The sequence below is a fragment of the Enhydra lutris genome, unplaced genomic scaffold (assembly GCF_002288905.1).
Source record: "Enhydra lutris kenyoni isolate GAN:26980312 unplaced genomic scaffold, ASM228890v2 scaffoldscaffold5, whole genome shotgun sequence".
Taxonomy (NCBI): domain Eukaryota; kingdom Metazoa; phylum Chordata; class Mammalia; order Carnivora; family Mustelidae; genus Enhydra; species Enhydra lutris.
In genome coordinates this window covers 28,009,312-28,151,840 of record NW_019154089.1, presented here as the reverse complement: position 1 = coordinate 28,151,840, position 142,529 = coordinate 28,009,312, and the positions used below count along the sequence as shown (strand labels likewise).

General features: G+C 49.6%; 3 protein-coding genes across 3 annotated transcripts; 1 reads left to right on the top strand and 2 right to left on the bottom strand.

The window, feature by feature from the left end:
• Positions 1 to 33,064: 33,064 nt before the first annotated feature.
• On the top strand, positions 33,065 to 38,488 carry LOC111141255 (fatty acid binding protein 6). Its single transcript, XM_022493701.1, has 4 exons — positions 33,065 to 33,200; positions 34,377 to 34,552; positions 35,715 to 35,804; positions 38,378 to 38,488. The coding sequence occupies exons 1-4, from the start codon at positions 33,134 to 33,136 to the stop codon at positions 38,429 to 38,431; spliced, it is 387 nt and encodes a 128-aa protein (XP_022349409.1). The 5' UTR covers positions 33,065 to 33,133; the 3' UTR covers positions 38,432 to 38,488.
• Positions 38,489 to 47,281: 8,793 nt separating this feature from the next.
• LOC111141095 (cyclin-J-like protein) lies at positions 47,282 to 57,299 on the bottom strand. The gene is made up of 4 exons (XM_022493427.1): positions 57,239 to 57,299; positions 50,840 to 51,181; positions 49,180 to 49,339; positions 47,282 to 47,741 (listed from the first exon to the last, which is right to left on the bottom strand). Exons 1-4 carry the CDS (start codon positions 57,297 to 57,299, stop codon positions 47,318 to 47,320), a joined length of 987 nt encoding a protein of 328 aa, XP_022349135.1. The 3' UTR covers positions 47,282 to 47,317.
• Positions 57,300 to 69,348: 12,049 nt separating this feature from the next.
• LOC111141235 (cyclin-J-like protein) lies at positions 69,349 to 122,499 on the bottom strand. Its single transcript, XM_022493658.1, has 5 exons — positions 122,434 to 122,499; positions 95,594 to 95,807; positions 72,907 to 73,209; positions 71,247 to 71,406; positions 69,349 to 69,808 (listed from the first exon to the last, which is right to left on the bottom strand). Exons 1-5 carry the CDS (start codon positions 122,497 to 122,499, stop codon positions 69,385 to 69,387), a joined length of 1,167 nt encoding a protein of 388 aa, XP_022349366.1. The 3' UTR covers positions 69,349 to 69,384.
• Positions 122,500 to 142,529: the final 20,030 nt, after the last annotated feature.

Below are 142,529 nucleotides of genomic sequence, written 5' to 3'. Positions count from 1 at the left end.
TAGGGTGGCTGGTGACTCAGTCAGTGGAGCGTGCAGTTCCTGCAACTCTTGATCTCAGGGTGATAGGTTTGAGCCCATGTTGGGTGTGGATTACTTAAAAAAAAAAAAAAAGTTTAAAAAGGAGGGGCGCCTGGGTGTCTCAGTCTTTGAAGTTCTGTCTCAATCTCAGCTTAGGTCATGTTCTCAGTGTTGGAAGATCAAGCCCCCTCTCTGACTCAGCTCCCCCATCAGAGTGGATGGAGCCTGCTTGAGATTCTCTCTCTCCCTCTGCCCCTCCCCCTCGCCCTCTCTCAAAATAAATTTTAAAAATCTTTAAAAAAAGGAAGGAGGAGTACAACTCTTACAGGAAGAGGTCCTGTCCTTAGGAATTTGTGGTTTCTTTGTGGGGGGGATGTCAGAGAAATGAGCAGTGATGATCCGGTGTGATGTGTGCTGTGATAGGGAAGGAATGGGGGAACACACGGGGGAGGAGTCTTGGCTTCCCCATAAAGGACCTCCAGGCTGATCTGCTCCCGCTAGGCCTTCTCTCCAGCATCCCGCTTGGCTTCCTCCCTTCCAAAGCTCCAGCACACTGGCCCTTCCACTCTCCTAATAAGCCATTTGCTTTCCTGTCTCCGAGCTGTGCATGTGCTATTGCCTCTTCCAAGAGTGCCCCCACTCCACCTTCTGTCTCAGCCCTGTTTCTGTCCCTCTTACGTTCATTGCGACTTAAATTACTGTATCTTATTTTTTTGTGGAATTAATTGGCTGTTTCCTCCCCTAAGAATCCGTAAGCTCCCAGGGGACAGAGACAAAGTATATCTTGTTCACTCCTGGATCCCAAATTCTTGGCACAGCTTGGCAGATGGTAAATGCTCTAGAAGTAGGGGAGGAAGGAAGGGAAGAAGGGAGGAAGGGAGAAAGGGAGGAAGGGAGGGAGGAGAAAGGCAGACAAGGTCTGAAAAATAAGTTGAGTTAGACAGGCAAAGCGCATAGACTATTCTAGGCATAGGGAATGGCTTGTGCAAAGGCTAGGAGGTGAAAGAACATGGTATCATCAGAAAACTTTAAAAAAAGAAAGATCTCCAGCTCTCTGTACTTGCTCTGTGTCCTGACCCTGGCAGACAGGAGGTCCTCAGGAAGCCTGGAGGCCTCTCTGCACTCCTCCATTTGCAAAGAGAAAAACTATAGCAGAAAGCACAGGGCCTGGGAGCTCCTGAGGTAGAACGGTGCTCCTTGGCACACCCAGGCCCCCGTCCACAGTGCCTGGCATAGACCGGCACATTGTAGGTGCTCCTTACTTTGTGGGGGTTCAATGATGCTGGAAGGACATTCAGCTGTGAAGTGATGGGATTGGATAATTCCAGAATGTCTGCTCTAGCCAGACCTTTACAGCACAACCTGTATGGGTCACAGATGAGGAAACTGAGGCTCCCAGAGGGGAATGGGTGTGTGCAGGCTCACACAGCTGGGATGAGAGCACAGATGTCCTGACTGCTGATTCAAAGCCTCCCTCATCCTGTCCCCACTTCCATGGAGCCGCCTCCTTCCCTCTCCAGCCTCTGCCTTTCAAGATGTCAGAAACCAGCACATTGGAGCCAACAGGAAGCCCCTGAGTGCCTTTTACCAGGGTGAAGGCATTATGTTGCAGGGAGGGCAGATGGGGCCACCCATTAGTGAGCTAACACTGAGTTCCTGTCGGTTCCATTAGCGCCTCAACTTAACCCATTAGCAGCCAGGGGAAGGCGGAAATACGGCGACTCCCGCGGGGATGAGTCACCGAGTAAGCCGAGTAAGCCGAGTAAGCTGGCTTCCGCTTCGAGGGGGCTGAGGCAGCAGAGCTGGAGGGTTGAAAAAGGGGTCTCTTCCTCTTTCCTCGGAAAGTGGGTTTCCTTGGAGACAGTGCCCAGGGGTGTTAGGGACGACAAAGAGCAGGCAGGACTCAGAATCACGGCACTTTGGGGCTCCTGAGAGGCGCCACCTGAACAGCAGAGAGAAGGAGCTGGTCTCTAACTCACTCCTGGAGAGCCCAGGGTTCCCACCTGGGTTCCCTGCATCACAGGACCCACGTGTGCTAGTGTTGGCTGTGGCTGAAAATACATTCGCTCGCCCTCAGGGCACCGTGCTAACAGCTTTACAGATTCTCGCAGCAACCCTGGGAAGGACACACTATCACCCCAATCTATATGGCAAAACTGAGGCTCACATTGGTGAAGTCATCTGCCCAAAGTCACACAGCTAATACATGGGAGTCAATATTTGGGCCCAGGCAGCCTGCTCACCCAGTCCTTAGCATCATCCCGCCATCCTGCCAAGCCGCAGAAATAGGCAGAACCACCATTTAATCAATACTGTCTGCAGAGCCCTTCCCACTAGTCACGCACTGGTCACCCACTGGCTTTACTGTAACCACCTGGAGATGATATTATCATCCTACATTCCAGGTGGAAAACCTCAGGCACAGGGAAGCCAAGGAGTCCACCTAACGTCACCCACACAAATACTGCCAGAGACAGGATGCAAACCCACTGGTCTCACTCCAAAGCCAAGGCTCTGGGCAATCCCACTGCAGGAGTATGACAATCCGACCCTAGGACAACTGTGTAAACGTGCCTACCTCCATGCCTGGTATCCAAACTGATCCTTCACTAGTTCCTCTGTTCATTCACTCATTCAATGCCTATAATGTTGAGCAGCTGCCCTGTCTGCTGGGCCTTTGTTTGCAAGGTCAATGGGATCCCAGCACTTCAGCTTACATTCTGCTTGGGGGACAGGACAGACAGACTAGCAATGCCATCAGGGTAGGGATGAGCATTGGCTGTCACAGCATCATCTAGTCCTCGGGCACACAGAAGGCTAAACTGAGACTTCTGGTCCAATTAAGCATTTGTCCAGAGAGAGGAACTGGGACCAGCCCAGCAGAGGCCCAGAGGCGTTAAGACAGCTCCAGTGCTCCAATCCCAGCCCCAGCTGCGGCCAGAGCTCTAGCTCCGGTAGGATGGGAAGAGCAAGGTGGAAGTGGAGATTAAGCAAGTGACTGGAACACAGACTTTACCATCATGACACTAGGGAGCTGCTGCAGGATATTACGCATTTAGGAAGCTCAGGACCTGGAGGAAGGGTGCTGTGGGCTGGAGGCAAGTGCCTGGAGGTTGGCTTGGTGGAGTCGCCAAAATAAGGAGGGCTTTGGTACCGGATTAGATCTGTGAGGCCTGTTTCTGACCGGGATGACAGGCAAATGGAGGCGGGGGTGGTGGTGGTGAGGAGTCATGGAAGAGAAGTATGGGGGGGAAGCAAATTCTAGGGACCTGTGGAGTATGAAATGCCTGAGGGGCATCCAGTCGGCTCTGTCCAGAGACTGGCTGGAATTTCTGGCCTGGATTTTGGGTCTTCCTGGTCTTAAGGTTTAGCAGAGAACCAACTCCAGACTTTCTACCATGTTCCTCAATTTTCTCATCTGTAAATTAGGTAATAACATTATGTCATAGAGTTGTGAAGATTAGACGGATATATATAAGTAATGTATATAGCACCTAACATTAGTCCCAGGCACGCGGAGATTGCTTAACAGAGCTTAACTGAATACATACATGAATGGATGGTTCTCTGGGCTGTAGTGGCTAGAAGTTATTTGGGAAGAGTTGATGGAAAACTCAAGGAACATCTCCCTCTTCACTATTCGGGGCTGGGTTGGAGGGTCAGGGAAAAGTATAGTAATGCCAATGTTAAGCCCATCTGGTTAGTACTTCCTGAGAGTCTATCTCCCAGTGGTCAGATAGAACAGGGAAAGGAGACGCCAACTTCATCTAGCAGGTCAGGGGAAACAGACACCAGATACACTAGCCGGTAAGTGTCTTCAGGGAAATGTGAGCAAACCTCAGGCTCCAGCACAGGGAAGAGGCCTTGACTCTGGAGGGGCACAGCGCTGGGGGACAGGAACTGCTGAGCAAAGGCCCTGCAGCAAGGCTGCAGGGGATTTGGTGTCACTTATTCCTAAAATACTTCCAAAGTGCCTCCTCTTTTCGCACTGAGAAGGTGACATCGGACGGAATGTAGGTGGTGAGGGGATGAGCTTCCCAGGCAGAGGAGACCATCAGCCGATGGCCCTATGTGGGGAACGAGCATGTGGAAGGAACAGGGTAAGGAAGGCCGGTGTGGCTGACTGGGCTAGCAAGAGATGAGTCAGAGAGGGGCTGTGGACCATGTGCTGGCCTCAAACTTCATGTCGAAATCCTAATCCCCAGGGCGCTGATATTAGGAGGTGGAGCCTTTGGGACATGCTTAGGTCATGAGGCAGAGCCTTCCTGAAGGACACCAGTGCCCTGATAAAGGGGGCTCCAGAGATAAGATTTCTGGCTCCCTTCTGCCATGTGAGACACAGAGACAGGCCCTGAAGAGGACCCTTCGTGGACCGTGCTGCCTCCCTGATCTTGGACTTCCAGCTTCCGGAACCGTGAGAAACACACTCCCGCTGTTGATCTGCCCCGCACTTGGTAGTATTTTGTTACAGCAGCCCTCACGGACTGTGTAACAGGTCACAGGGCCCAGGTCATTAGGCCTTGTGGGCCACTGTAGGGACTTTGACTTGGAAGGAAATGGGACACACGCAGGGTTTGAACGGGGGGACAGTTTGACCTGACAGGTCCCTCTGGCCGCTATGTGAATAGATTGTAGGGCCTCAAGGAGGAAGCAGAGAGATCAGCGATAATATTGTGATAATCTATGGGGTGAGTGTTCAGACCGATGGTAGGCAAGGATGCATTTGGAGTTGACAAAGACTCCTGAGAGGCTGGTTGTGGCCATAGAAGGGAGGAGAGGGTTCAAAGATGATGCTTTGTTTGGGCTTGAGCAACCGTGGTGTGAATGCCATTTATTGCAGTGGGGGGAGACTGGGGGACACAAGACGGGGGACACAGGGAGAGAATCCTGTCAACACAAAACGAGCAGAGTGACTACGATGAATACATGTTAGCTTTGAGACAACTGCTAGGCCTCCACGTGGGGGTGCCAAGTTAGTGGCTGGACCCCAGAGAAGTCAGAAATGAAAAAAGAAATGTGGGTGTGACAGCCTAGGGGTGCTGTCACAGCATAGGATGAGATCACCTAGACATGCCTTGATTTAAGAGATAGTTCAAAGACCACAGGTGAGGAAGGGGCGAGGGGCATGACATTCTGATGCCTGAACACGTTCAGGAGACTGAGAAGGGTCAGCCGGTGATGTGCAAGGAAAAGGAAGACGTTTCTGCGGGAGAACAAAAGCATTTCAAGAAAGCATTCTAGGCAAGAGGAAACATTACACATGCAACCAATACTAGTGGTGAGTCTGGGAAGGAGAACTGGGTGTGTGTGGATGGCGTTGGAAGGAAGGGAGAAGGCGGCCAACAGAGACAGTGGGTTGAAGGTCTGGATGAAGTTGAAGAGATGCTGGAGGGAAGACAAGGGAAAAGGAGGGAGAGGAAGTGCGGGTTAAAGAGAATGAGGACCCTAAAACCGTGATGCTGGTGATGAGAATTAAGGATACCAGGGAGGGAGGAAGGGGGTGAGGTGGGTGGAAGGTGACAAGAGTAAGGGAAATGTTTGACCGGTGAAAGTCACTTTCAAGCAGCTTGCAGGAGAGAGTAATGTAGAGACCAAGGGGAGGTTGCGCCAAGACGGGCCACTTTGGCATACTGGTGATTTTATTTTTTATTTTTTATTTTTTAAAGATTTTATTTATTTATTAGAGAGACAGAGATCACAAGTAGGCAGAGAGGCAGGCAGAGAGAGAGAGGAAGGGAAGCAGGCTCCCCACTAAGCAGAGAGCCCGACATGGGGCTCGATTCCAGGACCCTGAGATCATGACCCGAGCTGAAGGCAGAGGCTTTAACCCACTGAGCCACCCAGGCACCCCATATTGGTAATTTTAAATAAAAGTTACTGAAGGGAGCCTGTGTAAGGAGGACACTCAGAGCCTGTTCTGTCCCCCTTGAGAGCAGGAAATAAACCTCCCACGTGAGAGACACCCGCCCTGTACCAGGAGGTGGAGAGACATCCTTATTCAGAGATGGGAAATTCAGAGCCCAGAAGGCTGTATGAACAGCCCTGGTACTTGTCACTGGTTTACTACCCCCCAGTCCAAATTCTGTTTAGCATTCTTTTCCGCCTGAAGTTCCCAAAGTTAAATTTTCTTTGTCCTGCTGATTTCTCACAGATTTATTGTCTTTTTGTCTAAAAAGTATAAAAACTGCCTGCCTTGTTGGGGCCTCAATTTCACCATTGGGCCTCTTGGGGGACCAGTACTAAAACTATGGATTTTTTTTTTTTTCCCTCCTGTCCATCTATCCCACCTAAATTCTTAACCCAGCTGTTAGACCTCAGGTGTTTCCTTCCGTGTGGTAACAAGTGGGGCTGGGGCTGTCTGGGCTGGTGGTAGTTAAGTCCACAGGTAGAAATGACTTCCGGAGAAGGGAAGAGAAACGGGTTGCAAGGCTCCCCAAGGAGCAAGCCAGAGAGTGACCTTACCCGCTGCGCCCTGATCTACAGGACTGTGTGGAAAATTAACAGCTTCCCTTGAAGGGGCTGTAAGGATGGGGCGGCGGCCGGTTTGAGGGCAGTGGGGGTGAAGGCGACATGCGGAGAAGAGGCTGAGTACCCAGCAGTTTGTCGTGGACTGTGGCTCCAAAGGCCCCCGGGGAAGGGTAGTCGAGGGAGGGGCTGGAGATCTGGATCAGATGAGGACTCGTGCGGGGGTCTGTGGCAGCCAGGGTTCCAGGTGACGGTACGGGGACGCCCTGGGAAGCTCGGGCTTGTGGAGGCAGAGGATCGAACGGTTGCAAACACGAACTGTGAGCAGCGAGCGGTTCTTGAGCCCCGCCCTTAATAAATGTTTGCTATTACATTTCTTATTTCTGCAAGCGACAATTGAAAGGAGCCTTCGAAACTCCCCGGGGCGGCCCTCCTGGCTCGCCGCAGGGAACTGGGGCGGGGCTCGCTTCCCCGCCCGGCGGGAGGCACCGCGCACCCAGGGCTGCTCCGCCCGCCCGCCGGCTCCTGCAAAGTCCCAGAGCCCGCGCTCCCTCGCCGCGCGGGTCCCCCCTGCTTTCGTAGCCCCGGGAGCAGGGCGTGTCCGCAAGCTTTGCAAAATAGAAAGACAAAAGGCGCAAGACAAAAGAAGGCGGGCAAATCCCTGCGCCCAGGTAGCCGCAGGCTGGGCACGGCCTCTCCTTAGAGCTGGGGGTGGGTTTGGGGTGGTGCGCGCAGTGGAGGCCCAGCGAGGGGGGTGCGGGCCGGCGGAGGCCTAGCAGAGGCACCTCCTCTTTCCCGCCGGGTAGGCGGGCTGCCCGCTCTCCCCACCCTGCGCCCGCAGCCCCCCAGGGCCCAACTGAACGGAAGAGGCCCGGCCCCGCTCCCCCACCCGCACTAGCTACTCTTGACTCCTGGTGCTGGCCCGCATCTGCCCGCGGGGAGGGAGGCAGCCCTCCACCCGACCCCCCCCTACGCTGCCTGCCCGCCACGTGCTTGGTGGCCTCGGGGAAGTTGCCGTCTGCCTCTGGGCCTCGGGTTTTTTCACCTAAAAAGCAGCGGCTGGACTCGATTTCTCCAAGGTCCCTCCAAGTTGGAGGGGTCTATGGAATGACCTGCCTTTTTCGGATTTGATACTCTTCTTCCCGGATGGCCTTCGAGTGGAGCCTGGTTTATTACGGATGGTATTTATTCTGCCTCCTTGGGGGGAGAACTGTCCAAGTACAGCTGTGCCTCCCAGTAGCCGTCTGCCCGCTTTCGCCCCCACCCCCACCTCACAAAGAGCCGGAGTAAATACGGTAGGCCCTGCCCTGCCCGTCACAACTACTCAACTCCGCCCTTGTGGCAAAAGCAGCCATTTAACTGAGCCAGGCTATGTAAAGACCTTGTTAATGGCAGCTGAAATTTGAATTTATCATTCTCACGTGTCAAGAAAATGTATTCTTATGTATTTTTTAAAAACGTAGAAGCCATTCCTAGCTAGCCCACTGCACTAAACAGACAACTTCGCCACAGGCAACAATGGACAAAGCCTGGTTTACAGCCCAGGCTTTGCGGTGGGAGCTTTGCAGATGGTTCTTTGGCCTTTCTGGAGCTATTTCCTCATCTGCAAAGTAGTGACAGATTGCAGCATGGTTGCAGGGATGAAGTCAGACCACAGATGAAGATACTGCATGAAAGGGGTGTGATTTTTTTGTGTGTGTTGTTTTGTAGCTGATTATGTGTCCCCAGCAGAACATAGGGACTTAGGGGATAGGCCCTACACTCCCCTCCCCCTTTTTCTGAGCGCTTACTGCGACAGCACTGTGCTAGGTGATCACTGTGTAGTATCTCATTTAAAACCATCTCAGGCCTAGGAGATAGGCATATTCCATATTCCCATTTTACAGGTAAGGAAACTGAGGCTCAGAATGAAGTTTTTAAGTTTGTTTATTCATTTTGGTTTTCTTTCTTTTTTAGTTATCTTTATACCCAATGTGGGGCTCAAACTCACGATCCTGAGAACAAGAGTCACATGGGGTCAGAGCTGAGACGGGAAGGGAGTGTTACATTGGCCTTCAGAGCCTCCATTCATCTTGTTTTCCTCTGAGCAAATTTGGAGGTACCTAGTCTGGGTATGGGACCTTAGGACACCTTGTTTTTTTTCTGGACATCTGTAATCTCTTTGGTCAAGGTGTTCCAGGACTTTTTTCTGTCCGTGCCTATAATTCTTGGTCACACCAACACTTTGAAGAGGTGGACCAGACAGAATGGTGGGCAGCAAAGCAAGGCTTACTGAGCGATACCAAAGTGATTGTACTGCGCCCCCACGGATGAGGGGGGACCCGAAAGGGTCGCCACCAGAGTTTCTAAGTCTAGGGGCTTTTATGGGTTACTTGGCGAACTGTTTCAATGTGATTAACCCTCCCAGCGCCTGTCATCCAATCAGACTTTTGTCACCTATCTAGCCTGTGGAAAAGGGTGGAGGGCTTCTTCCAGGGTGGTGTAAAATCCTTTTAAGGGTGGTTTCCTCTTGGGCGGGGTGGCATCTTGTCCCTGCCTGCCTTCCAATTATCCTTCATCAAAGGGACAAACATTAACCCCCTCAATGTGCAACTGTCACTGTACTTTGTTGACATTTTTCTGAAGAGAAAAACCAACGCTTGAAAACATTAAATACGGATTGAAGTCTGGGGCTATCTGACCCCCAAACTGAGCTCTTTCTAGTGACAGCAGCTCAAGTAACTGCTACACAGGCCCCAAATCCAGGAACCCTCCAGGACTCCTCCCTTCCCTCCAGCCACGTCCAACATATTGGCTACTTGTTTTCATTCATTCTTGGAAATATATCCCGAATCTTTGGGGCTGCTGTGATCTTTTAAAAGTTCAGATCAAGGGGTGCCTGGGTGACTCGGTTGGTTAAATGTCAGACTCCTGATTTCCGGTCAGGTCATGAACTCAGGTTGTGAGATAACCCAGCACGGGGCTTCCCACTCAGTGGGGAGTCTGCTTGAGATTCTCTCTCTCCCTAAAATCTTTTTTAAAAAGTTAAAGAATAAAAGTGCCGATCAAGTCCTGCCACACCCCTGCTTAGAAACTTGGAAGGTGGGGCACCTGGATGGCTCCATGGGTTAAGCCTCTGCCTTCCGCTCAGGTTTCTAGGATCGAGCCCCATGTCGGACTCTCTGCTCAGCGGGGAGCCTGCTTCCCCCTTTCTCTCTCTGCCTACTGTGATCTCTCTGTCAAATAAATAAATAAAATCATTTAAAAAAAAAAAAAAGGAAACTTGGAAGGTTTCCTCATGGACTTGGAATAACAGGTGAAACCTTGCCTGGCCTACAGGGTGCTGTTCCCTAGTCCCTCCCTGTCTCCGCCCTGACCTCCCCTCCTGCCCGCCTTCCCTTCACTCCAGCCTCAGAGGCTTTCTTTTTGTTCCTAGGACCCTCCCCTTACCTCGCCCTCAGGGCTTCGTATGTGAGATGGCCCAGGGATACCCTCCCAGCCAGGCTTCCCTGACCACCCCCCACCCCGTTTATCACAAGCCTTGTGTCGTCCTCTTCCTCTTTCCAGCAGTCCTGCTATCTGACATTCGGACACTGGGTCCCTCCCCCAGGGGATGAGCTATAACGCCTCATAGCTGGATCTCTGTCCTTTTCCGTGGGGAGATCATGAACTTGTACCAAAACCATTCAAGAGAACCTGACGGCATGCCTGGCCCAGTGTTAGCCAGTGCAGCAGGGCAACCACAAAAACATTATCAGTCCCGGGTTAGTGACGCACTGGTCCGCTGGGCAGAGAGGTGCACACGGTAAGACCAGACACTATATATGGGCCCAGGTTCTGCTGAAAGGGGTCCGGGCTCTAAGGCAGCTGGAGATTATTCACATGGCTCCTGAATCCTACCAGAAGTCCCTATACCCTGTCTCAGAGCTGGGCCTCTCACCCAGGCTCCCTCTGCACTGCACCCCCAACCCTCCCTGGCTTTGATTCAATCTTTGGACCTCAGTTTCCACACAACTTCCACCGGGAGGCCTTCCTTGGCTCCTTAGACCCCACCTTGATGGTAGGCCCGTAGTAGGTCCCAGTTCAGCATTTTACACAGTCCACCTGTTTCCCTGTCTACACCTCACACTCACGCCATAGGGGTGGCTGTTCCAGGGAAGCAGAGAACTTGACCAGCATCCAGCATGGTGCCAAGCACAAAGCAGGAGCTTAAGAAATACCTGTTTCCTGGGGTGCCTGAGTGGCTCTGTCGTTAAGTGTCTGCCTTCTGCTTGGGTCATGATCCCAGGGTCCTGTGATCGAGCCCCATATCAGGCTCCCTGTTCTGCAGGAAGCCTGCTTCTCCCTCTCCCCCTGCTTATGTTCTCTCTCTCACTGTGTCTGTCTCTGTCAAATAAATAAAATCTTAGAAAAGTACCCGTTTCCTGAATTAACAAATGCACAGATAGGGAATTTCTTGGGAAGGCAGAATTCATATTTCTGAGGCCATGATAAGGGGATGAGACCCAGAGTCCCTCCACCTTTCTAGCATGGGGCCTGCTCTATGTGCTGTTGGCCTGGCCACCTCCCCAACCAGGGGCTCTAGCATCAAACCCCAAACTGGGGCTTTCTCTTCTTCCTCTTTTTTTTTTTTTTAAACAAACTTCACCCCCAACATGGGGCTCGAACTCATGACCCTGAAAGCAAGGGTCTCATGCCAGGCAGGTGCCCCATAAAGATGATTTGTTTGTTTTGATTTATCAGGTGCTTTTTTTTTTTTTAAATAAAGATTTTATTTATTTGAAAGAATGAGAGAGAGCATGAGAGGGGGAAGGGTCAGAGGGAAAAGCAGACTCCTCACTGAGCAGGGACCCTCATGTGGGACTCAATCCCAAGATGCTGGTATCATGACCTGAGCAGAGTTGCTTAATCAACTAAGCCCCCCAGGAGCCCCCTGCTTTTTTAAAGTAAACTCTAGGGGCGCCTGGGTGGCTCAGTGGGTTGAAGCCTCTGCCTTCGGTTCAGGTCATGATCCCAGGGTCTGAGGATCGAGCCCCGCGTCAGGCTCTCTGCTCAGTGGGGAGCCTGTTTCCCTTCCTCTCTCTCTGCCTGTCTCTCTACTTGTGAGCAATGTCTGTTAAATAAATAAATTTAAAAAATAATAATAAAGTAAACTCTATGCCCAACATGGGGCTCAAACTCATGACCCCAAGATCAAGTTGCACGCTCTACTGACTGAATGAACCAGGTGGTGCTGATGCTTTCTCTAATTTTTTCTTGAAAATTGGTCCACTATAGCGCAGATCTCAAGAGGTACAAAAGGTTATACATGACGTGTCTCCCTGCCTCTCCTCCCTGGTGGTCAGCTGCTGCTGGCCCTTCCCTGGGCTCTTGTCTCTGTGGTACGTGGCCCAGAGAGGCCTGCAGCCTACACCTCCTGGCCTCTCTAGCCACAGACAAGGGAGAACATCCCTGTTGGCAATAGTGGCCTCGCTCTGTAGCTGGGTCCAGGCAGAGCGATGGAGGGGGTGAAGACAGAGGGCCAGGATGATTCATCCCAGGCTGGAAGATTCCCAGGCTCTGGGCCACTGGGGAACCCCCTGCACAGAGAACAGACAGTGCCTGCTGTTCCACATTACAAGGTCTCTGCTGGTCCTCCTGGCCAGACCCCAGGGATGCCACCCGGCTTGACAAAGGGTGGGAAGAAGCCAAGGCCCTGAGGGGGAAGATCTCCCTCCAGTCTCCAGTCTGGCTCATCTGGCCCGTTCTGGCTACAAGCCTTTCCCACCAAAGGGTAGTGGAGACGGGGGAAAAAATCTCAATGACAGCCCCTCTCTGCCCAAACATAGGACGCTAGGTCAGTATCAGGTGATGTAGAAGCACCCAAAAAAGCAAACCTGCCCAGGTTCTGGGAAAGATGCAGAAGCCTCCTGACCAAGGGCATGCTGGAGGCTCTCAGGCGCCACAGTGTAGCTAAGCCTCCAGCCTTGGGCGGGTTTTTTTCAAGCTGTGGTGATATCTCCATTTTCGAGTCACCACGGAGTTGTAAGGAGTAGAGAGTGGCAAGGCATCTCCTTGTAAAATTCAGTTTCGTGTTTCCCATCTCTTAGACCGGGGAAGGCAGAGCCTCGGCGTTCGCAGCTGTCCCTGCCCCACTTCTGCTCCTTGTTAGTTACGGCACCTCGTCTAACTAGCAATGCATGTTCAAGACACCACCTGTTTGCCACCCCTGCCCTGGAGGTAGCTCACCGTAGCCCCACCAGCCCCAGAAGTGACCCCCAGGAATGGTGCCCCCCATTTCGCAGAGCACAGCCTGAGCTGCCCTGCACAGGGGCCCCAAGTAGAGAGATGGCCTCGGAGGCTTCATGGGGAGGATGGAAGTGGGGGGATGGAAGGGGCTTTGAGAATCTGGCAGGCTGTTTCAACCTAGGCAGCCCTACTTTATCTCCTGTACCCTGGACTTCCCAGTATGACTTCACTTGAAACAAAGTGTCGCATTGCTAGCAACAGTGATGCACCCTGTGAAATCCCTTCGGTTCACTGGAGAAGGAGTCTGGTTTTGGAGTCTGAGGACCTGCACAGCCTCTCCCTGTGTGACCTTGGGCAGGTAGTCCCATTTACCTCGCAGCTGAGAGGACTAAGGGAGCAACACAGCCACAGAAGGCTGCCCCCTGAGTCATGGCAGCGTGAGGACAGTAGTACCTTGGGGAAGAGGACGGGCTCTTCCATTTCTGATGGCAGCAAGCCCAAGGAGGGTTGACTTGGGGGCCAGATCCCTGGCCTCTCTCCACTAGATGGCTGTCTCCTTCCCTCCGCATCTGCATAACCAAAATGCTTTCAGAGGCTGCCCAGTGGCCTGAGACAAAACTGCCTATAGTTGGGAATAGCAGCTCCTCTTGCTGCACCAACCAGGAGGGTGTTACAATGGAGGCAGCAGGAGGATGGAATGTGGAAGCCAGCAAAGGGCTGCCTGCCGCTCCTTGGAAAAGTCCACAGTCAGCGCCTCTCGCTCTGTCCCTGGAGACCCCTTGTTTGTGCTGGAGACTTCCTTCTGACAAGGCTGCAGTAAACTCTCTCTCTCTGTGTGTGTGTGTGTGTGTGTGTGAGAGAGAGAGAGAGAGAGAGAGAGAGAGAGAGACAGGGAGGGAGGGAAGGATGGGGAGAGGGAAAGAGGGAAGAGAGCGAGAGAGAGGAAGGGGGATGCAGAGAGGGAGACCCAGAGAGGAAATGGAGAGCTATAGAAGGCTGAGAGCACCTCTGGTCCCAAAGTCCCTAGTGAACACACCCACCGGCGATACAGCCCTGGGGGGCGGCAGGGGGGGCACCTCTGGCAGTGGAGTGTAAGGTTCTTTTCCCCTGCTGGAAGTGAGCTGAGTGAGATGACTCAGTAGGCCCTAGACCCAGGCTGAAAGGGGCATGGAGTGGGAGAGAAGGCACCCAGCCTGCTCTCGGCTCTCCTGGCCCCTCCCAAGCAATCCTCCAGCAGGTCCTGTCCACTGCGCACTGCCCACTGTGCCTCTAAGGTTCATCAGAACATGACTCTTCCTGCCCCACTGCAGAAACCACCTCTGTGTCTCGACACCTGGACTCCCCTCCTAGCTGGCCTCTTGCTTTCACCTCATCCCTTCTATCCTTTACTTTCCACAAAGCAAAAGGCATAGCCTATTACAGATGCCATCGGATCTTGCTGTCCTCCGGTCTGGAGCCCTGCAGTGACTACCTTAGCCCTCAAAATCAAATCAAACCTCTGGCGCAGTCTTGGAGCCTGTGTGGTTCCTACCCTCTCTGACCCCAGCTCATCTTGCTCTTTCTCTCGCCCCACCCTGTCCTTCCTTCTGTTCCTGCCGTTTGCTGAGTTGGCCCCCCACCCTCATCCAGCTTTTGTAGAGCTCAACTTTTGCCTTTAGTTCCCGCGCCTGCTATCCGCAGTCCTGCGTCCCAAGCACTGAAGTGTCTGCACCCAGTGTTCTTACCAGGCCTTCCCTGCCCACCAGTGTGAAAATGACCTCCTTAGATGCTGCTGCGTCACCCTGTTGTATAGTGTCCCCAGCACTCTTGACCTTGTCCCTTTGTTGTTTGCCTCTCCCAGCCTGGACTCTGGATTCCCAGAAGTCAGGGACCTTGCCTGTTTTTAATTTCCACATCCCCAGACCCCGTGTGTCTGCACATTGTAGGGATCAATAAGATTTATTAAATAGACAAGTGAATAAGTGATAAGATGGTCTCAGGAGCCCCTTTCTACACTCTGTGTCTCATTGCAGGCTTTGTCCTCCAGCTCAGCGGGGCTCACAGGTTGAGGCTGGTCCAGCCCCTGGTGATAGGGCAACAGATGCTCATCCAGGCAGCTCTGTGAAGGCGCAGAGACAGCATGGGTGCAAATGCTGGGATGTCCCAGGTTACAGTGGAGAGGACATTTGTGAGATTTGTTACACCTTTCCTGTAACTCTGATGGGCCAGTCATGGCTTCAAGAGTCCCCTTCCTCCTTCCAGTGGTCCCTTTGTGATTCTTTGTGTGAGTGCCTCGTTGTTACTATGCTTAAGCTGACTTTCCTCCAAGGAAGGACACTCCTGGATATAGTGGCAGGCCGGCCAGCCCCTGAGAGATGATAGTGGTGGGAAGGGCGCAGCCCCTCTCCCCTGGACCCAGACTGCCCCCCGACGAGTGCCTTTGCTGGCCAGGCTGCAGAGTGTGCCACCAGAGGGCGCTCCCGGTCTCGGCATCTGGGGCAGCAGAAAGCTTGAGGCAGGAAAGGGTGCTCCCGGCTTTAGCCCTGTTTTCCTACCTGCTATGGCTTCTTTGTCCCTACCTAGCTTCTCCCCATACCTCACCTAAACACCTCTCCCTCATCTCCATCAGCCAACCCACTGTGTACCCTGTTCTGTGGTAAGCCCTAGTACCAGATACGAGGGTGCTCACTGCCTTGGCTGAACCACAAAACCAGTGTGAAAAATCGGGGAGACTGCTGAGGATTCAGGCTTTGGGGCAAGAAGTGGAACTTGACACAGTCTTCTCCGTGGAGGAGGCCACGTGCCCACCTGCTTTACCCCAACCAGCTGCTCTTTAAGCCCCTCACTGCACCAAGGCCATGAAACAGTGTTAAGTCTGGGATCAAATCCTGACTCTGTGATGTAAGGGCTGGACCACCTTGGGTGGGTTCCCTAACCTCTCTGAACTCAGGCTGCAGAAGTGCCAGCTCAGAGCTCTGCCTGGAGATGGCTGTTATCATTATGGAAGGGGCTTGTCTACAGCCCCTTATAAGTGGAGGTGGGAGCCCTGGACCCAGAATCCCATCTCCTAATTTCTAGGCCCCAGCTCTTCCTGCACATGTGGGCAGAAGCCACTGGGCACAGAGGGTGCTGCCTTATCTTGGGGAGAGGTCTCTGTCACCAGCTGATGTCCTAGGACCTTTTCCAAGTGTCTTTCCTGTCCCCCCTCCCTCCCTGGGTACACCTCCACCCTCCCTCCTGGCCTGGCTATACCTGATCTCCCTTCAAAGACAGCACAGGGATAGAGCTGGGAGTTGAAGGAGGCTGGGAGGTGCTCTCACCCATGCCGGAGGCAGGTGGTGGTGGGGGAATGAACCCTCGCAGGGCATGATCTGCCAGCTTCCAGTACATCCTCTGACCCAGCTGTTGTACTTCAGGGGACTTGACCCTACAGATACAATCTTACAGATGTGGAACAGAATAATGCACATTTTCCACTGCTACTTTGTTATACCAAAATGTTGGAAGCAAGCCTAAACATTCCTTCAATAGGCGACTGCTCGAATACATGATGGAGCCCCAGAATGGAACACCAGGCTGCTGGAAAACAGCAGGAGGACCTCTTTGGCACCAGCATGGAACATTCTTCAAGCTCTACTAAATTTAAAAATCAAAGCGTGACCGGCAGGGAGAATATATAAACACACATAAGTGTATACATGTTTGTGTATATGCATCACATTGCTCTGAAGGATACATTAGAAGGAACTGCTCTGTTGCCTGGGCACGGCATGGGGATCAGAATGGCAGAAGGGCCAGGGGTGTGAAGGGGGAATTTGCTTTGTAGCCCCTTTTCTTACTCTTGAATATTGAAATGTAGGAATATTTTACCTACTCCAAAAATTACTTTATTTATTCATTTATTTTAAGTAGACTCTACGCCCAACACGGAGCTTGAACTCACAACCCTGAGATCAAGAGTCAACATGCTTTACTGAGTGAACCAGCCAGGCGCCCTGATTTTTAAGACTCTCCTTAATGAAAAGGAATTCGTGGCAAAAGAAAAATGATGTACCTTCTCTCCCCTCCATCCCCCTCTTCTTCACTTCGGTTTGCTCTTTTTTTTTTTTTTTATTGTGTTATGTTAGTCACCATAAAATACATCATTAGTTTTTGCTGCAGTGTTCCAAGATTTATTGTTTATGTACAACACCCAGTGTTCCATGCAATACGTGGCCTCCTTAATACCCACCACCAGGCTCACCCATCCCCCCATCTCTCTCCCCTCCAAAACCCTCAGTTTGTTTCTTGGAGTCCACAGTCTCCCATGGTTCATCTCCCCCTCCGATTTCCCCCCATTCACTTTACCTTTCCTTCTTCTCATGTCCTCCATGCTATTCCTCATGCTCCACAAGTAAGCCATATGATAATCAACTTTCTCTGCTTGACTTACTTCACTCACAGCATAATCTCCTCCAGTCCCGTCCATGTTTTTTTTTTTTTTTTTTAAGATTTGTATTTATTTATTTGACAGACAGAGATTACAAGTAGGCAGAGGAGATAGGCAGAGAGAGAGAGGAGGAAGCAGGCTCCCCGTCGAGCCTGCTCAGGACCCCGGGACCATGACCTGAGCAGAAGGCAGAGGCTTTAACCCACTGAGCCACCCAGGCGCCCCAAGTCCCGTCCATGTTGATGCAAAAGTTGGGTTTTCGCCCTTTCTGATGGCTGAGCAATATTCCATTGTATATATGGACTGGGAAAATTGGACACCTATGTGTAGAAGAATGAAACTCGACCATTCTCTTACACCATATACTAAGATAAACTCAAAATGGATGAAAGACCTCAATGTGAGACAGGAATCCATCAGAATCCTAGAGGAGAACATAGGCAGTAACCTCTTCGACATCAGCCACAGCAACTTCTTTCAAGACACGTCTCCAAAGGCAAAGGAAACAATAGTGAAAATGAACTTTTGGGACTTCATCAAGATAAAAATCTTCTGCACAGCAAAGGAAACAGTCAACAAAACAAAGAGGCAACCCATGGAATGGGAGAAGATATTTGCAAATGACAGTCCAGACAAAAGGCTGATACCCAGGATCTATAAAGAACTTCTGAAACTCAACACACACAAAACAGATAATCATCTCAAAAAATGGGCAGAAGACATGAACAGACATTTCTCCAGTGAAGACATACAAATGGCCAAGACACATGAAAAAAGTTCATCATCATTAGCCATCAGGGAAATCCAAATCAAAACCATTTGCTCTTTATAAGGTATGACTGTGGGATGTTTGAGCATCCTTTCCCTTACCTGCAAAAAGACCCACTGAGTCCTTGCTTCAGAGCTCGCTGTGGCGACTGAGTGAAATTCCAGAGAGGACTCGCAGGGATGGCACAAGGTAGTGCTCCATCCATGTCTTTTCCTCCCTGCTCACCGCCCTTCTGTCAGATTTTCTTTACCGGGAAATGTGCTATGAAAGAGAAGCCGGGGGTCAGCACCACCCTGTGACCAGCCTTGAGCTTGGGCCTCCCACTGTCTCTGACGTCCTGTCCTGAGATTTACAGCCCCAAGGGCAGGCCTGGGATAGGAGATCGCAGGTAGAAAAAACCTCCGGATCTCAGGAAATCAAAACAATGGTAGGGGGTCTCCTCCTCTGTGGCTAGCAGTATGGCTCCAAGGGTATGGAAAAGGCTGAGCCTTTTGCCTGACTTGAGACCCACAGTCTCCTAGTCAAGGATAAAATCCTAGTAATGATTAGATTGTTACCCAGGCCAGGATTTGCAGGCTCAGCGTGTCTACCCAGAAGTCCACAGCTAGGGCAGGTCCACTCCATCAGCTTTACCTGCTATGCGTGCCGCTAGTGCAGGGGGACACCCGCGCCAGTACTCATGGACACCTCTCCTTATGTATGCGTGCACGGTGCTCCACACATTGCCACCCGCAGGTACATATGTGCACATAAACAGGCACGCCGGTGTTAACAGACACATGCACACGGACACACACACACCCACACTCGTTTCATGCCCACAAACTAGGATCCACACACTCAGAAACACCCACCTTCACATCCAATACATATTCTTCCTGTTGTAGACCACTTCCAAAGATGGCGGCCGTGGATTCCTTTCTTCTCTGCACGTGCGTGCTTTTCTGCCTCTCCAATGGTCGATTCTATTTCTCTCCTCCTGAATATTTGTTTTTTTTTTTTTTTCCTCCTGAATATTTGTAGTAGAAGTAACACTCTGAGATTTCTAAATCCAGACTTGAAGAGGACTGGCAGCCTCTGCTTCCTCCTCGTTGGAAGTGAGCTGCCGTGAAGGAAGCTCAGCCTCCGAAGCCACCATGCTGTGAAGAAGCCCAGGTTCGTCACCGGAGGACACAGAGGAGCCATGCAGAGAAGCACTGCGTCAAACACGGGAGGGAAGCCTCCGCCTTCCAGCTCAGCCCAGTGACTAATGGAATAGAGCGTCATGAGTCAGCACAGATGATGCCGTGTGGAGAGGACCACCCCCAGGCATACCCGGTCCAAATTCCTGACCCACAGAACTATGGGGACTGATCAGGTTTTGTGTCAGATTTGGTCAGCAAACCCTGAGACGGCAAATGAAAAGTTCACTCCAGACACCAACGTAGGAGGAAGGAGAGGGCCTGCGGGCCAGATGCTCCAGAGGCAAAAGGCCTCGAGCTGAGCTCTAGCTCTGCTTTTATTGTGAGTTTAATCAATCTGCCACGTGCAAGGCAAGGAGTTCGTGAAGTCCGTGACCGCTGCACGTGCCCATGTTGACTCCCTAGTCGAGAACCTTGAGCCGCGGTAAGAATCTGGTCGCCTGCGGCCAAGAAACTTCAGAGGAGGCCCAGGGTTCAGGGCGCTCCTTCTTTGCTTTACCATGAGTCTCCGCTAGGGAGGCATCTATAAGTCTGGTTCTATCCATCCAGGCACTGCGAATCCCCACAGTTTTGCTGTTTTAAGCCACTGTGTTTGGGAACGGTTTGTTATACAACAATGGGTCACTGAAACACCCATACATATTATACAGTCGTATGTCATACACACAAGCCATGTAGACTCAGAGACGTGCTTGCATACATGCACACACCTGTCTACACAACATCCATTCCCATTTGTCTTTTTTTAACATTTTTATTTTATTTTTTAAAAGATTTTATTTGAGAGAGAGAAAGAGAGCGAGTGGGGGGAAGGGCAGAGGCAGAAGCAGACTCCTCGCTGAGCAGGGAGCCCAACATGGGGCTTGATCCCAGGACCCTGAGGCAGTGACCTGAACCTAATGTAGACCCTTAACTGACTGAGCCACCCAGGTGCCCCTGTTTTTTTTTTTTTTTAATTTATTTTTTATGTTTAAAGATTTTTTTTTTTTTTGAGTAATCTCTACACCCAATGTGGAACTCAAATTCACTATCCAGAGATAGAGTTCCAAGCTCTACCAGCTGAGCCCTGGGCATCCCACCCATTAGCTCTCCTGACAGAACTCTGTCAAATGACTGACATTCCTCTAAGCAGTCTTGTGCTTTTTTTTTTTTTTTTAAGATTTTATTTATTTATTTGAGAGAGTGAGCAAGAGAGAGAGAGAGCAAGCACAAGCAGGGAGAGGGGCAAAGGGAGAGGGAGAAGCAGACTCCCTGCTGAGCAGGGAGCCCTATGTGAGGCTGGATCCCAGGACCCTGAGATCATGACCTAAGACAAAGGCAGATGCTTAACTGACTGAGCCACCCAGGTGCCCCAGCCTTGTGCTTTAAAAAGCTAATTCTATCCTTAGCTCCAGGAGGGGGTGTCCTGATTAGTTTAAGTGGAACTTGGTAGTCTCTGTCCTCTTAACAGAGACTGGTTTCGTTTTGACCGTGTGACCAAGTTCTAGCAATGAGGCATGGTTGCCTGGTGGGGGGCAGGGAATAGGATTGGGATTTCTGGAAAAACTTGTGTTTTCCTTCTTAGGAAAGTCACCCCAAAAGCAAAGATGCATTTATCTGTTACTGGATTCTTAGTGTCTCAGTGTGGAATTTGGAAATGCTGCAGTCACTTTGTGACCAGAAGGATACTGCATCCCAGCAGAGAGGTGGAAAGCACAGGTTCTTTTTTTTTTTTTTTTTAAGATTTTATTTATTTATTTGTGATCTTGTAGAAGATCACAAGTAGGCAGAGAGACAGGCAGAGAGAGAGGAGGAAGCAGGCTCCCTGCTGAGCAGAGAGTCCGAGATCCCAGGACCCTGGGATCATGACCTGAGCTAAAGGCAGAGGCTTTAACCCACTGAGCCACCCCGATGCCCCGAAAGCACAGGTTCTTAAAGATGTTTTGATCAATGCGCTCAGTCAGCTTGAGAGTCCTTTCCTCCTTGTCTCTGAGACCCCAGTTATGTGAGATAATAACTATTGTTTGAGGGTTTTTATTTGCTCTATTTGCTTTTACTGGTAGTCTAGGCATCCAATTAATATCTCTCTTCCCTTCAGTAAACACACACTCCCACATGTCTGTGTACAAACAGATCCAGAGCCGTTCACAGAAAACTACAGCTGAACACACGCGCACTCTGCTTCGTATGTACACACAAGTACACAACACTCCACATGTGTACACACCTTATACACAGGGAGAGCACACATTCTCCCACACAGAGCTACAGGGACACAGCTGTGTACATGCATACACTTTGTCACACATGTGTGCCATTCCTCTTACAGTATCACAGACATATATGCACCTGGGCAATGCGCTTTTCTGTACAGAGAGGCACAAAGACACACATACTGGTCACATTGCTATCAACACAAATTCGCCCATGCCTTCGCCATGTCTGAACAGCCATGATGAACATACCCACAGCTCCAAGGGTCTGCTTGGCTGTGAGCGAGATGAGAAACCACAGGCAGAGGCCAACAGCACCTCACCCAGGACTGACAGCAAGTTCTGGAAAGAGTTAGGAAAGAGGGACTTGCAGACCGGAACACAGCCCAGGAAGCAGGAGGTCAATTCCAGTGTGCCTTAGGTGTGTACAGCGGCTCCCTGGTCATGGAAGTCGAACTAAACAGAGCACCAAGGAAGGCCGGGAGGAGTCTGTTTCCACCTCGAAGGGGAAGGAAAACCTTTACCCCACCACCCAGCACTTCCTTCCATATTGACACAAAACCTACTTGGCTCTCCAAGGAGTTTTCTTCGTGTACTTCCTAGGCAAACAATGGACTTAGGTATTGCACAAAAGTGAGTTCTCACCATTTATGCCTCTGGGCATTCTAGAGAGACAGAAAAGTATGTGTAATGGCAAGTAGGTGCAAAGTAGCAGAGTGAGTGTGGGCGAGTCCGGTGATAATGAGTTTGTAGCAGAGAAGGAGGGCACAGCAGAAAATGAGGCTGGGGAGCTGGGCAAGGGCCACGTCAGGCCCCTGGGTTTACCTTTAAATTCCCATGGCCCGTTCCCTCATCCTGACCCCTGGTGCCATGTGACTTTGCACTCAGACCTTTCTCCACCACCCATTGCTCTTCCCATGCCCTTGATATGCACAGTCATGAAGGAGATGCTGTGGAAGATAAGGTAGCAAGAAGCATATTTCCTTTCTGGCTTGTGTATGAGATGCTTTGGGCTTTATTTTCTAAATTCCCCTTCTTCTATATTTTCTCCTAACCCAGAGCAGTTGCCAAGAATATTCTGAAGTTAGCTTTTATTCTTTGACAATGTAAATTCATCTTTCAGAAATTTCATGTTCCCAAGTTTAATAAAAAGCAATTTCCAGGGGCATCTGGATGGCTGGCTCAGTCAGTGGAGCATGTGACTCTTGATCTCAGGGTTGTGAGTTCAGGCCCCACATTGGGGGTAGAGATGATTTAAAAATAAAATCTTAAAAAAAAATTTCCCAAAAGTACATATACATACAGTATATACAAATATATAGAGTAGAATCCCATTATGAATAAAATGTTCATATGTGTGTTTATATGTGCATATCAAGAGGGCTGAAAGATACTTATACCAACTGTTATACAATAGTTACACCTGAGTGAGAGGGTTACAGAGGATCCTTAATGTCCCTTAGAATTTTCTGCATTTTTCTGAATTTTATGCAAATAGCACAGGTTACTTTTTTTTTTTTAAAGATTTTATTTATTTATTTGACAGAGATAGATCACAAGTAGACAGAGAGGCAGGCAGAGAGAGAGAGAGAGAGGGAAGCAGGCTCCCCGCTGAGCAGAGAGCCCGATGCGGGACTCGATCCCAGGACCCTGAGATCATGACCTGAGCCGAAGGCCGCGGCTTAACCCACTGAGCCACCCAGGCACCCAGCACAGGTTACTTTTATCTCCAGGAGAAAATTATTTCAAACTTTAAAAAAATTTAATCTACATTTTAAAAAAGATTTTATTTATTTATTAGAGAGATGGAGAGAGAACACAAGTAGGCAGAGCGGCAGGCAGAGGGAGAAGCAGGCTCTCCTCTGCACAGGGAGCCCAGTGCGCGGCTTGATCGCAGGACTCTGGGATCACGACCTGAGCCGAAGGCACCTGCTAAACCAACTGAGCCATCCAGGCGCCCCTACATTTTAGCTAAAAGTATAAAGCTGGTTGTGAGAAACTGGGAGAAAATTTCAGGGAGAGGCGAGAAGAGAACTAAATGAGCTCTCACATGAGAGAACACTCCAGGTCTTCAGGGGGCACGCCCTGCCCTTACCAAGGGGGCCTGGCAGCCCATCCTCTAGACCAAGGCCAGTCAAACAGGTAACGGGGTCACAGACACAGCTCCAACCTCAAGGGATGTCTGATCTAGGCAGGAAATGTGAGTCATGTGTGCATGAGAAGTGTGCTAGGCGGTATATGAGAGGTGAGCTGGAGAGAAGGAGCTCACTTGGGGGTCTGGAGATGCAGGTTCTTTTCTCAGAATTTACTTATTTGACAGAGAGAGAAAGAGAAAACAAGTGGGGGTGGGTGGGTGGGTGGTGGTGGCAGGCAGAGGCAGAGGCAGAGGGAGAAGCAGGCTCCCCGCTGAGCAGGGAGCCCCATGCGGGACTCATTCCAGGACCCTGGGATCATGACCTGAGCCAGAGGCAGACGCTTAATCGACCGAGCCCCCCAGGCACCCCTGGAGATACAGCTTCTGTTGCCACTCTGGCACCCAGTGACCTTGGGCAAGTGGCTTCACCTCTGTGCACTTCAATCTTCTTATCTGTCAAAGGAGTTTAATGACAATAACAGGGATGCCCTGATGTTCAGATAAGATAGCCTATCTGTCACCCTTTGTGACCTCTGAGGTGTGGCACAGGTCACCTCCCCCATAGGCAACCAAACCTCAAGGCCCAAGCATCTCCCCGTGCGGTGTAAATTCAGACGCAAGCCGGAGACAAGTGGACCGTTTGGGAAGAGGGCCACCTCTGGATGGGGCTTAAAACTCCCACCACACAGGCCGCAGTCAGCGCAGCTCTGACATCCCCGAACAGAAGGTCAGAGAGGGCACCGTTGCCTCAGCGCAAAGACCTGCACAGCAGGCTCCTCTCCACAGAGCAGTAGAGCCCAAGGAGAAACAAAAAAAAATAGGAGTAGCCACTGGCCAGCCTTCTCCGAATGTCCAATCCTTTCCATAATTTAACTGCCTCCTCCGGATAATTACTTTTCTCCTGCTTATGAGCTTAGAGCAATAGTAGTTTCCAATAACTAGAGACTTAATAAGGCTAAATTATAATGAGTGTCCTGCAGAATTACATACTGCATTAACACCAAATGAGTTCATTAGAAATTCATTAGGAGTGATTCCTAGGATGGCCACAGGAATTAATCACAGTTAGCCAGAGGCAGGAGAGGGGAGGATGAATAATTGCACAGGCAACTGGATGAAGACCTTTTGGCACCTGACTTTGGCCTGAAGCCATATTTTCTGAGGGTCATGGCAGCTGGGGTTGCAAGTGTGGAGGTGAGGTTGTTTGGATGTTGCTGGAGCTACTTCCTGCACTTTTCCTCCTCCTTCCCTGCTATGGCCCCAGGCAGGATCAGACCTGCAGATGTCGGGGTCAGCAGTCTTCCTTTCCAGACCTTAGTAGCTAAGGCATCATAGAGCGGACCTGCAGTTCTTGGAAGAACGTGCATTCCCCTTTCTCCATAAGAGCAGGTGCCGTCTCCTTTCTGAGCGTCTTGTCTTCATGTACGGGGTTACCAATCCTCCCGGCAGGTGGGTTTGACTGTTAGCCCCATTCTGCCAGCGTGGAAACCCAAGCACAGAAATTGAGTCGCCTGCCCAAGTGATAACGGCCAGTAGTTGGCCAAGCTAGGAATCTGAGTCTTAAGGGGAGCACTGTAAGGATGGGGGACCGTTGAAGGTGAGTCACTCATCTTACCTTCTTGCTGCCTGGGGTTATGTGCCATCTTGAGATCTGGTGGTTTAGCTTTTCCAACCTTTCTATGAGCTACCCATAGCCTCCCCAGAAATTTCTTTTTTGTTCGCTGATCCCTAAGAATCAGTGTCTGTTACGTGTATCTGCAGGAGCCCTGACTAATGTCTGAGTCGATCAGCAAGGACTGGTTGGAGTCCTACCACGGGTCTGCTCTGGGTGGGCTGTGCAGATCACAGAGATGCACGTGGCAAACTTCCTGCTCTCCGGTAGAAAAGCAACAGTAACAGTTGCTGCTTCAATCTCAGGTAGGAAAGCAACAGTAACAGTTCAATCCCCTGCAGGTTATAAGCAGAAGGAAGCCTGGCCAGGGTGGACTACACTGGGGGCAGAAAAAGGCTTCTTGGAGAACACAGCACAGGAGCTGGTAGGATCTTAGGGGAAAGGTCACTGTTGTGGACACTTTCTGGGCACCTGCCCGTTCCCACAGTCCCCTTCCTCAAAAACTGTCCCTCTCCACCCGAGCGAGTGGTGGTCTTGTTGGTGGGATGGAGTGTCTGCAGCCTCATCTATGCAGAACCACTGCATGGTTCTGGTGGAAGGTGGGGTCCACTTCCTAATAGGAAGCTGCAAAGGCCAGATAACTCCTGTGTCCCTCACCCAGTGGCAATGAGGTGCCTGCTTATGACTTCAGATCAATCAGACACTCCCACTGGGACATTTCCTCTGCAGCTGCTGATAAAAAGAAGCAGGGACAAGAGAATCCATTTCAGGGGTACCTGGGTGGCTTAGTCGGTTAAATATCTGCCTTCGGCTCAGGCCCTGATTCCAGGGTTCTGGGATGGAGCCCCGAGTCTGGCTCAGCGGGAAGCCCACTTCTCCCTCTCCCTCTGCTTGCTGCTCTGTCTACTTGTGCTCTCTGTCAAATAAATAGATAAAATCTCTCTCTCTTTTTTTTTTTTTTAAAGAGAAACTCCATTCTGGTGGGGGGCACTGGGAGATTGGGGGGCCATACCCACTGCCCAGGGCAACGGTGGCTGCAATGCCAGTGAGCCATGTCGCCATCGATAAGGACGCAAACTGCCCAGCCCAGCAGACCCCAACAAAAGCACTGCTGTGCTGTCACCGAGGCCATGGTTCTAGCTGCTTATCCTCTTGTGTCTGGGCTTGTTTTCCAAGCCTGACAATTCTGTGCTCTAATCTATAATCTTTCAATAACTTTCTTTTCCGCTCACATCTGTTTCCATTGCTTGCACTAAAGACCCCTGCCTTCCTGCCCCCAGACGGCTGGACTAGAGCAGACATCTGACTCACGATGGACCCATCAGATTGCGTCTCCTGACTTAGCTTTTGTTAGTTGCTCAGAAAGCCCTGAAGGTCTGGGTGCGGGCGGGCAGGAGAAAAAGGACAGCAGGAAGCCAGGATCAAGTACACAGAGAGAGAGAAGCTGCCCATGACGCCGGAAGGGCTGGCTCCTGGCGCTTTCCAGTTCCTGGTCCCGGTTCCCCCCTGTCTCCATTTCTACCCCTTGGGTTCTCCAAGTGGGCCGTGCATCCATACATTAGATTGAACCATATGAAATTGTTGTTTTGTAAGGTCAAGAAGATCAAATATTAGCAATTACATATGGTTTAACCTAGTAAGTTCCCCCTTTTGGCCTAGCCCAGCTCAAGTGGGTTTCTTTCTTTGCAACCTGGAAGTCTGTGTCTGCGACAGTCAGACATTCCATCAGCTCAAAAATAGAGCGGAACCATCGGAGACAGAGCAGAAACAGAAAACAAGGATTTTCCTGTCTGCGCGATACTGTTTCCAGTGAGGGGCTGCCCTGCAGAAGGAAGGCTATAGGACTTCCCATCTCATCTCTAGTACGTCTCGGAGGTCACTTTCCTGTGCTGGCTTGCTTATTTATTTGAGAGTGAGCAGGGGGAGGGGCAGAGGGAGACGGAGAGAGAGAGTCCTCCCTCAGACTCCCTGTTGCGTCGGATCCCAGGGCCTTGAGATCATGACCTGAGCAGAAATCAAGAGCCAGCCGCTTAAACCACAGAGCCACCTAGGAGCCCCCCCACCCCGGCCCCGGACTGGTTTATGATCCATGGGTATCTTTTTTTTTTTTTAAGATTTTATATATTTATTTTTTAAGTAGTCTCAACAGCCACGGTGGGGCTCGAATTTATAATCCCAAGATCAAGAGTTGTGTGCTCTACCCACTGAGCCACCCAGGTGCCACTAAATTCCTCTTTCAAAGGCTCAAAAATTTTTAGTAACTTACTTAGAGGTATACAAATGAAATGGAAGAGCCAGGATTTGACCCCCAGGCCTTTGTGGGATTTAAACTCACATTTTCACTTCACTGATCTTTTTAATAAATTCTCTGGAACTTTCTGATCAGTGCTTATGTTACAAATTATAGACCAGATTAGTGGCCTTTCACTTTTGGGGAGGCCCCCTTGAAACACCTGACAAAAGCCAGGGACCCACTCCAGAACATTCATAAATGTGTTCAGGGAGATGACTGTGACTGCAAAGCTGGTGACTAGACACAGTAGTGTTGAAGCCACACAGCTGGCCAGCCCTGGCAACACTGACCTAACACTTACACACAGGCAACCCTCACAGACATTGCAGGTTCTGTCCCAGACCACCGCAAGTTGGACGACGTTTCTGGTTTCTGAGCACATATAAAACTTAGTTTACACTATGCTGTGGTCTACTAAGTGTGCAATAGCGGCTGTCTGAAAAGACAACATTTTATTGCTAAAAATGCTAACCATTGGGTGCCTGGGTGGCTCCGTGGTTTAAGTGCCTGCCTTCGACTCAGGTCATGATCTTAGGGTCCTGGGATTGAGCTCAGTGGGGATTCTGCTTCTCCCTCTCCCTCTGCTGCTCCCCCAGCTTGTACTCCCTCTTTCTCTCTCTGTGTCAAATAAATAAAATCTTAAAAAAAAATCCTAACCATCATCAGAGCTTCCAGTGAGTCATAATTATGAATCACAGCTCACCATCACAAATATAATGGTCATGAAAAAGTTTGAAATATTGCTTGAACTACCAAATTGTGACACAGAGACACAAAGTGAACAAATGTTATTGGAAAAATAGGACTGGTAGACTTGCTTAACATGGGGTTTTGTTAAAAAAAAAGGGGGGGGGAGCATCTACAAAGCAGAATAAAGCAAAGCACAACAAAATGAGATATGCCAGGCTCTGTGAAAAATGCTTTACAAAAATTAACTTATTTATTTTTTTAAGGATTTTATTTATTTATTTGACACAGAAAGAGAGAGAGAGCACAAGCAGGGGGAGCTACAGGCAGAGGGAGGAGTAGGCTCCCTGTTGGGCAGGGAGCCTGATCCTGGACTCCATCCCAGGACCCTGGGATCATGACCAGAGCCGAAGGCAGAAGCTTAACTGACTGGGCCACCCAAACGCCTATTAATTAACTTATTTAAGTAACTACGAGAAAACAGAAACACAGGAAGATAAATGGTTTGTCCAAGGTCACACTGCCAGTGAGTGGCAGATCTGGGATTCAAACCCTGTCCTCTTAGCCTCAGAGTCTCCAACACGTCTGCTTCAAATGGTATGTTAACAAAGTCCTGACTGGGTGTCCCGAGGGAATGCTGAGTTTCTTAGCCTCTGACTCCTGAGAGCACAGCTAGGAAAATCATCATGGAATAAAATGTCCTCAAAGATCCCACTGAGCCTTGACACTCTAGGATCAACTCCAAGTTGCACTTGCAGATTTTTGGTTGAGGAAAGAAGTGGAAGGAGGTTTGGTTAAGGTATGTGTAACCCCAGTCAATCACTTACTCGAAGCAAAGTGCTAGAAGGTCCTGGGGTGGGGAGGTTAGGAGGAGGGCTTCTCCAACCAGGGACTAAAGCACCTGCATTTCTCACTCCCTAGGCTAGTTACTCTCAGAATAAAGGTGGCTGAGTTGAGGCTAGAGCCAGAGTCCAGGTGGGAAGTGGGGGTGGCTCAGGGGCATTAGCCTTGGGGCTCTTCTTGACCTCCACTGGGGTAGAGTCTCTCTGTTAGCTCAATTGCCTCATAAAACCTCACTGTGATATGGAGGCAGTTTGAGTTCATTTATCCCTCTTGGAAGGTTCACAATGAGTAACTGAAGGAACAGGTGGACGCCAGCTGAAAAGGGAAAGGGGCAGGGCATGGGTGGGAGGAGGGATGGAGGGTCAGATGTGCTTGTAAACTCCCACGAAGGGGAAAGGAGCACTGCTGAGTCAGGCGTCCAGGTGCCAATGTCATCCTGTCCCACACCCCCACCACGCCTGCCTTGCATTTGATGCTGACCTTGGATGAGCAGCTATTGAGGAAAAAACAGTTCTGATGATGCAGAAGGAGGTCAATGGGAAAGGAAATTAGATGGGGCCCCGGGGAGGCTGGCTGGTCCATCCTGCTGGCTCTTTTGCACATCCTCTGGCTTGGAGCTTCTCAGGCTAACTGTAGCACAACCACTGGGAGGGTAGCAAATGCAGATTCCAGGGTTCCCCCCCACCTGCCAACTCAGAACTTCTGGGGGTCAGAGCCCAGAAATTTCTATTTTTCACAAGCCTTCCTTTCCTTTCACAAGACTGCACTGTAAAGAACACAACCTCAGGGCGCCTGGGCGGCTCAGTCGGTTAAGCGTTGGACTCCTGATTTTGGCTCAGGTCATGGTCTTGGGGTCCTGGGATCGAGCCCCTGCCCCATGCTCAGTGGGGAGTCTGCATCTCTCCTTCTCCCTCTCTCTCTGCCCTACTCCTTCTCCCTCTCTCTGTCAAATCAGTCAATCAATCAATCAATCAATCAATCTTTAAAAACAAAATGTTCCAGATCCCATAACTTTGTGATTCCATCCCGGGGTTTTACTTCAAGGAAATGCTTTCTAAAAAAATCATATAAAGAAACTCACTGTGGTCTCACATTTAATGGAGTAAGCTGGGCCCACCAAAAGTCCAACAGTAAACATTATGCATCTATTTCTAATAATAAACATGGCAGCTCCATGGAAACATGGGACTGTGTTTTCAAACTAATGCTGAGCAAAGAAAAATAGAGTGGTGTATTGCATTTATGTAGTGATTATAGCCCTTATTTATCTGCCATAATTGAGGTCTGTGAGAAAGAAAACAAGGATGAGAGAGGAGACAGAAAAGCAAAAGAGGAAGGAAGAAAGCAGAAGAAAAGGAACACTTATTGAGTCAGGGCGATGGGTTACGGAGGATTTGGAAATTTCTTTAAATGCTGTTGACAGTGGTTGGCACTCTCCACAGGGGTCTGTGGCTTTGGGCAAATTACTCCTCTAAAGCCCTGTTTCCTCCTTGGCAAAATGGGGAAAATGACTCTGACTTCATAAACTCCCTTTGAAGAATGAATGAGGTAATCTGTGTAACACACTCAGCAGCGTGCCCAGTGCATAATAAACACCTGATAAATGTAGCCATTATTGCTGTTGCTCTGTCGTCATCAGTATTGAAGAGGGGAAATCCTCACACGCTCGAGGCGCGAGTGGACACGGCTCTAGGCTTTCCGACAGGCAGCAAAGTAACAGATATAAACATAGATACAAAACCCCTTTGTTCCAGGGATTTCCCATCTAGAAATTCATCCTTTAGTAAATAATCTGACATGTATACCAGGGTGTGAAAGAGAACGTTTATCTCAACTTTCCAACCGAGCCCTGGCAGAGAGGCTCTGGCAAAGAAGGGCGGCAGGGGGTAGTGACCAGAGAACACAGCATCACCATTCACAGGAGCGTCCACAGAGTGGGTTTCAGGAAGCGCGCCCCTCGGGCACTCAAAGAGTGCCATGAAAGAGATGGGAACTCCAGATATGCACATTCACGCCACGTTCAACAAAGCCATCTGGGCCAAAGGAATAAGGAATGTTCCATTCCGTCTCGGTGTGCGGTGGTCCAGAAAACACCACGAGAATGAAGAATCACCAAACAAGCTCTCTAGGCTGGTTGCTTAAGTACCTGCCACCACTTTTGGAAAATCTATAGACAGTTAATGTAGATAAGAACTATTTGCTGACTGGGCGCCTGGGTGGCTCAGTGGGTTAAGCCGCTGCCTTCGGCTCAGGTCATGATCTCAGGGTCTTGGGATCGAGTCCCGCATCGGGCTCTCTGCTCAGCAGGGAGTCTGCTTCCCTCTCTCTCTCTCTTTGCCTGCCTCTCTGTCTACTTGTGATCTCTCTCTGTCAAATAAATAAATAAAATCTTAAAAAAAAAAAAAAGAACTATTTGCTGACTGTCAAGGGCATAAAACTGAAAAAAAATTTTATCTCAGAATTATTTGTAATAGAAAAAGTTTAGAAATAACCTGAAAATCCAGCAATAGCTATGTAAATTACAACATACAGACAATAGAATATGAACTAAAAGGGATACGATTTACCTTCATGTCATGATACAGACATGTACCCATATCATTACAAAAAAATGAGGTTACAGGGCTGCCCAGGGGGCTCAGTGGGTTAAGCCTCTGCCTTCAGTTCAGGTTATGATCCCAGGGTCCTAAGATCGAGCCCCGAATTGGGCTCTTTGCTCAGTGGGGAGCCTGCTTCTCCCTCTCCCTCTGCCTGCTGCTCCCCCTGCTTGTGCCTTCTTTCAAAATAAATCAATAAAATTTAAAAAACAAAGAAACTTGGTTACAGCACAATATAGTCTCATTTACATAAGAAGTATATGTACACGTTTTAAGTTCAGAAGGATAGATACAAACTATTATCAAGTGACAGGACTGTTAATTGTTCTGACTTAACGAAATGTTAATATATATAACTTATCAGAAAATCCGTGACAATGATAAAGATGATGAGGATGTGGGTGTGTGTATGTGTGTGTGTTTATGGTCTTCTAAAAAATAAGGCCCCTGGCAGGAGTAAGGAATTCCAAGACTGGAGACCGAACACTGGCAAAATGGGGCAAAGTAGGTTTCACCTGCTCAGAAATTACTGGGTCCCAGAGCTGTGGTGAGGTCTGCTTTAGACAGAAATGATGGGGATTCAAAAAGAAAAAAAGAAAGAAAGAAAGAAATGATGGGGATTCACGAAGAGCTGATTCTGGAAAAGGAGACCGACTTGCAAAAATTTTCATATTTAATAATAAAAAAAGGAAAGTCCTCAGAGAAGTTATGGTCAGTCGAATCTAAGGAGCAGTCCTGTAAGACAGGTGGGACAGGACCTGGAAGTCTGGGGTCTGAACCCCCACCCTGCCAGCTGTGAGCTTCGAACAACACAAAATCCACCGAGCTCCTGGCCTGTGGCTGGCATGTGGAGGGTCTTTGGTGCACCCTGGCAGCTCCTGCTCCAAGCTGCTCCCTGGGCCCCTGGGCTGCTGCCTGACCTTACTGGCATTACCAGCACCTTGCTTCTGTCCTTGCAGGGCTCTTTGCTACAGTCAAACTCATTTTTCCTTTCGTCATGGCCCTTCCCACCTCCATCACACTGTTCCCTCATCCTAGAGTATTGTCTCCTGTATTTCCCACCTTCTCCAACCCTCTGTCTCTCTAAACATCCAAGTCCTATGGTTCCTTCTGGACCAGCATCAAATGCCATCTCCTAGCAAAGATTCCCCGCCCCCCAGCTGCCGGCTTGCTCCTTCCCTGTGCCCCAGGCCACACATCGGCGTTCGTCTAGGGACTGGTCACATCCTGCCTGCACTAGGGTCCTCCACAGTTCTGTGTTTTGTCTCTGAACTAAACTGGAAGTTTTTGGGGGGAGGGTATATGTTTCGTTCATCCATGTCATCTCGGTGCCTGTCCTGCAAGTGGTAGGTGCTCCATGTGCTTTGGTGGATGAATGAGGGGCTGAACAAGTAAGTAAGGGGTGTGCAGAGCATGGCTAGAAGGTAGGGGAAGGATGAAGGGAGGGAGGGAGGGCAGAGGTGGCTGAGACCTTGGAAGCTCTGGCACATCGCCCTTGCTGGGAGTGGCAGAGGGAGCACTCCCCCAGGCGAACAACCTCAAGGCTCCACTGGGCTACGTCCTGCCCACGTTGTAAAACAGCAATTGCTTCCTCTTCAGGGCTGGAGGGAGAGGTGGGGTGACTTAGGGGCCGAGCCCCAGCGTGTGATGGCAGAGTTTATAAGCTGGGGCGCCGGGCCCCTCAGCACCACGACCTTTCTTCTTCATCCTCCAGCTGTCCCAGCAGCATGGCCTTCAGTGGCAAGTACGAGTTCGAGAGCGACAAGAATTATGATGAGTTCATGAAGTGCCTCGGTGAGTGAGAGCATGAGGACCCCTTCCCTGGGTTAGTTTGTCACAGCCAGCTTGGGGCCACCAACCCAAACTCCTTGCGACCCAGAGAAGCTGAGTTACTAGTCCGAGGACACACAGCCAGTAGTTGGTGAGGTGCAGACTTGACTGGTTTACTCATTCATTCATACATACACTGAAGACCTGCTACAGGCGAGGGCCAGCCCGGGTTCCTGATGGGCTGCCTCAGCATGACGTGCCCAAGGTCATGCTGTCAGTTAGGGGCAGAGATCATGAGCACCCAGGACCCAGTGATGAGATGATGAGTGGTGCCTGGGGAGAGGTGACCCAGAGGCCAGGTGTGAGAAGCCATGCATTCATTTGGCCATTCAACAAACATGGGCCTCTTACTGCGCTAGGAACTGTGGGCTGAGATTAGAAAAGCGCTCCCCTTCACCGCTCCGTTTGCAGTGCCCATTGTGAGGAACCCATGGGACCGTGGCCGTGAAACTCCTGCAGAAATCCTGGGGCACTCTCTAAGTCGAGGCAGTGCCACTGTCAAGAGTCAGAGGGAGGCCCCAGGGGACGAGAGGCCCTGAGAGCAGAGCATGTGCGCTCTGGGGCCTTGGGGAGACAAGAGCCCTTCTGAGTCAGTTACTGGGAGTGGCCCAGAAGGAACGGTGACTTGGTTTCACCTACAACAGCCTCATGTAGAATTGCAATGGCTCCAGTCTCAGTGGTAGACCTGGCTCTGCTGTTAGCCTCTGAGGAGAGGCTGGGAAGCCCGTTTCCTGCTCTGGGTCTTCATTGCCTCATCTGTGAAACACCAGTGTTAGAAGACAGTCTTGATGGTCCCGTTCATCTAGGACCCTGGGAGCATGGCAGTGTCTGTTATATTTGTGTTATAGTGCTGTCAGCAGAGCAGCTAGTATTTATTGTCAATTATATGCCAGGAGTTTTACAAGACACAATCACTTTAATTTCATCCTCGCAACAGCCTTGTGAAATGGACCTTATTACCCCCATTTTGTTGATGGGAACACGGAGGCTCAGAAAGGTATCCAAGCTCTTGGTTCATGGTAGAACTGGGATTTGTGCTCTTGACCATCGTGCTAGCCTGCCACCAGGGAGAAAAGCCTTCCCCCAGAGCCACAGGCTGTCAGCAGCTCTTACATGCCGCTCTGCTCATCCCTGGGCCAGGACTCCCCAGTGATGCTATCGAAAAGGGCCGAAACTTCAAGATTGTCACGGAGGTGCAGCAGGACGGGCAGAACTTCACCTGGTCCCAGCACTACCCGGGCGGCCACTCCATGACCAATAAGTTCACCATCGGCAAGGAGTGTGACATGGAGACCATGGGGGGCAAGAAGTTCAAGGTGAGAGGCCACTAGCTGCCCTTCCTTCTTTCCCTAAGCCTCTGGCTAACTTCTTGGTCTCAAGCCTGTTCCCTGGGGCTGCACCCCAAGCTGAGGCTCGGTTCTCGAGTCTAGCGTCCAGACTTAAGCGCTTGAGTTACTCAGCAAGTTAGCCACTCCCCGTTCTTAATGCTTCGGTCTCTAACAGACTCTAAAAACTGTTAACACTTGCCAAGCACTTAATGTATATTCCAGACACCTGTTGAATACTTCACACATGTTAATGCAGTGAATCCTACGAGTTACTATCCCATTTTACAGAGGAGGGAGTTAGGTTGAGCCCTGGGGTTCAGTCACTTGGCCCTGGTCACACAGCGCAGGCAGACCTTCATGCCCAGACAGCCTGGCTTCAGAGACCATAATCATTTGCTTGGGATGCCTTCCTGCGTAGCCTACAGATGCATAGCCCTAGAATCGGACTCTCGTGGGTCCGAAACTGTAATCTTATGTAAGAAAGAAGTAAAAGGTGACTGTCCTCTCTTAACCCAACCTGATCCCGCAGATCTTCCACCGATGCTGAGTCCCCTCTATTGCCCCCAGCCATGGCTGCCACGGTACAGAATGAGCGCTCCTAATGTTCATCTTCTGGCACTTGTGGATTTTAACAATTTCTCAGGATGTCCTTCTGTGTCAGCGCGATTCGATTTGCCTTATTCTTTTTAATGCTCACACAGTATCTTACAGTATGTCAATGCTACCCTTCCTTTAACACGCCCTCATTGATAGACACTGAGGTTATTCACTGGTGGAGAGCTCGGATGGCTGTTTAGGTTGCTTACGACGACAATGCTGCAATCCACATCCCAGATGACATCATCATTATCCTAACAATAAGGATCCTAACCGACTCCACAGTTAACAAGGTGCGCTCCTCACCTGTGGGGCACTGTTCTAAGCACTTTCCATATGTCCTATGAAATTCTTCAGTCTTCTTAGGAACTCTGGAGGAGGTACCGTTACTACCCCCATTTCAGAAGTGAGAAAGCTGAGGCACAGCGAGGTTGAGGGACTTGTGTGTGTCGTCTGTGTCCTGCACTTCCAAGCCAAGTCCAATCCCAGAGGGGACTGGCCTGCATCTGGGGGCCTCTGCCAGCTTGGGTTCCATGTTATGTTTCTCTTCCAGGCCACCGTGCACATGGAGGGTGGGAAGATCACAGTGGAGTTCCCCAACTATCGCCAGACCTCGGAGATCGTGGGTGACAAGCTGGTGGAGGTGAGTGTCTGCTGGTTCCTGGGACGATGATGAGAACACTCTTCTGCCTCCAGCCCTGGCTCTAGGGGCATTTCCCACGTGCCAGGCTCTTTGCTGAGTGCCCGGGGGACATCAACTCGTTCAACCTTCACGATACCCTGCTAGGTAGAGATGTTTCCCTGCATCTTCCAGGTGAGGGCACTGAGGGGCTGGGAGCTGAGTGGCTAGCTGGAGGGCACCTAGCTTCTCTGACAGTGCTGGGAACTGACGCTTGGCGTGACTCTGTCGCCTCAGCGGCCCAAGCGTGGAAGCCTATGGGACCCTCCCCCGAGTTTAAACCAAGGGGGGAGTCTGGGTGGGCCCCGCAAGGGCAGCCACCATGCTGCTCCACTCCCTCAAGGGACTTCAAGCCCTCCCCGCTAGATCTTCTGATTTTTTTTTTTTTAAAGATTTATTTACTTATTTGGGGGAAAGCGCACGAGCAGGGGGAGGAGCAGACAGAGGGAGAGGGAGAAGCAGGCTCCTCACTGAGCAGAGAACCTGATGTGGGGCTCGATCCCAGGACCCTGGGACCATGACCTGAGCTGAAGGCAGAGGCTTAACCCACTGAGCCACCCAGGAGCCCTCTTCTGATTTTTTAAGAGAAGCTGGAACTTTGCACTTCTCTGTGAAACCTCCAGACTACTAAGCTTTGGCAATGAATTAAACCTTTGAAAAAATGCTGGTAGGGGTAACACACACATCTGTGGCTAGACCCTTTCCACACCCGGTGCTCTGTAAACACAGACTGGAGGTGCTGCTCTCCCTTCATCTCACTTCCATTTCTACCCCTGGGGTTCCAGAATTTTCCCCAGGTGAAAGAAATGGATGTGAAGTTAAAAGCAAAGGTAGGCTCTTCCACACTTCGTTCTCCCCTTGGGAGCACATGTCCTGGGCCAGAGCTCCCTGGGGTCCAGTCTGCCCTCCCCAAGACTCTCCAGAAGGGAAGTGATGTGGGAGGTTGGGTTTGCCACACCCTTGTCCCCTCTTCTCTTCTTTATTCTCCCTCGTTTTCTTTTTCCTTCATCTCAAACCCAGCTAGAAGCCGAAGAGTCTCCATGACCTCCCATTATTCCGTTTTTACAGAGGCCACAGAGGCTCAGAGATAACAAGTAACTTGTTCAAAGCCACACAGCTAGTTTGTGGTGGAGGCAGATCCCAAAGGCTGACTTCTAGACTAGGCTCTCTGCCAGCTCTCCCCAAGCTAGTGGGTCTTTAATTAAAAAAAAAAAAAAAAAATCTAAAACTAAAGAGATGCACAGTATTTTAAAATATATATATAAAAGAACAAAAGTGACTCTCCATTTTTTTCCTGGATGGAAACTGACCTCTTAGAAAATCGATAAATGCTTTGGACACATTGTTACATGAAATGTCAGCCAGTGGGTTCTGACTCCCAGAAGCAAAGCTCCCAGCTTGTGAGGTGTGTGGGGAGCACCCAGAGCGGGAGAACCAGAAGCAGGTTGTGTTCAAGAGGAGGATCAATCTTCCCAAACTGAACAAACCTGCTTCCTGATTCCGAGAGGCTCCTAACTATGGAGCCTGTGTGCTGTGAGCAGTGCCCAGAGTTCAGGGTTGTCACGAGCACACACACACATGCATGCACAAGGGCAGAGGCATGCACACGGATTAGGTGCCAGAGAAAAGCTGTTTTGCTTGCCTATCTCCCATTCCTAGAGGCCCAGAATCATCCTGGACACCTCCATCCTTCACCAACAGGGATTGCATTAGGCGGGCATCCATCCTCCCCCTCCAGGTCACCGTCGCTCTAGACCAAGTCCCAGCCTCCTCCCTGCTCGCAGCTCCCCCTCCACGCCATCTTGCTCCCAGTGCCAATCACATGGCCACCCTTGACGGAACTGCTTACACAAGACGCCATTTGCCACCCACTCACTTCTTGTGAGAAGGCTGCCTCCTCTGCTGGGTCTCAGGGGCCTGGAGCCTGGACATAGCACTGCACCTTCACTGGACAGCTCCCCCTTGCCTGCCTTCCTCCAGGGCAGGAACTCTATCTTCCCACCACCAAGCACAAGTGCTCCATAAAAGGTGTGTGGTGAAGTTGAGTGTGGCCTCTCCATCTTAAAGGGGTTACTTGACTCCTCCAGACTTCAGTATTCACATCTCTATAATGGGTACAATCCTACAGCATTGTTGGGAGAATTAAATAGGATAACACAAGGGAAGTGCCTGGAAGTAGGTGAACTTCAGTGGACAGATGGAAGGTTACAATACAAAGAGCCCCATCAGCCCTAACATCTGTTTAGCACGTTTGCCTCGCTGAGTCTACACAGGAGCTCGTGTAGGTGAACTTCAGTGGACAGATGGAAGGTTACAATACAAAGAGCCCCATCAGCCCTAACATCTGTTTAGCACGTTTGCCTCGCTGAATCTACACAGGAGCTCGTGTAACAAATTGGGAAACTGAGGCTCAGAGAAGTGGTGCGACCTGCTCACTTCTACTCGCGGCTGGGACTGGAGGCCTGTCTTCCCCGACTGTGTTCCGTCTCACTTAGGGACCCCTGCAGTGACTCCCTCTTTCTGGCTGCTTCTTTCAGATCTCCACCATCGGAGGCGTGACCTATGAGCGTGTGAGCAAGAGGCTGGCCTGAGCAGCCAGGTGGGGCTCACAGGGGGCCCCAAAGCCACCAGGAAAGCTGGAAGAAGAAAACATTCTGTTTGCTCTGAACCTCTTTGTCTTTGTTTTTGTTTTCTGGTGTCTTGGGGCGGTTTCTAGCTGGGTAAGGGTGGGAAAGCCTGGAGGATGGCTACACAGGGCAAACCTTGGCCCTGAGACCCCTGTGGGCTCAGCAGTGTGGCAGAGGAAGGCCTGAAAATGGACAGCAATACTCCCAACCCCCTGCTGTTCGAGAAGCAGGGTGGGCACACTTCCCGGCACCCTTGCCCCACCCTGCCATCCGCTTCTCTGAGGGTAGAGACACAGGGCTCCTTTAACACACTGACTCTTCATGTGGGCCGCAGCGCAGGAGTATCAGATGGTGGTGGGGGGCACTTCCAGGAGAGGGTCCTGCTGCTGGCCTCCAAGGCTAGCAGATGAAGGAGGAAGACACCATGACTTGGCCAGAAAGGTGTTTTGGCATGGCCGTGGCTCTGCTGTGCATTGGCTGTGGAGGCATCCTTCCGGGCCTCAGTTTACCTAGTGGCACAAGAGGTGGCCAGGAGGACCAATAAGGGACTGAGGAGAAATGAGAGAGTATTAGATGGCAAGCGGGCCATGGGAGTGCCAAGAGGGACAAGAAGGACCTGGGATGTCCTGGTTTGGACAGCAGTGCCTGGGAGACACTGTGAGGGGCTTCAGCTGGCTGGGGAAGGTGGTCTGAAGGTGGTCTGACCTCCTGCTGGGTTCCTGGAGCTGAGTCCAGGATTCTGAGGAAGGCTTTGGGTCTTCCCTGCTTGATTTTGTCTGTCCAGGGCATGGGAGTGGGCACGGGGCGGAGGTGGGGACGGCTTGTGCCCTGGCCAGAGAATCCCTAACCCAGAGCACTGAACGGTCCTTTTCCCATTCTCCTTCCTCCTTGGACCCCCAAGGACCCCTCCTTGACTTCTTGCCCTATATTTTTCTATATGGCAATTCACTTATTTTTGCTACAATAGAAACTTTACATCACTTCTACATTTTAACATCTTTTTCCATAAATCGATGAAAACTATCAAAAAAGCCAAAACTGGACAACAGCTACATCCCGTTAGAGCCCCAAGCCTGCGGACTCCCTAAGTGAAGACAGATGTAACAGGAAAAGCAGCATCAAGTAAGCCACACTGTCCTTGGAGAAATCAAAATTACTGCAAGGCTACTGAAAAGAAAATGTACCCGCTATGAGAGCTGATCATCTAAATTATCTTGATTGTCCAAGTCCCAGATATGGGGCCTTAGAAATTAGGCTTGCTAGTGCCTTGCACAAGGTCTAGCACACAGCAGGTGCCTCATAAGTGCTACCTGACCCAAGGCGCTTCCAGCCCTTGTAATGCACAGCCTTTCACTGTCACAGCCCATCCTTGGTGACATGGCCCAGCTTACTGGCAGCTCCCTCCTGCCTCCTCCCACATTCTGCCCTGAAACTTGTTTATCTTCCCAAGAACAGCACTCAGCCTCCCCCCACCTCCCACCAAGCCAGTACCCGTGCATTCCATTGTTTTGCCAAGACTTATTGCTAATTAAGTGAACTAGGTAAGCATTAAATTAAACTAGCAGTGTTGCTGTTTCCCCTCCAGACTGAATAATTACTCATAATGAGCTTGGATAATAAGTCTCTAAATAACAGAGAGTTAACCATAATTAGGCTGAAAATTGAGAGATTGAGAGAAAGAGGGAGGAGGAGGAAGGGAGAGGAGGGAGAATAGGAGAGAAAGGAAGAGGAGGGGGGAAGGGGGAATGGGGAGAGGGAGGCAGGGAGAGGAGAGGAGAGAGACTGTTCTTACTTTGGCGACTGATTCAAGGACAAATCCAAATGGTTAGCAGGGGAGAAATTCTTAAGCCAGTATTGTTAAAGTCACACACGCATAGAAAAGCAGGACCTCAGAGCTCAACTAGTTTAAACTCTATTTCACAGATACGGAAACAGCAGCTCAGAGAGGGGAAGACAATTGCACACAGTCACATGGCAGGGAGTGTCTCTGAGAATAATGTGGGTTTTGGTATTGCCACCTGACGGAGGCTACAGCTTCTCAATCCATCTTCTGGAGCGGGGGCGGGGGGGTGGTAGATGGAGTAAAGCGAGCTGGAGGAAAGCATCACTCTGACGGCATCTTGGCAGGGAGGCTTTGTCAGGTTGACAGCTTTGACTCTGGGGACACACTGACAGGGTTTGAAATCCCTCCTCCACAGCCTAGAAGCTTTGTCCCCTTGGGGTAAGTTCACCCATTCCTCTGAGCCGGTTTCCTCACCTGAAAATGGGGATAATAATTGTACTCACCTGTAGAGCTGTCATGCTACAAGCTCACTAAATAGTTAGCTGTGGCCACCATGACCAGCCACCATCACCTCCACCATCACCACCGCCATTCCCAACCAGCATGTTGAGAGGGTTAGCTGCTTCCTTTGCTTGACTCCAGGCACGGGCACAAGCTGCTGGCTTTCTGTGAGTCTTACCTTGTCCTTGTGCAACATGGACCAAAAAACCTTTCCTTCCTGGGTCATGGGGGAGTTGCAAGGATTAAGGGTAAAAACCCACGTTCGTGGGCTTCCAGAAAGAAGAGCTTCGTCATTTTGCTGCACTGTCCGAGATGCTATAGTGACTCCCCACTCCACAGGCCTCAATTCGGGGGCCCTGTATCCCAGTCTCTTCGTGACTTTCATCCTGACCCGTGGGAGTGAGTCATTTCTTTCACTCTACGGGGCGGGGGGGGGGGGGGGGGGGGGGGGGGGGTGTAACTGCTTCCCTCCCAGCAAGCTCATCCAGCGAAGCGGGGGCTTTCCAAAGCATCTTCACAGACCACCACTAGGTGGCGCTCTACCACCCACCTGACGCCCCGAGGACAAGGTGGGAGTGTCTGTTAGGGGGGGCGGGGCGAAGGGCGGGCAGTGAGATCTGAGTGAGTGGGTTTTGGTGGCCGAGTGTATGTGTCATCTACCGGTGGCATGGCATTGGAGGCTACATGGGTTCCTCAGACAGGCATTTCTAAATTTGAAACCAATTCCTACCACTTGCCCATATTGAGACCTTGAGCCTTCCTGAACCCCAGTGTCTTGGTCTGGAAAATGGTAATAATACAAGCTCTTGAGAGAGCGAGCATGAGCCAAGTGTCAAATACAGGCCCTGGAACATCGTAAGCGCTCATTAAACAGCTCTAAGGGCCTCTCTTGCAGTTCTACTGGGGAGAATGGGCACACGCAGGGTCAGAGCATTTAGAGCAGGAAGAAGTGTCCAAACTTGGCCGTGCACGAGCATCTCCTGAGGGTCCTCTTAAAAGGATAGCTGGGCTCTGCGCCAGTCCTCCTGAACTGTACTCTTAAGGACGGAGACTAAAGAACTGTCCCTGTGTAGTGCTCCCCAGCCACACAGGACTTTGGAGACTATTCTGGGTCCCAAGCCTCCCATGTTTGCAGAAAGCATGACTTCCTGTGTATCCTGCCCATTGTGTCCATCCAGGGCAGCAACCTGAAATACTGGTCAGAGCTGGCCCAGCAGAAGCCAGACCACTCGAGTTCTTCCTTAGAAGCTAGAGCTAGGTCAGAAGTGAAGCTCAGAAACTCACCTGAGTCCCCAAAGAAGGGAGAGACCCAATTATTTACACTCTTTCTCATAGAACTCACTGTTGAATAATGATACTATACATTCCATGCTTAGTTACCATAAGCCCAAGCTGATAGCCTTCCCATCTTAGAAGTGGGGAGATAAGAGACTCAGAGCAGAGTGGTGGCTTTTTTCAAGGTCATCTAGCTAAGATCAGACAAGCTCGACCTTCCACCTCTGAGGCCCAATGTTCTCACCTATATACCAGAAGTTTCACACTTCCAGCCTAAGAACTATTCTAACTTACAATGTATTTTATTGGTCTTCTATTGTGCTAAGAATTTTTAAAATTTAATTTTAAATTAAATGAAAAATTAGTAGGTTTCCTAGAAAGTACAGATTCCAGTGGCTCTAGGGAGACGCTAGTTTCACCGCAGTACCCAGCGCATCATGCTGTGTCAGTCACCCAGCTGGACTCACTGCGTTACCTGCCTGGTCCTGGTGGGCATCTGGACTTGAGACTCCTGCGAAATGCTATGGCCTTTCTGTGGAAATTCAAGTTACAAAGGTTTTCCCTGAGGAACAGAGAATGAGGTGAGTGAGGGCTGGTAAGATTCTTTCCTAGGCATGTGGTGCCAGGGATGGGCAGAGCCAGTCCACAGGCAGGGTTCCTCCCAGGGGATGCTCTGGGAAAGGCCCAAGCCTGGTCCCAGCTCTCCACCTTCACATGGGGTTCAGGGAAACCCTCCCAGATCCAAGCCTGCTGGGGGAAGACAGATGGAGCCATAAATCACGTTAGCCTAGGGTAGATGTGCAAGAAGCCATTTCTGTATTTCTGTCTGTTGCTGAGCTTGCCTGCCACATCGTCAATCAGGAGAACAAATGGCTAGCAACCCTTTTCTTTTATGAACCCATATCCATTATCCTGTCATGTCTTCCCCACCAGGTGAGTGCAGCGGCTAGCTGGGACCATTACAGAGCCTTTTACTCATCCTAAGCCCTTGAGGTACTACAAGGCGGCAGGACAGATTCAAACTGCCAGGGTGTGAAGTGTGGCCCCTGCCTTCCCCACGCCCCCATTCTCTGATCTGTAAAATATGGCTAATAATAGTTCCTACCTTGTAGGGTTACTAGGATGATTATCAACAAGAGGAGCAAATTCCTTAGCATTGCACTTTGTACACAGTAAATGCTCAATAAATGCTAACAGCTATGATTCATGCCACCGTCACCTTCATGTTCTACTGGGGGAAAGTAGCTGAGGGCACCACCATCAAACCAAGTAAGCCAACTAACAAGATCATTTCAGATGGCTTTAACAGCTATGAAGAAAATAAGAGGAGTAACGAGTGACTAGGATTCTTACAGACCTCTTTGGGAGGTAACACATGCTGAGGCTTCTTAACCTCGCTACTGCTGTTACTTCAGGCTCGACTGTTCTTTTTTGTGGGGGCCATCCTGGGCTGTAGGATGTTCAGCAGGGTCCCTGGTCTCTACCCGCTATATGCCTGCCACCCTCTACCCCACTAGTGATGACCCAAAACGTCTCCAGACATTGCCAAACGTCCTCCAGGAGGCAAGAATGGGCCCTGCTCTGAGAATCACGGATGGAAAGGATGAAGGGAGAGGAGCATGCTGGTGGCAGAACAGGGGAGGGGGAGTTTGAACCCAAAAGGCACGAGGAAGTGGAACCTTGACCCCAACGCTAATCCAAGCATTTACGATGTTAAACCTAAAGGAAAGCAGGTTCTCCTTGGAAAATGGATCTGCATGTCCCAAGCCTCCACACGGCTTGGCAAAAGAAATGCTGCACAGAACAAAGAACTAATAAGCATGGAACAAGGCCTACGTCTAGAACTCAGGCGGCTCAGAAATTCAGACAGGCATGCGGTTTCCTTACTCTGTCTTTTGGGCCAGAAACCAGGCCCTGTGTGAAGTCCTCCGCTGGAATGTCAGAGAAAACATGCATCTGAGTCACCTGGAAGCCAGCTAGAAATGCAGATCTCCAGGCCCCACTCCTCTCGGAGAATGCCCCACACCATTGTGCAGGTTGCTCAGGTTTGAAAATCTCTGGAATGAACCAGAGGTCAGCCCCAGAAGGGCCTTTAAGGCATCTCTGGGCTTTTTCAAGCTTTCCGAACTACTGCCCAGCATGGGCACGAATCAAATCCAACACGGACGGCCCATGTGTGGGAGAAGTACAAGAGAATCCCTTGGGGCGAAGGCGGGCAGGAGCCCAGGACCTCTGTGGCTCAGTCCCCTTCTTGAGCTCAAAACCACACTACTCAACCATCTCTAAGTAACAGGTGGAGAAACTGAGGCCTGAAGACACAGGGATAGTGAAGTGGGTGCTTTTGGTAAAGCCATGACTTGCCTTATCGTCGAATCCCCAAAACCTAGAGCCTCCTCCCTCGCCTGGCCTGCACACAGCAGGTAGGGAGTCCTATCCCCAGCCCTGCCCTGCCCTGTCAACACGCATGGTTCCCAAACAGCTCCCGGGGCTGGACTTCAGCCTCATGCCCTGAACGTGTATCTCGTCACACCTCCCGTCCTCACCGAAGGCATCCGTGCTTTGAGAGAACCACTCAGCGCCACACTGACACGTGTCCCCAGAAAGGTTGACAGCAAATTCCATCATCGATTCTATGGTACACAAATTTTTACTTTTTAACCCTCCTTATAGAAGAGTGCAGTGTTTCATCAGCAGTATCTTAAACACAGTGCCCTGGTCTAGTTGGCAGGTTTTCCTTTAATTCTTCTTACTGGCACATAAGACAATGGTGCATCCTGAAGGGGACTTCATGTTTGGTTCCAATGTGCATTACTTCGCTTAATCCTCAGGAGAACCCTCCGAGGTGAGTGTTATCACCCCCACTTCAAAAGGTGAGAAGATGGAGGCTCAGGGCTGTGGAGGCAGCTGCCTCCCGACAGCCAGTAAGTGGCTGTGGTGAGTCATACGTGGTCGCCTGGGCAGGCTGCGGTGTGCGGCCGTTTAGTCAAACCCCAGTCCAGGTGTCGCTGGGAAGGCACCTGACTGAGACACTTCTGATCAGTAAGCCTTAAGTACGGGAGACTACTCTCCGTGTGTGTGCGTGGCGGGTGTGTGTGTGCTCATGCTGTCAGGTGAGGGCTGTAGAGAAAAACAGGTCCCCTGGAGAAGGAGTTCTCCCCAGAGACTGTTGCAGAAGTCTTGAGTTTCTGGCTTGTCCCACACATTTTGGACCCCAGCCTCCTGGCCTTCCCTCCACAGTTCCTGACCTGTCAGCCCTAGCTGGGTGAGCCAATTCCTTACAACGCATCTCTCTGGCTACATATATCAACAGGTTCCGTTTCTGTGGAGAGAGAACCGTGACCAGTACTGGTAGAGCTGGGGTGTCCAACCTTAACTTCCGCCGTGGGTGTCCCCAGGGAGGCCCAGCTCCAACTCGGGGGGCAGCACCCAGCTCCACGGCGGCCAGTCTCATGTTGCCCACACCTACCCGACCCACCCGACCCCCCCATCAACCTCCCAGCAGGAGGGAAGACACCCCTGGGGGCTGGCGGAGAGGACAAGGGAAGAGAACAGAGACCAAGAGCAGGTAACATGTTTATTGCAGGACGCCTTCTTCTGCTGCTGGGCTGGCTGGGAGCTCTACTGGGGGGCCCCTCACAAGCCCCAGTCCCAGAACAGATGGACATATTAACTTGGAATCCAAACCAGTTTCATATAAATAGAAGGAGGTTGGCAAACGAAAAAGAGAAAAGCAACAAACAAACGTGTAGTTATCCTACACTCGAGTGACAAAGGGGCAGCAGCGCCCTTATCCCCGTCACCTCTTCTTACTCCGCTTCTACGCGGAAGCTTCCACTCGCTCTGGAAATCACCTTCGGATCCAACTCAGCAGCACATAGCTGCCTCCCTGGCAGGCCCTGAGCCAGTCTCCTGGACTGGCTCATAAGCCAAGAAAACCGAGATGGGTTCTTCTTCAAACAAACAAACAAACAAAAACTGCTTCTGTGGTTCTTTGCACCTCCCAGTTCTGATGGGTGAACACCATATCCCCCTGACCCCAAACCAACCAAAAAAACAAAAACAAAAACAAAAAACCACAAACAAACAAAACAATGAGCACAAGCCATGAGTCAGAATAGAAACATATTGCACATGGTTACAGGAGTCTTCCTGAGAGCCCAATTGCGGCGGGGACCCAAATACTGGCTTTCGATCCAACCAATCGTTGCCTGTCAGTGGTTGTGACATATACCCATGCACGAGCCCACTCCCCAAGTCTGCTGGCATGAAGCAAATATTCCACATTTTTAGCCTTCCCTATTAGCCAAACTCAAAGCCATGGCTGGGTTTAACCTCGTGCACCATTAAGCCCATGGTAGAGGGAGGTGGGGGTTGTTAGTGGTAAACCCTTGTCTACCCTTCAATCACTTTTTCCTCTGGGTGGTTGTTGAAGTTCTACAGGTGAACACAGCATCCAAGATGTGGAATCTTCCAGAAGTGAGAGCCTGGAAACTGGCTTTCCCCAACCACATGCTTCTGAAAACGCATTTTCTGCTGTTACAAGCTGGGTTCGAACCTACAGCTTGCGTGCGACAGGCAATGTGGCAATCCACCTTTTTCTTCTCCTAAGGAATTTTCAAGTATCATAAAATCCCTGATACAGTATGTAAACAAGATACCTTACCGAACAGAAAGCTAGGTCACTTCGGGAAGCAGCACCGGGTGAAATATCTAAAAAGCCAAATAAGGTTTTAGATTTGACAACAAAAGCAAGACAGCCACCCACCGTGCCTTAGAAGGCAGACGCTCAGGCAAAAACACACGCAGGCTCCTCTGTACGGAGCCAGGGAAAGAGCACCGAATTCGGCATCTGCTGGGGGTCCTGAGAACACGTCAGGCAGTCCCTCCTTGTTCAGTGTCACCGACGCTGGCAAGGAATAAAGTCTTTGATGCCAGACACCAGACATGCTCGCGGACTGACCGGTGTCCAGTCTCCTGGCCTCTCACCAGGTCTTTCTCACTCCACTGGGTCCCTCCTCCGGACGACTGTGGCCGAGCCGACCCCCTGCACCCCAGCTGCACATGTGGAAGACGTTTTTCAGAGGAATTCTCTCGGAGGAGGGATGACATGGACTATTTTGCTCTTTTGTTGGCTTTCATTAAAAAGAACATGAACCCTCTGTGTTCAAAGTCAGCAAAGCTCTGTGGGGACGGCTTCCCAGTTGCCTCACTCAGCTGAGCTCCCCTGAACTGTGTCCTCTTCCCCTGCCCAGGTGAGTTTCCAAGGCCTCCCTGTGTGGCCCGAAGGTGCCCTATCTGTCGAAACAGCCTGTGGGGAACGCGTGGCTTCCACTGAAGTAGCTGCTTCCGTAGCTGGTGGCGAGGCAGTGCCTGGGCTCGGCTGTGATGGCCATCTGCACGCTGAGGGGCGCTGGGAGGGACACGGGGCACACATCCAGGGGCTGGAGGGTGGGGTACAGGGTGTGGAGGGATGAGCCAGAGCCCCCAGAGAGCAGACTCCCGGAGCGGTGGGCCTGCAGTGAGTCCCGATAGGCCAAGCAGAGGTCCTGCACAGGGGTCTGGAACGAGGCCAGGCCTGGTGTCGCCGGCTGGCTGAGGGTGGGGTAGGCGGGCGGCTGGAACAGCACTTGGGTGGGGGCGGGGGTTGTGCTGGGCACCACTGCCAAGGCCTGGCTCTTGACTGCGACAGCGTCCTTGAAGACGTTGTCATAGGCTCTGAAAGGAGAGGACCTGGGTGAGACCTGAGGTCAAAGGCCATAGCAGCAGACCCCTGAGTGAGCCCCTAAGTGGAATTCGAGATCTGTGTGCTGTGACCCCACGGCCGCGCCCAGCCCATGCTCAATGCCCACAGCGCTGTCCCTGCTCTTCTCTGACTAAACTCAGACCTCAGCCCAAGCCTGGATCTGCTTCCTGCGGAAACCCCTTCTGGCCCCTGGAGACTAGCCTCACTGTCCTCTAAGCCAGTACACTGGCCCATCTCAGCGGTCAACCCCCCAGATGATAAATTCCGGGTTACCATCCGGCCCCTGCCGAGCGCAAGCTCCAGGAGGGACGGCCTGGCAGCTGATGAGAACAACCTCTGCCTTCGGGGCACCCCCAAACCGATCTCAAGCCAGCCACCCTTGGGGCCCAAGTTTCACCTTCTGAAAAGGGGATCAACAGGTTTATTTCCATCTTTAAAAAAAAGCTTCCCATAAAGCTTCTTGAAATAACAATTCCATTAATCTAGCATAGACTCAGGTTAAGACTGGAGCACAGGGAGGCCTCGGATCTGAGAAGCTGGGCATCCCAGAAGCCACCACCACGGTGAAGAGGCAGGGCTAGTGGCTGCGAATCTGGGGACACCTATCTGCATTCAGACCAGACCATATGCTCTGGCTCTGAGCACGTTCGACAGATTTTAAAACAAGGTCCAGGGAGCAGGGTGGACGGTTTGGAACAACGACACAAAGGCAGCCAGCTACCAGCAAAGCTTCCTTCACCAGGAGGCTGGGAGGCAGCTCTGGGTGGGGGAGGGGGCCTGGCCCCTTTGTGAGTGGGGCCAGCATCTAGCAGATGCTGCCACCTGTTGGGCGAAAGAGGAATGGGGTGCAGTTCTGGGGACTTCTCAGTTCTGTCTCCTCCCTGCGGTCACCACTGAACGCTTCCTCCTTCAATACCAGTTTCATAGTGATGGTTCTATGCTGCCTTTAGACACCTTCTCTGATACACTCAGTATGTCCTTCCCAGTATTCCCACTGAGGCCTCTTATGTTAAGCCCCTCTGAGCTTAGCTGGCTAAGAGGTCAGCTTTGTGGCCACGTCTAAGGAAAGTAGCTTATCACGAGTGTAATGACTCAGTGTAACCGTCCATAAGGCTGACTGATGCACCGGGGCTCAGAGCACACAGCCCAGACACTCAGAAGGGTATGCACACAGCTTCTCTTCTCCCCCACCCCTTGATCTTAACATTGCAAACCCAGAGCTACCCGAAACAGGAAGGTTCACCTCTGCAAACCTCAATTCTATCAGGAGTCACCATGGCTCACTTTATGGGAAACACTGCCTAGGGGAGCCACCACAACCCTCTGACTTCGAGAAACTGTGTAAGGTGGGTCTTGAGAGCAAGTGCCTGGATGTTCCGGAAACACGGAAAGATCGGGGGCGGAACTTACACCAGGAGGATTTCAATGCACGTGCTGAGATGTTCTAGGGTGTAATTTGAGATCTTCTGTAGGTCTCTGGTCCAGTAGGGAGAAAGCTGAAGGCAGATCCTGGCGGCCCCAACGCAGGCCGCAGCAACCACAGAGGGTGGGAATTTGTAGAAAATATGATCTGAAAGAGAATCACGGCGGTCAGCACCACAGAGCCTCGCTCTGGGCTCCCAGGGCCTCTCTGCCTCGGGCCTCCCAAGAACTGGTAGACAAGTGATTCAATTCAAGCCTGTTCACGGCTGCCACATGCATCCAGGATGAAAAACTGGACACAGTGTGGAGTTCTACTCCTGAATCTTAAACACCTTAGCTCTCAGTCTGGGATTCCTGGTGTCAGCCTAGAGGAATCCTTTTCAAAATCTCGTCCAGAGCTTCCAGGGGCTGCCAGGGGCTCGCTGACGGGCTACGGAGAGCACCACAAACCATAGGACTGACACAGCACGGCAAAGGCTCCTGTTTGGGGGGTGACTACAGGCTGCTTGCTAAAAGGAACAAAGCCTGGCCTACAGCAGGCACTCAGTAAAAATCTGCTGAATGAGTGAACAGCCATAAGCATCTGATACTCAGAACTAAAACTAGCACCTGACTTCCGTTTACTGAGGAACCTTCTCCCACCCTCAGCTCGACTGACCTATGACTGGCCAATCAAAACTACACATATTTAAGGAATACATGAGCTGCTTTGGTACACGGATACTGTGTGAAATGAATCTTAGTGTCCTACTAACATGTCTGGCACCATGGGGAAGCCAGCCCTTCTCATGTGCAAAGGCCAACTCCTCAGATGCCCAGGATTTTCACGAAGGACACTGGGGATGAAAGTGTCCTCGTTCTTACGCTGCTTATCATTTCTGATGACTTTGGCGTCGGCCTGTTAAAGTCAGAGTCAAGCAGGTGGCATTATGGTGACAGGAGCCGGCACAGAGCCAGACTCCTCCTCAAATCTTAGCAATGACCTTGGGTAAGTTACTTCACCTCTTGAGCACCCGTGGAGGAAACAGATTTGTAAAACAAGAATAACAGTGATTTTCATGTGGGGTCACTGGGAAATTACAATGACATCATATAACCCAAAGCACTAAAATAAGTGGCCTGGTTCACAGTATATCCTCCATTAATGCTCGATATCCTAATTGTTGATCTTGTTACTCGGAACCATTTTGGTTTGGGGTGGGTTATTGGGGGTGGTTTTATCAACAGTATTTCTGACCTGGCATTTTAAGATACCAAGATACTTGGATTTTAAGACAGTGGGACGAGTGGAATTCAAATAATGTCCCCAAACAGGGTAACTTTATTGCTAAACATTATTACTAAAACTAACCCCTCCCCCACCCTACCTGTACAATGACAACTCTTCTGGAATGACCTAAGACCTAATGATCATAAGAAAAATTAGCAGGTGATCAGTACGTCAGTAGGGTGCCAGCCACCAGTATCCAAGCTGCTATTTGTCGTTACACAGTATCAGTAATGCTGGAAGACTCGCTGCCCCTTCCTTGTGGACCCCTGTGAGGTAGGAGTGCTCTGGGTGGATGGGCTCCGCTCAGTAAGGACTCCGTGGGTAGACATGCCTCTGTGTGGTTGGGGAAGGGGAAGAGGTCCCGCCGTCGGGCCTCACCTTGCAGGGTGACCTCTAGGAAGTAGTGGGCGTACTCCTTGAGGCACTCTTTGGTCTTGTGGGGGCAGGTGGCAGGCCAGCTGTGGCAGTGGTGATCCTTCTGGCTGACGGAGGCCAGGAGGTAGTAGTCCAGAAAATGGGCAGGCGTGGGCAGGCAGAGGTTCCAACTGAAGGCCTCCAGGAGCAGCAGCTCCGTGTTGAGCAGCTCCTTCTTGGTGAGGGTGAAGTTCTGGCCGCTCAGGACCCTCGTACTGTTTATCTGCTCCAGCTTGGGGACGTGGTCTTCCCTGTCCTCAAACTTACCTGCGAGAGAAGCAGAGGTTACTGGAAGACGGCACTTGCCTGCCCCAAGAGGTAAAGACCCACCTTCAAGTGCCTGGACGGTGCGGGCAGGGAGGACAGAAAGCCACCCACTGCCAAGGGACCAAGAGCACAGGTTCTGGATCTGACACACTAGGGCTTGGCTCCCCAAACCATCACTTCCAGCTGCGTGATTGTGCCCAGGTGTCTCACCCTTTCCGTGCCTCAGCTGCCTCCTCTGTAAAATGGAAACTAAACCTCACAAAGCTTGTCAGGGACAATGAGGATGTGCATACCACATGTTCAGGCCAGCATGTGGAACACAGGAGGTGCTCAGTGGCTGTTAGCAACAGTAGCGACGGCCTGGGAAGTAAGGGAGCCCTCTCTCAAATCCCGTCTGGCCCTCACTAGTTCAATCTCAGGACTGGTCAGGGGTCAGACAGCCAGAGTCAGAATGACCTTACAAATCTGACCCTGTCCCCTCACCATGTAGAAAAGCCCAACAATGGCTCCCCATCCCCTCAGCACTGGGTTTAAGCCCTGTCAACAGGTTTTTAGCTTGGATTCCCTCAGAAACAGTTTGCTTGGGAGGTGAGCCTAGGAAAGACGAGTAGGTGGGGAATGTGGGAGAAGACAAGAAAGGGAGGAAAAGCAAAAAGGGAACATTATCTTGAAGTTATCCGTACCCCAACCTTCACTGCAGCATTGACTACAATAGCCATGACAGGGAAATGACCCAAGTGTCCACTGACAGATGAGCAGATAAAGACAACTTGGTCTTTATATACAATAGAATAATATTCAGCCTTACGAAGAAGGAAATCCTGCCATTTGCAACAACACGGATAAGCCTTGAGGGTATTATGCTAAGTGAAAGAAACCAGGAAGAGAAAGACAAATAATGTATGATCTCACTTATATGTGGAATCTCAAACAGCTAGACCATAAACACAAAGAAGAGACTGGTGATTACCAGAGGCAGGGGTGGGGGAAACTTGTGAAGGTGGTCAAAAGGCAAAAACTTCCAGGGGCGCCTGGGTGGCTCAGTCAGGTAAGCCTCTGCCTTCAGTTCAGATCATGATCTCAGGGTCCTGGGATAGAGCCCCGCATCAGGCTCCCTGCTCGGTGGGAAGCCTGCTTCCCCCTCTCCCTCTGCTGCTCCCCTGGCTTGCGCTCTCTCCCGCATGTTCTCTCTCTCAAATTAAGTAAAACCTTTTTAAAAAAAATTCTCATACTAGAAAAAAAACTGTATGTGAGGTGACAGATGTTAACTAAACTTACTGCGGGGATCACTGCACAATACATACATAGATCAACTGGTTTTTACACACGTGAAACTAATACAATGATGTGCTCCCTTCAGCAGCACATATACTAAACTAATACAACGTTAAATGTCAATTATATCTTAGAGAAAATGGGTGTGGGTGTGACATTACAGACTTCCGCCTTCCTCCCTTGGAGTGCCATGCTGGGAGTGCCGCATGAGGAAGCGGGTCTGGCCTGCTGGAGGTGGAGAGGCCACAAGGAGAACAGAGGTACCCAGGCAACAGCCAGTACCACCTCTCAGACACACGAGTGAGACCTTCCAGCCGCGTCCCTCCGGGGCTGGATGAATGAGCGCAGATGAAACTGGCAGAGGAAACGCCACGCAACCCACATCACTGTTGTTTAGATCGCCGAGTGTGGGCACGATCTGTTTGGCAGGAACAGAGAACTGTGATATATTCCTATCAATGGCAGCGACAAAAAGATGTGAAACCCCACAAACAGGCACGTCACACAGCTCAGAAGGTACTGAAGGAACCGAAGGAACCATGAATAAATACCGGAAGGTCCTGGAAATAAATGGCATGAAACAGAGCTGCATGGGGCTAGACACAAACACACATTAAACACGAGCCTCAGTGATCCCATTCCAGGGTCAAGGGAACTGAGGTATTTACACAGCAATCCTGGCACTCAGCAGGGGCAGGGAGCTCCAGGGGCGGCCTGCACGGTGGGAGGCTCTGCAGGTGGGGCCGCCACGGGCCTTAACCCACCCGGCCATGCGGAAACCACGCACACCTGGCTGTGGCTCCATCCGTGCCATTCTCTGAAGCACCACCCCAACCCCGGTTGCCCACCAGCCTTCATCTACACAGCCCCCTGCCTGGGGAACTCTTTCTCTTCCCCTCTTCGCTCTGCCAACTTCTCTCCCTGTCCTTCACCCACATCCCTGCCCCTTGGAGGCCTTCCCCGACCACAGTCCCCGTCCCACCTGACCCCCACAACACAGTGACTCCTGAGCCTGGCCTCAGTGTGGTCGCCTGTGGCCTCTGAGCCCAAGCTGACTGGGGACAGAACACCGCTGAGTGAGTGTGAGGAGAGACAGGGCAGCTTGCTGAGCTCAGAAAGCACGCGTCTGTCTGCACCGATTAAAAGCGCGACAAACCATCTACACACCTGTGCACCACAGTGAGCTCCTCGTGACCCAGTTCCCATCAGACTTCCACCCTTCTCAGGAGAGAGAAGGGAGTAATCACTTCAGGCTGCCTTACAGCGGATATAATGCATATCTCAGGCAGGCCTCAAAAAATGTCCCTGAGAAATGAAACATGGCCTCTGGGAAGCCAGCATCTCTGTCTTCTCAGCGAGCCGTACGGAGGCCACTACACAGACAAAGACGTTATGACACAAAGCCTGGTTTCTGCCGGGCAGGAGACAAGCTGGCAGAAATGTACAGAAGAGCGAGGAGTGGAGACTGACGGCTGAGCGGCCCCTCCACAGCTGACCGCAAGCCCAGACCTTCTCCTTCTGGAGCTCTACCGTCAGGACCCAAGCCTGGTGGGATGCCACCTTCAGGGCGCACACCTTCCCATGTCCTGCATGCAAGGGCAACTCAAGCAGGAACAGCAAGGTCAACGCTGCCCAAGGGGCAAGAGCCTCTTGTATGGCTGGAAATCCTGGGGTGGGGCCTGGCTGACGAGGCCTTGCCAGCCCCCTACACCCTCCCTAAGCAGGGGACCCTTCCTCCAGCTGGGAGTACTCACCCCTCACTCACCCTATCATGCGTTCTCTGGTACCCAGTTCTGAGGCCACCGGATGTCATCAAGGCACTTCTCATGCTCAGACTACTTAATATCAACTATTAATATTAATGACTAGCACCTGACCAATAGGTCATTAATAGGTCGAAGCCTGTGAGGACAAGAACCACGTGTGACCCGTCTGCAGCTATGCCCCCAGGTCCCAGCACACTGCCTGGTACGTAGTAACTGCCCCATGAATATTCGTTGAAAGGATGAATGGTATTCTCTTAATAGTTGAATTTTAGGCCATCTTAATTGTCCTCTGATTCTCTCAGATTACGTGCATCCCCTAATTTTTTTCTCCAATGAGCCTATCTTTGTGCAATTTAAAAACAAAGAGAAAATATTTTTGCAAAATTGTGATGTTTTCCCTGAACCTTGTGCTGAAATAAGCCAACCCTGTTCACAGACACTCAGTGGATACAAGGGCTCATTTCTTCCCCAGAGCAGAGGGTGGCACCGTGAAGGTCACAGCCCCAGCCAAAGCGTGTATCAACTTGGGGGTGGCGCTAAGACCCTCGCCCAGCAATCTGCTCTGACCCGCAGCTGTGCTCAATGAGCTAGTTTCCTCCTGGCCCTCAGAGCTTTTCCAACCTTTCCGAGCTCTGCCTTTTCCCTAGTCACCAGGCCCTAAAGGATTACCCTCCAGTGGAAGGGGCCATGGATTACTAAGGCATCTGAATTCACCTGCTCCCCAGGCTGGAGAAGCTGCTGCAGGCCAGGGCCAGGCCCAGTGGGGTCTGAATCCCCAGTGAGTTTGCTCTGGACCTGACATTTGTCAGAGCAAAAGCTCAGAGAACTTCGCTGCTCACCTAGCAGGGATCTCAGAGTCCCTGCTCTTTGCGGCTGGCCGGCAGACCCCAGCTGAGCAGCTACTCCCCAGCATGAGACAGTTCGTGGCCAGAATATGAGTTTCCTGGTGCTGCACTTGTCTGGCGGACACTTCCTCCCCTCCTCCCATGACGAGAGCGCGCCAGCCCTTTGTCCTGGGTGCCTCGGCCACCGAGCGCGGCCACTCAGCCGCTTGCTCCTTATCGACAAAATGCATTGACACCAAATGCCTGGAACTCTTCAGCAGGTCCCCCAGGGACACGTGGCCGACAGACGTCTGAGTCTTTCCAAGTCAGATCAGAGCCACACACTCACAGACTATGACTCCTTCAACATGCGTTGTATTTGGAAAACGTTCAAATCCACAGGGAAGTTGAAATGATGTTAACAATGAACACAAATGGCCCTTCAGCCAGATTTACCAAGGGCTGACTCTGAGTCACATTTGGTGTGTGTGTGTGTGTGTGTGTGTGTGTGTATTTTGCGGGAGGGACCATTTCTAGCCACGCTGCAGACGTGACATGCCACCCCTGGACAGCATCCACGCCTGACGTCATTTTCCTACATAATCATAACGCTATTACCAACCCTACAAATGTCAGCATTAACGCAGTAACATTTTCTTTCCTTTCTTTTTTGTTTTTGTTTTTTTTTTGAAGTAGGCCCCACACCCAACAGGGAGCTGAAACGCACCATCCTCAACCTAGAGTTGCAGGCTCACTGCCTGAGCCAGCCAGGCGCCTCTGCAATCGCATTTTCTCATATTCGATCCACATCTGACTTTCCCCCAACAGTCCCCAAAATGCCTTTTGTAACTTGTGTTTTTCTGGATCCAGATTCGACAAGGTTCACACACGGTGCCTGTTCCATCTCTTTAGTTCCATCCTTTGCTTTTCATGACACTGACTCTGGATGAATCTGCACCCATTTTCTTCTCAAATGTCCATGTTCTGGGGGCGCCTGCGGGCTCAGTGGCGGAGCACGCAAGTCTTGACCCCAGGGTTGAGTTCAAGCTCCACGTCGGGCCTAGAGCTTACTTAAAAAAAAAAAAAAGAAAGAAAAATTACGCCCCATATTCTGGACTGTCTCCTCAGCATCCAACAGGTTGGGTAAGGAAACTTACAGAGGCCATGTTCTGTCCCTTCTTACCGGATCCCATCAGGAGTTACATAATGTCAGTTTGTCCCAGCAATAGTGATGCCACATTAGATCAATTGGTTAAGGTGGTGGGGACACCAGATCTCTCCATTTTAAAGGTACAATTTTCCTGTGAAATTAGTAAGTAATCTGTGAGGTGGCACCATCAGACTCCGTGAATATCCTGTCCTCCAACAACCTAACTCAATGCTTTGGCATCTACAAATGAGTCTTTCCTGAATAAATAATTACATTGGGGTTGTAAAAGCATTTTTAAAAAAAAGATTTCATTTATTTGACAGAGAGTGAGTGAGAGAGGAAACACAAGCAGGGGGAGTGGGAGAGGGAGAAGCACACCTTCCCCAAGAAGGAAGCCTGGGATCATGACCTGAGCAGAAGGCAGAAGCTTAACGACTGAACCACCCCAGCACCCCCGAAAAAGAATTTTTAACAATTCTATCACTCTATCTACATTTTACTTTCTTTCTTTTTTTAAAAAAAGATTTTATTTATTTATTTATTGGACAGATAGAGGGAAAACAAGCAGGGGGAGTGCGAGAGGTAGCCTGTAGGACTCTGGGATCATGACCCAAGCCGAAGGCAGATGCCTGACGACTGAGCCACCCAGACGCCCCATCTACATTTTTCTTTTCTTTTCTTTTTTTTTTTTAAAGATTTTATTTATTTATTTGACAGAGAGAGAGAGAGAGATCAGGGGCAGGCAGAGAGGCAGGCAGAGAGAGGGGGAAGCAGGCTCCCCACTGAGCAGAGAGCCCGATGCGGGGCTCGATCCCAGGACCCTGAGATCATGACCCGAGCCAAAGGCAGAGGCCTAACCCACTGAGCCACCCAGGCGCCCCTACATTTTTCTTTTTGGATGGTCACACCGTCCCAAATTTGAGCAGGGGGAACCTTATCGACATACTTTTAAAGACTTTTTTTTTTTTAATCCTAAAATTCCCCAAGCGCTCACCCTGGGTCTGGAGCTCAGGCAGAGAAGCATGTGAGCCCTCAGTGCAGTGGAACCTGCAAAGAATGCTGTTGAGAGCCCTCTGCCCACCTGGCTGACATTTCCCCCACTTCTCCGGGGGCTGGTACACAACCTGGAGGGCCACAGCCATTCCACGCAGGTCACACAATTACCGTGCTGACCACGGTGAGTCCAGCCAAGTGGCCTAATCAACCACAGAGGCAAGACAGCTGTCAATTCAGCAAGCCTCCGAAGGGACTCCCCACAGGCCAGCTTCCCCCCCCTTTAAAAAAAAAAGATTTTGTTTTATTTATTTGTCAGAGAGAGAGAGAGAGAGAGAGAGAGAGCACAAGAAGGCAGAGGCAGAGAAGGAGCCCGACGTGGGACTTGATTCCAGGACCCTGGGATCATGACCTGAGCTGAAGGCAGTGGCTTAACTGAATGAACCACCCAGGCGTCCCATCCTTTTTTTTTTTTTTTAATAGCATTTTTGCTTGTTGTGGTAAAATGCACATAACGTAAAATTTACCATTTTAACCATACAGTTCAGCAGCCTTCCGTACATTCACACTGGTGTGCAACTAATCACCAGAGCGCCTTTCATCTTGCAAAACTGAAACTGTATCCCCATGCAACCGTAACTCACTGTCCCTGCTCCCCCTTCCCCTGGTAACCACCATTCTATTTTCTGTCTCTACGAACGGACTCCTCCAAAGCCTGGCTTTTCTTCTTCCACCCAAGGTCCTAGCAAACAAGCCTCAAGCAGGGCCAAAAGGATTCCTGACTTATCTGAATGAGGGCTAACAGAAACCGTATTTTTAATTGCTGAAATAATGTTTTATTTTGGAAAATTTTAAATATACCAAAAAGAGAGAAATGTTATAATGAACCCCCAAGAAGATGTTACCCACCTCCAACAATCATCAACATTTCGACGCCCTTCAAAAGAATTCCGATATGAAACAGCGCATGTGCAGAGTAGAATTCTGTAAAAAGTCAGTGGGGCGCCGTCTGTGATATCCAGGCACAGGGCCGCTTGTCCATGACGAAGCAGGTGGCTTGCCACACTGCTCCCTGTGAACCCCGCGCACCACCCCAGTCAGTCCTTCAGGTCCGGCAAGATGCCTGTCTACAGGGGCACCTGGATGGCTCAGTGGGGTAAGCCTCTGCCTTTGGCTCAGGTCATGATCCTGGGACTGAGCCCTGCACTGGGCTCCAGCCCTCCATCAGGCTCTCTGCTTCCCCCTCCCCATCTGCCGGCCTCTCTGCCTACTTGTGATCTCTCTCTCTGTGTCAAATAAATAAGATCTTAAAAAAAAAAAAAAGATGCCTGTCTACAGACTCATTTAGGAGCTAGACCTAGGTTCCAATCTGAGGCCACAGTTTCCTGGCTAAGGAGAACCAGGTTTTAAACAGCTGGCCCCCCTTCCTACCCAAAGAAATGCAGTTCTTCTCTTTTCTTTTTTTTTTTTTTTTAAGATTTTATTTATTTGACAGAGAGTGCAGACAAGTGGGGGAGGGTAGAGTTTGGAGAAGCAGGCTCCCCACCGAGTTGGGAGCCCCACGTGGGGCAGGATCCCAGGATCCTGGGATCACGACCTGAGCCAAAGGCAGACCCTAACAACCAACTGAGCCACCCAGATGCCCCTAAAAATATTTTTAAAAATAGGCTTCACACCTGGCATGGAGCCCAAAGCAGGGCTTGAACTCATGACCCTGAGATCAAGACCTGATCTGAGATCAAGATTCAGACGCGTAAGGGCCTGAAGCACCCTGACACCCTAAAATGCATGCTTTTAAAAACAGGCAAAGCTACTATTCCCCAAGAAGGGCCACTCTCCTATTTTAAAGCCCCCCCACCTTGTCATCTGAGAACGAGAACAAAATCTGGTTAGTAAATGAGACCCCCATGGCTACCCCACACCCCTCAGAAGCCCTCTGTCCTACTCTGTAAGGTGCTAATGTTAAGGGATAAAGAGCCACTCCAGCGGCTTCCCAGTCTCGCCTGGCCCTCTGGGTGGGCCCAACAGCTTCGGAGGTGACTGGGAAGGGCTGGGCAGTAGAGGTAGCAGAAGCCCAAGGGGAAGCTCTGGTGGGGAGCTTTCCCCGGTACCCAGGGGTGGAAGCACAGGCCCATGAGTTCCCGGGCAGGACCAGGCTGAATGCAGACCTTTCGGCTGTTAATTCTTTCTTCCACAGATTCTTCCTTCCTATGACGGCAAAGAAGTGGCCACCAGAAGGGGCAAATATTTAATGTGAGCTGAGAATATTTAATGAAAGCAGAGAATTCTGTAACCAGAGAGAGCCCAGGTTTTGGAGAAGGCCCTGACTGGAAACAGGTTGGGAATGCCCTCCCTAAAAGTCTCCTAAGTTCAGGCTCAGGTGCCAGTTTTCCATCCTTGCCCCCATAATACAGATACAACTGGTGTGATCACCAGGAAACCCAGACCTCCAACAGTGGTAGTAGGGAGGCTCGGGACAGCACGGGCATGGTGACTGGCTCCAGGCCTCGGGCACAGACAGCACCCCAGAAACGGCAGCAACTGCTGCTCTGTAAGTGACAGAACATGGTATTCATCCTTTGCACCCCAAACCTGCAATCTTCTTCTAAAGTCCTGAAAGGTACAGATGAACCAAAGTTGGTAGGCAGCGCTACAAGACATTTTCTTTTCTTTTTTCTTAAAGATTTTTTTATTTTTTTGACAGAGACAGTGAAAGAGAGAACACAAGCAGGGGGAGTGGCAGAGAGAAAAGCAGGCTCCCCACTGAGCAGGGAGCCCAATGCCGGGCTTGATCCCAGGACCCTGGGATCATGACCTCAGCCAAAGGCAGATGCTTAACGACTGAGCCACCCAGGTGCCCCAAGACATATTCTTACAGGCTCTGAAAAAGGGGAAAAATAAACCCAATAAAAGGTCCCCTCTAACACCCCCCCCCCGTAGGTGAACTTCAGTGGACAGATGGAAGGTTACAATACAAAGAGCCCCATCAGCCCTAACATCTGTTTAGCACGTTTGCCTCGCTGAGTCTACACAGGAGCTCGTGTAGGTGAACTTCAGTGGACAGATGGAAGGTTACAATACAAAGAGCCCCATCAGCCCTAACATCTGTTTAGCACGTTTGCCTCGCTGAATCTACACAGGAGCTCGTGTAACAAATTGGGAAACTGAGGCTCAGAGAAGTGGTGCGACCTGCTCACTTCTACTCGCGGCTGGGACTGGAGGCCTGTCTTCCCCGACTGTGTTCCGTCTCACTTAGGGACCCCTGCAGTGACTCCCTCTTTCTGGCTGCTTCTTTCAGATCTCCACCATCGGAGGCGTGACCTATGAGCGTGTGAGCAAGAGGCTGGCCTGAGCAGCCAGGTGGGGCTCACAGGGGGCCCCAAAGCCACCAGGAAAGCTGGAAGAAGAAAACATTCTGTTTGCTCTGAACCTCTTTGTCTTTGTTTTTGTTTTCTGGTGTCTTGGGGCGGTTTCTAGCTGGGTAAGGGTGGGAAAGCCTGGAGGATGGCTACACAGGGCAAACCTTGGCCCTGAGACCCCTGTGGGCTCAGCAGTGTGGCAGAGGAAGGCCTGAAAATGGACAGCAATACTCCCAACCCCCTGCTGTTCGAGAAGCAGGGTGGGCACACTTCCCGGCACCCTTGCCCCACCCTGCCATCCGCTTCTCTGAGGGTAGAGACACAGGGCTCCTTTAACACACTGACTCTTCATGTGGGCCGCAGCGCAGGAGTATCAGATGGTGGTGGGGGGCACTTCCAGGAGAGGGTCCTGCTGCTGGCCTCCAAGGCTAGCAGATGAAGGAGGAAGACACCATGACTTGGCCAGAAAGGTGTTTTGGCATGGCCGTGGCTCTGCTGTGCATTGGCTGTGGAGGCATCCTTCCGGGCCTCAGTTTACCTAGTGGCACAAGAGGTGGCCAGGAGGACCAATAAGGGACTGAGGAGAAATGAGAGAGTATTAGATGGCAAGCGGGCCATGGGAGTGCCAAGAGGGACAAGAAGGACCTGGGATGTCCTGGTTTGGACAGCAGTGCCTGGGAGACACTGTGAGGGGCTTCAGCTGGCTGGGGAAGGTGGTCTGAAGGTGGTCTGACCTCCTGCTGGGTTCCTGGAGCTGAGTCCAGGATTCTGAGGAAGGCTTTGGGTCTTCCCTGCTTGATTTTGTCTGTCCAGGGCATGGGAGTGGGCACGGGGCGGAGGTGGGGACGGCTTGTGCCCTGGCCAGAGAATCCCTAACCCAGAGCACTGAACGGTCCTTTTCCCATTCTCCTTCCTCCTTGGACCCCCAAGGACCCCTCCTTGACTTCTTGCCCTATATTTTTCTATATGGCAATTCACTTATTTTTGCTACAATAGAAACTTTACATCACTTCTACATTTTAACATCTTTTTCCATAAATCGATGAAAACTATCAAAAAAGCCAAAACTGGACAACAGCTACATCCCGTTAGAGCCCCAAGCCTGCGGACTCCCTAAGTGAAGACAGATGTAACAGGAAAAGCAGCATCAAGTAAGCCACACTGTCCTTGGAGAAATCAAAATTACTGCAAGGCTACTGAAAAGAAAATGTACCCGCTATGAGAGCTGATCATCTAAATTATCTTGATTGTCCAAGTCCCAGATATGGGGCCTTAGAAATTAGGCTTGCTAGTGCCTTGCACAAGGTCTAGCACACAGCAGGTGCCTCATAAGTGCTACCTGACCCAAGGCGCTTCCAGCCCTTGTAATGCACAGCCTTTCACTGTCACAGCCCATCCTTGGTGACATGGCCCAGCTTACTGGCAGCTCCCTCCTGCCTCCTCCCACATTCTGCCCTGAAACTTGTTTATCTTCCCAAGAACAGCACTCAGCCTCCCCCCACCTCCCACCAAGCCAGTACCCGTGCATTCCATTGTTTTGCCAAGACTTATTGCTAATTAAGTGAACTAGGTAAGCATTAAATTAAACTAGCAGTGTTGCTGTTTCCCCTCCAGACTGAATAATTACTCATAATGAGCTTGGATAATAAGTCTCTAAATAACAGAGAGTTAACCATAATTAGGCTGAAAATTGAGAGATTGAGAGAAAGAGGGAGGAGGAGGAAGGGAGAGGAGGGAGAATAGGAGAGAAAGGAAGAGGAGGGGGGAAGGGGGAATGGGGAGAGGGAGGCAGGGAGAGGAGAGGAGAGAGACTGTTCTTACTTTGGCGACTGATTCAAGGACAAATCCAAATGGTTAGCAGGGGAGAAATTCTTAAGCCAGTATTGTTAAAGTCACACACGCATAGAAAAGCAGGACCTCAGAGCTCAACTAGTTTAAACTCTATTTCACAGATACGGAAACAGCAGCTCAGAGAGGGGAAGACAATTGCACACAGTCACATGGCAGGGAGTGTCTCTGAGAATAATGTGGGTTTTGGTATTGCCACCTGACGGAGGCTACAGCTTCTCAATCCATCTTCTGGAGCGGGGGCGGGGGGGTGGTAGATGGAGTAAAGCGAGCTGGAGGAAAGCATCACTCTGACGGCATCTTGGCAGGGAGGCTTTGTCAGGTTGACAGCTTTGACTCTGGGGACACACTGACAGGGTTTGAAATCCCTCCTCCACAGCCTAGAAGCTTTGTCCCCTTGGGGTAAGTTCACCCATTCCTCTGAGCCGGTTTCCTCACCTGAAAATGGGGATAATAATTGTACTCACCTGTAGAGCTGTCATGCTACAAGCTCACTAAATAGTTAGCTGTGGCCACCATGACCAGCCACCATCACCTCCACCATCACCACCGCCATTCCCAACCAGCATGTTGAGAGGGTTAGCTGCTTCCTTTGCTTGACTCCAGGCACGGGCACAAGCTGCTGGCTTTCTGTGAGTCTTACCTTGTCCTTGTGCAACATGGACCAAAAAACCTTTCCTTCCTGGGTCATGGGGGAGTTGCAAGGATTAAGGGTAAAAACCCACGTTCGTGGGCTTCCAGAAAGAAGAGCTTCGTCATTTTGCTGCACTGTCCGAGATGCTATAGTGACTCCCCACTCCACAGGCCTCAATTCGGGGGCCCTGTATCCCAGTCTCTTCGTGACTTTCATCCTGACCCGTGGGAGTGAGTCATTTCTTTCACTCTACGGGGCGGGGGGGGGGGGGGGGGGGGGGGGTGTAACTGCTTCCCTCCCAGCAAGCTCATCCAGCGAAGCGGGGGCTTTCCAAAGCATCTTCACAGACCACCACTAGGTGGCGCTCTACCACCCACCTGACGCCCCGAGGACAAGGTGGGAGTGTCTGTTAGGGGGGGCGGGGCGAAGGGCGGGCAGTGAGATCTGAGTGAGTGGGTTTTGGTGGCCGAGTGTATGTGTCATCTACCGGTGGCATGGCATTGGAGGCTACATGGGTTCCTCAGACAGGCATTTCTAAATTTGAAACCAATTCCTACCACTTGCCCATATTGAGACCTTGAGCCTTCCTGAACCCCAGTGTCTTGGTCTGGAAAATGGTAATAATACAAGCTCTTGAGAGAGCGAGCATGAGCCAAGTGTCAAATACAGGCCCTGGAACATCGTAAGCGCTCATTAAACAGCTCTAAGGGCCTCTCTTGCAGTTCTACTGGGGAGAATGGGCACACGCAGGGTCAGAGCATTTAGAGCAGGAAGAAGTGTCCAAACTTGGCCGTGCACGAGCATCTCCTGAGGGTCCTCTTAAAAGGATAGCTGGGCTCTGCGCCAGTCCTCCTGAACTGTACTCTTAAGGACGGAGACTAAAGAACTGTCCCTGTGTAGTGCTCCCCAGCCACACAGGACTTTGGAGACTATTCTGGGTCCCAAGCCTCCCATGTTTGCAGAAAGCATGACTTCCTGTGTATCCTGCCCATTGTGTCCATCCAGGGCAGCAACCTGAAATACTGGTCAGAGCTGGCCCAGCAGAAGCCAGACCACTCGAGTTCTTCCTTAGAAGCTAGAGCTAGGTCAGAAGTGAAGCTCAGAAACTCACCTGAGTCCCCAAAGAAGGGAGAGACCCAATTATTTACACTCTTTCTCATAGAACTCACTGTTGAATAATGATACTATACATTCCATGCTTAGTTACCATAAGCCCAAGCTGATAGCCTTCCCATCTTAGAAGTGGGGAGATAAGAGACTCAGAGCAGAGTGGTGGCTTTTTTCAAGGTCATCTAGCTAAGATCAGACAAGCTCGACCTTCCACCTCTGAGGCCCAATGTTCTCACCTATATACCAGAAGTTTCACACTTCCAGCCTAAGAACTATTCTAACTTACAATGTATTTTATTGGTCTTCTATTGTGCTAAGAATTTTTAAAATTTAATTTTAAATTAAATGAAAAATTAGTAGGTTTCCTAGAAAGTACAGATTCCAGTGGCTCTAGGGAGACGCTAGTTTCACCGCAGTACCCAGCGCATCATGCTGTGTCAGTCACCCAGCTGGACTCACTGCGTTACCTGCCTGGTCCTGGTGGGCATCTGGACTTGAGACTCCTGCGAAATGCTATGGCCTTTCTGTGGAAATTCAAGTTACAAAGGTTTTCCCTGAGGAACAGAGAATGAGGTGAGTGAGGGCTGGTAAGATTCTTTCCTAGGCATGTGGTGCCAGGGATGGGCAGAGCCAGTCCACAGGCAGGGTTCCTCCCAGGGGATGCTCTGGGAAAGGCCCAAGCCTGGTCCCAGCTCTCCACCTTCACATGGGGTTCAGGGAAACCCTCCCAGATCCAAGCCTGCTGGGGGAAGACAGATGGAGCCATAAATCACGTTAGCCTAGGGTAGATGTGCAAGAAGCCATTTCTGTATTTCTGTCTGTTGCTGAGCTTGCCTGCCACATCGTCAATCAGGAGAACAAATGGCTAGCAACCCTTTTCTTTTATGAACCCATATCCATTATCCTGTCATGTCTTCCCCACCAGGTGAGTGCAGCGGCTAGCTGGGACCATTACAGAGCCTTTTACTCATCCTAAGCCCTTGAGGTACTACAAGGCGGCAGGACAGATTCAAACTGCCAGGGTGTGAAGTGTGGCCCCTGCCTTCCCCACGCCCCCATTCTCTGATCTGTAAAATATGGCTAATAATAGTTCCTACCTTGTAGGGTTACTAGGATGATTATCAACAAGAGGAGCAAATTCCTTAGCATTGCACTTTGTACACAGTAAATGCTCAATAAATGCTAACAGCTATGATTCATGCCACCGTCACCTTCATGTTCTACTGGGGGAAAGTAGCTGAGGGCACCACCATCAAACCAAGTAAGCCAACTAACAAGATCATTTCAGATGGCTTTAACAGCTATGAAGAAAATAAGAGGAGTAACGAGTGACTAGGATTCTTACAGACCTCTTTGGGAGGTAACACATGCTGAGGCTTCTTAACCTCGCTACTGCTGTTACTTCAGGCTCGACTGTTCTTTTTTGTGGGGGCCATCCTGGGCTGTAGGATGTTCAGCAGGGTCCCTGGTCTCTACCCGCTATATGCCTGCCACCCTCTACCCCACTAGTGATGACCCAAAACGTCTCCAGACATTGCCAAACGTCCTCCAGGAGGCAAGAATGGGCCCTGCTCTGAGAATCACGGATGGAAAGGATGAAGGGAGAGGAGCATGCTGGTGGCAGAACAGGGGAGGGGGAGTTTGAACCCAAAAGGCACGAGGAAGTGGAACCTTGACCCCAACGCTAATCCAAGCATTTACGATGTTAAACCTAAAGGAAAGCAGGTTCTCCTTGGAAAATGGATCTGCATGTCCCAAGCCTCCACACGGCTTGGCAAAAGAAATGCTGCACAGAACAAAGAACTAATAAGCATGGAACAAGGCCTACGTCTAGAACTCAGGCGGCTCAGAAATTCAGACAGGCATGCGGTTTCCTTACTCTGTCTTTTGGGCCAGAAACCAGGCCCTGTGTGAAGTCCTCCGCTGGAATGTCAGAGAAAACATGCATCTGAGTCACCTGGAAGCCAGCTAGAAATGCAGATCTCCAGGCCCCACTCCTCTCGGAGAATGCCCCACACCATTGTGCAGGTTGCTCAGGTTTGAAAATCTCTGGAATGAACCAGAGGTCAGCCCCAGAAGGGCCTTTAAGGCATCTCTGGGCTTTTTCAAGCTTTCCGAACTACTGCCCAGCATGGGCACGAATCAAATCCAACACGGACGGCCCATGTGTGGGAGAAGTACAAGAGAATCCCTTGGGGCGAAGGCGGGCAGGAGCCCAGGACCTCTGTGGCTCAGTCCCCTTCTTGAGCTCAAAACCACACTACTCAACCATCTCTAAGTAACAGGTGGAGAAACTGAGGCCTGAAGACACAGGGATAGTGAAGTGGGTGCTTTTGGTAAAGCCATGACTTGCCTTATCGTCGAATCCCCAAAACCTAGAGCCTCCTCCCTCGCCTGGCCTGCACACAGCAGGTAGGGAGTCCTATCCCCAGCCCTGCCCTGCCCTGTCAACACGCATGGTTCCCAAACAGCTCCCGGGGCTGGACTTCAGCCTCATGCCCTGAACGTGTATCTCGTCACACCTCCCGTCCTCACCGAAGGCATCCGTGCTTTGAGAGAACCACTCAGCGCCACACTGACACGTGTCCCCAGAAAGGTTGACAGCAAATTCCATCATCGATTCTATGGTACACAAATTTTTACTTTTTAACCCTCCTTATAGAAGAGTGCAGTGTTTCATCAGCAGTATCTTAAACACAGTGCCCTGGTCTAGTTGGCAGGTTTTCCTTTAATTCTTCTTACTGGCACATAAGACAATGGTGCATCCTGAAGGGGACTTCATGTTTGGTTCCAATGTGCATTACTTCGCTTAATCCTCAGGAGAACCCTCCGAGGTGAGTGTTATCACCCCCACTTCAAAAGGTGAGAAGATGGAGGCTCAGGGCTGTGGAGGCAGCTGCCTCCCGACAGCCAGTAAGTGGCTGTGGTGAGTCATACGTGGTCGCCTGGGCAGGCTGCGGTGTGCGGCCGTTTAGTCAAACCCCAGTCCAGGTGTCGCTGGGAAGGCACCTGACTGAGACACTTCTGATCAGTAAGCCTTAAGTACGGGAGACTACTCTCCGTGTGTGTGCGTGGCGGGTGTGTGTGTGCTCATGCTGTCAGGTGAGGGCTGTAGAGAAAAACAGGTCCCCTGGAGAAGGAGTTCTCCCCAGAGACTGTTGCAGAAGTCTTGAGTTTCTGGCTTGTCCCACACATTTTGGACCCCAGCCTCCTGGCCTTCCCTCCACAGTTCCTGACCTGTCAGCCCTAGCTGGGTGAGCCAATTCCTTACAACGCATCTCTCTGGCTACATATATCAACAGGTTCCGTTTCTGTGGAGAGAGAACCGTGACCAGTACTGGTAGAGCTGGGGTGTCCAACCTTAACTTCCGCCGTGGGTGTCCCCAGGGAGGCCCAGCTCCAACTCGGGGGGCAGCACCCAGCTCCACGGCGGCCAGTCTCATGTTGCCCACACCTACCCGACCCACCCGACCCCCCCATCAACCTCCCAGCAGGAGGGAAGACACCCCTGGGGGCTGGCGGAGAGGACAAGGGAAGAGAACAGAGACCAAGAGCAGGTAACATGTTTATTGCAGGACGCCTTCTTCTGCTGCTGGGCTGGCTGGGAGCTCTACTGGGGGGCCCCTCACAAGCCCCAGTCCCAGAACAGATGGACATATTAACTTGGAATCCAAACCAGTTTCATATAAATAGAAGGAGGTTGGCAAACGAAAAAGAGAAAAGCAACAAACAAACGTGTAGTTATCCTACACTCGAGTGACAAAGGGGCAGCAGCGCCCTTATCCCCGTCACCTCTTCTTACTCCGCTTCTACGCGGAAGCTTCCACTCGCTCTGGAAATCACCTTCGGATCCAACTCAGCAGCACATAGCTGCCTCCCTGGCAGGCCCTGAGCCAGTCTCCTGGACTGGCTCATAAGCCAAGAAAACCGAGATGGGTTCTTCTTCAAACAAACAAACAAACAAAAACTGCTTCTGTGGTTCTTTGCACCTCCCAGTTCTGATGGGTGAACACCATATCCCCCTGACCCCAAACCAACCAAAAAAACAAAAACAAAAACAAAAAACCACAAACAAACAAAACAATGAGCACAAGCCATGAGTCAGAATAGAAACATATTGCACATGGTTACAGGAGTCTTCCTGAGAGCCCAATTGCGGCGGGGACCCAAATACTGGCTTTCGATCCAACCAATCGTTGCCTGTCAGTGGTTGTGACATATACCCATGCACGAGCCCACTCCCCAAGTCTGCTGGCATGAAGCAAATATTCCACATTTTTAGCCTTCCCTATTAGCCAAACTCAAAGCCATGGCTGGGTTTAACCTCGTGCACCATTAAGCCCATGGTAGAGGGAGGTGGGGGTTGTTAGTGGTAAACCCTTGTCTACCCTTCAATCACTTTTTCCTCTGGGTGGTTGTTGAAGTTCTACAGGTGAACACAGCATCCAAGATGTGGAATCTTCCAGAAGTGAGAGCCTGGAAACTGGCTTTCCCCAACCACATGCTTCTGAAAACGCATTTTCTGCTGTTACAAGCTGGGTTCGAACCTACAGCTTGCGTGCGACAGGCAATGTGGCAATCCACCTTTTTCTTCTCCTAAGGAATTTTCAAGTATCATAAAATCCCTGATACAGTATGTAAACAAGATACCTTACCGAACAGAAAGCTAGGTCACTTCGGGAAGCAGCACCGGGTGAAATATCTAAAAAGCCAAATAAGGTTTTAGATTTGACAACAAAAGCAAGACAGCCACCCACCGTGCCTTAGAAGGCAGACGCTCAGGCAAAAACACACGCAGGCTCCTCTGTACGGAGCCAGGGAAAGAGCACCGAATTCGGCATCTGCTGGGGGTCCTGAGAACACGTCAGGCAGTCCCTCCTTGTTCAGTGTCACCGACGCTGGCAAGGAATAAAGTCTTTGATGCCAGACACCAGACATGCTCGCGGACTGACCGGTGTCCAGTCTCCTGGCCTCTCACCAGGTCTTTCTCACTCCACTGGGTCCCTCCTCCGGACGACTGTGGCCGAGCCGACCCCCTGCACCCCAGCTGCACATGTGGAAGACGTTTTTCAGAGGAATTCTCTCGGAGGAGGGATGACATGGACTATTTTGCTCTTTTGTTGGCTTTCATTAAAAAGAACATGAACCCTCTGTGTTCAAAGTCAGCAAAGCTCTGTGGGGACGGCTTCCCAGTTGCCTCACTCAGCTGAGCTCCCCTGAACTGTGTCCTCTTCCCCTGCCCAGGTGAGTTTCCAAGGCCTCCCTGTGTGGCCCGAAGGTGCCCTATCTGTCGAAACAGCCTGTGGGGAACGCGTGGCTTCCACTGAAGTAGCTGCTTCCGTAGCTGGTGGCGAGGCAGTGCCTGGGCTCGGCTGTGATGGCCATCTGCACGCTGAGGGGCGCTGGGAGGGACACGGGGCACACATCCAGGGGCTGGAGGGTGGGGTACAGGGTGTGGAGGGATGAGCCAGAGCCCCCAGAGAGCAGACTCCCGGAGCGGTGGGCCTGCAGTGAGTCCCGATAGGCCAAGCAGAGGTCCTGCACAGGGGTCTGGAACGAGGCCAGGCCTGGTGTCGCCGGCTGGCTGAGGGTGGGGTAGGCGGGCGGCTGGAACAGCACTTGGGTGGGGGCGGGGGTTGTGCTGGGCACCACTGCCAAGGCCTGGCTCTTGACTGCGACAGCGTCCTTGAAGACGTTGTCATAGGCTCTGAAAGGAGAGGACCTGGGTGAGACCTGAGGTCAAAGGCCATAGCAGCAGACCCCTGAGTGAGCCCCTAAGTGGAATTCGAGATCTGTGTGCTGTGACCCCACGGCCGCGCCCAGCCCATGCTCAATGCCCACAGCGCTGTCCCTGCTCTTCTCTGACTAAACTCAGACCTCAGCCCAAGCCTGGATCTGCTTCCTGCGGAAACCCCTTCTGGCCCCTGGAGACTAGCCTCACTGTCCTCTAAGCCAGTACACTGGCCCATCTCAGCGGTCAACCCCCCAGATGATAAATTCCGGGTTACCATCCGGCCCCTGCCGAGCGCAAGCTCCAGGAGGGACGGCCTGGCAGCTGATGAGAACAACCTCTGCCTTCGGGGCACCCCCAAACCGATCTCAAGCCAGCCACCCTTGGGGCCCAAGTTTCACCTTCTGAAAAGGGGATCAACAGGTTTATTTCCATCTTTAAAAAAAAGCTTCCCATAAAGCTTCTTGAAATAACAATTCCATTAATCTAGCATAGACTCAGGTTAAGACTGGAGCACAGGGAGGCCTCGGATCTGAGAAGCTGGGCATCCCAGAAGCCACCACCACGGTGAAGAGGCAGGGCTAGTGGCTGCGAATCTGGGGACACCTATCTGCATTCAGACCAGACCATATGCTCTGGCTCTGAGCACGTTCGACAGATTTTAAAACAAGGTCCAGGGAGCAGGGTGGACGGTTTGGAACAACGACACAAAGGCAGCCAGCTACCAGCAAAGCTTCCTTCACCAGGAGGCTGGGAGGCAGCTCTGGGTGGGGGAGGGGGCCTGGCCCCTTTGTGAGTGGGGCCAGCATCTAGCAGATGCTGCCACCTGTTGGGCGAAAGAGGAATGGGGTGCAGTTCTGGGGACTTCTCAGTTCTGTCTCCTCCCTGCGGTCACCACTGAACGCTTCCTCCTTCAATACCAGTTTCATAGTGATGGTTCTATGCTGCCTTTAGACACCTTCTCTGATACACTCAGTATGTCCTTCCCAGTATTCCCACTGAGGCCTCTTATGTTAAGCCCCTCTGAGCTTAGCTGGCTAAGAGGTCAGCTTTGTGGCCACGTCTAAGGAAAGTAGCTTATCACGAGTGTAATGACTCAGTGTAACCGTCCATAAGGCTGACTGATGCACCGGGGCTCAGAGCACACAGCCCAGACACTCAGAAGGGTATGCACACAGCTTCTCTTCTCCCCCACCCCTTGATCTTAACATTGCAAACCCAGAGCTACCCGAAACAGGAAGGTTCACCTCTGCAAACCTCAATTCTATCAGGAGTCACCATGGCTCACTTTATGGGAAACACTGCCTAGGGGAGCCACCACAACCCTCTGACTTCGAGAAACTGTGTAAGGTGGGTCTTGAGAGCAAGTGCCTGGATGTTCCGGAAACACGGAAAGATCGGGGGCGGAACTTACACCAGGAGGATTTCAATGCACGTGCTGAGATGTTCTAGGGTGTAATTTGAGATCTTCTGTAGGTCTCTGGTCCAGTAGGGAGAAAGCTGAAGGCAGATCCTGGCGGCCCCAACGCAGGCCGCAGCAACCACAGAGGGTGGGAATTTGTAGAAAATATGATCTGAAAGAGAATCACGGCGGTCAGCACCACAGAGCCTCGCTCTGGGCTCCCAGGGCCTCTCTGCCTCGGGCCTCCCAAGAACTGGTAGACAAGTGATTCAATTCAAGCCTGTTCACGGCTGCCACATGCATCCAGGATGAAAAACTGGACACAGTGTGGAGTTCTACTCCTGAATCTTAAACACCTTAGCTCTCAGTCTGGGATTCCTGGTGTCAGCCTAGAGGAATCCTTTTCAAAATCTCGTCCAGAGCTTCCAGGGGCTGCCAGGGGCTCGCTGACGGGCTACGGAGAGCACCACAAACCATAGGACTGACACAGCACGGCAAAGGCTCCTGTTTGGGGGGTGACTACAGGCTGCTTGCTAAAAGGAACAAAGCCTGGCCTACAGCAGGCACTCAGTAAAAATCTGCTGAATGAGTGAACAGCCATAAGCATCTGATACTCAGAACTAAAACTAGCACCTGACTTCCGTTTACTGAGGAACCTTCTCCCACCCTCAGCTCGACTGACCTATGACTGGCCAATCAAAACTACACATATTTAAGGAATACATGAGCTGCTTTGGTACACGGATACTGTGTGAAATGAATCTTAGTGTCCTACTAACATGTCTGGCACCATGGGGAAGCCAGCCCTTCTCATGTGCAAAGGCCAACTCCTCAGATGCCCAGGATTTTCACGAAGGACACTGGGGATGAAAGTGTCCTCGTTCTTACGCTGCTTATCATTTCTGATGACTTTGGCGTCGGCCTGTTAAAGTCAGAGTCAAGCAGGTGGCATTATGGTGACAGGAGCCGGCACAGAGCCAGACTCCTCCTCAAATCTTAGCAATGACCTTGGGTAAGTTACTTCACCTCTTGAGCACCCGTGGAGGAAACAGATTTGTAAAACAAGAATAACAGTGATTTTCATGTGGGGTCACTGGGAAATTACAATGACATCATATAACCCAAAGCACTAAAATAAGTGGCCTGGTTCACAGTATATCCTCCATTAATGCTCGATATCCTAATTGTTGATCTTGTTACTCGGAACCATTTTGGTTTGGGGTGGGTTATTGGGGGTGGTTTTATCAACAGTATTTCTGACCTGGCATTTTAAGATACCAAGATACTTGGATTTTAAGACAGTGGGACGAGTGGAATTCAAATAATGTCCCCAAACAGGGTAACTTTATTGCTAAACATTATTACTAAAACTAACCCCTCCCCCACCCTACCTGTACAATGACAACTCTTCTGGAATGACCTAAGACCTAATGATCATAAGAAAAATTAGCAGGTGATCAGTACGTCAGTAGGGTGCCAGCCACCAGTATCCAAGCTGCTATTTGTCGTTACACAGTATCAGTAATGCTGGAAGACTCGCTGCCCCTTCCTTGTGGACCCCTGTGAGGTAGGAGTGCTCTGGGTGGATGGGCTCCGCTCAGTAAGGACTCCGTGGGTAGACATGCCTCTGTGTGGTTGGGGAAGGGGAAGAGGTCCCGCCGTCGGGCCTCACCTTGCAGGGTGACCTCTAGGAAGTAGTGGGCGTACTCCTTGAGGCACTCTTTGGTCTTGTGGGGGCAGGTGGCAGGCCAGCTGTGGCAGTGGTGATCCTTCTGGCTGACGGAGGCCAGGAGGTAGTAGTCCAGAAAATGGGCAGGCGTGGGCAGGCAGAGGTTCCAACTGAAGGCCTCCAGGAGCAGCAGCTCCGTGTTGAGCAGCTCCTTCTTGGTGAGGGTGAAGTTCTGGCCGCTCAGGACCCTCGTACTGTTTATCTGCTCCAGCTTGGGGACGTGGTCTTCCCTGTCCTCAAACTTACCTGCGAGAGAAGCAGAGGTTACTGGAAGACGGCACTTGCCTGCCCCAAGAGGTAAAGACCCACCTTCAAGTGCCTGGACGGTGCGGGCAGGGAGGACAGAAAGCCACCCACTGCCAAGGGACCAAGAGCACAGGTTCTGGATCTGACACACTAGGGCTTGGCTCCCCAAACCATCACTTCCAGCTGCGTGATTGTGCCCAGGTGTCTCACCCTTTCCGTGCCTCAGCTGCCTCCTCTGTAAAATGGAAACTAAACCTCACAAAGCTTGTCAGGGACAATGAGGATGTGCATACCACATGTTCAGGCCAGCATGTGGAACACAGGAGGTGCTCAGTGGCTGTTAGCAACAGTAGCGACGGCCTGGGAAGTAAGGGAGCCCTCTCTCAAATCCCGTCTGGCCCTCACTAGTTCAATCTCAGGACTGGTCAGGGGTCAGACAGCCAGAGTCAGAATGACCTTACAAATCTGACCCTGTCCCCTCACCATGTAGAAAAGCCCAACAATGGCTCCCCATCCCCTCAGCACTGGGTTTAAGCCCTGTCAACAGGTTTTTAGCTTGGATTCCCTCAGAAACAGTTTGCTTGGGAGGTGAGCCTAGGAAAGACGAGTAGGTGGGGAATGTGGGAGAAGACAAGAAAGGGAGGAAAAGCAAAAAGGGAACATTATCTTGAAGTTATCCGTACCCCAACCTTCACTGCAGCATTGACTACAATAGCCATGACAGGGAAATGACCCAAGTGTCCACTGACAGATGAGCAGATAAAGACAACTTGGTCTTTATATACAATAGAATAATATTCAGCCTTACGAAGAAGGAAATCCTGCCATTTGCAACAACACGGATAAGCCTTGAGGGTATTATGCTAAGTGAAAGAAACCAGGAAGAGAAAGACAAATAATGTATGATCTCACTTACATGTGGAATCTCAAACAGCTAGACCATAAACACAAAGAAGAGACTGGTGATTACCAGAGGCAGGGGTGGGGGAAACTTGTGAAGGTGGTCAAAAGGCAAAAACTTCCAGGGGCGCCTGGGTGGCTCAGTCAGGTAAGCCTCTGCCTTCAGTTCAGATCATGATCTCAGGGTCCTGGGATAGAGCCCCGCATCAGGCTCCCTGCTCGGTGGGAAGCCTGCTTCCCCCTCTCCCTCTGCTGCTCCCCTGGCTTGCGCTCTCTCCCGCATGTTCTCTCTCTCAAATTAAGTAAAACCTTTTTAAAAAAAATTCTCATACTAGAAAAAAAACTGTATGTGAGGTGACAGATGTTAACTAAACTTACTGCGGGGATCACTGCACAATACATACATAGATCAACTGGTTTTTACACACGTGAAACTAATACAATGATGTGCTCCCTTCAGCAGCACATATACTAAACTAATACAACGTTAAATGTCAATTATATCTTAGAGAAAATGGGTGTGGGTGTGACATTACAGACTTCCGCCTTCCTCCCTTGGAGTGCCATGCTGGGAGTGCCGCATGAGGAAGCGGGTCTGGCCTGCTGGAGGTGGAGAGGCCACAAGGAGAACAGAGGTACCCAGGCAACAGCCAGTACCACCTCTCAGACACACGAGTGAGACCTTCCAGCCGCGTCCCTCCGGGGCTGGATGAATGAGCGCAGATGAAACTGGCAGAGGAAACGCCACGCAACCCACATCACTGTTGTTTAGATCGCCGAGTGTGGGCACGATCTGTTTGGCAGGAACAGAGAACTGTGATATATTCCTATCAATGGCAGCGACAAAAAGATGTGAAACCCCACAAACAGGCACGTCACACAGCTCAGAAGGTACTGAAGGAACCGAAGGAACCATGAATAAATACCGGAAGGTCCTGGAAATAAATGGCATGAAACAGAGCTGCATGGGGCTAGACACAAACACACATTAAACACGAGCCTCAGTGATCCCATTCCAGGGTCAAGGGAACTGAGGTATTTACACAGCAATCCTGGCACTCAGCAGGGGCAGGGAGCTCCAGGGGCGGCCTGCACGGTGGGAGGCTCTGCAGGTGGGGCCGCCACGGGCCTTAACCCACCCGGCCATGCGGAAACCACGCACACCTGGCTGTGGCTCCATCCGTGCCATTCTCTGAAGCACCACCCCAACCCCGGTTGCCCACCAGCCTTCATCTACACAGCCCCCTGCCTGGGGAACTCTTTCTCTTCCCCTCTTCGCTCTGCCAACTTCTCTCCCTGTCCTTCACCCACATCCCTGCCCCTTGGAGGCCTTCCCCGACCACAGTCCCCGTCCCACCTGACCCCCACAACACAGTGACTCCTGAGCCTGGCCTCAGTGTGGTCGCCTGTGGCCTCTGAGCCCAAGCTGACTGGGGACAGAACACCGCTGAGTGAGTGTGAGGAGAGACAGGGCAGCTTGCTGAGCTCAGAAAGCACGCGTCTGTCTGCACCGATTAAAAGCGCGACAAACCATCTACACACCTGTGCACCACAGTGAGCTCCTCGTGACCCAGTTCCCATCAGACTTCCACCCTTCTCAGGAGAGAGAAGGGAGTAATCACTTCAGGCTGCCTTACAGCGGATATAATGCATATCTCAGGCAGGCCTCAAAAAATGTCCCTGAGAAATGAAACATGGCCTCTGGGAAGCCAGCATCTCTGTCTTCTCAGCGAGCCGTACGGAGGCCACTACACAGACAAAGACGTTATGACACAAAGCCTGGTTTCTGCCGGGCAGGAGACAAGCTGGCAGAAATGTACAGAAGAGCGAGGAGTGGAGACTGACGGCTGAGCGGCCCCTCCACAGCTGACCGCAAGCCCAGACCTTCTCCTTCTGGAGCTCTACCGTCAGGACCCAAGCCTGGTGGGATGCCACCTTCAGGGCGCACACCTTCCCATGTCCTGCATGCAAGGGCAACTCAAGCAGGAACAGCAAGGTCAACGCTGCCCAAGGGGCAAGAGCCTCTTGTATGGCTGGAAATCCTGGGGTGGGGCCTGGCTGACGAGGCCTTGCCAGCCCCCTACACCCTCCCTAAGCAGGGGACCCTTCCTCCAGCTGGGAGTACTCACCCCTCACTCACCCTATCATGCGTTCTCTGGTACCCAGTTCTGAGGCCACCGGATGTCATCAAGGCACTTCTCATGCTCAGACTACTTAATATCAACTATTAATATTAATGACTAGCACCTGACCAATAGGTCATTAATAGGTCGAAGCCTGTGAGGACAAGAACCACGTGTGACCCGTCTGCAGCTATGCCCCCAGGTCCCAGCACACTGCCTGGTACGTAGTAACTGCCCCATGAATATTCGTTGAAAGGATGAATGGTATTCTCTTAATAGTTGAATTTTAGGCCATCTTAATTGTCCTCTGATTCTCTCAGATTACGTGCATCCCCTAATTTTTTTCTCCAATGAGCCTATCTTTGTGCAATTTAAAAACAAAGAGAAAATATTTTTGCAAAATTGTGATGTTTTCCCTGAACCTTGTGCTGAAATAAGCCAACCCTGTTCACAGACACTCAGTGGATACAAGGGCTCATTTCTTCCCCAGAGCAGAGGGTGGCACCGTGAAGGTCACAGCCCCAGCCAAAGCGTGTATCAACTTGGGGGTGGCGCTAAGACCCTCGCCCAGCAATCTGCTCTGACCCGCAGCTGTGCTCAATGAGCTAGTTTCCTCCTGGCCCTCAGAGCTTTTCCAACCTTTCCGAGCTCTGCCTTTTCCCTAGTCACCAGGCCCTAAAGGATTACCCTCCAGTGGAAGGGGCCATGGATTACTAAGGCATCTGAATTCACCTGCTCCCCAGGCTGGAGAAGCTGCTGCAGGCCAGGGCCAGGCCCAGTGGGGTCTGAATCCCCAGTGAGTTTGCTCTGGACCTGACATTTGTCAGAGCAAAAGCTCAGAGAACTTCGCTGCTCACCTAGCAGGGATCTCAGAGTCCCTGCTCTTTGCGGCTGGCCGGCAGACCCCAGCTGAGCAGCTACTCCCCAGCATGAGACAGTTCGTGGCCAGAATATGAGTTTCCTGGTGCTGCACTTGTCTGGCGGACACTTCCTCCCCTCCTCCCATGACGAGAGCGCGCCAGCCCTTTGTCCTGGGTGCCTCGGCCACCGAGCGCGGCCACTCAGCCGCTTGCTCCTTATCGACAAAATGCATTGACACCAAATGCCTGGAACTCTTCAGCAGGTCCCCCGGGGACACGTGGCCGACAGACGTCTGAGTCTTTCCAAGTCAGATCAGAGCCACACACTCACAGACTATGACTCCTTCAACATGCGTTGTATTTGGAAAACGTTCAAATCCACAGGGAAGTTGAAATGATGTTAACAATGAACACAAATGGCCCTTCAGCCAGATTTACCAAGGGCTGACTCTGAGTCACATTTGGTGTGTGTGTGTGTGTGTGTGTGTGTGTGTATTTTGCGGGAGGGACCATTTCTAGCCACGCTGCAGACGTGACATGCCACCCCTGGACAGCATCCACGCCTGACGTCATTTTCCTACATAATCATAACGCTATTACCAACCCTACAAATGTCAGCATTAACGCAGTAACATTTTCTTTCCTTTCTTTTTTGTTTTTGTTTTTTTTTTGAAGTAGGCCCCACACCCAACAGGGAGCTGAAACGCACCATCCTCAACCTAGAGTTGCAGGCTCACTGCCTGAGCCAGCCAGGCGCCTCTGCAATCGCATTTTCTCATATTCGATCCACATCTGACTTTCCCCCAACAGTCCCCAAAATGCCTTTTGTAACTTGTGTTTTTCTGGATCCAGATTCGACAAGGTTCACACACGGTGCCTGTTCCATCTCTTTAGTTCCATCCTTTGCTTTTCATGACACTGACTCTGGATGAATCTGCACCCATTTTCTTCTCAAATGTCCATGTTCTGGGGGCGCCTGCGGGCTCAGTGGCGGAGCACGCAAGTCTTGACCCCAGGGTTGAGTTCAAGCTCCACGTCGGGCCTAGAGCTTACTTAAAAAAAAAAAAAAGAAAGAAAAATTACGCCCCATATTCTGGACTGTCTCCTCAGCATCCAACAGGTTGGGTAAGGAAACTTACAGAGGCCATGTTCTGTCCCTTCTTACCGGATCCCATCAGGAGTTACATAATGTCAGTTTGTCCCAGCAATAGTGATGCCACATTAGATCAATTGGTTAAGGTGGTGGGGACACCAGATCTCTCCATTTTAAAGGTACAATTTTCCTGTGAAATTAGTAAGTAATCTGTGAGGTGGCACCATCAGACTCCGTGAATATCCTGTCCTCCAACAACCTAACTCAATGCTTTGGCATCTACAAATGAGTCTTTCCTGAATAAATAATTACATTGGGGTTGTAAAAGCATTTTTAAAAAAAAGATTTCATTTATTTGACAGAGAGTGAGTGAGAGAGGAAACACAAGCAGGGGGAGTGGGAGAGGGAGAAGCACACCTTCCCCAAGAAGGAAGCCTGGGATCATGACCTGAGCAGAAGGCAGAAGCTTAACGACTGAACCACCCCAGCACCCCCGAAAAAGAATTTTTAACAATTCTATCACTCTATCTACATTTTACTTTCTTTCTTTTTTTAAAAAAAGATTTTATTTATTTATTTATTGGACAGATAGAGGGAAAACAAGCAGGGGGAGTGCGAGAGGTAGCCTGTAGGACTCTGGGATCATGACCCAAGCCGAAGGCAGATGCCTGACGACTGAGCCACCCAGACGCCCCATCTACATTTTTCTTTTCTTTTCTTTTTTTTTTTTAAAGATTTTATTTATTTATTTGACAGAGAGAGAGAGAGAGATCAGGGGCAGGCAGAGAGGCAGGCAGAGAGAGGGGGAAGCAGGCTCCCCACTGAGCAGAGAGCCCGATGCGGGGCTCGATCCCAGGACCCTGAGATCATGACCCGAGCCAAAGGCAGAGGCCTAACCCACTGAGCCACCCAGGCGCCCCTACATTTTTCTTTTTGGATGGTCACACCGTCCCAAATTTGAGCAGGGGGAACCTTATCGACATACTTTTAAAGACTTTTTTTTTTTTAATCCTAAAATTCCCCAAGCGCTCACCCTGGGTCTGGAGCTCAGGCAGAGAAGCATGTGAGCCCTCAGTGCAGTGGAACCTGCAAAGAATGCTGTTGAGAGCCCTCTGCCCACCTGGCTGACATTTCCCCCACTTCTCCGGGGGCTGGTACACAACCTGGAGGGCCACAGCCATTCCACGCAGGTCACACAATTACCGTGCTGACCACGGTGAGTCCAGCCAAGTGGCCTAATCAACCACAGAGGCAAGACAGCTGTCAATTCAGCAAGCCTCCGAAGGGACTCCCCACAGGCCAGCTTCCCCCCCCTTTAAAAAAAAAAGATTTTGTTTTATTTATTTGTCAGAGAGAGAGAGAGAGAGAGAGAGAGAGCACAAGAAGGCAGAGGCAGAGAAGGAGCCCGACGTGGGACTTGATTCCAGGACCCTGGGATCATGACCTGAGCTGAAGGCAGTGGCTTAACTGAATGAACCACCCAGGCGTCCCATCCTTTTTTTTTTTTTTTAATAGCATTTTTGCTTGTTGTGGTAAAATGCACATAACGTAAAATTTACCATTTTAACCATACAGTTCAGCAGCCTTCCGTACATTCACACTGGTGTGCAACTAATCACCAGAGCGCCTTTCATCTTGCAAAACTGAAACTGTATCCCCATGCAACCGTAACTCACTGTCCCTGCTCCCCCTTCCCCTGGTAACCACCATTCTATTTTCTGTCTCTACGAACGGACTCCTCCAAAGCCTGGCTTTTCTTCTTCCACCCAAGGTCCTAGCAAACAAGCCTCAAGCAGGGCCAAAAGGATTCCTGACTTATCTGAATGAGGGCTAACAGAAACCGTATTTTTAATTGCTGAAATAATGTTTTATTTTGGAAAATTTTAAATATACCAAAAAGAGAGAAATGTTATAATGAACCCCCAAGAAGATGTTACCCACCTCCAACAATCATCAACATTTCGACGCCCTTCAAAAGAATTCCGATATGAAACAGCGCATGTGCAGAGTAGAATTCTGTAAAAAGTCAGTGGGGCGCCGTCTGTGATATCCAGGCACAGGGCCGCTTGTCCATGACGAAGCAGGTGGCTTGCCACACTGCTCCCTGTGAACCCCGCGCACCACCCCAGTCAGTCCTTCAGGTCCGGCAAGATGCCTGTCTACAGGGGCACCTGGATGGCTCAGTGGGGTAAGCCTCTGCCTTTGGCTCAGGTCATGATCCTGGGACTGAGCCCTGCACTGGGCTCCAGCCCTCCATCAGGCTCTCTGCTTCCCCCTCCCCATCTGCCGGCCTCTCTGCCTACTTGTGATCTCTCTCTCTGTGTCAAATAAATAAGATCTTAAAAAAAAAAAAAAGATGCCTGTCTACAGACTCATTTAGGAGCTAGACCTAGGTTCCAATCTGAGGCCACAGTTTCCTGGCTAAGGAGAACCAGGTTTTAAACAGCTGGCCCCCCTTCCTACCCAAAGAAATGCAGTTCTTCTCTTTTCTTTTTTTTTTTTTTTTAAGATTTTATTTATTTGACAGAGAGTGCAGACAAGTGGGGGAGGGTAGAGTTTGGAGAAGCAGGCTCCCCACCGAGTTGGGAGCCCCACGTGGGGCAGGATCCCAGGATCCTGGGATCACGACCTGAGCCAAAGGCAGACCCTAACAACCAACTGAGCCACCCAGATGCCCCTAAAAATATTTTTAAAAATAGGCTTCACACCTGGCATGGAGCCCAAAGCAGGGCTTGAACTCATGACCCTGAGATCAAGACCTGATCTGAGATCAAGATTCAGACGCGTAAGGGCCTGAAGCACCCTGACACCCTAAAATGCATGCTTTTAAAAACAGGCAAAGCTACTATTCCCCAAGAAGGGCCACTCTCCTATTTTAAAGCCCCCCCACCTTGTCATCTGAGAACGAGAACAAAATCTGGTTAGTAAATGAGACCCCCATGGCTACCCCACACCCCTCAGAAGCCCTCTGTCCTACTCTGTAAGGTGCTAATGTTAAGGGATAAAGAGCCACTCCAGCGGCTTCCCAGTCTCGCCTGGCCCTCTGGGTGGGCCCAACAGCTTCGGAGGTGACTGGGAAGGGCTGGGCAGTAGAGGTAGCAGAAGCCCAAGGGGAAGCTCTGGTGGGGAGCTTTCCCCGGTACCCAGGGGTGGAAGCACAGGCCCATGAGTTCCCGGGCAGGACCAGGCTGAATGCAGACCTTTCGGCTGTTAATTCTTTCTTCCACAGATTCTTCCTTCCTATGACGGCAAAGAAGTGGCCACCAGAAGGGGCAAATATTTAATGTGAGCTGAGAATATTTAATGAAAGCAGAGAATTCTGTAACCAGAGAGAGCCCAGGTTTTGGAGAAGGCCCTGACTGGAAACAGGTTGGGAATGCCCTCCCTAAAAGTCTCCTAAGTTCAGGCTCAGGTGCCAGTTTTCCATCCTTGCCCCCATAATACAGATACAACTGGTGTGATCACCAGGAAACCCAGACCTCCAACAGTGGTAGTAGGGAGGCTCGGGACAGCACGGGCATGGTGACTGGCTCCAGGCCTCGGGCACAGACAGCACCCCAGAAACGGCAGCAACTGCTGCTCTGTAAGTGACAGAACATGGTATTCATCCTTTGCACCCCAAACCTGCAATCTTCTTCTAAAGTCCTGAAAGGTACAGATGAACCAAAGTTGGTAGGCAGCGCTACAAGACATTTTCTTTTCTTTTTTCTTAAAGATTTTTTTATTTTTTTGACAGAGACAGTGAAAGAGGGAACACAAGCAGGGGGAGTGGCAGAGAGAAAAGCAGGCTCCCCACTGAGCAGGGAGCCCAATGCCGGGCTTGATCCCAGGACCCTGGGATCATGACCTCAGCCAAAGGCAGATGCTTAACGACTGAGCCACCCAGGTGCCCCAAGACATATTCTTACAGGCTCTGAAAAAGGGGAAAAATAAACCCAATAAAAGGTCCCCTCTAACACCCCCCCCCCCCGCCCCGCCAATACCACTGGCCCGGCTGTGCTGGACACTAGATTGGCTCCAGCCTCCTTCCTCTGGACTGTGACCTTGAACTCCACTCTGGGGCTGGAAGTTCCAAGGTTCACAGAGAGGGAGGCAAAGGGGAGTCTGGGGCCCACAGCCTTTCCCAGATGGGTCCTCCCTACAGGCGCAGTTATTCCCAGTCACTGAGCTGGCCAGCAAGAGGCAGAATGCGCACACACCAGGATGTGAGCTCCGGGAACACAGGGACCGCTGCGTTTGGTTCTCTGCTGTAAGCCTGGTTCCACCACATCAAGAAACACAGGCAGCCGCTGGGAAGAGCCAGTCTCCCAGTGCATTCCGGTAGTAAGCCTGGGGGCTGGGAGTGTCTTCCACTTGGAATCAGGAACTCAGAAGGAGTCCGTTGTTTCCACCACCCAACTGGTCAGGAACAGAGGAAAACTGGAAATCTGGTTATCTGATCCAAGAGGGCAGGGCTCCTGTGCGTCTCCTAAGAATATCACAGGGCCCCTTCACCCAGCACAGCATCTGGCATAAACTTAATACAGATTTATTTATTTATTTTTTAATTTTTAAAAAAGATTTTATTTATTTGACTGAGAGAGACAGTGAGAAAGGGAACACAAGCAGGGGGAGTGGGAGAGGGAGAAGCAGGCTTCCCGCCAAGCAGAGAGCCTAATGTGGGGTTTGATCACAAGACCCTGAGATCATGACCTGAGCTGAAGGCAGACGCTTAATGACTGAGCCATATGGGCACCCCCAGATTTATTTCCTTAAATAATGAATAAATGGCTCCACAGTCCAGAGCATCTCACAGTCATGGGGTCCCCGTTCTCCCGGGAAGTCTCCACGGCTGTCTGAGTACATGGTGGATGTGGGTAGGCGACCAGCTGTGCCCTGCCCTCTCCCCAGCTAAAGGCCCTGCTAAAGGCCCTGTTCTGCACACACACTCTCGTCTTCATCCCCCCTCTGCTTTAGTTAGTACTTCGATCCCAGAGCCTTTCCATGGAAGATCTGTACGCTCCACAGGACCCACTCTCCTCTTCCAATGACAGGACTGATGCGGAAGAGCACGACTCTACGGGGACACTTTCTGTAATAAGAGACCACACCCCGACCCACCCACCCAAACCAGCTTTTCCACTAAAAAAAATTCCTTGGCTTTCTGTAGTTACTGGAGGCCAGAAGGGGGCTTCATACTCGTCTCCCTCAGGGACACCGTTCATAGGTCCGGCAGGCACCGTCTTTCTCAGGAGCCACGGGAGACAGACTTTGAGCAAAGTGACTGACAGAGAAGCCAGGAAACTGCTCTGAGGACAGATCCCTCTCAAAGGCTGTTTTACTTGGCGGAGCAGCACAGAGGGCACGATGATGACTCTGATGGTGACTCCCCCGGCTTCTACAGAGGCCCAGCCACTCATAAAGTCTCAACATCTTGGCCCCCGCGACGGGCATAACTGACGTGGAACTGTGGCAAAGGTGGCGTGAGAGCTCAGTGTTCTGGAATGGTGCCCGGCGCCCCACCAACACTGGTCCTTGCTCTGTCAGTGCACTTCTGTCGATTCGGGGCCAACTGTGCAATGGCAGTCACAGGGACAATGACAGGTTAGTTTCTGGACAGGGTCTGATAAAGGGGAGAGAAAAAGCCAGGGACGGAGCAGGGAAACCCTCCAGCTAAAGGGAGGCAGCTGTGAAGCCCACAGCAGGGGGGGGGGCAGCAGGGAGCGTCCCCTCCCTCTCTGCTGCCCTTGACCTGCTACAGAGATCTGGAGGTTAGGAAATGTCCTGGAGAAAAACCCTCTGATCTCTGGGGCCAGCTGGGGAGACCTGGCATGAAGGTGCACCTGGGACGAGGCCTGGGTGAGTTTCATCCTTCCTCAGGATGCAAAGAAAGATCCTTACAGTGGCTGACAGCCCCAGGAAGACAGCGTGAGTGGCAGCAATGTTTACAGTCCCTGTCCCTGAAGAGGACTCATTCCACATGGATATGTGTCCCAGGCACCGAGCCTCAGAGACAGTGGAGCACACAACAGATCTGGCTCCGTCCACAAGCTGCTTTACATTGTGTCCCTCCTTCTAGCACCTGTCTCCCTCCTCCCTCAGAGCAGACTGCTCCACCCACAGCTGCATCTCCAGTCTGCACAGAACAGGGCTCAAATACTGACAGAATGAATGAATGAGCGAAGGAAGGAAGGAATGACAGCATATTTCTGACTGGCTGAGTCAGTTCCCGAGTCCTACTTTGGAACCAGAAACAAGAGGGGAGGTTGTGGGTGGTTGTTCTCTTCAGGAGGAAATCGTAAAAAGGGCCTCCCAGGTCAGAGGTGGCATGTGGCCAGCTGGGTCACACATACCGGCTTCCTGTCAGGCTGCGAGGACTTCCCTGTCTCAGAACGGAGCCACTGGTACAATGATGTCACACAGTGGCTCTGGCAAATCCCAGGCTCCTTTGCGCTCTGGCTCACGAATTATTTCCCTGACTACTTAAGAGCAGGGGTGGCAGGGTAAGGCCCCTTATCAGGGGCACGACTGGCAACTGGGGCCTCGGCTGAGCAAGGGCTTCCTGCACAGGGACGGCGTTCTCTTCTCTCCAGTAACAGAGGTCGCCGCTCCGCAGAACGCTCCCCGCCAGCTTGCAGGGACCAGGCCTGATGGGGCTGTGGCTGCAGGGAGAGCGGGGAGTGAGTCCTCCTGGCCTGCAGGGCTAGAGGTGTGGACATCAGGGGTCCCAGCACCTCCGCTGAAGCAGGGGAAAGGAGGAGGAGAGGCCATGTCGGCCACGTCTCTCCAGGTTGGAAGGGGAGCGGCTTCTAGTCACGAGACCTGGTCCTGAAGACCGAGGAGTTCACCCAGGTCAGCCAACACGTGGCTCTGCAGGCTCCACAAAGAGAGCCAGGAGTCTCCTAGCAAACCTCGCCACCTGCTGGCCTGTCTTCCCGGGGGGGGGGGGGGGGGCGGCCACGGAAGGGAGCCATCCAGTCGTAGGACAAAGGCTGCTGCTGTGTGTGGTTGGCTGAGAGCAAGGACTCGGGGGAGATGCCTGTACCCTCGGGCAAGTCACCTAACCACCAATGGTCTATTTTATAAGATTGTTCTGAGGATCAAATGAGTAAACCCGTGCAAAGAACTCAAAACCCTGCCTGGCATATAAACAACATATTAGCCCTTCCCTGATCACTGGGGCCAGGATCTGCCCTCCACCCCCAAATTCTGATTACAGAAAAAAATAATGTAGTGAATCTGCAAGTAATTTATTTTATTTTATTATTTTTTTTTAATTAAGTAGGCTCCATACCCAACACGGGGCTCAGACTCACGACTCAGATCAACAGTTGCATGCTCTACCGACTTAGCCAGCCCCTTATTTTAATCTTGATCGTTTTCACTATTTTCTAATTTTCTACAAAGAAGAAATATCACTCTCCCACTGAAAAAAAAAAAGTTTAAAATTCTCAGAGGATGCCACTGATGGGACCATAGAAGCCAGAACCAGCAGAATAACTGCCAAAGAAGGTTCCAGAACATGATTCTGCCTTAGTCCAAGACTATCTCAGTGTGAATCTGCTTTACAAATGCCCACAGTTTCCTAGAAGAGTTCCAGGAACCCCAACATGTCAGTGACAAAGAAGACACTTTTCCTGTCTAGACACTGACATGCCTGTAATTAAACACTCAGGAGGGAGAGGCAACAGATACTCCTTTAAGACAATCTTGAAAATCCAGGCAAACACATCTAACATAAAAATCACCTTGGGACACCTGGGGGGCTCAGTCAGTTAATCGTCTGCCTTCGACTCAGGTCATGATCCCAGTCCTGGGATCAACTCCCACATCGGCTCCCTGCTCAGCGGGAAGCCTGCTTCTCTCCCTGCCTGCCCTTCCTGCCTGCTGCTCCCCGTGCTTGTGCTCTCTGACAAATAAATACATAGAATCCTTAAAAAAAAAATCATCTCTGGGGCGCTTGCGTGGCTCAGTGGGTTAAGCCTCTGCCTTCAGCTCCCGTCATGATCCCAGGGTCCTGGGATCGAGCCCCACATCGGGCTCTCTGCTCAGCAGGGAGCCTGCTTCTCTTCCTCTCTCTGCCTGCCTCTCTGCCTACTTGTGATCTCTGTCTGTCAAATAAATAAATAAAACATTAAAAAAAAATTCATCTCTAATCTCCCCACCCAAGGGTATAATGGGCTGGGTCTGAAAGTTTTAAAACAAATGGATGTTGCCCTGCTGGTAGTACTCTGAGTCACACTGACTAGGTGGGGGGGGGGGTGTGTGTGCCCAGCAAAGCGCAGGCTGCGGGGACCAGCAGAGCAAACGCTCTGGAAAACTCAGCGGTGGCTCTCCCAGTGGGGAGGGGCCCAATGAGTAAGAACCCCATAGCTCTGCCTCTTCACTTCAGCATTAACAGGAGAATATGTAAACGCAATCCTGGATGTAACAGGCGACAAGGTAAGGTTAAGACACGTCCAGAGAGGGTTCAAGGTTAAAGTAAGTGAAAAGAAAGACGCTCAGCTCCCAGCAGCCAAGCTGCAGGTAAGTGTGGAAGATCAGACAGGCACCTGACGTCAATCTTGGTCCTTTTCCCTCTAAGACGTAGGCCAGGCTATTCTGAAAGTAAAGACACTTAGATCTTCTTAGAAGGGCCACTGGCTTGGGCTGGGAAGGTGCCCAGAGCCCTGCTGGTAATCCCTGGCTTGAAGGCTGCTTCTCTGGGAGATGCCTTCAGATCCTAAGCAACATGAAGACGGGGACTTGATCTGCTTTGTGCCCCCACGGTTTCCCAGGCTCAGCGCACAGTAGGTACCATGTGTGTGGAATGAGTTATCTTCAGTGACAAGGGCTGTAGATATTTCGTTTGCCACCGCCTCCCCAGATATACAACTTCTGGTATACAGCAGAGTCAAATAAATGTTTTTTGAGTGACTTGCCCATGTGGGGGGGTCAAGGGCTCCCAAAACTCCCATTTTCAACTAACCTATGCATCTTAAGATTCCTCCCTTATGGGGCGCCTGGGTGGCTCAGTGGGTTAAGGCCTCTGCCTTCGGCTCGAGTCATGGTCCCAGGGTCCTGGGATCAAGCCCCGCATCAGGCTCTCTGCTCAGCGGGGAGCCTGCTTCCCTTCCTCTCGCTCTCTCTGCCTGCCTCTCTGCCTGCTTGTGATCTCTGCCTGTCAAATAAAATAAATAAAATCTTAAAAAAAAAAAAAAAAAGATTCCCCCCTTTTTCCCCCCCCCCCCCCCCACAACCCCCACAAAACCCCACTTGGATCCCAGAACCTCAGGCCCTGGACCAACAGGCCCGAGCACTAAACCTGCTATAAAGCAAACTACATTTCTGAGTTTCCGGCCCAGTCGGCTTTCTGACCGACACATCACCCCAAATCCTTTCCCTGAAAATGGCTCTAACTAAGCCTGCCAGCCTGCAGAGATTGGAATAGGAAATGGAAAGTCACCATGTCCTCACTCACTTCCCTGCAACATCAGAGCCCTAGGCCGGGATGTACTTGGTGTGACCCTCATGAGACAGTCCATTTTTCCCAGTGCGCCCCATGCCGTGTGGCTGCCAGCGAAATGCCACTGATCAGGAGATGCACATCGACGTTGCTGCAGCTTTCTGGAGGAAACAATCGATGGCTGTCACATGAAATGCACATGTGGAATGTCAACGCCATCCTGATTCCTCAAATGTAAGGCCATGGCAGGGAGGAAATGCTAGTACTCCTCCTAGCCACCTTTCTTTTCAAAGTTTTTTGTTGTTTTTTTTTTTTTCCAATTTATTTTGTATTTTTAAAAAGATTTTATTTATTTATTTGCGAGAGAGCTAATAAGCAGAGGGAGCGGCAGAGGGAGAAGCAGGCTCTTTGCTGAGCAGGGAGCCTGACATGGGACTCGATCTCAGGACCCCAAGATCATGACCTGAGCTGAAGGCAGACGCTTAACCAACTGAGCCACCCAGGCGCCCCTGCTACTAACCACCCTTACACGAATTACCTCTGCAAGGGGGGCAGCCATATTTCTTTCCTTCCAAAGGTTTAATCCTGTAAATAAATCTTAAGCTTTGTCTAAAGTACACCTAAAAAAAAAGGACACCTGGGAAAATGGCCCCCTTTGCATCTGCTGGCTACAATCAGTGCCCTAGAGGCATCTGAAACATTCCCGGTTTGGGGGAGAGCTGTGTGCTTAACCTCCTCAGGCCTTCCTTCACTCCTGTCTACCAGGAGGGATTAACACTGCTTTCAAGTTTCCAGATCTCCAACAGAGACCCCATCCCACCCTCCTTGCCCTGCTGTCAAAGAAGCTGCTAGGAAGAAGCAGCAGTTGCTAAGTAATCAAAGCAGGGGGAGGGAGGGAAGGGATGCAGGGATGTCTGAGGGGGAGTGAAGGTGTTTGACTAGGAGAGATAAGGGCCTCTCCTAGAATTTCCTGAGGTCCAGAGCATAAGCCCTAGACAGGCAATGGCTTCTATCCGTACCTTTGCTAAGAGATGAAGTTATTGATTTCTGGCTTAAGGAGTCTTAAAATCCACTGGGTCTGGGGAGCTCATGTCTCATCTGGGCATGCTGGACAGGACAGGCAGACAGGTGGGACATGAATGTACCCCTTGCTGGGAGCACAGAAGAAAAGCCACAAGTAGACACCTGTGAGGGGCCAGCAAAGGGGAGGGACACTGCTCCCCTTCTGGTGGTTTATTTAGGTGGAGAAGCATGGTTCCAAAGGCTCCCACAAATTGAGCTCAATTTAAGAAAAAAGGGATCTCATCATCTGTTAGTTAAAGCCTCTGCAAAGCAATTTAGGACTACCCATCCAAATCTTAAATGCACAGAGTGAACACACCTCTGACCAAAGCAACGGCACCGCGGGGCATTCTTCTCACAGACACACTTACACCAGCAGAGTTATAGGCAAAAGGAGAGCTGCTGTCATACTGTTTATTTATAGTAGCGAAAAAAATGGACAGCAATCGAAATGTCCACCGACAGGAGTCATCCCACAGACGGCAGTGTTTATGACATGGAGAACTCTGAGATCGATGGAGAGTTAAGGTAAACCCTGCAGACGGACAGAAAAGACGCTCCCTGATGGACTACAAAGAACGAGTTTTTGGTACCAACCCCCTTGTGTAAGGACACGGCTCATTCTGGTTATTCACAGAAGCTGTGTTCTATCAAGGCCCTGGGGACACTGTACCAGCAAACACAGAACCACATTCCCAGGGCAAGTACAGCCTTAGGCTCTTCTGAGCCTCCGTCACGTTTTCATCAATCGATCAATGCAGAACCTGTGTATTTCTGGTCAATATACTACTGATTCATTATCACTGAACCCACGGTCGGCAGTATGAGAACTCACGCCCGCACAAACCTTATCCAGCACATTGTTTTCTTTGTATGGCACATCACAGCCTTGTGTTCAGGAATGCTAGACAGCATGATGCGTGGGGCCTATTTATTTATTTATTTATAAAAAGATCCACTTATTTATTTTACGGCGGGGGGAGGGGGAGAGCACGTGAGCACATGTGCTTGTGGGGAGGGTAGACAAAGAGAGGAGAGAAGACTCCTCGCTGAGCATGGAGCAGAGGCCGGGCTCGATCCCACAACCCTGATATCAGGACCTGAGCTGAAATGAGCTAAAATCAGACCCTCAGATGACTGAGCCAGCCAGGAGCTCCTTAAGGGCTGTATTATTTTTTAAGTTTTTAAAGATTTATTCATTTATTTGACAGCCAGCACATAAGCAGTTATAGCAGCAGGCAAAGGGAGAGGGAGAAGTAGGTTCTCCACTGAGCAGGGATCCCACAAGCAGGACTCAATCCCAGGATGCTGCGTTAATGACTGGAGCCGAAGGCAGTCGCTTAAGTGACTGAGCCACCTAGGCGTCCCTTGAGCACAGTAAAAGTACCAACAAGCACAAAAACGAGGAAGTGTGGCACTAAACAGAGGAAAGGACCCTCGTTTGTAGGTACAAGAGCTGAAAACACGAAGCCAGAGCCTTGCGTTGTTCGACCTCAGCTAGGAATGTGCACAGGGTGTACGGGGTGACTGCCCGTGTCTGCAAATGACCGCCCAAGTTCTGTAAATACAGATTTTTGAGGTTACAAATAAATTTTAGTGAATAGGAAAATTCGCAAGTACAGAATCTTTGAATCATGAGAACCATGTGCCTGTACATGCACAGAACTTTTCTAAAAAATACACCAGCTTGGTTTTGAAAAAGACAGAAGAAACTACCACCAGAAGATCTTTGGCAAGTGGGATGGGCAACATGTTTTTTACTTTATTCTTTGGATCTCACTGCCCCAGTGAATATACCATTTCTAGTTTTAAAAATCTACAGGAAAGGGGCACCTGGGTGGCTCAGAAAGTTAAGCATCCGACTCTTGGTTTCAGCTTGGGTCATGATCTCAGGGTCATGGGATGCAGCGCCGTCTTGAGTTCTGAGCTCAGCATGTAAAGTCTGATGGAGACTGTCTCTCCCTCTCCCTCTGCTCCTGTGTGCACGTGCTCTCTCTCTCTCAGATAAATAATAAAATCTCTAAAAAAAATAAAAATAAACAAAAATGTACAGTAGGAAAATGAGCCTTTCTCCCGGTACACGTAGCATAGCATGGCAGATTCACTCTGGGCTAAAGGACCCTGCCCCACAGGGGGACCAGTGTCTTGCAAAAGGGGACACGTGACCACCCTCTTGCTTGATGCCTCCCTCTCCTGGGGAGGAAGATAGCTGAGATGAAGGGTGGCAGAGGATTCAGCCTCACCTACAAAAACCTAGAAGTCAGAACTTTACCCCAAGAAACAGACGTGTCACCCTTAGCCTTTCCTAGAAGTAGTCAGTAAGGGGCAGGATGGGGCTCACGGTCCAGAAGAGAAAGTATGATGGAACTAGGGTTACAGAGAGAGACAAAAGGAAAAGAAGGGACAAAGGGAGAATCTCATAACTTTTGCTTACTGGGCAGTTCATATGGGCGTAATCTAGGATTCATTTTTCCTCCTTGTGAATAAAAATAGACTTATTTTCCCAATTATGAAAAAACACAAGTAAGTCTAGGTCTGGAAGTATACACAGCAAACTGTGGCAACAGGACAACAGGTTTGGGGGAAACAAATTTTTTTATACAAGTGCTACTACTATTTGGATTTTTTATAAAAATGTATCTCATACTTTTTTTTAATCATCATAATAATGTCTTATATTTAAGGCCATACTGTCCTAGCAAAAAGGCCATCCTGGTCATGCCTCTGGCTCTTCTGATTTTCTTTCCCATAAATTTTTTCTTTCCCTTAAATTTTTTCAGGGAGAGAGAGAGCACACATGCAAGGGGGAAGGGAGCAGAGGGAGAGAGGATCTTAAACGGGTTCCATGCTCAGTGCAGGGCTCCATGCCCGAGGCAGGGCTCCATCCCAGGACCCTGAGATCATGAGCTGAGCTGAAATCAAGAGTCAGCCACTTAACCCACTGAGCCACCCAGGCGCTCCTCCCATCCTCTTTCCTACCTCAGGCTGCTCCATGCCCGGGGCCAAGGACTCGACACCCAGTCATCTCTGAGCCAGGCAAAAGCAAAACTCTTGAGTTTCCTTAAAAAGTTCAACATTGAAGAGCCAATTCTAATCAGCAATTCCACTCTTGAGTTTACGCCTAAAAGAACTGAAAACAGGTGTTCAAACAAAGCTGGTAGTGAATGTCCACAGCAGCAATGGTCACAGCAGCCAAAAGGCAGAAACAACGCAAATGTCCATCAACAGATAAAAGGATAAGAGGTGGTACATCCTACAACGGAATGTTATTCGGCCGCAACAAGGAATGAAACACTGATGTGAGCTACAACTTGGATGAACCCTGAAAAGTGAAAAAAAAAGGAAAGAAACCAGACATAAAAGCTCACAGACTGTGTGACTCTTTCAGAGGAAGTATCCAGAAGAGGCAAATCCAGAGAGATGGAAAACAGATGAGAGGCTGCCAGGGGCTGGGAGTGGGAAGGAGTGGGAAGCAGTCACTTGGTGGATCCAAGGGTGCCTTTCAGGGTGATAAAAATGTTCTGGAACTAAAGAGAGGGGACGGACAGTTGGACAACAGTGTGAATGTATTAAACAGCACGAAGCGGTATGCTTTATACCGGTTAAGATGGTAAATTTCACGCTGTGTTATGAATTTTACCCCAATTAAGAATAAACAAAACTCTGAGCTGCGTGACCCTCAGCAAGTTACTCAGCCTCTCTGAGCCTCTAGAATGGGCAGATGATGACACAACCATGTAAGCTGGTTGGGAAGATCATTCAGTGCTTGGCCCAGGGCTGGGCACACTTAAAGGGACCGGTAAACAACAAAGCTTGTCGTCCCTGGGACGACAGTGAAGGCGTCCTGTCAAAGCCAACTCACCTGGAAGTTGTGGGGTCTCCAGGCTGTCAAATTATCCTTTTAATTAAGCAACTACAGCAACACCAACAAAAAGACAGAGGGGGTGGGAAGCTGTATAAGATGGAGAGAGTGGAGAGAGTGTCTCTACCCGACTTACACTTATAGCCAGACTATAATTAGAGTGGGGTGCTCTCCTATATAGGAAATGCAGTTAACTCAGGCACAGGAAGACCAAGGGGCAGCTCTGCCACTTGTCCGCCATGAAACAACCTATGGGCTCTTGCTTTTCCCACCTCCTTTCATTGGCCTGTGGACATGGACCCCTTGACCGACCCGATTTATGAGGGCAGAGGGACTGTATGTAGGTGAGAAGGTTCCATCTTATCTGGAAGGTTCCTTCCTTATCTGGAAGCAGCTCTAAAACCCAAAGAATTGAAAGGCAGGGACAGGAACCACAGTTCTTCTTCTTGAGAATAATTTGGTACTGAATTAGCAGAACTCAAAGCTTCCTGAGGCAAGGTGACCCCCCCTTGTGGCCGACAGTCAGCCTGGGCAGAGGGGAGGGTGCAATGAATAGGATTTCAGGCTGTCATGGAAACTTTTCTTTCCGGAGGCCTCTGAGCATATGGCAGGTGTCCTACGAAATCCGTTCTTGCTGCTCCAGGCTGGCTGCTCCCCTCAGACATGGGGGGGGGGGCCTGGCGTCTGCCTCTCCGTCTGAAAGGCCCCCTTCCCTCCACCATGGCGGCAGCAGCACAAAGGAGTCTCCAGTGTGTGCCTCACATCCCAGCTCCCTAGACAGATGCTGGGGGACAGCCTGCACGGCCCCGTGGAAACCTAAGTCCCCTGCCCCCATGGGGCCTCGATGCAGCCCACAGATCACAGACAGCAGCAGGCCAAAGGCCACGGCGCAGACTCCTCCTGGGCCATCTGAAACGCGATGCCCGTTCTGCCCTAGGCTGAGGCTGGCGGGGATGCCTTGTAAGCCCAAGATGGGAGAGAGCGGCATGTTGATCTGGGACCTGGAAGGAACAGGCAGGCCGGATTCCCACCCCCAAGGCTGCTGTCTCTGCAGAACACAGCCAATGCAGCTGGCCCAAGGGAAAGCAAATCACAAACAGGGACGGCTGTAAACTGCAAGCCACAAAATGACTGGTGACAAGTAACGGCAAGTGGATGGTGCCGTGGCGGGAAACAAGAGTGTTTATTTTATTTATTTATTTTTTTAAAGATTTTATTTATTTATTTGACAGACAGAGATCACAAGCCGGCAGAGAGGCAGGCAGAAAGAGAGGAGGAAGCAGGCTCCCCGCTGAGCAGAGAGCCTGATGTGGGGCTCGATCCCTGGACCCTGGGATCATGACCTGAGCCGAAGGCAGAGGCCTTAACCCACTGAGCCACCCAGGTGACCCGAAACAAGAGTGTTTAAAACTCGAAAGCCATGCTTCCAGAACTGGGTGATCCTGCCCAGAGGGGTTCATGGCAGTGTGCAAGAGCAGACAAAGCCACAGGAGAAAACGGGTACCATCTTCTTGCGGAACCCGTGGGACTCAAGGATTCGGAAGCGGCTGATATAATAAAACAGGACGATTACATATCATGGAGAAGAATGTCAAATCTGACTTATTTCTATGCAGAAAGCACTAGACTTCAAGGAAGAGTCATGACCACAGATGGCCACCTTGGAGAAGCGCAGGACCTAGCACAAAAGGAACCCCTAGCTCCATTCACTCCTTTATTCCACCAACACTTTTTTTTCTTTTTTTTTTTGGAGGCCTCGTGATGTACTCAGCTCCCTACCCTCCCTGAAGCTGTTTCTCAGGGGAGGTGGGTATTAATGAAATGTATTTGATGCAGGGAAACGTGTATCAGGGCTATCTCATAAGGGCAGTGGGGGAGGTTTCTCAGGGATGCAGGGCCCAGTGACATTTAATGAGGACCACACAGGTGGGCCGGATTTGTGGTTGGGGGGGGGGGAAGCTCTCCAGGCAGAAGAGAGAGCATGTGCTGTGTGCAAAGTTCTACGACAGCAGGGGGCTTGGCCGGAGATGCACGAGGTCAGACAGGACCTGGACAGCTGATCCCTCTCCTCAGACTGTTGGTAAACCAGGGCAGGACGGCGGGACAAAACAGTGTTTTAAGTGCATGACCCAAGTAGCACAGCCACGTGGTCATCTCCACCAAGGCAGACAGACAGAGGTCAAAACCACACTGCGTGTTTTGTGAGGCCTTCCTCGAAGACGCAAATCCTAGGTGGCCAGTGCCCAGGCCTGGTGACCACACAGTGGGTCCCGCTGGGCCCCGGTCAAGCAGTCACATTTCTTTCTTTTTTTTTTTTTAAAGATTCTATTCATTTATTTGACAGAGAGAGACCACAAGCAGACAGAGAGGCAGGCAGAGAGAGAGAGAGAGAGGGAAGCAGGCTCCCCGCCGAGCAGAGAGCCCGATGCGGGACTCGATCCCAAGACCCCGAGACCATGACCCGAGCCGAAGGCAGCGGCCCAACCCACTGAGCCACCCAGGCGCCCCAAGCAGTCACATTTCTAAGAAGAGCGGTTGCTCGGGTTTCCCTTCCAGCATATTCAGAGCCCCTATGCCAGGAAGCAGGGGACACAGACTTCAGAGAACAGGTCTGGCACTGTGCCATTCTGGGCTCAAATCTTGGTCGGGTTTCCCTTCCAGCATATTCAGAGCCCCTATGCCAGGAAGCAGGGGACACAGACTTCAGAGAACAGGTCTGGCACTGTGCCATTCTGGGCTCAAATCTTGGCTGCTATCTACTAAGCTAGATGACCCAAAGCAAGTTTCTTAATCTCTCTGTGCCTCGGTAATATGGGGGTGGACTACAAGTATCTGTCTTCCAAGGTTACTGTGTGGATTCATTTAGATCTGCTACGAAAATCCTCATGGCTTAGTCCAGGACATTACTGATGCTGAAGAAAATGTTGACTATTAGGACTACAGATTGCACTCAGCAAAGGACAGACACAGAAGACATGCAAAGACCTCAGAAATGTGAAATGACTCGGGAGAACCCGGGCTCCAAGGAGGGGGACGGTGGGAAGCCGCAAGGGCACATACTTGCGAGCAGGAGACAGGAGACCGCCACGGCGTACAGCTGCTTGGAGGTGGTGATGTGATAGCGATCGAGGAAGTGGTCCAGCAGGTAGACGGCCAGGTGCCGGGCCGCGGGGCACAGCTGGCAGTGGCTGCTCAGCAGGGTCAAGATGTCGACAAAGAACCGGCGGCTCTTCAAGAGTGGGGAGTGGGCTCGGAAGGCGGGCAGCTTCAGCTCCTGCAGGACAGGCAGGATGGGGGTGGAGTGGTCAGGGCTGCCTCCTGAGCGCTTCGGATGCCCGGGCAAAGCGAGACATGAGGGCCTGCCTGCTGGCTGGTTGGGGGGCAGCAATTCCCTCCATAACCCATCCGTTTTCCTTCAAGTCCCAGGATGGTAGCCATACCCCCCCGCATTCCAGAAATCCCTGGACCGCCTCCCATCTGTCCTCAGTGAGCACAGGCTTGTGACGTGCCAAGGATATGATGACAGAGGCAGGTAACAGAGATAACAGGCCCCAGAGACAGTCATTTCCTGGGGAAAGGATGAGTATGTACAGGCCTGGGACTCGGGGGCCAGCACCCAAATTCTGGCTGTACTACTTCACCAAGTTGTGCCTGCTCAGTCACCGGCCTTCACCTTTGTCACCTCCTCAACAGCTGAGGAGCAGATGAAAAACGAACGTAAACATCCAGAACACAGGACCCTCTTAGGGTCCCCTGGCTTAATTCCCTCTGTGGGTGGGACTGAGAGAGATAACTTAAAAAAAAATATTTAATGTACAAAAAGCTGTTAAAATAAGAGTACAAAGAACTCCTAAAATACCCTTCGCCCAGATTCCTTAGTTTTCATTTTATCTTCGTGCTCTCCGCTTGTACATATACTTTTTTCCCCACAAGTAAATTCCAAACATACTTCCCCGCCAGGAGGCAACTTTTACTTTGTAATTTGGACACTACTGTGTTATCTGAATGTATTTCTCTAACACCAGAAAAGCCAACAAAAGAAATATCAAACCAACCAAGATTTTTGAGACAGGAAAAATTTCCTTATATACCTACCCTATTTGCAATTTAACTAAAGTAGGCCAGACACGATTTATTGAGAAAATGCTGTAGCTATATCTTGTCCAGTCGAGAAACTAAAGAGAAACAACATGGAGGGAAAACGGGCAAGGAAGAGCTGGCAGAAAAGGAACCGTGGGAGCTCATGCACAGCCGGTTCCTTGGGGGCAAGATTAAAACAAACCGGAGCCCCTCACCTGTGTAATGCAGCTTGCCTAGCCCTGGGGCTCCTCGTAGGGAGCAACAGTTCTGGGACAAGAGATACCTGTTCGATCATTCATTCATTCAAGAGATTTTTTTTTAACTTTTTTTTTTTTTTAAGATTTTATTTCTGAGAGAAAGAGAGAGAGAGAGGGGCAGAGGGAGAAGCAGGCTCCCCACTGAGAAGAGAGCCAGACTTGATCCCATGACTCTGGGATCATGACCTGAGCTAAAGGCAGATGCTTAGCTGACTGAGCCACCCAGGCACCTTCATCCAAGATATATTAATTCCTTCATCTGACTCAGTAAGTATCAAGTACCTTCTATATATCAGACATTATTCCAGGCACTGGGGATATAATTTAGAATAAGACAGACATGCACCTAATCATAAGATTAAAACCATAAGACTCTTAGAAGAAAACAGAAGCAAATCTTTAGGACTTCGACAACAGTCGATAGGGACACCAAAAGCAGAAGCAACAAAAGAAAAAAAATATGTAAATTGGACTTTGAAATTTAAAACTCTCATGCTTCAGAAGATAACATCAAGAAAGTGAAAAGACAACCCACAGAATAGGAGAAAATGTTTGGAAATCATGTATCAGTAAGAGGCTGTATCCAGAATATACAAAGAACTTCTACAACTCAACAATAAAAAGAGAACCCAATTTAAAAATGGACTAAGGGCGGAATAGATATTTCTGCAAAGATGACACAGAAATGGTCAATAAGCCCATGAGAAAATGTGCAACACTTAGTCACTAGGGAAATGCAAATCAAAATCACCCTGAGAGAGCGCCTCACACCCACCACAATGGCCACTGTAAAAACAAAAATCAGAAAATAAACACGTGTTGGTGAGGATGTGAACAAACTAAAAACATACAGCCACACAAAAACTTGCATAGGAAAGCTTCTAGCAGCATTAGCCAACATGAGCTAGGGAAACTAGAAGGACCCTAAGAAAGACTACTTTTTTTGTTGCCTCTACTCTTGCTAGAACCTACCGCCCCACCACACACACACCTTACAGTACAGATAATGGCTGTCCTCCTCGTAAAGGTCAAGGAGTTAATGATTTCTTGAGTCTTTCAGCACAACAGATAACATCTAAAGAGTGATGAGGCAGGGTCATCTTAAACGGTTTTCCAAGACCTATGAGTCACCGAGACCCCTGGCTCCAGGGCATAAGTGCCTTCTGGCAGACACCTAAACACTTCTCTTCGTTCCTGGATGCCTGAGAAGACACTGCACCAGACCACCATCCTCAATAAAAACCCAGACCACAAGCAAAGACTGAGACTCACTCTTCTTTCCTTTGAGTCTCCCAGACACACTTTATCTGCTCTAGGTCTCCACCAAACTGCTCTCACTTCCTGATATCTATCCTGTGAGAAGCTAAGGACCCACTTGGGGGGGGGGGCGCTGTGGGACCCAGCCAGCCGGCCGTGGCAGTAGCCTCCAAATGGAAATAACCCGAATGTGTACCAGCTGATGAATGGGTACACAAAACACAGTAAATCCACACTGTACAATATTATTTGGCCACAAGAAAGAACACGAACATGACCCTTAAAAACATGCTATGTAGAGAAAAGCCAGTCATAAAAGACCACATATTGTGGTCCTATTTATATGAAATACTCAATACAGACAAATCCATATAAACATGAAGTCCATCACTGGCTGCTGGGAGCTAGGGGTGGGTAGAGGTTAATGTGGGGGTGACTGCTAGTGGATAGGGGGTTTCTCTTTGGGATCATGAGAATATTCTGAAATTAGATAGTGTTGATGGTTGCACAATTCTGCATGCACTAAAGGCAACTGAACTGTATACTTGAGAAGGGTGAATTCTATGGCATATGAATTATATCTCAATACAGCTGTTGTAAAAAGAATAAGATGGACACATCACCCATTCTCATGAGGTTTATGGCCCAGTAAGCGAGAGCTAGAAATCAAATGATAAGGCAATTACACAAGTTCAAACTGTGACCCATGCTACAAAGGAAAGCCAGGGGCAGTGACTGCCTCGCACACCTTTGAGGAGCGAGGCCTTCCCAGTGAAGGGAAGCCTGACCTGAGCCTGCACGCTGGGACCTCTTCTCCTCTGGCGCGTTCCCCCGCAGAGCCCGGGAACCCTGGAGCTCCGCTCTCAGAAGGTGCTCCCAGGTGAATGAATTACTACCTCTCCCTTATGTTTACACATGAAGAAACAGAGGTTGAAAAAGTCCTGAGACCCCAGGCTTTACTTAATCTGCAACAGGTCTGAGACCACAAGACTTTCAATGTATCTTTTTTCTCAACCCTTCATTTTAGGTAATCTCCATGCCCAATGTGGGACTTGAACTCACAACCCGGACATCAAGAGTTGAAAGCTCCACCACCCCAGCCAGCCAGGCTCCCCCATCTTTCTGTTTGTTTAAATAATGGAGATGCCCTTTTATCATCAGTTTAACTTCTTTAAAGGAAAGACTTGACTTGTGTATTATTCATCTTCACTGATGAATTTATGATGAATTTATGAGGCCAACATGGGATTTCAAACCCCCTTAGGGCAGGGTTTGGGTCTGCTTTGGCTCCTCACCATTTTGACACCACCCTGAGGTGACTGGGGAACACTGTCAGGTGCCCAATACCCAGTTGTGGAAGGAATGAAGGCAGGGACGGGGAGAGCTAGGGAGGAATGAGGGACTTAATTATGGTGAGCAGCAAATGCCCTGCGCCTCTCAGTACAAAGGAGCAGTCAGTGGTGACTTCAAGGAGGAGAGATATATCCAGCCAAGATTTGGAAGGATGTCTAGGGACTGACCTGCTGAAGATTCAGGAAAAACAGCACTTGCAAAGCTACACAGGTGTTCTGCCCAGGGAATCCAAAGCACTTGAAACAGAGAGACAGGCAGGGTGTGCCTGGACAGAGCGGGCGGGGATGGTGGGCACAATCCCATCTTATGTGCCCTGCTAAAATATCTAGCCTGTCCTGAGGGCACCAGAGAGCCATGGAAGGGCTCTGAGCAGGGCATTAAGACCGGCAGGATGACTTTGTGTGAAGACCCGGGCCCCTCCAGGACCAGGGCCAGATGGCTGGGAGCAGCAGCCAATGGGGGACCACAGCTCCAACAGCAGTTTCCCTCTCCACCCTCCAGCAGCCCCTACAAGCTTGCAGGCTCTGTGGGTATTTCTTCTCCGCCAAGAGCTCGGAGGCTCCTAACAAGAAGCAACCACACTCACAGGCTGCACAGCCCTCATCAAGGCAGGTCAAAGTCCCAACACATAACAAGGAAGACGTGCAAAGTCCGGACTTCCCTCCCCGCTCAACTCAGCCAAACTTAACAGCTTCTGGACTTTTCTCTTGGATGAATTGGGAGGAGAGAGCTCAGAGCAACACACGTAGGTCTTCCCTCGGTATACTTTCTGGGGAAGGGTCCAGTGGCTTGAGCAGATTCTCAAAGGAACCCATTTGTGCATAAAAGAAAAAGAAAAAGAAAGAGAAAGTTATGGACTTATGGACCTTTGGAACGGGCAACAATACCCATCAAGGGAGTTAGCAGTAGCTGGCGCCAAAAGTGGGTAGGATTCTGAAACCTACAACAGCGGCCCTGGGAGGCTCTTCAACCCACGTCCTGGTTTAAATGCCCTTTCCTGGGGCACCTGGGTGGCTCACTCGGTTAAGCGCCTGCCTTCGGTTCAGGTCATGATCCTGGGGTCCTGGGATCTCTGCTCAGTGGGGACCTGCTCCTCCCTCTCCCTCTGCCTGCCACCCCCCTACCAGCTTGTGCTCTCTCTCTCTGACAGATAACAAAATCTTAAATAAATAAATAAATAAATGTCCTTTCCTAAGAGACGTTTTCTCTGGCCTCTGACCATTCCAAATCAGGTCCCCCTGGTTCTCAGAGCACGCTATTCTTCATGGCCAAATTTTACTTATTTACGTGTCCTCCTGCTAAGCTCTTGCTCCCCAGGATGGGGGCCAGGGCCATCTGGCCTATACCACTGTCCCAGAGTCCGGTGTGTGCCTGGCACCGAGGCAGCTGGTCCAGAACTACGGGCATGAGTATAAAAGGACAGTCAGGAAAAGGCAGGAGGAAACTTAAATGCACGTTACTATGGGAAAGAGGATGATCTGAAAAGGCTACATATTAATAGGATTCCAACTATATGACATTCTGGAAAAGACAAAACTATGGAGAGGGTAAAAAGAGCAGTGGCTGCTGGGGACTGGGGGGGTGGTGACAGACAGAAGAGGCCAAGCACAGACGATTTTCAGGGCAACGAAATGACTCTGTATCCTATTATGATGGCGGACACATGTCATCATATATTTGTCCAAACCCACAGGACGTGCACTGCCAAGACAGAACCCTGAAGCAAACCGGAAACTTTAAGTGACGACACTGTGTCACTGAGCTCAGCGACTGGAACAAAGGTACTAGGTAATGCCTCGTGGGACATGTGGAAGTGGGGGAGGCTGTGCCTGTGGGGGACTGTGGGGTACGGAATACCTCTGTACCCTCTGCTCAGTACCGCTGCAAACCTCACACTGCCCCAAAAAATAGTCTTAAAAAAACAAGAACAAGAATGAATCAGTTATGTACCTCCCTGCACCCAGTCAACTCCTGTCCCCACACACTGGGGAGCAGCCCAGCACAGACTGTGAAGTCGGGCAGCTTGGGGGGGGTCCCAACCCCACTACTGATTAACCTGGTGAGTTCTGAGCCCCAGCGCCGTCATCGGAAAAAATGGGGGTCATGCTGCCACAACTGTAAAGGACATGGCACTTAAGGGCAATCAGCAAGCTTTAGTGGCCTTTTCCTCGAGCTGGGCAATCAAACTTCAGATAAACTGAGCTTATCTGCCTCTGTGAAAAGCTCTTTGGACTCTCAAAGGAACCTGTTTCTGCCGGTGGAACGAAGCTTCCTACCTGAGGGTTTACAGGGGGGCCGGGGGGCCGAAGGGCCTCCACGGGAAAGGAAACCAACCCCCCACCCCAGGTCTTCCAGAGAATCCCGAGCCAAATGCAATTAAGGGCTCTGAGCCTGGGCTTCTGCTGCAGAGAGGGGTGATTCCTTGGGAAACGAACAACAGTGTGGGACGCCAGCGTGCCTCCCCGGTTTAGTTGGAGGGCGCAGCTGATTCCTTCCCTAATGCAATTAGAGGGGGAAAGGTCTTCATTGCAAAGGCTTTGCTTTAAAGATCCGCATTCCTCCCCAAGCACTTTTGACCTAAGGCAGCTTAAGGCCCTGGCCGCCAGCAGCCAGGGTGCATGAAGCCAGCCCCTCCTCTGGAGGGGCCTGGATTCCAGAAACAAAAGAGCAGCCTGCGAGGGGCGGCCTCCAAAGCCCTCCCAGATTAGGCAGGCACTTGGCAGGCGCTCAGCAGCCAGTGTAGGCGGAAAGGGGCAGGAACCCGGCCAGGCAGAATGACCTTCCTCTCAGCAGCGCAGGGGCAACATCTCTGTGGCCAGCAGGAAGTCGGGGGGGGGGGGCACCAATGAAGAAGGGCACCAGGACAGGCAGGGGCTTCCAGAAGCTCCCCCTCCCAAGCCACTGGCCTGTCATCAGCTGAGCCCGACAGGAGAGCACACAGTCCTCCCTATACGGAGAGAGGAGCAGGATGGGACACAGGGCAGGGGACAGTGAGGAGTTCAGGTGCGGGAGGTGGAATCCATCTTTACGAGAAACCCCTTCTGTTACCAAAGCAGTTTATTTTGTTTTTTTTTTTTTTTTAAAGATTTTATTTATTTGACAGAGAGAGATCACAAGTGGGCAGAGAGGCAAGCAGAGAGAGAGAGGAGGAAGCAGGCTCCCCGCGGAGCAGAGAGCCCGATGTGGGACTCGATCCCAGGACCTCTGAGATCATGACCTGAGCCGAAGGCAGAGGCTTAACCCACTGAGCCACCCAGGTGCCCCTATTTTGGTTTTTCAAAATATTAAAATTAAAAAAAAAATTGTAACAAAAGACAAGAAAAAACTATTAGACAACAAAATGTTCACAGCAGTATTCTGGAGGGCTCAGATCTTGTGTGATTTTTATTTCAACACTGGATTCTTAAAAAAACACTTGAAGTACAACAAACTAACAAGCAAACAAACAAACTCAGAGAATAGACTGGTGGTTGCCACAGGTGAGGGGATAGGAGATGGGCAAAATGGGTGAAGATGGTCAAAAGATACAAACTTACAAGTACAAAGTAAATAAATCCTGGGGATGTAATGTGCAGTATGGTTAACTAGAGTTAGTAATACTGATTCATACATCTGAAAGTTGCTGAGAGAGTCAATCTTAAAAGTTCTCATTACAAGATAAAAATGTAACTATGTGAAGTGATGAACACTATACTTATTGTGGTGATCATTTCCCAATATATACAAATATTCGGTCCTTATGTCGTACACCTGAAACTACTATAATGTCAATAAAAAAAGATTTCGAGGATGAAAAGTACAGTATGGGGAATATAGTCAATACACTGTAATAATGTTATATGGTGACAGACAGTAACGATACTTATGATGGTGAGCATAGCTTAATGCATAGAACTATCCAATGACTGTGTTGTACAAGCTGGAACTAATAGAACGCTGTATGTCCACCAAACCTTAAAAACAAATTTAAAAATAACTTCCAAAAAAACCGACTGAAATTAAAAAAAAAAAAAACACACAAAAAAACCATTCAATGTGTAACCAGTTTGAATTTCAATGACTGTGTTTCCAATTTGAAAAGAAAAAGAGGCAGGGACTAGATACCTACTGTACTAAGGCCCCACTCAAAATGTATCCCCAAGGATTCCCTGGCAATCCCACATCATAACTGTGAGAAAGTCAGCCCTTTCATAAGACCATGCCCCGCGCCAGCACTGTGCTAACTAGCCCACTTCGTCCACACAAGACGCAAGATCCCACCCAAATCTAACCCACAAGCAGTGATCTTTCGTTTTCTTTCCTCTTTACTAGTTATAAATTATATATTCACCAACAAATTTCCAAAAGTAGAAAAAAGTAACCAATATCACTTCTGATCCCTCGTGCAGAGAAGTCCCGTTAAGTTTTACACGGATTCTTCAGATGTTTTCTCCGTGCAAACGTCCACAAAAGGGGATCATAATCTACAAGGGTATCCCAATTTCCCTTCAAGACAGCCCCGGAAACCATGTTTTCAGCGGCTGCCTAGCGTTTTATCACTGTAAGGTTGTGTCGTGACTTCACCAGAACCCCCTTCTGGACGTTTGGGCCATTTCTCCTCCTTGCAGTGTCTGTGCTGGTCACTTATCAGACAGGTCTTCCCCGACCTCCCTCCCACGCCACAGCAGCCTGTCTTCCCACACCGCGCAGTGGCTGTCAAGCAAGGGGTCTGCTCGCTTATTAACTGTCCTCTTCCCTCCATCCTGCAGAATGTGACGTCTGGGAGAGAGAGGGAGTCACTTTTCCCTCCATGTCCTGGCTGTGCCCCTGGTACTTGGTACACAGCAAGTGCTAATGAGTGTCTGCTGAATGAGCGAATGAATGTTTGAATGAATGAATGAATGGACAGAGAGTGTTTCATGATGAACACAGGAGTGACCTCAGCCAACACCAGCTGGGGGAATGCTTTTTCTGCCTGTGATGCCATCCCTGCCTTGCCACAGTTTCCCTTATACAGCCCTGCATCCTCCACTGGGGTAACGAATGAGGGAGAGGCGGGGACTGCTGTGACACAGGACACTTCTGTGACTAGGGGCACCATTCTGGGGGAAAGGTAGCTGGTACATGTCCAGAAAAGGCTGAGTCCTTTAATAAGCACTCTGCTTGCTGAAGAAGAGCTCTGTCTGCGGGTTGCAAAGCAGGAGGATTATCTGAGAGGGACAGCGCTCCGAGAAAGGCCATGGACAAGTGAATCACAAGGCCTACAAATCCCAAACTGGGATGCACACAGAGGGAGCAGGGTTGCCTGGACAGGCTTCTGAAGATTCCAGGCACAGATCTCGCCGCCATTGCTCTCCCCTCCCCCACAGAGGCACTGATCTTGGCAGAGGTGGCAAACATTCTACACCTGGGCTAGGCTCAAATGCGCCTGGGAGAACGGGTGAGGCCAGGCTGAAGTGTAGTTAGTTAAACAGGCCCCCAGCACACAGCCAGGACAGCCGGGCAGGGACCCTGGCCTGTCATTGCTGCAGGACAGATGGGGGAGAAAAGTCAGCCTGTGTTCTTCACACACAGGCTCTGGCAGCATTCTGAGGCTAACCTCAGAGAAGTTTGAAGGTCACATGCGCTATAAATGTTCAGCCAGTCACCCCTGGTTTCTCCTATTAAGGGAGAAGGGAAGTCTTCATTTTAACCCTTGGTGTCTTGCACTGAGTTGTTTCTAAATGCCTTATGGTTTTACTTCTCATTATTAACCTACTCTTCCTTTGGATCTCAGCTCAAAAGTCACCTCTGAAAAGTACATCCTAGTCATGCCCCTGTCAGATATTCCCCAAGCATCTAGAACTTTTCCCCACCCAATCATCCCCATCCCAGACACTTTTAGTGTCTTTCTTTACTCTTCGACTGTAATTACCATGAGGAAAGGGATGGTTTCATCTTGTTCAGCTCTGTGACCTCAATACTTGACATAAAAAAGACACTTAGTAATTAACAGAACATTCAAATTTGGACAAAGGCAAATATTTGAAATGAAAAGGTAAGTAAAAATTATTTGTTCCTGATCTTAGCTTGAAAGAAACGATCATAATGTGCAATTTCAAATACTGAGGAAGACCAGAGAGGTGGTATAAGAACCTGGGGATGCTGAATTCTAGGAGAAAGCAAGCTCTGTCCTTGCCTTGGGGTGGTGTGTGCCTCAGTCTACCCAACAGCAGCAGAGGGTGAACACAGAGGAAGCAGGTAGTGTTTTACAGGGGAATGGGAACTTCAAGAATGGTAAATTATGCACTCTGCACTCAGTCATTTCCAAGGCAATGTTTCCTAATGTGTGTTCCATCACATCCCAGACCCAAGGTTCACTCCCTGAAGAACAGAGATCTGTGGGCCACACTTTATACTGCATACTACTTTGTTCCTTCCTACAAGGGATCATTTATTACCTTACTAGAAGCCCTGAAACACTTGTTTGGGAAAAAACTTGAACACAGTTTTAGGACACTCTCAATTAAATCTGGCTACCCACAGATCTTCCTTACCACCATTCCTTTTGGGGTGCAGGGAGAGTAACAACAACCCAGAGAGCTTGGGAACTCCCAGAGTTCTGGGAGATGGTGCTTCAGGATGCTGGCAGCTGGGCATGGGTGTGCTAGGGAAATTAAACCCCAATGCATCTGCAAGGTGAGACTCCAGAGAAAATTCCTGGCTCAACTCCCAATCAGTTGATGATGCTAAGCCGACAGATTTACTGAAAAGCTCGCTGAGATCAAAAACCACTGCTTCTCCCCACAGAATTGCCCTGGTAAGAATTTCCACAAAGCCATGGTATTAGGAGCCTAGGACCAGCACAAGAGGCTACAGATGCCACCAGGCAGCCAAGGGCTGAGTGCCCTGCCCCATGTCTAGGGACTTGGGTCCAAATTAAATGCCGCCCCCAACCCGCCAACTTCCCCACCGCATATATTATGTACACATATCTTTTCTATATATTCTATAGAAACTCAACTCTCAATCCTCCTTGGAAAGCAACAACTGATTCTTCCTTGGAAATCATCTCCTATTGGGTAGACTGAGGCACATGCCACCCCAAGGCAAGGATAGAGCTTTCTCTTTCCCCTAGAATTCAGTATCCCCAGGCTTTTGTACCTCCTCTCTGGTCTTCACAAGTATCTGGAATCACCCATCGTGATGAACAGTTCTAGACAAGCTTCCATTTTATATACATGTGTTGCACACGTCATCTCAAATACATATGTATCTCATTTGCCAGATACTGTGTCCCATGCATTCAGTCCTCTCATCCTCCAACAAGCTCACAAGGTGGGGATTCTCCGCATCCTGGTATTCCAGACATGGACAGCTCAGAGAGGCTATGGAACTTGCTTAAGGTCGTAAGTGATGGCTCTGAATCTGGTCTTTTGACTCCATGCTTGTAACACGGTTTTGTGGCTTCCAAAGTAATGTTATCTTCAACCAATTACAAAACATCTCATTACTACAGAAATTTTAGAAAACATATATATGAATACAAAGAAAATTAGATTCACCAGCAATCGCAGCACTGAGAGGTAAGCATGAGCACATACACAGAGCTGGTTCTCTACAGACACACATGCCACCACTTCTCTCGCTCATTGTGCTCTCGCCCTACAGACAACTGTTACTCCTGGGCTCTCCATCCTGGCACTCACCCTGTTGAGGTGCGCCCAGTTAGCGGTACCACCACCAGGATCGGTCGGGGACCCAGAAAACCGGGGCCACCCTGCAGGTTAGCGGCAAAGCTTGGACTGGGACATCAGAGGAACTGGCCGGGGACCTGGCGTGTGATGCTGTGTTGAGTGTGACCACCACTTCATAAATGGCCCAAGATGCAGCGCGGGGCTGAGCTGCTTTCCCACACCAGCCACCGAGGGAAAACCACACGGGTCTCCTCTGTGCTTCCCGCCATGCTTGTCTCAGTGCCGCCAACTGCTGCCTCCCTAGGGAGGCTGGGCCTCCAGGCACGGGGCCAGCTGGTTGGGAAACAGCTTGAGGGATCGCGTCTGCCTGAGAACAAAGAGTAGCAAGACATGAAGAAACACCATGTGTAACCAAGGTGACCAACAGGAAGTGGAGACTTGCAAATTGAAAGGGAAAAAGAAAGGGGAGGGGGGTAGGTTGGTTCTTCAGAGGCCTCAGGAGCGCACGCCACTGACCTAGAAGGCCCTGTGAGGCCCGAGGCTCACCTTCCTTCCCCTATCCACCCCAATTGCTTCATAAAGCCCTAGGAGGTATTTTCGGTAAAAAACCAACATCTCTTCGAGAAAACCATTTCAACACTCTCGGGAGGGTGGCTTGCGGCACATGGAGCCCACAATGCCAGTGACATTCCCTCCTGCTGACCCCTGGTCTGTAGCATACCTCCAGCGGACAGAAAGGTCACCACAAGCCACCGCATGGATCACAGGCCCCCTGAATTCAGGAGAGGGCCAGCTCCAGACACACCTTATTCCCAGAAGCCAGAGCCTCTGCCCTCCAGAGCACATTCGATGACAGGCCCCGAGACAGTGGCTGGGTATCCAGCCATGGCCAAACACAGGTGCACCTGCCTCTCCGCAGTCCCTTTCCCACTCTGCTCCCCGCCAAAGACCTCCCAACACTTCCACAGACAACACTCATGGCCTTTTATAAAACGTCCCCCAAGTTCTTCACTTCGGCAGCTTCCTGATATGACCACATCCCTCACACCTTCTCAACTGGGGGTGCCCCTCATTCTCCCACACCCTCCTTTATTTAGGTGCATGGGTGGTTCTCTGCAATAGGTCCAACCCTGGATCGATCTTCCCTCCTGGGTCCCCATTTCTAAGTGGTGGCCTCAATAGCTCGTCACATGACACTTTCAGGTCCCTTCCTCAATTTTCAGATTCCTTCTAATGGCTCCTCCAGCACCCTGACCCAACTATGCAGCCCAAAACAGGTCAGGAGGGTAAGCATGACCACGACCCCTGAGTCTCTCCAGGTGGGACTCCATTCCCTTGCTGACCTACCGTCCAGGATTTTTGCCACTGTGGTCAGCTGATCACAGGCGCTGGACCCTTCTGAGAATTCACAGAAAAATGAAGGCTTCCCCCTGTACTGAGTTGGATAATGTCTCCCCAAAATCCCTATCTACCCACAACCTCAGAATGTGACCTTTTTTGGGAAAAAGGGTCTTTACAGATGTGACCAAGTTACAACAAGGTTATACTAGATTAGGGTGGGCTCGTAACCAATGACTGGTGTCCTCATGAGAACAGAAAATGGAGACACACAGACATACAGAGGAAAGACTGGGCAGAGACAGATGCAGGAGGAAGACCAGGTGAAGACAGAGACCAAGAATGGACAAACGCAGTGACAAGCCAAGGAGCACCAAGAGGCAAGGAAGGATCCTCCCCGAGAACCTCTGGTAGGAGCACAACCCTGCAGACACCTTGATTTTGAACTTCTAGCCTCCAGAACTGTGAGAGAATAAAATTCTACTGCTTTCGGCCACCCAGCCTGAGGCATTCCTAGTGGTCTAGTGCATTCCCCATTTCCAGACTTACCGTTGTCTCAGACTTCCTGGGGACACAGCTGGACGCCCACTTGGGCTCTACATGCGCTTCGCGTGAGGCTGATGCTTGACTACAAGCTCCGTGAAGGTAGAGAACATGGCTGTGTTCACCACTTCTATTCCCAGGAGATGGCACCGCTTGGCATGTCAACAGCTTTTAAACAATGTATGTTGAATCCAAGAATGAACACAAGGTAGGCAGAGGGAGAAGCAGGCTTTCTGCTGAGCAGGGAGCCCAATGTGGGGCTTGACCCGAGGACCCCGGGATCATGACCTGAGCTGAAGGCAGACACTTATGCTACTGAGCCACCCAGGTGTCCCAACTGGTCTTTTTTTAAAGCAACATTAATAATCAATGAGAGAATGTGCACTAAGCATTTAACAGCATCTGGCCTATCACAGGCACCCAAAACACATCAACTCCCTTAACTAAATGAAGTCTTTAAAGAGGAAACCGAAATTAGCACATGCTAGGAGGAGCTTTCTTTTCTTTTCTTTTTTTTTTTTTTTTAAAGAATTTATTTCTTTATTTGACAGACAGAGATCACAAGTAGGCAGAGAGGCAGGCAGAGAGAGAGAGAGAGAGAGGAGGAAGCAGGCTCTCTGCTGAGCAGAGAGCTGGATGTGGGGATCTATCCCAGGACCCTGGGATCATGACCTGAGCGGAAGGCAGAGGCTTTAACCCACTGAGCCACCCAGGTGCCCCCAGAGGAGGAGCTTTCCAAGAACCATGTTCACTGTGAAAAAAGCCAATCAGGCTCAGCGATGGAAAAATACTTTGTTCCAACTAGTAAGAAACTTGAAACCATTCCCTTCTTTTGTTAACTGGTCCTTTGACTCTATTTCCTAAAACTCTCAAGTCTCCCCACTTCCTGCCCTAGCGCAGATGCCATTTCTTTGGCTCATCACCAACACAGGTCTCCAAGGCCAAGGCCATTTCCCAGTGATCTAGCACTCCCCTCCTCCTAGCACTCTGAGCACTCACGGGATACATATGCACATCTGGAAGCCCCACCTCCCCAGAGCCAAAGCTTCTGGCCTCTCCCCTCCCCTCCCCTACTCACTAGACTGCCCTTCGCAGGTCACCGAGTGGCCATCACACATTGCCCTGGGCTCTGGGAGATGAACTTCCTCCACACCTCCCTCCGCCTAGCAAGCTTCTGCTTATTCTTTGAACCCAGCCCAAACCGCACCTCCTCTTTGAAGCTTTTCACACATCTCTAGGCAACGAGGTGTCACCATCTGTACAGCCGTTAACAAGGTGAGCTCTGGAGCCAGGCTGCGTGCCTTCCAATACCGGCTCTGCCATCTTCTTAGCTGTATGGCCTTAGGTAAGTCATTTATCTACACTTAAGGATGTCTCAGCTGTAAAAAGGGGATAATTATAGTACATCCTAGAGGGGGCTGTTGAGGACTTGGGTTGTGGAAGGGAATATTTGTCAAGCAAGCACCCATAAATGCACGGTAATGTGGACTATCGTTACACTACTGTTGGGGGTCCCCAGGACATGGCTGAGTCTACACTACCCTGGCAGAGACTCCCATAGGTCTACAGGCTGTATTTGGGGCTCAGTAAATGCTGAATAAAGAGGCTGTCTGCCAATGAAGTCATGGAGATGGCCCAAGGAAATCAGCCAGAATTCTGCCTTCCCCAGACTCATGGTCTAGAAAGGTTACCTGTGGCCCCTAGGCTTTCTCCCTTCTCACCAGAGTGCTAAAATCCCTTCCTCCCCAAATAGGCCTCCAGGGAGGTTCCTGACACCTAGGAAGATGTCCCTAGTGGCCTGACAAAAATGCCCCCCAGAAACCACTTCATGGCCAATCCCATGCAAAATGAACCCTGAAGAGTTAAGGGATAATGGAGTATGATGCCTACAACTCAGTTCTTTTTTTTTTTTTTTAAGATTTTATTTATTTATTTGACAGAGATCACAAGGAGGCAGAGAGGCAGGCAGAGAGAGAGGGGGAAGCAGACTCCCTGCTGAGCAGAGAGCCCGACTCGGGGCTCGATCCCTGGACCCTGAGATCATGACTTGAGCCGAAGGCAGAGAACCCACTGAGCCACCCAGGTGCCCCATGCAACTCGGTTCTAGAAGAAAAAATGAGTAAAGATGGAAGGAGAGAAGGGTAAGGCGAACATGTTAAATAAAATGTTCACAATTTTTGTACCATGCTGGCAACTTTTCTGTAAGTCTGATATTATTTCAAAACAGAAAGTGAACTCCAAAGGAGATACTAACAAGAGATATCAACTCAGAGCCAAGGGCTTTAGGCCACTAACTCCCACATTCTCAGATCGCTTGAGGGGAAGTTCACATTACACCATCACTGACTTCAAGGCTGGCTGCCATTCTCCCACCATCCTAAGTCAGACTCCGGACAGCACGTCCATGGTTTTAAAGTCCCAGCTCTCCCACTTAAGAGGGAAACCCTGGCTGAGCATTTAAGCTCTGAGGCCCCTTCTCTACCAGCAGGATGGAGTTACTGGGAGCCATGCTACCCACCCCATAAGCCTGTTTCAACAGCGAAGTCCAGGAAGGCAATGTGTAGGCTGTAGGGCACAGACTCCAGATAAGCATCCATGACGTGCAGCAGTCACTCTGCTTGGAACTGAAGAGACACAGCCCCAGAATGCCCTGACGGGCCTGTCCTTTATGGGGGGAAGCCGGTTCAAATCAAATATTCCCCTTAAGAACTGTGTAATTACAAACCATGCTGAGCGATGAAGGAATAACACGGGGCGGTCTGAGAATGTAACAAGGGGCCCAGGCCCAACCTTGTCCGGGAGTCAGGGAAGGCTTCTCTGAGGAAGTGTTGTTTGAGCCGACAGCCTGACAACAAGCAGGCTACAGCATACTAAAATCCCACAAAAGTAGGAAAGTATAGGAAACAAACTGTGAACCGTGAACTCAAGTTAAATGATACCATGAGGAAGTAACAGGCCAAATCAAAGGTAGGGGCCTTTTATCAGAACAAATGACCTGGCTTCTCCAAAAGTCAACATTATAGGAAAAAAAATGTTTTTAAGGGACTTGGGCAGGGAGGGTGGGCAGGGAGGCCATCAGCAAATAAAAAACTTAGGAGTAATTAAAAAAAAAATTCTTTATTTATTGGTGGGGGGCAGAGGGAGAGGGAATCCCAAGTAGATCCATCACCGAATGCAGAGCCCAATGTGAGGCTTGATCCCATGACCCCAAGATTATGACCTGAGCCAAAATCAAGAGTCAGACACTCAACAAACTGAGCCACCCCGGCACCCCAAGAGTAATTTTTTTAAGAAATGTAATATGTGGACCTTATCTGGATAATGTTTTGAATAAACCAATGATAAAAGCCATTTTTGAGACCCGTGGAGAAGGTAAATATGGACCAGACAATAATAGATTATCAGTGAACTGTCATTGATTTTTTTAGGTGTGATAATGGCATGGTTGCTACATTTTAAAAAAGTCTGTTACCAGATATTTATGGGTAAACTGACATGCTGTCTGGAGAACAGATGAAACAAGTACTAAGCTTGGTGGAGGGTACATGGGGATTCATTTTACTATGTTCTCTACTTTTGTGTATCTTTAAAAATCTCTATCATAAAAAATTAAAACAGAGGGACACTCCAGAGTCAGACATGCTCTGAGTTGTCTGGGTTTTTCACAATGATCAGAAAACCAGCAGTCATTATGTGCCAAGCTGTCTTCCATAATGTCACATCTAATGGGTCCCCAATATTTTAGTGTATTAGACAAATCACAGTAAAACCAATTCCTTTCTGATGGGCATTTAGGTTTTTTCCAACTTTTCCTTACAGTCACTGAATCTAGTTCCCGATGCTTCTCTTTTAATGACCCTCCCCTCCCATCCTTGTTGCCTCAGCCCACACACCCAAGTCACTGCACAGTCATTTCTGGATTGGATAGCTCATGGTACCAGTGTGGATGTCTCTATCCCAAAGAATGCCCAGCCTCTGGCTCTGCCTGCTCCTGTGACCTCCAAGAGAGCCAATCCTCAGGACAATGCAAATTTGGCCTGAAGAAGGATTCAATTTCTAAGGAACTGCCCCTTGGGGGTCAGTGGCACCACACACGGAGCGGTCTAAGAAGGAGCACGGGGAGTTTTCCAGCCAAGGTAGGAGATGACCTCAACAGCCCTCACCCAGACTGACATGTGTCCCAGGCTGGTTCCCTGCTGCAGATGGGGCTCCCCAGGTCCTGGGAATATCTATTTAGAGTTCCCGTCCCACTCCCCTCCAGCCTCCAGAGCTTCCTCCACTCTGGGTTCCCATTCCTTTCAAACACAGCCAGGAGACACCCTCTGACCTATCCAAAGGGCACTGATTTTTTTTTTTTTTTTTTTTTTTTTAAATAAAAGCCAATACCTAGGTCTCGCAAAGCTGCTGGGAAGCAGGCACTCTCTCACACCATTGGTGGAAGTGCAAACAGACACAATCTTTCAGGAATTTTATTAACTGGTAATGTGCAAAGTTCTTAACATTTTACCCTGTCACCAACAATTTCATTTTAGGAATTTATTCCCAAGACCATACCCACAGACAGACTAGGATCACCACCACGGTGCAATTTATAATCAAATGGTACACTAGGCGTGCCTCAAAGACTTGTTGTGTTATACACATAAACAAACGGAGTATTACTCAGCAGGAAAAAAATAAACTCCTAACAGACACAACAACAGGGATGAATCTCAGATACATTATGCAAAATAGAAAAAGGCAGACAGGAAAGAGTCCATGCGAGTAACTACATTTACATGAAACTCCAGGAAAGACAAATATGGTCCACAAACAGCAGACCACTGCCTGGGACTGGAGAGCAGGATGGAGAGTGACTGACTGAGAAGGAGCACAGTGGAGCTTTCCAGGTTGATGGCAATGCTCTGTCTCTTTTGGTAATGCTCTGTATCTTTTTTTTTTTTTTTTAAGGATTTTTTTTAAAAAAGATTTTATTTGTTTATTTGACAGAGAGAGAGAGATCACAAGTAGGTAGAGAGGCAGGCAGAGATAGAGAGGAGAAGCAAGCTCCCTGCTGAGAAGAGAGCCCGATGCAGGGCTTGATCCCAGAACCCTGAGACCATGACCTGAGCCGAAGGCAGAGGCTTAACCCACAGAGCCACCCAGGCGCCCCTTTAAGGATTTTCTTTTCAAGTTTATTTATTTAAACAATCTTTATAGCTAATGTAGGGCTCGAACTCATGACCCAGAGATCAAGAACCACATGCTCTACCAACTGAGCCAGCTAGGTGCTCTGGCACTGTTCTGTATCTTGAATATGGTGGTAGTTACATGACTGCATACATTTACCCAAACTCACCGTGCACTGTAAACTGAATGCACTCTTAAGATCTGTACATCTTACTGTAGACTGTAACTCAGTTTTAACTCAAAATGAGTAATAACTCCACCTAAATATCCAAGAAGGAGATGAGCCAACCAAATCCCAGTGTATCCACACAATAAAACACGATGCATGACATCATAGAAAAATAGTTAATGACATAAAAAGTTATTTAATGTATACAGTTAAGAGAGAAAAAAATTAAGTTCTAGAAATATAATATACAATGGCTTATTTTTAAAGATTTTATTTATTTATTTGAAAGAGAGAGAGAGAAATCATGAGCAGGGGGGAGGGACAGAGGGAGAAGCAGGCTCCCCTCTGAGCAGAGAGCCAGGTGGAGGGCTCGATCCCAGGACCCTGGGATCATGACCTGAGCGAAGGCAGACGTTTAATTGACTGAGCCACTCGGGCACCCTACAGCGGCATTTTGTAAGATGAAATATATATATTTAGATTAAAAATGACCAAAAAGAAATATCTCAGCCATTTATTCAATAAAAATTTACTAGTATCTACTATATAACTGGGCAGAAAAGACAGAAAAAAAATCCCTCCTCATCATGGAGATTCTGTTCACTGGTTTCACAGATAATATTTGAATTATTACAAAACATACATTAAAAAATCAAATGGTACAAGAAAGTGTAAATTTTACTACACCTGTGTTAGAACACACACACACACACACACACACACGTGTTCTTGTTTATGCAGAGAATAACTCTGGAAGGATTCACAAGAAGCTGGGATCAGTGGTACTTTTTAGAAAGGGAGACCAGGGCAATGGAACAGGGTGGAAAGAAGCCTATTCACTATCTACCCCCTTTTCTTTTTTCAAGATTTTATTTGAGAGAGGGAGTGTGTGTGTGTGTGAGAGAGAGAGAGAGAGAGAGAGAGCATGAGTAGGGGGAGGGGAGTGGGAGAGAAAAGCAGACTCCCTGCTGAGCAGGGAGGAAGGTCAATCCCAGGACCCCAGGATCATGACCTGAGCCCAGGGCAGTCGCTCAACACACGACTGAGCCACCCAAGCGCCCCACTACCTACCCTTTTATGTAGCTTAATTTTTGTTACCATGTTCTCATATTACTTATTCTAAATAAGCGCAATCACTTGTTTCTACTTGTTTTGCTAGCGTCCAATAACCAGGAATTGGGTACAGAAGAATGATACAGAAATGTGGGCATGATATACTGTGAAATGAACAGAGTGTTTAGAGACAAGCTTTTTCCCACTTTCACCAAAAAAACAAAACACAGAAAACAAAATAAAATGTATGATGATGACATCCACACAAAGGAAGAGAAGAACCTAACCCAAAGTTTCAACAGAGATTACTTCCAAGTGCTGGGACTGGACAAGGAATTTGACTTTTTTCTGCTTGCTTTTATTTGTTTTTGCAGTCTCCTAAACAAACAAGCAAAAAAACCCCACCCCACTTTGTGTGTGTGTGTGTGTGTACACGGTTTAATAACTTTAAAAAAACAAAAAGAGAGAAAACTGCAGACCCACAGTGTCACCTCTCTGCCAGGTGCTCAGATATACGAGAGAATCGTTGGCTGCGCTCGCTTTACCCAAGGGGGTGTGTGGTTTAGGAAGACAAAGAACAAGTCAAGGGCAGAGGCACAGGGCCAGCTCAAAGCCTTAAATGTCCTCCCTCACTTGGCACAGGCTTCCCCAGTCAGCTGGGGCACCTGCCAACCCCTGCCCCACCCCAAAATCCATGAGGCCCCAAAGGCTGACCGACTATGCCCATATTCATGTATTTTCTCTGGGACACCTGGGAGACAGGTGGGGCAGGGATCACACCATCCTGACAGGCAGGTGAAAGGAAGGCTCCAAAACAATGTGTTTCTTCCTCAGGTAAGGTGCAGTGAGACCAAGCCTCAGGTGAGTGTTGTGGGCCCACTGAGCACACCATTTCCCAATCTGTCTTCCATCCCCTCTATACAACCCAGGGGTGGGGGAGGGGGGGAAGCCCAATCACCCTTGTTAACAGTGCTGCAGGGAAGTCTGCTTATACTAAAAGCCTCACCTCGCCCTCCAGGAAGTGGCCCTAAGGGCCAACAGCTTAGGATCTCCCTTGAAGACCACAACCGTAGGCAGCCCTGTCAGTAGGTAAGGGTTTATCCAAACCAGCCAATGGGGTGTGACAGGCTTAAATGACACATTTCTGGAACTAAGCTGGGCAGACACATCTTGTGGCCTGTGTCAAGAGCATTTTCATATTGGTAGATCCAGTCTGGGCTCATGATTTGGGAAGAACTCACCCCTGCATGTGCAGAAGCCCCAAAGGAGGGGAGGGGAATAGAAAAACCAGTGAGGGCGTGACCCAGTCAAACTGTGGAGCAGGGACGTGGATCAACACTTTCTATGAAAAGTCAAATGTCGGCCTTGCAGTGGGGAAATTTAAGGAATTTAGGGAAAAGAGTGAGTGGAAAAAAAAAAAAACAAAAACCACGGACACTGGAAGAGATACATTAAAGGATGTGAAGCTTTAGAAGCCACTAGAAAACGGTGTGGCTTTAACCCAGGGGCAGGGGAGCTGGGGTGAGATTTTCCCACCTCCAGCTGTCAGAGTTCAGGTCAGAGAAGCCCTGGAGGCATCCCTCCCCTGCCCTGACAAGTCAGAACACCATCATGTCCACCCCAGGGACACTCAACAGCAGAGGCCAAACCGCTTCAAGGTGAGAAGTGTCACCCACAGGTGAGGTGCCAGGACCAAATAAGGAAGGTCCTGGCTGGGCAATCAGCCCTTCCAAGGCCCAGAGCAAGGCCAGAGCCCGGGACTGCTAGCTTCTCCGCATGGTTGAAAGAAAACCCAACGTGGAGAGTCATCGTCACACCAACTGAAACCCAAAGCCTACGGTGCCATGGATGGCAGAGCCTGGATGGTCTTGTGCCACGGATTTCCAATCTTTGTTAAAATGGATGATTTTGCAATTGAATTTATGTACAAGCTCTGATACAATGATCTGTTTGCTCTCAACAATTACTCACACCCTCTGAGTCTGGTAGTTTCCCATCTGTAAAACAAGGTCAATGCCAGCGCTAGGGGTCAATGCTTGGGGAGCAGAGCGCGCCCGGCACACCGCCGGAAACAGTGAGTGCTCAACAGACAGTAGCCGCCAAGATTATCATCACTAAACATCATTTTTGTTGATGGTTTATAGGAAGAGCTTTGTATAAATTCAGTCACAGATCAGTAAAAATGTCCTCTATCAGTCTACCGGCTCACGAAATGTGTCTCGGACAGGTAAAGTTCTCTAAGTATACAATGAGGCAAGCTTCAGGAAGTAGGCTGACTGCAGGTCTGGGGCAGGCCAAGAAGACCCCCAAGATATCATATGACCCCGACCCTAGGAGGTGAAAAGGATGGAGGGAGCCTCTGGCACACAGGTTCCCCAGGGTCCCGAAGATAAAGCTATGAGATCATGCCAGGTAGGGCTTGTCCACATGGCTTTGGGAGGGTGGGGGTCTTAAATTTTAAACTTAAGGTGGGTTCCTCTTTTTGGGGAAACAAGAAAAGGTGGTTCTCAGTTTTTTCTGTTTTTTGTTTTTCAATATTTTATTCGAGAGAGCGAGCAAGAGCAAGAAACCACAAGCAGGGGAGAGCAGTAGGCTCCCTGCTGGGCAGGGAACCCGATGTAAGGCTTGATCCCAGGACCCCGGGATCATGACCTGAGCCAAAGGCAGATGCTTAACTGACTGAGCCACCCAGGCGCCCCAGGTTTTAATGGGCTCTCAGCTTTAATCTGAATACTCATGGGGATATACACCTGGTTACAGGGAAACATCACCAACAGCCTCACTGTCACCACTGGCCTGGTGAGGATCTGTTCCCCTCCTCGTGCTCACTGAAGTTCAAGGGCACAGGTGTTACAAGAAAGAAACCTGACCACCACCGCCACCCCCACCCCAGTACCGGCTGGCAGCCCGACCCCCAGCAGGAAGTAGCTGGAGAAAGGAGTTCTAGGTCGGTTCCAGCAGAAGCAATAGAGCCAGGAAGGATGATGAAGGGAGCAATTAAAGGCTGAGCATGGGAATAAAATAGCTGGAGAGGGAGACATTTCTCCAGAGGGATGTGGGTGGGAGGAGGGTTCCATTCTACCCCACATGGTCAGGATGCTTTAGGCTAACTGCTTAGATTTTGCTGATGGTGTCTAGCTGCTGGGTCCCAAGGACATGACTTTTGGCAAACTGATGGCTTTCCCAGCCTCAACCCCCTGCCACTCAAAAGCCCAATGGGATAATGATGCCTTTCTTAATAAGGATTACCTGTCACACTTGTGAAGCCTTCTGAGGGTGGTCACAAACCCCAAGTCTTACTCTGACCACACACTACGTGAAAGCGATGATCCATTTCACATTCAGCTTCACATTTAACAATCATTAAGTGGAAAGGCACAATGCCTGTCATGTGACATATCTCCCAAGTTCTCAGGTCCTCACTCACTCCTAACATGCCTATAAAATATCCCAAAGGAGGGGCGCCTGGGTGGTTCAGTCATTAAGCATCTGCCTTCAGCTCAAGTCATGGTCCCAGCGTCCTGGGATCGAGCCCCACATCAGGCTGTTTGCTCTGCGGGAAGCCTGCTTCTCCCTCTCTCACTCCTCCTGCTTGTGTTCCCTCTCTCACTCTGCCTGTCTCTCTAACAAATAAATAAATAAAATATTAAAAAAAAAAAAATCCCAAAGGAGATTCATTCTTCTTGCCACTCTGCTCAGATCAAGGAGACTCTATTCTGGATACTGACACCTGGCACTCAACAAGACAGACACAGGCCAATGCCTGCAGAACATACATTCTAGTGTAGGGGAGAAGATAATCAACAGAAAATAAATCCAGGTACTGGCAAATATTATAAAGGAAAGAAAACAGGATGATCTGATGGAGAGACACAGAGAACAGTAAAAGAGGAATACAGACTTCAAGTACAGGGAACAGCCAGTGCAAAGGCCCGGAGACACCGAATAAGCTTGACTCATTCAAGGAAGAGAAAGGAGGTCAGTATGGGAAGGAGTGGGAGACAAGGTCGGAGAGCGGGCCAGGGCCCAACTGTGTCAGGTATTACAGGCAGAGGTCACTGTGAGTACAACGGGATGACACTGGAGGTCTTTAAGCAGGGAACCGACACGATCTAAGTTCTGGTGGTAGTGGGGAGAATGGACAATGGGGGCCAAGTTCCAAGTTTTGAGAAGTTAAACAAGTGGCTCAGAGTCTGACCATGGTAACTAGTTCGCATCCAATACCACAGTTCATTTCCACAGTATCACATTTTGCACACGATAGTACAATGTTATTCTGGAATTGCACATCTGACAAAGTGGGGCTCCCATTATCTCTGTGATCAGCCTTGCTTCCTACATCAATCAGGGAGCAGAACCGCTCCTGGTTCAATGACTGACAATTCAACAGCACACGAGCAAATGTGTTTTATGTTCACCTGGCAACATGTGACAAACAACGAGGGTCGACTAAGTGCAAGACACTTGCGAAGTTGTCCTACAGCGTTAGAAATGTATTACTGGAATAGATGCCTACCAAAAAATTACTCTGGGGAAAATTAAAGGCCAGCCCTCATTCCTTAAGAAAGGTGAGAGGTTGGTGTGGGTTCCCCCTAGTCCTCACTTTTCTCTGCAAACTCTCCATAAAGCCAAATTGTCTCAAGGGGCATCTGTTTCTTTGAGCAGAGAGAAGAAATAAAGGAGAAAAATAGTTAATATATTGGGGAGGTAGGACACCATAGCCAAAGGAACATGGGATTTGGCCTTAAAAGACCCCGGGCATCAACCCCTGGGTGAGGTTTCTATTTCTAACCTGTAAAATCTGGACATACGTGTCCTCCCTGAGGTGGGAAGCCCGTAAGAAATTACCACAGCACCGCGGTGTGGCTGAGGCACAATTAACAGGGGACTGTCTGCCCCGCTCCTCTGAGCAGCTGGAAGGCTCGTATAAAAGATGGGGGGTTCTCAGGTAACTGAGCTAGCTCAGTTTATGCTGCTCGCAGAAAGCCTTCCTGCATCAAAGGGACAAATCATGAACAGTCATTGCTCCCAAGATCTGAGCAGAACTGACTATACTCAAGCCTATGAGAAACAAGGAAGCCCAGTTTCCACGACAGTTCTCACTACTTCACTTAGCCACCAGCTCTGGGAAAGAACCAAGACTAGACTGCCTGGTACACCAACGGCTATCCCAGCTTTCTACCTAACCACCAAGACCTGGGTTCCTTCTCCAGATGACCAGAATGGGCTGTACCCTGGTCATTCTGTTCTCCCAGAAGAGGACCAAAGGAAGCAGAAAAGAACTACAGCCTGGGGAACCAATGTCAGACAGAGGTAGATTAATAGGTACAGGAAAAAAATTAATAATAATAATAATGGAAAACAGCCACTCCCTCCTTGAGGGAAAAAAACCCTCAACAGCTGGTGACTTTTTTTTTTTTTTTAAGATTTTATTTATTTATTTGACAGAGAGATCACAACCAGGCAGAGAGGCAGGCAGAGAGAGAGGGGGAAGCAGGCTCCCTGCTGAGCAGAGAACCCCAGGTAGGGCTCCATCCCAGGACCCTGAGATCATGACCTGAGCCGAAGGCAGAGGCTTAACCCACTGAGCCACCCAGGTGCCCCAACAGCTGGTAACTTTTTAAGCAGAACTCCATAGACAATGGATACAAATGCACTGGTTGTGGGACCTGTCTGTGTAGGGACCCAGGTACCCCACAAGGAAGACCTCTCCCTCCCTATGTTGGGCTGAATAGTATCTACCCATGTCCCCAAATTCATGTCCACCTACAATCTCTGTAGGTGGTCCTATTTGGAAAGAGGGTCTTTTCAGACGTAATTAAGATGAGGTCTTACTGGATTAAAGTAGACCCTATTCCAATGAGTGGTGTTCTTATAAGGAGAGAAAACAGACAGACACATAGAACGACCTGTGACAACCAAACTCACTGGAATGACGCATCTGCAAGCCAAGAACTCCAAGGATTAGAATGGCCCTGCCAACACCTTGATTTTGGATTTCTAGACTCCAGAACTGTGAGAGAACACATTTCCGTTGTTTTAAGTCCCCTTGTCACAGCAGCCCTAGAAAACCAATACACAAGGGGCACCTGCGTGGCTCAGGTCATGATCTCAGGGTCCTACAATCGAGCCCCACATCAGGTTCCCTGTTCACTGGGGAGTCTGCCTTTCCCTCTCCCCCCTGCTCATGGGCGCGCGCTCTCTCTCTGTCAAATAGATAAATAAAATCTTAAAAAAGAAAGAAAACCAATACACTCCTCTATTTCACACCTGTTTCCCAAACCACCCTTCCCAGTCTCAGCCCAGAAGCAGGAGGCAAGACACACAGGCCATGCCACCAACCCTGGAAGTTCTACCTTCACCATGCCCATCAGCACTTCTCCCTTTAAGGTGAGGGGAGTGAATGTAGGGATTACATTTCAGCTGCCCCCAGAGGCAAACTGGCAGAGGGAGGGGAGTGTTTGTTTTCTCCCCACATCCTCCCAGTTTTGCAACCTCTCTTTTAGACTAGTGTTTCTTAAATTTTATTCAGTCCCATCCCAGAGATTTTTTTTTTTTTGAGGGGGGCGTAACTATATATATCACGTACTTTCATTTACCTATCATTTCTTTACATCGAGTTACAACTTTTTCTATCTTAAACTGCTGTATCTTTACAATCAATGGGAATCATTATAATCTAGCCTATGCAGAACTTGCTAGATATACATTTTAAAATTTCACATTAAAATAAATACACAATCTTTTTTTTTAAACGTACTGTTTAAAATTACCTCAGCTGTCAATACTATGGGAAACGCAGTTTAATGACTATCTCCGTTGAGCCGTCTGGGTTCTTAATAAGTAAGACCAGTTAAAGCTCTCCCAACCTCGAATGTCTCCCCCCACGACACTCCGGGAGAAGGGGAAGGGCAGGACCAAGGCAAGGCATCGGGAGTTTGAGCACCTACGCGGGACGACGTGAGAACATCGAATCGAGACCCCATTAGATGCCCAGCCCCACGACCGCGGCGGGGAGGAACTGACCTTCTCGCGCAGGGTGCAGTGGACGTCCGAGGCGACGCGCCCTTCCCACCACGGCTCATCCATCATCGGGTTTGCAGCGCAGCGATCCGACGCTACCGGGCCCTTAGGGCGCACCCTGCGTGGACACGGCAACTCGAGCAGCCGCAGCACGCCCCCTTCCCCGGCTCCGACCCCCGGCACCCCTACCCTAGCTCGTCCCCGGCTGGGGCCCGAACGGGCGCCCATTCCTGCCCCGCTCGGCGGAGCTGGTGGTCGCCTCCGGTCCCGGCGAGGGTACGGTGCCCCTTTGCCCTCTGCTCGCGGGAGCCGGAGCGACCTGGAGCTGTGCAACAACTGGCAGAATTTTTATCTTCCTTTTTGCAAAAGTTGCAGGGAAAGTTGTGGGCTCCGGTAGGTCGCCCGAGGCTGGAGCTCCGGCAGCGGCCACCGGCTCGCCGTCCCCCACTCCTCCCCCGCCGCCCAGCCTTTGTCCTGCTCCCACATCCTGCCCTAGAGCCGGGGCGAAACTCACGCATCCCTCTTCGGCCGTGGGGGGCTGCGGGCGCCAGGCCCCTATCAGGGCCGAGCCGGCGGTGCCCTCGGGTGCCTGCACGCGTCTGGGCGGACAAGCGGGGCGCTCCACACTCTCCGCCGCCGCTTCCGCAGCCCCGCTCGCCCCCGCCGCCGCCGCGCCCCTGTGTGCGCTCGGGTCCCGCCGCGGCTCGCAGCCTCCCGGCCGCCGGGGGCCTCCCTCCCTCGCTGGGGGAATTGGGGGCCGGGCGTCGCGCATGCGCCGCCGGCCCGCACCCCCGCGGGGCGGGGGGCTGGGAATTGGAGTCCTTTCTTTCGCCAGGGCTGGTTCTGCTTCCTGCCCGCCCTCCTCCCCCGCCTGGGTGGAAAGCTTCCTCTCACCTTCGGGGAGTCTCTGGGTGGCCTCCCGGGCGCCTCGTGGGCTTGCACGCGGAGCGCAGGGACCGTAGCGCCACCTGCGCGCACCACGCGTGAAACGCGCGGGCAGGATGCCCCCAGAAAGTTCTGTCTCCCGCGTGCTCCGCTGTAGCCAACCTTACGTTAGGTTTCACCTGTTTTTTCTTTCTCTCTGTTGTTGTTGTTGTTTCCAAACTTGTCCTGCTATCGGGAGGTAGATTTCCAAACGGACAGTTCCCACGAAAGCTCGAGAAAAGCCACTCTTGGTTATCCACGAGTCCTTAATTCTAAAGGAGATCAGTATACCAACTGGTATTTATCATGTTCCTGCAGAGTGTAGATCTCGTCTTAGGTTAGAGGAAAACCTGTCTTTTGGAAGGGTACGGTGGATGGAAAGCATTGTCATTTTAATCCAGCTGATTGTTTTCGGAAGGGCACTCCCTCGTATCAGCTGATCTATTGGCTCCTCTGTGAGCTGTCCTGTTGGCTGACTTTTTTGTGTGTGTGATACTTTTGGAGAGTCACAGATGTGTTTCAAATCCACCTACAAAGTGGATGTTTTTTGCCAAGTTCCTCACACACTCTGAGGCTGGGAACTTTTTTGTGTAAAATGGGAATAAAAATTGCACCAGCCTGCTGGAGATAATGTATTATCACATAAGATAATTCTTGTAAAAGGATAATGGCCATGACAAGTATAAAAACAACAACAACAACAATAAATAGCCATGCCTAAAGAACCTTTAGTTTTTGACTGATTTCCTGCAAGCACATAACCCACCTGGAAAAAAATTTTTTTATTATTTTTTAAAGATTTTATTCATTTATTTGCCAGAGAGAGAGAGAGAGAGAACAGGCAGACAGAGTGGCAGCAGAGGCAGAGGGAGAAGCAGGCTCCCTGCCGAGCAAGGAGCCCAATGGGGGACTCAATCCCAGGACGCTGGGATCATGACCTGAGCCGAAGGCAGCGGCTTAACCAACTGAGCCACCCAGGGGTCCCTGGAAAAAAATTTTTAAGTCAGCTTTGATAAGCTTCAACTGGAGCTTAAAGAGCAGTTTTAATGTAATACATATATTTATTGTAGTATAATATATGTAATATATATGTGTGTATGTGTATATATATACATATATGTGTATGTATATATATGATATATATATACTCTTGTAAAAATATAAAATACCTAGGAATAAACTTACTGTTAAGTGCAGGCTCTTAATGAAATTAGAAAAGTTGAAACATGATAAGAAAGGTTTGGAGAAATAGAAGGAAGTGAAAATACCGACTTTACTCAAATTAACTTTTTTTTTTTTTTTTAAAGTGGGCTCCGTGCCCAGCGTGAGGCCACCCTGGGCCTTGAACTCAGAGCCCTGAGTTGAAGGCCTGAGCTGAAATCAAGAGTCTGATGGTCAACTAACTGAGCCACTCAGACGCCCCTCAAGTTAGTTTTTTTAATAAAATTCTAATGATTACAGATAGATAGTGGGGAGTGAGGGAGGACATATAACACTTTTTCTAACACTCAAAGGGAAGAATATCTGTGAGGAAAAACTAAGAAGGGAGGCTAGACCTGCATTACCAAATCTTAGAGCATATTGCCAAGCTGCAATTGTAATAGTGTGGTGTTGGTAAAACAATGGGCAGGTAAGCATCAGTGGAATAATTGAAGTCAAGATGCGTATATAAGATATTTAAGTATCATCCTTAGGATAAGTGTGGCATTTCACTTTTGTGGGGAAAAGGATAAATTCTTCAATAAATTAGGCTGGGGAAATTAGTAACTATAGAGATTTATTTAAACCATCTCCAAAGTAAATAGAAGAACCTGTCAAATGACTAAAAAAATTTAATGACAAGTTTGATGTCCTTTATTCAAGGGAAGACAGTCCATGGAGGGGGGGGAATACAGTGCCTCACCAGCAGCGGAATTGTCTTCCAAAGGGATTTGGGGCAAGAGCAAGTTTTCCAGGATGTTAGAAAAGGCAATGGGGATTTCCTTAGAAGGCTAGCCGGTCCTATTTTCTAAGGTAAGGTAAACTAGCTAAAGCTAATTTGGAGATTCGTGACTGGTGTATGTTAGGTTTCCCTGCCAGGTGTTTCCGGAAGAGTGCAGTCTGACTTAGGTTTGGGTTTGTGATGTGGAACAGGTCACTAGGGTGGCCTCCATTTTATGGGTCCCTACCTATAAATTAGCTTTATCAAGCCCATAGAACTACAAGCAAACAACAACAAAATCACAAGACAATTAAGAGAAAACATAGGTGAATTATTTCAGAGGAGAAAGCCTAGATACAAAGCACAGGAAGAAACCAAAGGATGAGTATATATATTTGAATGAGTGTGCAAGACTTAGACATGTCGAGTATCACTGAAAAGGCAAATGACAAATTGGAGAAAATGTTTTTAACAAATGTGACTTAAGTTTGTCTTACTACTTGGACCTCTTGTAAATCAGTACTACATAAAACACTAACACCAAAATTCAGAAATGGATGAACAGGCATGCCGTGAAAGAAGAAATTCAAATGGATTAGTATCATTTTGAAAATGTTCATACTCACTAGCAAAGACATTACAAAAGAATTTTTTTAGGGGCTCCTGGGTAACTCAGTTGGTTAAGCATCTGCCTTCGGCTCAGGTTATGATCCTAGGGTCCTGGGATGGAGCCCACATTGGGCGTTCTGCTCAGCAGAGAATCTGCTTCTCCCTCCCTCTGCCTCTTCCCTAGCTTGTGCGCACTCACTCTCTCTCTCTCTCAAATAAATAAATAAAAACTTAAAAAAAATTTTTTTTAGAAACAGTGTGGTACTTCCTTGTTGAGGATTTTTTAAAACACAACATGTAAATTTGACAAATGTAAGTGTTGTTGGGAATATAAATTAACACCCTCTTACTAAAAGATAAAACTCAAAAAAATTTAAATGTATCCTTTATTCCACTTCTGGAAATTTATTTTAATAATTAATTTAAAGATTGTATTTATTTGACTGATAGAGAAGTGGGGGAGTAGCAGGCAGAGGGAGAACCAGGCTCCCCGCCGTGCAAGTAGTCCAATGCAGGACTCTATCTCAGGACTGTGGGATCATGACCTGAGCTGAAGGAGAAGCTTGACCAACTGAGCCACCCAGGCATCCCTGGAAATTTATTTAAAAAGAAAGAAGCAGATGAGTACAAAGGCTTCTTTACAGGGAGTTTTATCACAATTTTTTCTATTGTACCAAACTGTTAGAACAGGGACTGGTTAAACACATACGCAAAAGAAACTGAAGAATATCCCTAAAAATATTAACTGTAATCAGAGTGGTGGGATTGTAGGAAATTTTCTTTTACTTTTTATTCTAGGACATCTGTATTTTCTAAGTTTTCTACAAGAAACGTGTAGTACTTTTATAATCAGAAAAAAAGCCAAATTTTAAAAAAGGATTTTATTTGTTTAGAGGGAGAGACGGAGCAAGTGAGTGGCAGAGGGAGAGAAATGGAGAAGTAGACTCCCTGCTGAGTGGGGAGTCCCATGCGGGACTTAGTCCCAGGACTCCAAGATCATGGCCTGAGCCCAAGGCAGACGTGTAACCAACTGAACCACCCAGGTGCCCCATCAATGTTTTTTGTTTTTTTTTTTTTAAATCACATGATGTCCTTGCTCACTGGCGGGGCCTTCCACTGAATAACAAGTCCCAGTATGGTTTGGCTTTTTGTCAGTATTGCTGTTGTGCTCGCTTCGGCAGAACATATACTAAAATTGTCAGTGTTGCTGTTGTTCCTTCCTCATAGCTGCATTATCATCTCTCTATGCAGGGTCCCCCCAAAGAAGAAAGGCCTTGATGATTCACTAACTTGGACTCCTGAACCTCCCCTCTCCTTATCGGGAGTTCTGTCGTATGGCCCAGGGAGGCAGATACTTGGCTTTTCTCCAGGAGCGATTTTAAGACGATTCTCAAAGTCACGCGTACTCTGCTGTTCTTTGAGTATCATTCGCAGGAAACTCTCTATTTCCTGGTATCTCTGAAGAACAAAAATGCATTGCATGGGTGGTTTGGGTGGTCAGTCCCTGTCCACCGGGAGAAATGACATCGGTGCCCCTAGCAGGAGAGGTTTCCGGCCACCAGCCTGCAACCACACAATTAGTTACTCTCCCCGCCACTACATCCCACCCAAGCCAAGAAGTATTTGTTGGTTCACTCAGTCATTTATTCAAAACCAAACCTTTATCAAGGGCTCACTGTGAGCCACTTAACACCCGCCCACCCCCAGTCTCTTAAGCCCACAGGCTGGGAGCCAAAGGTTCAGGGCAAGACCATCCTACCTACGGGCAACTTACCCATGTATAAAATAAGGAGAAAGAAAATTTCTCTGGCCTTTCCCCTCTTCCTCAGTGGACAAGTCAATCTAATATTACCAGATGCTCACTTTAATTTTTCTTTTTCTCTCATTTTTTCATGGGATACAAGCTCTCACATTAAAATAATCTAGGGCAAAATGTTTGTCTTCTCACTCTGGTCCCAGGACTTGTTCTCCTCCCCGAGGAAAACTGGTGCCTTATGTTTCCTTCCAGAAGTGATCCGTGCATTTAATAACTTAGACATTCCTGCCTTTTTCCTTGTACATGAACGACAGCCTACGGTCCACATCTGTCTGCACCTTGTTATTTCCTCCTGGTCCCACACCTGTGGCCGCAGAGACACACATTATCCCGTGTCCCAGAGAATGGATCCATCATGAGACATGTAAGCAGTCTTCTTCTGCTGGACATTTTGGTTGTTTCCAGCCTTTTGCTGGCATGACCACCCTGCAGGGTCAAGGGGGTCAGTGATAAAAATTCTTCAGGCACTCGGCTTTTCAGGGGAAGATAAGCATATACTTTGAGCAGTGTTTCTTTTGGGTCTTAATGGTTTGCATTTCTTCATTTAGGACCCAACTCATGAAGGCTGGCTCTGTTTATAGGGAAAGAAGGAAGACATCTGGACCATAAACCTAGAGACATAAGCCTTGTTTACTTACCCCTTTGGTCTTTAACCAGAAACCAAGCCAACGCTCTCAAACTGTTGCTAGAAGTATGCTGTACATAATTAGAAGAACGTTGGCCAAATCCTTTATGATCCTTGGCCAGAAATTCTTGAGATACAACTCTATAGATTATCTCTGAGAACCAGGCAGGAAGAATAAAAAGACAGCATTTTGCAAACAGAGCTCAAAACCTAGGACATTTGGAAAGCTGGCCCATATTACTTTTTTAATTAAAAGAGAAAGGTAGGGGCACCTGGGTGGCTCAGTCGTTAAGTGTCTGCCTTCGGCTCAGGTCATGATCCCAGAGTCCTGGGATCGAGTCCCGCATCAGGCTCCCTGCTTCGTGGGAATCCTGCTTCTAACTCTCCCACCCCCTCTGCTGAGTTCCCTCTCTCTCTGTGTATCTCTGTAAAATAAATAAAATCTTAAAAAAAAAAAAGGTAGAAGATCAAAAAGTAGACAAATAAATCTCCCTCCCCACTGGGGGCCAGTTCACACATGTGTAACCTATGGTTGCACAGGCCGGTGCTCAGAAGGGCCTTGTACTTGGTTTAATACCCTACCGTCACTGCCGGAAATTCTGGAGTTTTATTTTCGAAATGATGTTTGTAAATGAAGTCTGAAGGGACAGTAGAGCGGGCACGTGGGCCGAGGAGACTGTCTGCTGTTCCTTGCCGCCCTTCCCATATGATATTCTCCATGTCCCGTGAGCACAGAATTTCAGTGGACCTATTAGACATGGGCATTCCCGGAGGCATCCCAAGAGGCCATGCTTCCTGGTGCCTTCTGGTGGTGGCCGTCAGTCCTTCATATCACTTGTTCTGCAGCTGCCTAAATGCGATCTCTGCCTCCACCTTTACAGTTTTCTTAAAGGACACCAGTCAGGGACACAGGGTTGAGACCCTACTCCAGTCTGGTCTCATCTTAACTCCATTGGAATAACCCTATTTCCAAATAAGGTCACATTCTGGCATCTTGGGTGTTAGGATTTCAACATCTCTAGTTGGAGGGACACAATTCAACCTATAACAGAAGGCAATAGTGTTCTAAGACATATGAATGACCAAGGATCCCTCTCATATCCTTTTTTATTGGTGCTGCTTCCTTATATTAGGCAACCACATCTATGACACCAAAGAAAAGGAAAAGATGGGGCAACCCATTGTTCCTTTTCTTTTTGTCCTTCCTTAGCCATCAGTTAGCCAAAGGTAGAGTATTGATAAGATGTGCACATCTCAAGAAGTTCATTGCAGCATTACAATAGTCAAGACATGGGAACGACCTACATGTCTATGGATGGATGAATGAATAGAGAACGCACACATACAATGGAATATTATTCAGCCTTAAAAAAGGAGATGCTGCCATATAAAACAACACAGATAAACCCAGAGGGCATAATGCAAAGTGAAGCGAGCCAGTTACAGAGTGAAAAGTAACTATGTGGTATCACTTATATGTGCAATCTAAAAACGTCCAATTCATAGAAGCAGAGAATGGAATGGTGGTTACCGGGGGCAGGGAGGTGGGGGAAAAGGGAAGATGTTGCTCAAAGTGTACAAAGTTGCAGCTATGTAGGAGGGGTAAGTTCTAGAGATCTAAAGTATAGGACAGTGATTGTAGTGAATAGTCACTGCAGTGTATACTGGAAATTTGGTAAGAGAATAGATCTCAGGTGTTCTCACCATCACAAGAAAAAAAAAGTAATTATGTGAGGAGATATGTTCATTAGCTTGACTTGCAGTAATCATTTCACTATGTGTGTGTGTGTGTGTGTGTATATATATATATATAAATATCATGTTGTACACCTTAAATACAATTTTTATTAAAAACAAAAACAAAGCAGAACAAAAAAGAAAATAAACAAAAAGAAGTGAAATTAAGAACGATTAAGTTAACTTTCTGCAGCATTTCTACCATTATTGTACAAACTAAATACACGTGCACATATGAGCTATGAAACATGAATTGTGTAACTTCTGGGATTCTACATATGAGTTAAATACTCTTATTTTTGCATTGAAAAGTGACATTGCATAATATAAAGATGAACGGTACAACTCATGCTAATATTTTGGGGCCTCTGGGTGGCTCAGTCGTTTAGCATCTACCTTCTGCTCAGGTCATGATTCCAGGGTCCCGGGATCGAGCCCCACATCAGGCTCCTCCTGCTCAGCAGGAAGCCTGCTTCTACCTCTCCCACTCCCCCTGCTTGTGTTCCCTCTCTTACTCCTCTCTCTGTCAAATAAATAAAATCTTAAAAAAAAACCTTCATGCTAATATTTTAAGTTTTTTTATTTAGAACATTAACTAGCAACTAAAAAAACCCATGGCAAGTTGAGAGATGGCAGGAGAAAGGAGAAACCTTCATAGTCTACTACCCTCAACAGCACATTCCCTGCATTATGACCCAGGGCCCCCTCGTTTTCATTTTGCACAGGGTCCTGCAAATTGTGTCGCTGACCCAGCTCCTGCCTCTGTCCTCCTTGATGTCTACTCCAGAGGAAATCCACAGCTATGGTCTGAATGTTTGTGTCCCCCCCCACACAACCCCCCCACCAAGCCAAATTCATATGTTGAAACCCTAACCCCAACAGCGATGGTATTAGGAGGTGGGGCCTTAGGTGATTAGGTCATCAGGGTGGAGCCCTCACGAAGGGGATTAGAGACCCTTCTAGGGAGATCTCTAGCCCCTTCCACCTTGTGAAGACACAGCAAGAAGTTCTGGCTGTGAATCAGGAAGAGGGCTCTCAACAGAACATGACCACACTGGGACCATCTTGATCTGTGTTCCCAGCCTCCAGAACTTGTGAGAAAAAAATTCCTGTCATTTGTATGTGACCCAGACTGCGGTATTGTATTATCGCACCCCAAGTGGACTAAGACACCCATGAATGTTTCCTCCCAAAGACATTCTATGCCGTATCACTTAATCTGAATTCACCCCTCCTCCTCCATGGGCAACACTTGGGGGAAAATTTTCTCTCTTTCCCCACCAATATTATTATTTACCCTCACAGTGTTGGCTCCTTGAAGACAACAAGCACAGTGCCTGATTTAAAGGAGGTGGTTGCGTGCCTGGGTGGCTCTTAGTCATAGTTTTAAAATATCCAACAATAAAAGATTGGTTCGATATATAATGATTTATCCATCTGATAGGGACATAATGAGATCAGGACAACAACATTTAAGGGAAAGGAGCTTGCTGAGGAGAAGAAAAGTCTCACAGCTCTCCTGGTCTACCTTCCCTGACCCCCAACCCCTGACACACTTGGAAAGAGAGAGGGAGATAGAGAAGTATTTCTCTCTGTGAGGGTCAAGGGCGGAGGAACCAGAGAGGTGAAGGGAAGCAAAATGGGGTGGAGCGGGGGGATCCGCTGTGAAGCCAGAGCCTGGCCACATCCAAAGGAAGAGGCCCTTTCAACACCCTCTGATTCTTCCAGCTCCAGAATTTGGGCCTGGTACTGCCAGACCATAAAATTTTTCAAACAAAAGAAGAAATTGAGGTACTCCTTAACTTTTAAAACACTGGCTTTAAGAAAAAAATGCCATGTGGCCACATTGCACATCAGCCCTAGTTTGTGAGCTCTGGAATAGGTGTGTGGTAAGGAGCCTTCCAGACTGACTAGGAGTCTGTGGGGAACAATGGAGCAAGACCCTAAGAATGACCCAGACTCCAGGAGGAGGAAATAAAAGCAGCCATTAACTTCAAAGCCCCTGAGCCTGCCAGACCCCCTCCTCTGACAGACAATGAACAGGAAGGAAACTGAGACCGGGACAGTAAACAGCAACCAGACAAGCTTGTTGGGGCCTGCAGGTGGGGCCTTCAAGATGGGAAGGTCCTGATGGCCTGCAGCAGGGCGCCAATAGGTCACCTTCTGTGAGGTGCTTTCAAAGCTTCCAGATGGGCAGAGACCTGAGGGTGAAGGGCTGGGAATTAAGGTAGCAGCCACCCATCTGGGGACCCTGAGGCCAGAGAGGGGGAGGGGAGGTTGGGCAGTCTTCTATTTAAAAATTTTTTTGATGACACAAGTATCACTCTCCTCCTAAGCACGATAAAAATATTATTGAGATCCTAAACAACCCCACCCTCCTACCAGCACCAGGCAACTGTGTTATATCACATGGTATTCTTGGTATGGGGGGCAGGGTGCACAGAGACAATGGGGGCAAGGAAAACTAGGTCAGAGGCTCCAGGTGGCCCTGGTGGAGGAGGTGAGAAGGGGCCAGATTCAGAGCATATTTTGAAGTTAAGGCTAGTAGGAGGCCCTGCTGAGGGACCAGATGTAGGGTGTGAAAGAGGGGAATCAGGAAGACCTCCAAGATTTTAGTTCTGAGCACCTGAAGACTGAAGTGTTTATCTACTGATACAAGGACCTTAACCCTATTAGCAGGGATGTTTCTGAGGTACTGCCCTTCCCCCAACCTGGCCTTTCTGCTTCCCTACAGCTCAGTGGGTAAGACCAGGTTCTCAGTGACACTGCCTTAGCCTTCAGTCTTGGCCTTGCTTCCTTCTCGTTGCTATTCTCAGCTAGTTACTTAACCCCAGGTTCCTCACTGGCAAAATGGGGATGAGAACAGCCCCTCCCATAGAGAGTTATATGAAGATCAAGCGGTATAATGCCTGGTGTTTACGGGGCACTGAATAGGTGTGAGCCAAAATTACCATGTCGCCATTAAGTTGTAATCACATGTATACATCATTTTGTGTCCTGCTCTTTCTAAGCTCCAAAGTATCTTAGGAGCAGTTTTCATGAGATACCTTGAAAAAATATCTTTCAAAAATATCTGTAATGGCTGTGTAGTATGCTATCAGAAATATCAGAAGGTAGACCAGGAGAGCTCTGAGACTTTTCTTCTCCTCAGCAAGCTTCTTTCCCTTAAATGTTGTCTTCCTGATCTCATTACGTCCCTATCAGATGGATAAATCATTATATATATCAAACCAATCTTTTATTGTTGGATTATTTTAAACTATGACTAAGGGCTATTGGTAACTCTTACATTGTTTCTGGTTTTTCTCTGTGTATTATAGACAACAGTGAGTTAAAAATCCTAAAAACATACTTTCTTTATGCTTCTCCAATCATATCTTGAGGAGACACTCCTAGAAGTGAAATTGCTGTGATAAAGGGTATGAACAGTTTTATGGCTTCTGAAACAAGATGATAAATCAAGCTTCAGGAAGATTCTACCAAAACACATTCTTGTCAATACAATGTTAGAAAAGTGACTGCTTCCCTGATTCCTCACCAAAACGAAGTCAGCATTCACCAAACAAAACAAGGAGAGAAAAGTATGTTAGATTTTCCCCCAAACTGATTATGAAATTGAACACATTGTTTTTGTTCACATTTCTTTGCTCTTCATTGAGACTGGAATTTTAAAATGTGATTATCTGTCATTTGCATTTTTTCTGCAAACTGTCCTTGATCTCTCTCTTGAGGTTTTGCTAATGGAAGAGCTGGCTACATACTAAAACTAACAAAAATTAGTCTGTTGAATTTATTGCACATATTTTTCCTACTGTCTTTATGTTTTATGTTGGGCTTTTATAATTTACAGGACATATATAGTCAAATCTCTTTTCTCTTCCTTCGAGATAGGCTTCCAGAACCCATTGGCATATATGTTCAAAGGCCCTGGGAACCCAAATGCAGGCCAGCCTCTGCCCTAGCTTGTTGTGTGACTGACCATAGGCAGGTAACATCTCCTCTCAGATCACAGCTTCCCCATCTGTCAATGGGAATTTGAGTCAATGGTGGGAGTAGATGTGGTTAGACCTCTGAGCTCACTCCCAGCTTTGGCATTCTATGATTCCAGATTTAGAGCTAGAAATTGTGACATTTGATGTCAGGGTTGTAAGGTTGATAAGCCCAAGCCCCCTGGTGGGCATAGAGATTACTTAAAAAAATTTTCAAGGGGAGCCTGGGTGGCTCAGTCAGTTAAGCATCTGACTTCGGCTCAGGTCATGATCTCTAGGTCCTGTGATTGACCCTAATATGGCTCTGCTCAGTGGGGAGTGTGCTTGTCCCTCTCCCTCTGCCCCTCCCCCTGCTTTTGCATGCTCTCTCAAATTAAAAAAAAACCAAAAACTTAAAAAAAAATTTAAAAATGCAGATAACAGTAGTAACTACCTGTAGATCGAAGAAAGGATGAATTAAATTCCTTCAACTAGTATTTACTAGTACTGATTATCTGTCTGACACTGTGCTGGGCTCTTGGGACACAAGATTCTCCACTCACTAACAACTTACACTCTAGAGGGGAAAATGCATCAGGCAGAAGACCCCAGAGCCTGTGGTGCAGCCGGTCTCTGAGTTCAACCACAGCTGTGTTGGGAAGGGCTGCTGGGCCTCTGGCTGCCAGAATTAGACTGACCCTCAGGTTAGCACAACCGGGAAGTCAGGGAAATTATGCCCCAAAGGCAGTCCTCAGCCAACGGGGGATGGCAGCCAGGGGCTCAAGGCTTCAGCCTCCCATCCCTCAGCAGAACAAGTCTGTGAGGTATTCCACATGCTTCCCAGAGGTCATGGTGAGATCCCACCCCTCCCCCTCAGCAATAAGGCTAACAGGCTGATGCTGACTTCACACCTTCCTCTCTCACTCTCCCTGCATCCTTGTACTTGCTGAGGCAGCCCATGTACTCTCCCTGCATCCTCACCCACTGCTTCTGGCAATATCTTCCAAAGAGCACATCCACACCCAGAGCCTTGTCTTAGTCTCTGTTTTCAGGGAAATTCAAAGTAGCACAGACATTTTTAAAAAAAGAAGAAAGAAAAAATACAAGAGGGTAGCCAGTACCATGCAGAGCGATTTAAATGGTCATTAACAGAACGAGTAATCAGAGGTCACACAACACTGGGGTCATGGAAAGCCTCAGCTGAGACCTGAGGGACAAGAAGAATCCAGCCATGCGTGGTCTAGGGGAAAGGAATGATCTGGGATGGAAGGAGGGTGCAGAGGCCCAAAGCAGGAGTGTGCTTGGCCTGTTACCAAAGAAGAAGGTGAGTGAACTAGGAATTTAGTGGGGAGGAAATGAGGTGGAGAGGAGGCCAGATGGTGAGGGACATCATAATCCAGGAACATTATTCTAAATACCATGGATGAGAGGTCATAGGATGATTTAAGCAAAGGAGTGACATGGATGGATTTGGAGTTTTGTGAGACAGTGGGTCTGCAGGGAGGGAGTGAAAACAGGACTCCCAGCCATGATGGTGGGTGCTGACAGTGGCCTAGATGGGAGTAGTAATAATGGGGATAGATAAAGGGAGAAGATTTGGGGTATGTTTTACAAAGAACAATGGCAAACATAAATAGGGCCTACTGTTTGCCAGACACTCTTCTAGCAACCATCCGTAAATTAACTCAATGTTCTCAAAATCCTAGGCAGATGGGTCCTATTCTTAGCCCCATTTTACAGATTGGAAAACTGAGACACAGAAAGATTGAGTAACTTGTCTAAGGTCACCTAGACCAGAGATTTGAACCAAGACCATCTGACTCCACAAGCTAGGCTCTACCTGGTACTTTGTCTGCCTCACTAGAGCCCACTGAAGGATTGGATGTGGGGAGGAGGAAACTTGGAGGGAAGCAGGCCCCAGAGCCCCAGGCCTTCTGTTAGGACTGCCCGTCCCTCCAGCCTCCAGGCCCCCACTACTGGTGAAGAGGGGACCACTGACCTCTCTGTGCTCCAGGCAAGATCCCATCCCTCCCTCTCCCCGGCACTCAGAGCCCAACCGCCATCATGATCTGTCCTGAGACCACATCAGGGACTCAAGCCCCCTCCAGCCCAGGCCTCCACTCGGTCCCCCAGACTCAGATCCTCAAGCCAGCTCTTACCCAATCCTCTCTCCATCTCCGTCAGGGCACCCCACCCCCGTCACAGGCAAAGCCCCCACATCCTAAGACTCCTCAGTGTCCCCTTCCCCTTCTTGCTGTCATTCTTGGGCTGTACATTCAAATCTCTTCCCGGGCTTGAAAACCCTCCAAAGTTCAGGCACCTCACCAGACTATTGACATTAAAATCTCAGATGGGGGTGGTGGTGTCCAGGCATGGGTATGGTCTCCTGAGTCCCCAGCCGTTTCTAATGTGTGCCTCGAGGACAGGGACATAGACTCTGGCTCAGCATACCCAGATGCTCTCCTGTTATAGCACTGCCATTCCTGCCTCTGCTCTGGGGGCCCGGAGTGGGGGGCTCCTCCTTGTTCCCCCTTGCCAGACCTTCCTCCTCTGTCATTTGTAAAACCTTCGGGTTTTGGACCTCCTGTCATCAGAGTACAGCTCTTGCCACCACTCCTTATTGTGGCCACTTCCCGGCCCCTAGGTCAGCATCTCGTTGCTTGAGGACCTTGGCTCCTGGCTCACTGTCACTCTCTCTAAACAGGTCCTCTTTTAAGTCTTGGTGTTTTCAAAGCCCCAGAAGACTGATGTACTTCCCATGACCTCCCATCCTCCATTTACCCCATCATCCAGCCCACCTTGGCCACCCCTTGCCAGGATCTAACCCCATCCCTAACCTCAACTTCCAGTTCACTCCTGCTAGGACTCAGACCCCAGTGCCTCAAAGTCCTGGATCCTGCCACCTCTCCATGGTCTCACATCCCCCTCTCACCTTGTCTGCATTTAGATCCAAGGTCGATCAGTCACACCACTCCTTTGCATTTACCCACAACCCAGTTGCCTTTCTCATGATCTGTAGCATCCTTTTGGCTAAATTTCAAACCCGGTGAAACCCACCTGGCTGCTCTGGGCCAGCTGAGCGTGACTGGACAAGAATGGAGCGACGCTGATGGCCTTCAGTGAAGTCACGGTCATTAAGCCCAAGTGAGTGCTCCCTTCTGCGGGGCAAGCTGGCTGTACCGCCTGTCATGTGGTTCTCAAAGGTGGTTCCTGGACAGCAGCATCAGAATTACTTGGGAGCTTGGAAGAAATGCGATTTTCAGGCCCCAGACGAGACCTACTGAATCAGAAACTCTGGGGGGCAGGGTAGCGGTCTGCATTAGCCGCTGTCCAGGTGAGCCTGACATGCACAGCTGCTCAGGTCTGAGAACCAATGCTCTTGTCTGTCTTCTCTCCTACCCTCTTTGATGACTATACTTTCCCTTCCTGCTAACTCCTGATACTTCCTCTCCCACCTCATATGCAGTTTGCTTCCTTATTCACTATGAACCAGAAGAAACTGAAGGTACTTCCACAACACACCTGTGCCCCCTCTTACTGCTCCCGTGCCCCCACCCTCTCCCTACCTGCTCGCTCTTAGTAAGGATGTACTGGCTGTCTGGGCTCCTGAGGCCATGGCCCAATTACTGCCCCGGGTTCAAGCCACCACCAACTCTTGGTGGGATTTTGCCAAAAGTTTCTCAACTGGTCTCTTTATATCAGCCCTTGCCCCACCACTTTGCCCTCCACATGACAGCCAGAATCTTCTCATCAAAGTGCATTTCTCCTCTTCCCAAAGTCTTCAGTGGCTCCCCATCTCACTTTGAGTAGAGGCCAAGTTCTACCGATACCCACAGGGCTCTCTATGACTGGCCCACTTCTCTGTTTCCATCTTGACCTCATCTGTCAACATGATACCCCCATTCCTCCACCTGCTCCCACCACACTGGCCTCTTTGTTTTCCTTAGACATTCTGGGTATACTCCTACCTCAGGGCCTTTGCACTTGTTGCTCTTCTTGTTCGCAGATATCTGGTCAGCTTTCCATATCTTTCAAGTCATTACTTAATGTCACCTTCTCAGGGGGCCTTTATCATTTCAATTCCCAATTACTGACACTGTACTCTCTCTCCACTGCTTTATTTTTTCTCCTAATATTAAGCACTAATAGACCGTATATTTGACTTTTTCAATCTTGTTTACTCTGTCTCCCCAGGTGGAACAGAAAGTTGATGAGGACAGGATATTTTACACTTTTGTTCATTGTCTCCATACCCAGCTGAGTGGCACAGAGAATGAACTTATACTATCAATCTCTTTCAGTATTCTCTCTTGTTTTCCCTTTACCTAAAACCTGGCTCCTTTCTGAGAATGTCCTTCCACTCTAGCTTCCTTACACTGGATTCTTTTCCCCCCTTAGGTTGGATTTGTTTTCTGTTCTATTCCCCTCATACCAGGGGGCCTGAATGTGGGGGGTGGGTGACCTCCTTGTGCCTCACTGGCACACTCAAACCATTCTCATTCCCTCTGTCATAAACTGCCACTGCTTAGAAATTTACATCATCAGACTAGATCACTTTGTCTCAACGTCCTAAGGCCCAAAGGCATTTCTCCTCATTCCTTGAGGACCTGAGGCCATGCCTCACAGTCACTATCTTGACCACTGCCTCATCATAGTTTGTGCTCATTTCATTGGCTTCATTATCATGGGTCATGATCCAAGGTCCAAGACTCTCAGTTCCTGAGAGTTTCTCCAACGATCTTGTCTTCCACACTCAGCCCAGACCCCGAATTTATTACTAATAACTGTAAACCATCCATTTCAGGCATCACACACTATAAACCGCCCACCTGTCTTCCCAGCTCACCCCTCCGGCCCCTCAACTCCAACAACCATTCTATTCCACTGGGCCCTCCATCCATTGATCCTCCATGTTCTCACTGTCCCACGTACCTGCTATCAGGCCCAAGCTTGCTTCTGTAGACAGCAGATTCCAGAGCTTATCATTAAACCCTTTTGTTGTCCAGACGCTCAACTCTGCTGCCTTTTCTCACTTCATGACTTCCACCTGGCAAGAGTCCAGCCTTGCAGAGAATGCAACTGTCATCTACTCTGTCCCTGGGCAACTAGATGTTGCAATAAAAACAGAGAACCATGCTGAAGGCCTCACTCTAAAAGGTTTATTTATTTGAGAGAGAGAGAGAGAGAGAGAGAGAGCGAGAGCGAGCAGGGGAAAGGGCAGAGGGAAAGAATCTCAAGCAAACTCCATGCTGCCACAGAGCCCGACTTGGGGCTTGGATCTTTCAACCCTGAGATCATGAAGGGTAGAATAAGTCATTATTATAGAATAAATAATTTAATTCTCATGAGAATTATTAGCATCAGCATTTTCAAGGTGAGAAAACTGAGGCCCAGAGAAGTCAAGGGACTGGCCCAGGATCACACAACTAAGTGGAAGAATTATAACAGAGCCCAGCTCGAGACCCCACACTTGGAACAAGGACACCAGCCTCTCAGGTCAGAAGACTTCATAGGGTTGCTGATGCCCAGCAATGATAACACATTTCAATAGGCTGGGCCTTCTCAGGCCAAACCAGATCAAGCTCAGACCTTCCGGGAGGGCTTATTAAACACAGATGTCTGGTCCCACTCTGTGGGGTCCCGAATCCCTGATAAGAAGGGGTAGGCCAGATCGTTTGCATTTCTCACAGTGCCCAGGTGAGACTACACTGCTGGTCTGAAGACCCTTGTGAGGACCATGGCCACAATTTCACACCTTTTCTCAACCTTCAACACCTTATTCCCACCCTCACTCTAGACTGCTGACACGGCCTCACAATCTCACTGGGAAAACAAGAGCGGTCAGAAGAGAACTTGCCCAATCTCCCTGTCATTCCTCCTTGCCTTTCTGCTGCCTTCCTGCCTGTTGTTACAGAGGAACTGTCCCTCTGGGGGGGCACCCCCATCACCATAGAAACATGCTACAACTTCTTTCATCTTAGGAAAAAAATATTTCAAATCTCCCTCCTTGCTACCTCTCTTGGCTTTCAACAAAATCTCTCTCAACAAAACTTCTCAAAGTAGTCACTGCCTCTAATTTTTCACCCAACCTTATTTTCTAACATTTCATTGTGCTAAAATATATATAACACAGAATATGCTCCTTTAAACATGGTAAGTGTATGATCCAGTGGCGTTAATCACATCCACACTGTTGTGCAACCATCACCACAGTTTCCGAATTTTTTCCTACACAGAGGAAATCCCAAAGACTCTCCAAGAAAGCTACTAGAGCTAATGAACAGATTCAGCAAGACGTAGCCTCCTGTTGTCTCTTGAATCTTCCCCAGCCATGTTTTGCCTCTAATGGCTCCTCCTCCTAAGTGACTCTTTCCTCTGAGGATTTCCTCTGAACTCCATCTTGCTAAAGCCAATGGTCCACTCTTGGTCCTAATCCTACCTTTCCTGCTGCATCATCCATGCTACAATATGGTGGATCATGTCTTCCTTTTTATGACAGTGTCTTCACTTGGTGCTGTAGACTGAATGTTTGTGTCCACCTCAAGTTCATATATTAAAACCTAATCCTCAGTATGATGGTATTTGGAGGTGTGGCCTTTGGGAGATGATTAGGTCCTGAGTGTGGAGCCCTCAGGAACTTGAGATTAGTGCCCTTATGAAAGAGACCCCAGAGAGTATCTTGCCCTTTCCACCATATGAGGGCACAGCAGGAAGATGGTGGTCTATGAACCAAGAAGTGGGCTCTCCACAGACACTGAATCTGCTGACTTCTTGATCTTGGAGTTTCCAGGTTCCAGAACCATAAGATCAAAATTTCTGTTGTTTATGACACACCCAGTCATACTACTTGGTCTTAGTAGTCTGAACGGACTAAGACACTTGGCTTCCAGCATCATAGTCCCTTGGCTCTCTCCTGCTTCTATGGGAGACAGGCAGTGTGACCGCAAGTCAAAGAATGCCACCAGCCACCAGAAGCTAGAAAAGACAAAGAGCAGGTCCTCCCAGAGCCTTCAGAGAGAGCATAGCTCTGCTGACACTTAGTATTCAGACTTCCGGCCTCCAGAACTGAGAACAAATTTCTGTTCTTTGAAGCCACCAACTCTGCACTAACTTGTTATAGCAGTCCTAGGAAACTAATAGAGATGTCTAATAGATATCTCCAACTTGATATGTCCGGAACACAGTCTTCGGTTACTCCCCTCCCCACGTCCTCACCCTCTGAAACTGTTCCTCCCACACTGCCTCTACCCTCTCAGGAAAGGGCAGTTCTAGCCTTATAGTTGCTCAGGCCAAACCTTCACTTTCTATCATAATCCACGTGCATATTGTCAGCAAACCCTGTTGGCTCTACCTTCAAAGGCAGCATCAGTCAGGTTCCTTCTGACCTCCTTCCCTGCAACCACCTGGAGCCAAGCCACAATCACCTCTTGCTGGGGTGTTTGCAATCATCTTCCTTCTCCCTGATTTTGTCCTTGCTCCTTACAGTCTGTTCTCAAAACAGTAACTGGAGCGATGCTCTTAAAATCTGAGTTGGATTTTGCCACTCCTCCGATGGTCCTCCAACTCACTCAACATAAAAGCTGCATCTTTCCAAGGTCCTACAAGGACCTACATGATCTGTGCCCCTGTAACCTCTGCGTTACCCCTCCCCCCCAATTTCCCTCCTCCATCACTCAGGTCCTTGAACCAGCTGTGCTGTTTCCCACCTCAAGAACGTTTCATTGAGAATGCTGGGGGTCTGGGAGGGAAGCTGATGGAATTGCTAGGCTACATTTCATGCTATTTGAGATTTGAAGACATGAATTTGAAGTGATGCCAAATGAAAAAGGAAATAATAGAGTGAGGTCAATTGGCACAGTTTTTTCTCTTCAACATTCAGCTAGGAATAAGTGAATGGAGAAAGGAGAGGCTTGGGCATGGCCAGATCAAGGTTTTGTTAGTGAAGAATAATAGGAAGAGATGATAAGGACATTCAGGCCATTTGTGCAAGGGAGTGAGTATAATGTTGGACCGTGAAATCAAAGCTGGAGAGCGAGGAATTAGGTCAGGTGACGTACAGGAGGCACTTGCTACGAGACCCCCACATTGTAAGGGCTCAGTGAGCAAGAGCTAGCGTGACCACAAGTATTCTAAGAGCACTAAAACCTAAGAAGGACCTGGCAAATTTAACTGCAGTACTATCCTCTGCCCCAGCACCTGTGATTAAACCTCAATCCCTATAAATAAGAAATGGCTTTGAAGATAGAACAGTAAAATCCAAGACAAAGATGATAATTAACAAATGTATATGTATCTCAGGCATACGTAAATAAAATTATCTTTTTTAGTTCACCACTGCGAGAGTGAAAAGTCATCATTGCTTTCAACACTAGGAATTTATAATAAGCAGCATGCCAAAAACACATCCAAACACATCCTTCAATTTAAATACAGAAACCCTTACTTACCCTGATGATATGGTGGTTTTTCTCTTTGATGTCTGCCTCCTCTTACAAATCG

Excerpts from the sequence above, each read along its gene's own strand:
- LOC111141095 (XM_022493427.1), bottom strand. The coding sequence starts at position 57,299 with ATGGCTGTGGCCCTCCAGGTTGTGTACCAGCCCCCGGAGAAGTGGGGG. Across the intron at positions 51,182-57,238 it reads GTGGGGGAAATGTCAGCCAG|GCAAGTGCCGTCTTCCAGTA; the intron begins GTGGGCAGAGGG and ends CTCTTGGGGCAG. Across the intron at positions 49,340-50,839 it reads CCTAGAGGTCACCCTGCAAG|ATCATATTTTCTACAAATTC; the intron begins GTGAGGCCCGAC and ends ATTCTCTTTCAG.
- LOC111141255 (XM_022493701.1), top strand. The coding sequence starts at position 33,134 with ATGGCCTTCAGTGGCAAGTACGAGTTCGAGAGCGACAAGAATTATGAT. Across the intron at positions 33,201-34,376 it reads TGAGTTCATGAAGTGCCTCG|GACTCCCCAGTGATGCTATC; the intron begins GTGAGTGAGAGC and ends TCCCTGGGCCAG. Across the intron at positions 35,805-38,377 it reads TGGGTGACAAGCTGGTGGAG|ATCTCCACCATCGGAGGCGT; the intron begins GTGAGTGTCTGC and ends TGCTTCTTTCAG.
- LOC111141235 (XM_022493658.1), bottom strand. The coding sequence starts at position 122,499 with ATGATGGATGAGCCGTGGTGGGAAGGGCGCGTCGCCTCGGACGTCCAC. Across the intron at positions 73,210-95,593 it reads CTCCTGTCTCCTGCTCGCAA|GTAAGTTTGAGGACAGGGAA; the intron begins GTATGTGCCCTT and ends CTTCTCTCGCAG. Across the intron at positions 71,407-72,906 it reads CCTAGAGGTCACCCTGCAAG|ATCATATTTTCTACAAATTC; the intron begins GTGAGGCCCGAC and ends ATTCTCTTTCAG.